The 144,179-nt window shown below is 39.4% G+C and overlaps 6 protein-coding genes across 10 annotated transcripts; all 6 read right to left on the minus strand.

The window, feature by feature from the left end:
* Positions 1-26,809: 26,809 nt before the first annotated feature.
* LOC310830469 (vomeronasal type-2 receptor 26-like) lies at positions 26,810-32,994 on the minus strand (the record flags this gene model as incomplete). Its single annotated transcript, XM_083710247.1, has 4 exons — positions 26,810-27,711; positions 29,013-29,139; positions 30,691-30,918; positions 32,275-32,994. 4 exons carry the CDS (start codon positions 32,992-32,994, stop codon positions 26,810-26,812), a joined length of 1,977 nt encoding a protein of 658 aa, XP_083566373.1.
* Positions 32,995-33,003: 9 nt separating this feature from the next.
* LOC310829588 (vomeronasal type-2 receptor 26-like) lies at positions 33,004-48,545 on the minus strand. 2 transcript variants are annotated; one of them, XM_083708269.1, is made up of 4 exons: positions 47,807-48,545; positions 44,770-46,850; positions 41,331-41,457; positions 39,353-40,685 (listed from the first exon to the last, which is right to left on the minus strand). In XM_083708269.1, exons 2-4 carry the CDS (start codon positions 44,842-44,844, stop codon positions 39,784-39,786), a joined length of 1,104 nt encoding a protein of 367 aa, XP_083564395.1. In that variant the 5' UTR covers positions 44,845-46,850; positions 47,807-48,545; the 3' UTR covers positions 39,353-39,783. The 2 variants fall into 2 exon arrangements, 1 of the variants encoding a protein (XP_083564395.1); XR_014557321.1 differs by lacking the exons at positions 39,353-40,685; positions 44,770-46,850; positions 47,807-48,545 and adding an exon at positions 33,004-33,141 and having other exon boundaries at positions 41,331-41,405.
* Positions 48,546-55,114: 6,569 nt separating this feature from the next.
* LOC310829580 (vomeronasal type-2 receptor 26-like) lies at positions 55,115-67,238 on the minus strand. 4 transcript variants are annotated; one of them, XM_083708234.1, is made up of 4 exons: positions 67,141-67,238; positions 61,760-62,051; positions 59,046-59,915; positions 55,115-55,710 (listed from the first exon to the last, which is right to left on the minus strand). In XM_083708234.1, exons 1-4 carry the CDS (start codon positions 67,173-67,175, stop codon positions 55,543-55,545), a joined length of 1,365 nt encoding a protein of 454 aa, XP_083564360.1. In that variant the 5' UTR covers positions 67,176-67,238; the 3' UTR covers positions 55,115-55,542. The 4 variants fall into 4 exon arrangements, 3 of the variants coding, with proteins under 3 accessions (XP_083564360.1, XP_083564361.1, XP_083564359.1); XM_083708235.1 differs by lacking the exon at positions 67,141-67,238 and adding an exon at positions 64,972-65,007; XM_083708233.1 differs by lacking the exon at positions 67,141-67,238 and having other exon boundaries at positions 61,760-62,098.
* Positions 67,239-71,128: 3,890 nt separating this feature from the next.
* LOC310830470 (vomeronasal type-2 receptor 26-like) lies at positions 71,129-89,096 on the minus strand (the record flags this gene model as incomplete). The annotated part of the gene is made up of 4 exons (XM_083710248.1): positions 89,034-89,096; positions 77,603-77,894; positions 74,595-75,464; positions 71,129-71,329 (listed from the first exon to the last, which is right to left on the minus strand). Exons 1-4 carry the CDS (start codon positions 89,066-89,068, stop codon positions 71,129-71,131), a joined length of 1,398 nt encoding a protein of 465 aa, XP_083566374.1. The 5' UTR covers positions 89,069-89,096.
* On the minus strand, positions 82,253-88,198 carry LOC310830790 (vomeronasal type-2 receptor 26-like; the record flags this gene model as incomplete). Its single annotated transcript, XM_083710629.1, has 4 exons — positions 82,253-82,510; positions 85,255-86,130; positions 87,725-88,016; positions 88,173-88,198. The coding sequence occupies 4 exons, from the start codon at positions 88,196-88,198 to the stop codon at positions 82,310-82,312; spliced, it is 1,395 nt and encodes a 464-aa protein (XP_083566755.1). The 3' UTR covers positions 82,253-82,309.
* Positions 89,097-93,024: 3,928 nt separating the features above from the next.
* LOC310830471 (vomeronasal type-2 receptor 26-like) lies at positions 93,025-103,581 on the minus strand (the record flags this gene model as incomplete). The annotated part of the gene is made up of 3 exons (XM_083710249.1): positions 93,025-93,926; positions 94,946-95,072; positions 102,745-103,581. The coding sequence occupies 3 exons, from the start codon at positions 103,579-103,581 to the stop codon at positions 93,025-93,027; spliced, it is 1,866 nt and encodes a 621-aa protein (XP_083566375.1).
* Positions 103,582-144,179: the final 40,598 nt, after the last annotated feature.

The following is a 144,179-nucleotide window of genomic DNA, read 5'->3' on the forward strand; positions in this document are numbered from 1 at the left end:
TAAACAGTACTACCATTCTTAAGAAGACTCTAATGACCAATGGATCATATGATTTCAAAAACATCAATAAAAATGCCATACTCTTGGATTTAGTTTTATTTTACTAATATCTCTTTATTATCTGCTCCTTCTTGTTCAGTTCTGGCCTCAGGATAATTATGTAGCATTTGGGAGCAAAGATACAACCTAGTAACCCAGCACTGGAGGACAAGATGGAGAAGATCTCCACAGCCACCATGTATTTTCCTTTCGTGCTTAAATAGGAAGGAACAAAAGACATCCAAACACTGCAGAAAACCAACATACTGAAAGTGATGAACTTGGCTTCATTGAAGCTGTCTGGCAACTTCCTGGCCTGAAAAGCCACAGTGAAGCTAACAATGGCCAAGAATCCCAGGTAGCCCAGAACAGAATAAAACATAGTGACAGAACCTTCATTGCATTCCACTACAATTTCTTGAGTAAGGGAGTGCATGTCAAAATGTGCAAATGGGGGAGTAGTGCATAGCCACACAGCACAAATAGTAGCTTGAATAAAGGAGCAGCCAAGAATGACAGAGTTTGTGAATCCTTTCCCCACCCATTTTCTCATGCTGCTGCCTGGCTTGGTGGCAACAAAAGCGAGAATCACAGTTATCGTTTTTGCCAATATGCAGGAAACAGCTACAGAGAAGATGACACCAAAAGCAGTTTGTCTTAAACAGCAGTTCACTGTTTGGGGCAGGCCAATGAATAACAACGAGCAGAGGAAGCAGAGTAATAGTGAGATAAGCAGAGAGTAGGTGAGGTTTCGATTGTTGGCTTTGACAATGGGAGTGTTCTGATGCTTAGCGAAGACTCCAAACACCAAAGCTGTGATCAGAGAAAAAGACAAAGCTAAGAAAGTTAAAAGGATCCCCAAAGTTTCTGTGAATGAGAGGAAGTTGACTCTCTTTGAAAGGCACTGATCTTTGTTCCTGTTTGGATACTGACCTTCTGGGCATTTTGAACACTCATCCATGTCTGGAAATAAAGAAGAAAAAGAAGTTTATGTGTCTATCCCTGCAGCCTGTCATCACTTTTCTTTTTTTAAATATTTTCACTCTCTGTCCAATTAAGTTAATAGATCTGTCTCTAATGCTTTTCTGTGCATATATTGCTTTAATTTGAAACCACAGCTCTGTTCAGAGGTTTATGCCAATGATTACTGTAACTTTGTGTGGCAGAGGAAGTACGAGGGTGGATATCCCTATAGCCCTCCATGTGTTGAGGGCAACTCCTTGTAGTGGGCACATGCGTAGCCTCCCCATGCATTTAAAACCTTGATTATCCAGAGAGTGGGGGGAGGGATAGCTCAGTCAGTAGAGCCTGAGACTTAATCTCAGTGTTGTGGGTTAAAGCCCCATGTTAGGAAAAATCTTCCTGCATTGCTGGGGTTTGTACTAGATGATCCTTGTGTTCCCTTCCAACTCTGCGATTCTATGATTTGGCATGAACCAAGTCACTTAAAACTCTATTATTCTATTTATCATAAATTGCTTTTTTTAATTTCAAAGCTCTCCCTTTGATTATTGATATAATTTAAACTTGACTTTGGTGGAATATGTGGATTTCAGTCACTGCTAGCCATCTAGTTTTCCCCTCAGATGCCAAGTAAAGCTCAAGTTGATGCTTAATCTCACCATAATAAAACAACTCTCTAATAACTCTCTAATCTTTAATAATTCTGGACTGTAATATTTGGTCTAGACTTTTTCAACATGTTCAGGGAGTGGCGTGTGTGGCAAAATTAAAGCTGAATATCAACAGTATTTTTTGGGTGAGTACAAATTTTACCTATTTTCAGGGACTGGTAGTTTCCTCATACATTAAAGATAGCCCCAATAAAATAGATGGTATTTGCCCTCCCAGTGCAAAAATGACTTTTGCAGGATAACCGATGACCCCGTGAAAGTGGGGTTCTGAAATGGTGAGCTGATTTGATACTATATCTCTCTAAATACCGGATTTGTCTAGATACCTTGTTTAGATATCAGAGAGAAGGTTGATTAGCTTGCTGACCTCTGCAGCCTTCCAGCAGGGAATTTTACATTGCAGTGATATTCAAGGCATTACAGGGCAAGGCAAAACATACATTATTTGTACAAGATGGATCAGCCTCAGCCAGAAGTTACAAAACAGGGCCATGAAAAGGACCGGGGGCTATGAACAACTACATCAATTACCAAAAGCAGTTAGATGGTGTTATGATTTACCAGTATGTATCAAGATTATACCAGTATATTTACCAGTATGTATCAGCAATGTTTATGTCATGTGGAATTTTAGGGACATTTACTGTCATACCTTAATAAATATTTTCTTTGCCAGAATGAAGATAACGTTTTGTTATTAATTAAATATAAGTATTCAGGGCTATATGTCTGCAGCATGTTAGGGGCATACATCATGGCTGGCTTCTCACTATCCCAGATCTAATTTAGAGAACTCAATTGATAATAAACCAAAACCAATGAAAAGTATTTTAAATTGCTTATATCTTAATGCTGCACATTATATGTCCTACCCTTCTGGTCTGAAATCTTCCCCTCTGGGCATGGGGCACAATCGTAGCAACAAAATTGCTTTCCTTCCTTCTTCTTTTTGCTGTAACCTGGATGACAATTGTCATTACACACAGCAAGAGGCAGCACCTATCCATAAAAAAATGGGGGTGGGTGGATCTGTTTTAAATGGATTTGTACACATAGGGTTGCATCCAGTGCTAGTCAGACTCTAAGTAGACTCATTGAAATTAAGGAACCTAAGTTAGCAATGTACATTAACTTCAGTGGACCTATTCTAAGTAGGGCTAGCACTGAATACAAGCATAATTCGGCAGTTTCCACCTGATCACATTTGTTTGCATTAGACTGTCAAATTAGACTGAGCATGCTCTTAAGTTTGCCACGCCCATGCATTGTTTGTTTTTGAAATCCAGACTAATACTGTGTACAGTTATGAGCAAAAATATGGTGCGTGGGTGTGGGTGGGAGTTATGTGTGTGTGTGTGTGTGTGTGTGTGAGAGAGAGAGAGAGAGAGAGAGAGAGAGAGTGTTTCATATTGATTTCCTTTTAGCTTTGAATATGAGAACTAATTGAATGTATGTGTATGTACGTATTGCTAATTGAGTGTATGTGTGCTACCTATCAGGCAGCAGAGGAACCAACCCCCACGGCAGATTAGTAGGAATGAATAAGGCAAGGGAAAGTCCTTCCCACCTGCTTTTTATACAATATTTACAGAGAGAGGCTTGAGAATGCAGCCTCTTGGCTGCATTCTCAAGAGGCAAGCCAATGCAGCCTCTTGAAGGAGGACTGGAAAAAATTTAAAGACTATTTGGAAAAATATTATAAGTTGTATGAATGTTAAAAAACGCACCTTTTAGGAAATTCTAGCTTCAGTAATGTTAAATTAAAGAAATGGAAATTAAGGTATAAGAAGTCAGAGATAGAATAATGAAACAACTTTATTGTGTTAAAATGAAAACGTACATGATTTGGGTCATAATATATTTGAAATTGGGTAACATGATAAAATGGAAGATACAATAAGTATTGAAACAAGTTAACAATATTGCAGACGTTATGCATTACAGAGAACGCAGGGTTGGGAGGACGTGGGGAAGTCCAACAGATTTGGAAAAAAGAGTAAGAAAAATTTGTAACTTTCCTTTTCTACTTCTATAATATGCTTTTTATTCTTTTTTCTGTATTTCATAAAACTAATAAAAAATATTAAAAAAAAAAAAGAGAATGCAGCCTCTTGGAATAATGGTGCTGTCCCAAGTGAGTCTCCACCCTAACCCTCCGTCTCTCCTACTTCCTCATGCGTCATAACCATGGGTGCTGAAAAGTGCCCTCTGCCTTTGAGCTCTTTGCTCTCCTACTTTCAAGGCTCACAGAGTTTTGGGAGAGGGGGGATTTGGAATGCTTTCTAAAGACACTGTGTCTGTCAGCTGCCACCACCCGCCCCCGGTGCTTCCTCCTCTTCTTCTTCTTCCTCCTCCTCTCCCATTATTTCCCAGCTTCCCCCCTCATCTGCCTCTGAGCTGTGATCTCCCTCAAACCCCTGTTGTAATTCTGAACTGTCTTCTTCTTCTCTGGAAGGTTCAGGGTGGGGAGGTGGTCTCCACCATTCCTCCTCTGCCCTATCCCTGACAATACATATATACAGTACTATACTATACAGTCAGATCCCACCTGATTGAACGTGCTGTCCCATCTGATTGCCTTTTCATCCAGAATGAACTCTTGCTCTTGTGACAATTGTGGATCCATCCTTCCCACTTTTACTTTTAAGAAGGATTGGTTTGGGGAAATAACCCAGTTTATAATGTCAAAGCCAGCAGTTAATTCACCATTTTCGTTAAATGTGATGGTATCCCCAGCACTGTTGTTAAATGTGATTTTGCTTAGGAAAGAGTGAAGCTACATTGAAAAAGTCAGACACAAATGAGAGATATTACCATTAATTAAGCACAGAGTTATGTTTCTTCCTGCAGCAGATCCTCTGTTGTACTTGGTTTTTGTGAGTAGCTGCATCCTTCTGTAAGGATATTTGATTTTTTTCAAGTTCTTCACATGCTTCTAATCAAAGGCTTACTACTGTAAATAGGTGTTGAAAATTGGCTAATTTGGGCTGGGAATTGTGTTTCTTTTAACATTGCATTTCACCCAGAAAGGGTAAATCTGGAGCATATATGGATACACTCTCTTATTCTGATGACCGTAATGTCATGTAGATTCTGTAATGGAATTATAGCTCCTACAGTGGTGACATTTGTTTGGAAAGTAGCTGAAGTCATGAGTCTATCAACAATGGACTTTGAATATTGGTGGAAAGGAACTGGAATTCTACAAATTAAGCAGATCCACTGTCTACTTCCAACTGGACCATACAAAGAAAAAGTATGGTATGTATATATGATTTATGGATTTACATGATCTCACTGCTCCTCAATTAGTGAAGAAGAGAAAGCATCAGAACATGAGAAAAAACAAGTTTTTAAAGAAAGAGATGTGGCATATTTTGTTAAGAGTTCCTTCTCTTACTATACTCAGTTAACCAAAGGGCATCACATATCAACCTGGCCATGACAGAAGAATGACTTCATGTGAAACATTACCTGCCAGGATTCACAATTTGGAAGACTCATTTTACATTTGTCCACCATTGTTCTGTGTTTGGATCTCAGTGAGAACATCTTACGTATAGCATATGCTATGGCATAGACTGCATTGTAGATGCAGTAGCTTTTACCGGTCATGTCCATTTCAAAAAAAGGCCCAGGGAGGTTTTCCAGCTTCTCTGCACCAGTACAATGATCAGTATTTTCCTTGTTCTCCTTAGATAATAAGCAGCTGAATGCCCTTTCCCAGAAAATTCTGATGAACCCATCTCCTTTTGCTGTGCTAGGTTGTAATGTTTGAATGAATTCTCTAAATCCCAGCACTTCATTTGTGTGAATTGCAAAAGATAATGTGCCATCAAATGTCCTTATATCAAAGTACCTCTGCAATGACTCCAATGAGAAATCCCATTGGGCTGTCATAATCCATACTTTGCCTATTGATGCCTCTGTTATATCTTCCAGTACTGAATAGAAATATGCGAACCACATCAGCCATGTAGTGGTCTGAGGCTCTGCATTTACAACAAATACTTTGATTTTTGAGTTGGTTAGTGAAGTGGCCTTGGACTGGATTGCATATGGTGATTGCATTGCTTCTATATTTTGAGAAACAGTTACTGCCTTTTCTATGTGGGCTGTACAGATTCCATGCCGAGTGAGCATTGGCATCATGGTCTGCAGAAATTTTTCTCCATCATCATCGTCTGATACAATGATCCCAATCCATGTCCATTGGAAACTCAAGAGCAGCTGGACAATCCCTTTGTACTGATATTCTTCATTGGGCACCATTCGATAGAAAGAAGGGAACTGGGTTTTCATGCAAATCATTGGAGCTATTACACAATAGGCAATCTAAGAAAATAAATTTGTTAGAAAATAAAACTTTTCTTAAAATACAATTACTTATTCCAAATGTGTAATAAGAAAAAACCAAGTAGAAAATCCTGATTTAAAAGTATCCTAGTGTTATTACTTGGGAAAAATGTGAAAGGTTTCATTGAATAATGTTTTTGAATTGGGTTTATTATCTTTCATAACCTAAAGCTTTCCAAACTTTTATGCCAGCCTCTTTGCTATCTTTCAAGGTTAAACTGCAACTCTTAGGCAGTTACTCTTATCTGGAATTAAATCCCACTGAGCAAAACAGAACTTACTTCTGATACAAAGGAAGATAGAAACCTATGGACACTTTTTACCTCTTCATAGTGAGAGATTATTTCTGCTGCTTCTGCTTTTATTATCATTATTGAATTTCGTGAACTAATTCTTTAGTTTTATTTTGGGTATTTGGTTGTGAGATAAATTAATATATATTACTTTAATTTGGGGAGAAATGCTGAATTTATTATTCAACCAAGCAAGATTTCTCTCTGTGTGTCATCTGAAGTAACAATTTTCAATGACTTAACATTTAATTTTTTTGATATCTATATTGCCAGTAATAATGGGAATCAGCACCAGCAGCTACATGATGAGTAAAGTAATTTGATGGACACACTCGGTTATCATGGGAGATGAAGAAACCATGTCACACAGTAAAAAGTCAGTGATTTCTCATAGGATATTGTAATCCTCTCCAATCTGGTGTCCTCTCGATGTCATTGGACTTAAATTCCCAGCAGCATTACCAACAGTTAGTAAAATGTGACATTGCTCCAATCTCTCCAGGACTGCTGGTCTGGAGGAAGCACCCAGCCAGGTGCAATAGCTCATGCTGGCTGGGGATGATGAGAGTTGTAGTCCAACTTCTTGGACAGGAATAAATGAGAATCATTGCTTTGTTGTACCTAAGCAGGGGATCTTCAAAATATGTGTTCTCAGTTACACATCTCTTTCAAAGAGGAGCAAAGAAAAATAAAGGTTTGCATATACATTTAAAGGTTATTTCAGTAGCCAAACTTGTGCCCTCAGCCACACCCACCATGATGCATACCCACCATGATAAGCGGTGATAGAAGTAACAGTCCAACAATATTTGGAAGGCACCACATTGGCTACACCTTTGTAAAATATTACCCCATTAAAAACAATAATCAAGAACCATGCACACATTGTACCTGTGGAATCTTATAAATTCCCAGGATAATAGCCATTTGTAGGGAGACTTCAGAATCTATTCCTCCAATTACAGCTATCATATTCTTTTTGTTGTCACATTTGAAGTTGGGGACAGTCCTTTCTGAGGTGGATAGAAGTTTCAGGATGTTTTGATGAGTCATCCTTGCATTTGTGTAGCTGTCATAGATTTGAAACCCCAGGCTGACATTTGGTATGATTTTTGCATCCTCATTGATCTCCTTCACTGCAAATACTAAGGAAAGGACATGCTGGTAGTTTTTCACTGCTAAACTAAAATAAAAGTTACATTGTGAATCAAACAGATATTCAATATCACATGAAGCACATATTTGAAAGAATGCCACAGTGTACATTAATGCAGTGTGTGTGTGTGTGTGAGAGAGAGAGAGAGAGAGAGAGAGCACGCACACATGCACACATATGCATATTGTGGGGAGGGTATGAAAATATAAAATAGACACATTCTTTGAAGAGTGTTGATTGAGATTAGAAAGTTTTTTCAGGTGGTGATCAACCATCTTATATATCATATAATCCAATGAATATTTTTAAAAATGTTAATTTACCATAAGGACAAAAATCTTTTATATTCCTCAATGTGCATGCTTTTTTTCATGAATTCAATTAAAAGAAGATGTTTCCATTAATGTTTTCTCTTTTTAATTTACCATCTCTCAAGCTGACCAACTGTGTAAGCTTATGCAACACTGTATGTGTTTTATGTATTTTATATTCATTTATATTTCTATTAAACAAGTCACACAGAATATTTTCTGAACGTGCATATTTTTCTACAAAATATTTTTAATTATGGTGACATGATCTATTGCATATTTTTAAATTTAAACAATAAGAACCACCCCCTTACGTAATTTCATCTACAAATTTTGTTGTTGGGTGTTCACTGAAGGTTATTTCCTCAAACATAAAGCCAAACAGAGTAGCCATCTCTCCAATGATAAAGTCCCCTGTCTGATAATACTTATATTGGAAGTGAAAGAGATCCATCATGGAACACATAAGACTGTGTGCCTTGCATTCAGTTGGAGGCATCAGCATCCACAGAAAGATCAGAAGCAAAAAAAGTAGCATTGCCATCTGTGGGTAAACTTTGACTCAGAATATTCAGTCTGTATCTATCATCCTCCATCAGCTTGGATGCAAGTTTCAGTGGCTCTAGCTTCTCTTGATAAAACAAAACTGCCCACTATCAGGCTGGTATATGTCTGCTTGATCACAATCCATCGTAGTGATATTTTAAATACACATTCTAAATATATTATTCATATATATTAAAAAAAATACAGGGCATTTAATATTTATGGGGGAAATTACATGGAAGAATGAATTCAAGCAATTTTTAAAGATAATTCTAGTGTTTATTGTCATGCCCCTGGGGTATTGTGCTGTGCAGCAGAAGGCCAAAACATGCCTAGAATTCACTGTAAGTTAGTAATACATTCATGACATTCTGTTTCATTATGACTGCTGCATTGTGGCTACAGATTCAAGTAGTTTGAGATATTATCAATAAATGCAGTTTTTATCGGTTCTCAGAAGCTGCAACTTGCAGCTTGTATAGAAGAGTTATTGTACCTTGATTAGTATAGGGATAACAGAAATATGTGCAGAGCTGATATATTGGAATGGTGCTTCCGGAGGCGGCGCGAAGGGTAATGGCTGCCCTTTCCTAACGGGGAAGGGAGCTCCGCGCGAAAACGGGTCGTCCGCTACGGCGAAGCGGAGACCCACATCGGAAAACCGCAGGCGGCAGAAGCCTGCGGTCTTGGGACCCGGCGGGCGCCAGAAGCAGCCCCCAAGACGCAGAAGGAACCCCGTAAGGGGCTCTGGATCGTGGAGGAGGCTGCGGCGCTGAGGGTCGTTCCGCAATCGGCGGAGTGAAGCCGCAAAGCCGTTGCCGGTGAGCGCTGACCTTTCTTCCTGGAATTGGCACCTTGGAAAGCAGCAACCCGTGAGTAATAAGGACTTTTAATTAAGCTTAAAGATCAAAGCTTCTGAATTTGGCTGAAAGCGGAGGACGTAAAAAAAGGAAGTCCGTCTTCCGCTCACACTAAACTTCAAAGCAAAGAGCAGGAGGAGTGGAGGCAGTGAATGAACTCTTTTACAATTTGGATTTGAGCATTCAGTGCATCACTTTAATGCAGAAAAGGATTTTAAGCATTGGATTTATGCTAAGATTTGGACTGTAGGATCTTTCTCTGAGGAATCTACATTTTAAAAAAGGAAACCCAGGTGCTGGAACTGCCTGGCAACAGTAGCAGTCAGCCTGCAGACATAAATACTTTGAAACAAAATTTGGAAAAAATCTGAGGGGCTTGGACTTTGCTACTTTGACATCTTATGAGGTACCAGCAAGCACGGCTAGAAACATTGTGTTTTTGTAAAACCAACTCTGCTGAAGATTTAGCATTTGAAGGCTTTTGGACATGGGTTTTGTTTTCTCTGTGAACTGTATTTATTGATTCCCTTCTGAAAGACATTTTAAGCTCCCCCTAGAGGTTTTGGACTTTACAGCAGTGACATCCTCATACTTTCTGTTTCCCGGTCTCCTGGTTGAATGTTACCATCTGGGCTGTCTTTTTCTCATGGGAACAACTCAGCTTGACCTTGAGCCTTAGATAAATTTGGAATGAGTGGCGCAAAGAAAAAGGAGCCAAAAGAAAAGGAAAAAGAACAAAGACCGCGAACTAGACAAACAACTTTAGCCTCAGCCTTGCAGCAACGCAGATCTTCGGTACCCACTGTGCTCTCTGAGGAAGCAGCAGCTTCTCTGCCACGTGCAGGGGAAGGAGAAACAGAGGAACTACAATTGGAAGATATGGCCTCAGGAACAGCTGCCTCCATTTTAGAAAAAATATATGAAAAATTGGAATCTTTGGATAAGAAAGTGGAATCTTTGGATAAAAAAGCTGATGAGCAAACTTTTAAAATAGACCAAAACACCGAATGTTTAAATAAATTAGCTGGACAAGTGGCACAGAACGTGGAAACAATTGCAGAATTGAAGGGAGCTACAGGGGAGAACAGAAAATTGGTTGAAGACACCAGCCAAAGGCTGGGAAAGTTAGAAAAAGAGGTGAGGCCACTCAATAAACAAGTTGGTGAACATCAGACCTATCTCTCGATGATTGAACTGAGAAGTAGGGAGACCAACTTAAGGATTAGATCGATACCCGAAGTGGAAGAGGACAATCTGGCTGAGTTTTTGACCAAAATATTTTCCAAGCACTGGAACCTAGAAGAGACGGACTTTAAGATTACATCAGCTTTCAGACTTGGAAGACTGACAAAAAAAGACAAGCCCAGAGACTGTTTGATATCACTGAGATCAAAGGAGGAGAGGGACAAGATTTTGGGCCTACACTACGGAAAGTCACTGGACATTTTAGATAAGAGGATTGAGTTATACAAGGACGTTCCCAAACAGCTTTTGGATTTGAGATCGGAATATTTGGAATTAGCAAGACTTTTGAGGAGCAACGCCATCATCTTTAGGTGGGATTTTCCACAAGGACTATCTTTTACTTTCAGAGGGAGGAAGATCAAAATTAGAACATTGGAAGACAGAGACAAATTTCTGAACCAATACGGAGAGGACCTTCATAAAAAACTTGGATTACCATCAGAGCTCGAAACACCAGAGGTACCTGCACCCTTGGATTCTGAAGATTCAGCGAAAAAGGTACCACCCCCAGAAAAATAACCAGATCTATCCAGGATGTCTCTGCAACTTCTGAGTTGGAATATAAATGGCTGCAACATTCCGGAGAAAAGGAGGAAAATTTTTCACATATTAAAAAAGGAACAATTGGACATTATTTGCCTGCAAGAAACCCACGTGACTAGGCTCCACAGAAAAGTGCTGATAAATAAGAGACTTGGCCAAGAATTTATATCTTCAGACATAGTGAAGAAGAGAGGAGTGGTGATATATGCAAAAGAGAGCCTCTCACCTAAATTTTTATTTAAAGATGAACATGGCAGAATTTTGGCAATTGAAATACAATATCAAGGAGAAAAAATTTTGATATTAGGAATCTATGCACCAAATGATGGGAAATCGGAATTTTATAAGAAGTTGCATGAAAGCATGCTGGAATATCTGGACTATGACAACATCATAATGATGGGAGATATGAATGGGATTGTATCAACTAACATGGATAAGTCGCAAAGTCAAAAAGTTACCAAAGATGGCAGACTACCAAAGACCTTTTTTGAAATGACAGAAAATATGGGCTGGATTGACATATGGAGAATCAAGAACCCCCTAGGAAAAGAAGGAACATTTTTCTCTGAGGCTCAACTGACTTGGACAAGAATCGACCAAATTTGGATTACTAGAGGTCTGGCACCTAAGGTCAGGAAAGTGGAAATCTGCCCAAAAACCTGCTCCGACCATAATGCCTTGAAAATGGACATGACATTATTACCAACCGGCTCCTTTAGATGGAAGATGAATGACAATTTGTTTAGAAATCAGGAGATCATTAAGAAGGCCCAAAAAGTTATAAAGGACTATTTTGAAATAAACCTGAACACCGTGGTGGAAAAAAGAACAATTTGGGACGCAAGCAAAGCTGTGATGAGAGGGTTCTTGATACAACAGAATGCCATAAGGAAAAGGACACAAAATGAAAAGAAAGACAAGATTCTGGAGAAAATTAAAGAACTAGAGAAGAAGCTAAGAGCCAATCCGAAGTCACAGCCGATTTTGAGAGAAATTAAACTTCATCAAGCACAATATTCAAAACTGATAAACCAGGAAATAGAATGGAAGATTAAATCAATGAAACAAAAAACGTTTGAATCGGCAAATAAATGTGGGAAACTGCTGGCCTGGCAGTTGAAGAAAAGACAAAAATTGAACATAGTAACAAATTTGGAAATTGAAGGAAGAAGTATACAGAACCCCGTGGAGATTAGAAAGTGTTTTCAAAAATATTTTAAAAAATTATATACTCAAGGGCCGCAGAATGAAGTTGAGATTGAACAATTTTTGAGGAAAAACGGATTGGAAAAATTGTCACAAGAAAATAGATTACTCCTGAACAGCAAAATAACACGACAAGAGATTGAATTTGCCATTCAGAACTTGAAATTGGGCAAATCTCCAGGGCCAGACGGCTTGACCTCCAAGTACTATAAGACATTAAGTGATTATTTGATCCAACCACTGCTGGAGGTCAGCAATGAAATTATGGAGGGAAAGAAGGCGCCAGAATCGTGGAAAGAAGCGTTCATCACATTGATACCAAAATCAGAAACTGAAAAGACACAGCTCAAGAACTACCGCCCCATCTCCCTTTTAAATGTGGATTACAAAATATTTGCTGATGTTTTGGCAAACAGACTTAAAAGAGTTTTAAGTCAAGTAATTCATAAAGACCAAGCAGGCTTTCTCCCAGGCAGACATATGTTTGCTAACACAAGGAACATTATTGATGTCTTGGAACTTTTGCAAACTGACATAAACACTAAAGCAGTGCTAATTTTTATAGACGCGGAGAAGGCCTTTGACAACATCTCTTGGAAATTTATGAAGGGAAATTTAAAAGAAATGGGAGTGGGGAGGGGTTTTGAAAATGGGATTGACGCAATATATTCAGAACAAAAAGCAAAATTGATTGTTAATAATGTGGTAACAGAAGAGTTCAAAATTGAAAAAGGAACACGACAAGGCTGCCCGATTTCCCCTTTGTTATTTATCTCAGTCCTGGAGGTGCTCTTAAACTTGATCAGAAGGGACCGGTTGGTGCAAGGGATCCAGGTCGGAGCGAAACAATATAAACTTAAAGCTTTTGCAGATGACCTAGTTTTGACACTGCAGGAGCCGGAATCTAGTACGAAAAGAGTTTTACAATTGATTGACAATTTTGGTCGGGTGGCGGGATTTAAGTTAAACAAACAGAAAACTAAGGTGTTGGGGAAAAATTTGACAGATATTGAATCAGAACAGTTTCAGAGAGAAACAGAATTATCATTGGTGAAAAAGGTAAAGTACCTAGGGGTGAACATAACAGCAAAAAATCTGAGTCTATTTAAGGAAAATTATGAAAAATGCTGGTCTGAAATTAAGAGAGACTTGGACAGTTGGACAAAATTGAAGCTTTCTTTGTTAGGCCGAATTGCTGCTATTAAGATGAATGTATTGCCAAAAATGTTGTTTTTGTTTCAAACACTACAGATTATAGACAAGACGGAATGCTTCCGGAAGTGGCAGAGAGATATTTCTAAATTTGTCTGGCAGGGCAAAAAGCCCAGAATTAAGTTTAAGATACTGACTGACGCAAAGGAAAGAGGGGGCTTTGCCCTGCCAGACTTAAGGTTGTATTACGAAGCCGCAGCTTTCTGCTGGCTAAAAGACTGGCTACTTCTCGAAGACACTGATGTGTTGGATCTGGAAGGGTTTAATAATAATTTTGGTTGGCATGCATACTTATGGTATGACAAAGTTAAGATCAATAAGGCCTTTAAGAACCATATTGTCAGAAAAGCAGTGTTTAATGTCTGGACAAAATATAAAGACTTATTGGAAAATAAAACCCCAAGGTGGCTTTCACCTCTGGAAGCTAAGGCCCGAAAAAGACCCAATATGGAAGCCAATTGGCCAAAATATTGGGAAATATTAGAAAAAGATGGAAATAACTGGAAATTGCAGAGTATGGAAAAAATGAAGGATAAAGTGCGAGACTGGTTACATTACGCTCAGATTAAAGAAGTTTTTAAAAATGACAAAAAGCTAGGGTTCCAGGTGGAGAAATCGAAGCTGGAAACTGAACTGTTAGAACCTAAGACTAAGGTACTTTCAAGAATGTATAACTTGCTGTTGAAATGGAACACACAAGACGAAATGGTTAAATCGGCTATGATAAAGTGGGCACAGGACATTGGGCATAACATTATGTTTGAGGAATGGGAAAGGTTGTGGACCACTGGGCTAAATTTTACTGCATGTAATGCTTTGAAAGAAAATATAATGAAAATGATATACAGATGGTACATGACCCCAGTTAAGCTTGCCAAAATATACCACTCGTCTGACTATAAATGTTGGAAATGTAAAGAGAATGAAGGAACGTTCTTTCACCTCTGGTGGACTTGCCCTAAAGTGAAGGCCTTCTGGGAAATGATATATAATGAACTGAAAAAGGTATTTAAGTATACTTTCACTAAGAAACCAGAGGCCTTCCTTCTGGGTATTGTCGGCCAGAAGGTGTCAAAGAAGGACAGAACTTTCTTTATGTATGCAACAACGGCAGCAAGGATACTCATCGCAAAGAACTGGAAAACTCAAGATCTACCCACGCTGGAAGAATGGCAGATGCAGCTGATGGACTATAAGCAGCTGGCGGAAATGACTGGCAGAATTCGAGACCTGGGAGAAGAAAGGATGGAAGAAGACTGGAAGAAATTTAAGATTTATTTACAAAATTATTGTAATTTGATGGAATGCTAAGAAGGATGCTTGATTATAAACAATTGGCCATCACTAAATTAGATGAGCATTATTAGACTATATTGTAATGATTGGTTATAAGATTACAAATAAGATGGTAATTTGCTTGAAAAATTTTATGAACAATGTAAGTGCGAGCGGATGACGTGAGGAAGTCCAAAGATGTTATGAAATTTTGTAAAGACACAAACAATGCTGTTTTTTAATTTTGTATCTCTTTTATTAAAAAAACCTAATAAAAATTTTGGAAAAAAAGATATATTGGAATGGTGCTGAGAGTTATTGTACCTTGATTAGTATAGGGATAACAGAAATATGTGCAGAGCTGATATATTGGAATGGTGCTGAGAGTACGCTGTGTTACAGGAAATATTTCATTCAAATCAATGTGTGATAGTGTGCAGTTCTTTCCCATTGTGGGTGAGTGGAAGGCTGGTCTTCTGCATGTCCAGAATGAGAAGTGGTGAAGGGCACATATCTCATGCAAGCTGGCCAGTGGGAAATGGCCACTGACTTGACTTTAAAGCTTGACTTTAAAGGCTGGGTATTCGTCTTCCTACAGGAGTTGCAAGGCCGGTTGGCACCTATCCAGTTGCTGCAGCATGGGATTATTTATTTGCCTCCAAAAGGGGGGAGGAGTAAGACTTTTGTCCCTATGTCCCAAATCAGCTACACACATTCTTATTTTTTGCCCATTCAGCAAAGCAATGCTGGATGAATAGCTACCCCCTATACCAGATGGACCACATGGGTTAGCTACATGAATCTGTGGTTAAATCAGTAGGTCACAATTGGCAGGAACAGTGTGTATTAAAGAGGGAAACAGAAAGATGATGTTGATGAACATCTTTCAGTCACTGTTTGGAGAGGAAAGGGGTGGCTCTGTTAACCCCTAAAGGGTTACGGGTGCTGAGGCACATTTGGGAGGGGTAGGTTCAAATGAAGGTGGTGGCTGGGCAGCTTCAGGAAGAAATAGACTATCCTGATCCATTTCAATCTGGCTTCAGGCCTGGGTTTGGGATTGAAAGAGTCTTGGTTGCACTGAGAAAACTTTACTGGCAGAACAATGAGCAGGGGCTGCTTTTCGGTAATTCTCCTGGATTTCTCATGCCGTTGATTTTTGATGCCGTTGACTTTGGGATCCTACTAGATTAAATGTGTGGGCTGAGAAGCGAGTTTCTGGTAATCCCTACAGGATCATTTCCTCTAGAAAGTGGCATTGTGGGAATACTGTTTGACCCCATGGCAGTGAAAACATGCCTTTAATTTTTTTTCTGCCTGGAGTGCACAGGACTCCAATTACGTAGCAGCAATATAATGACAATTTAGAGCAGGGATGTCCAACAGGTCAATCGCGATGTACTGGTAGATCCCCAGGAGGTTTTGGTAGATCGCAGTCAATCACTGGGTCCCTTTCCTTAGCGTTGGTAAAAGAGAATCTGGCCCTGCCCCCTCGCCCCACCCTCCATTGTTGCACGATCTGCAGAACGGAAGACTGAGTTTACTCAGTGAGGCAGCTTGTTTCTCCAGTGATCTGTTGTTGAGTGGCTGTTCCCCTTTCTCCCTTGAGCTTAGGCTTGAATTCTCAAAAACCGGGGCTTTCCTCCTCCTTAAAAATAGCTCAACGACTTTGACCTTAACCCTCCAAAAATAGGGCTTTCTTTCCTAAAAAAAAGCTCAACTTTGACCTAAGCCCAAAAAGGGGGGTAGACCACTACCAGTTTTTAATTCTGCGAGTAGATCGCAGTCTCTTGGGAGTTGGCCACCCCTGATTTAGAGGATGCTACAATAAAGGGACCATTAGACAGCCCAGTTAATTTGGTCCATAACAGGTTTTTTATAACTTATATTCACAAATGATTTTATATGTAAATTAATTTTCTATTTATTTCTTAGAAACAGCAAAATAAATTAATTTTTGTAAAAATAGCAAAATTGCACTGTGTGCTCTTGTACAGAATTACAGCAGGGAGAACCTTACATGAAATTTAACTTTTAGTAATAAACCTTTGACTTTTGTACAGTATCTCACAGCCTATTTCAGGCTGAACTACATATAGCTGAGTAACACAAACTCACACAGACATTTCACCAAAGTTACAACTATTGCACAATATTTTTTTTTTTGTGGGGGGAATCAACCATTATCACAAACAATACCTAAAGAGCCATTTCCAATGTGATTTTTCCCTGCTGCCATGATTAAGAGGAATGAGCAGCATCGATTTCCCAAGACCTTACAGAAACAGGTAGATTGTTGCTAATTTCTTTTTATTAGTTGGTCCTTGCTGTTCAGCTCAGGTCTTATAATAATTATGTAGCATTTAGGGGCAAAGATACAACCTAGCAATCCAGCACTGGAGGCTAAGATAGAGAAGATCTCCACAGCCACCATGGATTTTCCTTTGGTGCTCAGGTATGCTGGAACAAAGGACACCCAAACACTGCAAAACACCAACATGCTAAAAGTAATGAACTTGGCTTCATTGAAACTATCTGGCAACTTCCTGGCTAGAAAAGCTACCGTGAAGCTAACAATAGCCAAGAATCCCAGGTAACCCAGGACACAATAAAACATTATGGCCGACCCTTCATTACATTCTACAATGATTTCTCCAGCCAGAGAGTACATGTCAAAATCTGGGAATGGAGGAGCAATACAGAGCCATACAGCACAAATACAGGCTTGAATAATGAAACACCCCAAAATAATACAGTTTCCCAATGTTTTCCCCAACCATTTCCTCTTTTTGGATCCTGGCCTAGTGGCCATGAAAGCCAGAACCACCGTGATTGTTTTTGCCAAAATACAAGAAACAGACACTGAGAAGATCATACCAAAAGTGGTTTGTCTTAAATAGCAGGTCACTGTGTTAGGATGGCCAATGAATAGCAAGGAGCACAGGAAACAGAGTGATAGAGAAATGAGCTGACAAAAGGTGAGATCCCGATTGTTGGCTTTGATGATGGGAGTATTACTATGTTTAATGAAAATTCCTAACACAAAAGCTGTTGCTAGAGAAGAAGACAAACTGAAAAAAGATAAAGTGATGCCCAAAGGTTCTGTGAAAGAGAGGAAGTTCAGTTTCTTAGGGAGACATTTATCTCTGTTTTTATTTGGAAATTGACCCACTGGACACTGGAAACAATAGTCCATATCTGAAAAATAGAACAAAAGCTGTGTTAGTCCCTTAGTAATTAATGGTGGGCAAGTTGTGGTATTCTCAGTACAAAAATGTACTGTCATTTATCATTATAAGACAAGATTTGAAAACAATATTATTTCCCCACCCGCAACAGTCCTATGTTGATGTTTCAGCATTTTAAAAAAAATATCTTGACTAATTAAATGCATAGTTTGTTAAACACTCAGACTACAGATGAGCAAATCTGTATTTCCAGACCGTGTCACTTTTGCATGTTTTGATCCCAGAAGACTATTCTTCCAAAGACCTCAGAGATTGGGAAAGGGATATAAGGTATCAAACAGTTCCAGAAGTATCTTTGACCCAAGTTGTTAAGGGTCTTTTAAATTAATACAAGAATCTTGAACATTGACCAGTAGTGTATAGACAACCATTGCAAGCTTTTGAACACCCACATTTTGTGATAGCCGGTGCCCTTCAACAGTTTTTATAAACCAGAGGAACCAGGGTGCATTTTTAGGTACACTTCCAATGCCTACACCAAACTTGCTTTCATCTGTAATCAATAAAGTTGTGGCCTAAAAGGATCCCAATACAAGTTTCTTCTGTTGGTTGTATTACATTGCATACACCCTGCACAGCCTTCACTGCTTCTGGGTCCAAAATCACCACATACGTATCAAATAGGCATGAATAGGATTGTGCTAGCACTGGTGGCATGTCATTCATGACCCTAAACATTTTCCACCTACACTTCTGGTCTGAAATCTTTCCATCTGGACAAGGAGAACAATCAAAACAACAAAATGGTTTCCCTTCTTTCTTTTTTCTGCTGTAACCTGGATGGCAGTTTTCATTACATCTGGCAAGGGGCAGCACCTATCAAAAAAGAAAGAAAGAACTGTACTTGCAAAGAGAATCAAATGGATTAGATTTCAATTTCTAAACAGGTGGAAATAACTCAGGAAAATATGAGCAAGGTTTCAAGTTTAATAGAGAACAGATTGGTTTTCAAAGGATGCCTTGGTATAACAACCTTCTGATCATTGCTGGTCCCATATAAGCATAGTGACACAGAAGCTCAGCAGTACTTGGTCTGAATGAGCAAAACATACTACATACAAAGCTACATTTTGGGGTGATTTTATGAATCAAAATAAGTACTTATTTTCTACTACTATATATATATAGAGAGAGAGTAGTAATGTGTGTCTGTGTGTGTGTGTATGCTAATTTCTCTGTCCATTTTCTATGTGGCAGTTGTAAAAAAAATCAAATTCCATTGTAGGGATCATTAGGAAAGGAATTGAAAATAAAACTGTCAATAACATAATGTTATTATGCAAATCTACAGTGTGAGCACATTTGGAATACTATGCACAGTTCTTGTTGCCTCACCTCAAAAATGAAATTGTAGAATTGGAAAAGGACAGTGAAAATGATCAATGGAATAGAGCTACTTCCCTATGAAGAAAGGTTGCAGCATTTTGAACTTTTTAGTTTAGAGAAAAAGTGATAAAAGGTGAAATAATTGAAATCTATAAATTTATGCATGACATGGAGAAAGTGGATAGAGAAATGTGCCTCTCCCCCGCCCCCCACCATAACACTAGAAGTCATGGACATTCAATGAAGCTGAATGTTGGAAGACTCAAGATGGAAAAAAGTTCTTTATGCAGTGCATGAATTAAGTTCTTTTTCAGAACCAACTTGGTTGGCTTTAAAAATGGATTGGACAAAGCCTTTCCTCCTCCCAGGAGGGGAGGGGTTGTGATTGGGAGATGATTCCTGCGTCATGCAGGGGGCGCTCCACCCCCTGCTTCAACTCCAGGGCTGACGCCACACCCCTCCCCAGTTGGGCACCCAATAGGGAAGCTCGATAGGGGTGTGGCTTGCTGCTCAAACGCAGCCGCGCCAGCGATCCCCACCATTGCACACACATTTTCTTCGAGTCACCCACCCTCCACTCCCTTTAGATTAGCTGTTCCTGAGACTTTGCTATGGACCTCTGGTTGGTCACCCTGTTTAACCAATTGGCTAAATTGAGTTTTTTCCAATTGGCTAAATTGACCCGGCCTCTTGGGGTTTTTGCCTACCTCGTAGCAACCGTCACAACTTTCGTGGTATTTGGCGGTTAGGCATTGGAATGTGTTGTTGGTGTTTCGGGTAGCAAGGTGTGGCCATCGCCTTCCCCGACAATTTTGCGTATTCCGCTAAAGGAATCCGGCAGTCGTGGATCCTGTCCGATGCCCGTGTGGCGGGGGGCCATGGCACGACCCTCAGTGACATCAGGAAGAGAGCCTATAGCTGGATTAGCAACAACAGGCTTCCCCTACTGGTGGTTAACCCCTCCTCAGACTCACCCCTCTACGAGTGGGTGGAGTCTAATGTTCCGTGGCCCAATGCCTAAGCCAATACCTTCTCACATGCTGTAATCAATAAAGTTGTGGCCTTTACCTTACCCATTCACCTTACATTCTGTGTCCACGTGTCTTTATTCCCCAAGCGGGGATCGAGTCCTCGAATCACAAATTAATAGAGGATAGGACTATCAGTGGCTGTGCTATGGCAGATATGCTCTGCCGCCACCATCCAAGCCAAAAATGCTTTTGAATTCCAGTTTCTGGAAGCCGGGGCAGGTGGTGGTGGTAGTGCTCTTTTGCTCAGGTTGTGCTTACAGGTTCCATCTGACTGGTCACTGTGAGAACCAGATTACATTATCCTTTTATATATCTCAGTATTTTTTTCTTCTTGTTGTTTGTTCCATATAAATCCTGAGAAATGCTGGGTACTTTCTCCTAGTTTTCTCTGTTTTGAACCCACCTGATTAAATGCCATGTGCCATGTGATGGCCTCCTTATTAATTGTGAACACTTGATCCAGCACAGAATGTGGATTCATTCTTCCCACGTTTACTTTTGAGAAAGATTGATTTGGGAAAGTAACCCAGTTTATTATATCAAATCCAGCCGTTAATTCACCATTCTCATTAAAATACACTGTATCACCAACGGTATTGTTAAATGAAATTCTCCTTAGGAAATGATGAAGCTAGAGTGAACAGAGACAAAATGAGATTTTATAAGGTGCAAGTCTGATTTTACAAAATGATTAAAGTGCAACCCCTCCCCCCCCCCCAGTCTTTCATTCTAAAACTATAGGCTTCAGAAAAGGGATGTGTTGTGTTCAGGTATGGAAATGTAATGTATATATAGGATATTATGTGAATCGGTCAGAACACTTCAAATCCCTTTGTGATTGATTCATGCTTCATATAAGCCTGAGGTTCCTTCTACCCCCATGAACCTCCACAGCATACTGGCTGAAAGGTGGTCACCAATCAGGTTTTTGGATGCTTGGATACTTGCCAATGCCAAGCCAAAGTGTGTAAACCATTGCCAATAAAAGTCAGCCCATTAGTGACTAATATTTGCATAGCTCTTTCCTCCACCCTCTGCTCAGCTGCACATTGTAAGCCACGATTTATGTGAAAAATTACCTTCCAAGGTTGCACATTCAGATGATCCAACCAACTTCTGTCTGGCATTGCTCTGTGATTTAGCTTGGATGAGTACATCCTATGTAAAGTGTGTGCTATGGCATGGACTGCATTGTAAATGCTATAGCTTTGACCAGTAAAACTCATTTCAAAAAGAGTCCCAGGGAGGCTCTCCAGCTTCTCTTCACCAGTGCAATGATTTTTACTGCATTTGTCACTGCATTTGCTGATCTGATTTGAATCAGAGAAAAAGCAGTTAAATGCCTGTTGCCAGAAAATTATAAGAAAACCATCCCCTTTGGGTGACTTAGGATGTAAGAACTGCAGGAATTTTCTGAAGCCCACTACTTCTTTTGAGTGCATGACAAAAGACAAGGCCCCATCAAAGACTTGGATATTAGATGTCCTGTGCAATGTTTCTGAAGAAAAATCCCACTGAGCTGTCATGATCCAGACTTTTCCTATAGATGTCTCTTCAATGCCTTTCACCATTGCAAAGAAGAATATTGTCCAAGTCATACATGTAATGGTGGCATAGTCTGCATTTACCACCAAAACATTGACTTTGGAGTTGGATAGATAGCTGGCCTTGTGCAAAATAGATTTAAATGAACTCAGTTTATCTATAGCATGAGATATGGCTGGTGTCTTTTCACTGAGGGCAATGCATATTCCACATTGCAAAAGCATTGGGATCAAGGTCAGCATAAACTTGTCTCCATTATCATCATCCTTTGCAATAATCCCAATCCATGTCCATTGAAAATATAAAAGAAGCTGGACAATCCCTTCATACTGATATTGTTCACTGGGAACTGCCCTGTACAGTGAAGGGAGTTGATTTCTAACATGCATCACTGGAGCAAATGCACAATAGGCAATCTAAGGGGAATAAAAATCAGAAAATCACTAATTCTAATATTTAATATATTGATAAGATAATATCATCATTAAAATAATGTGAATATATTATTTGCTTAACTGAAAAATAGCTTATTCTTAGGGCAAAGCACTTCCCATGATATTGTCTTCTTTCCTTCACACACAACTTTATTGCCAGTGAACTGCTTTTTCAGCTTGGAATATAGATGAATTCTGGTGATTTTGTGGTTAATGTCAAAAACTCTTAAACTCTAGTCCTGTTTTGTTTGTGAGGGTGAAATTTGTAGTCCTTTCCATCTTTTTTCTATGCTGAATTTCATGTTCAGCTATGCCATGGCTTTAGAATTAAGCAGCACTCTCCCATTGTTAACTTTGTGGCAGAAGAAGTAGCCATACCACTAAGGTAGCAATATATTATAGTGAGGTTTCTGTTGAAGACTTCCTAAAAACTGAAGTTACTGCAGATTAAAACCAAATCAATGTAGACCATGTATCTAGAGCACATCCAACCTGCTCCAGAAAAAAATCCAAATTGTTTATTATTCACCTTTTCAAAGTATAATTCAATGTGCTAGTGCTCATCCTTTGAAGGCAGGCACAGCTTGGAATATGGCTATTTGAGACAACACCTTTCACCCCATTAACCTGTCTATGCTCACGATTTTCCTCAGAGGTCCTCCTGCTGTTGCCCCCACTAGCCATAAGGTGGTGGTTGGTAATGGGTCATTTTGGTTGTAGTGCTGCCTTCTGGAGCTCTCTCCCACTGGACATTCACCTGTTGCCTATGAATAAAATGTTCTTTAGGCAATGGAACACTGGTAGAGAAACTCTGGCTCTTCTAATGTTGCTGGACTACAAATCTTGCCATTTTTGAACACAGGGCTTGCTGCCTGGAGCTGATAAGTGTTGTATTCCAGAAACCTCAGAAAGGCTAAACGTTGCCCACTGGTGCAGTAAGCAAAGAAGTTGCCAAAACCAAGGTTCCTCAACCCACCATATTGTATATTTTTTAAAAAAAGTCTCTCTTTTTCACTATCCAAATATTAATATGCAGGTTGTTTCCATTTTTAGATGTGTTGTTGAACTCTGTTTCGCAAGCACAAAATGGTGAGAAATTGGAGACAGGGGACTTTTTCTAAAGTTTCTGGATTTTCTGGAAGGAAAAGAAGTTATAACTGTTATTTTCTCTTGTAATGGCTTATACTACCTGTGGAATCTTGTAGATGCCTAATAGAGTAGCCATGTGAAGGGAGATTTCAGAGTCAAGTCCCCCAATAACAGATATCAGCTTCCGTTGCTTATCACATTTGAAGTTTGGAACAATTGCTTTCTGGCTGGAAAGAAGTTTCAAGGTGTTTTGATGAGTCATCCTTGCATTGAAATAACTCTCATAAATGTGGAAGCCAAGACTTATATTTGGTAAGATATTGGGATTCTTATTCATCTCCTTCACTGCAAACACCAAGGACAGAACATGCTGGTAGCTTTTTGTTATTGCCCTAAATGAAGATTAGTGCTAAGTGTGAGACAGATATTGAGTCCTATCCTAACCATCTATTTGATAATTACTTTTGATAGGACACAACTGGAGACATCATCATGACTGCAGATGTGATTAGGTTTGAACTGCATACCTTTTCTAATTTGTAGAGAACAAGGAAAAAACCCCGTTAATTAATTCATAGAGTAGCACAAAGCAGGAATACCAACTTGAATAAAATATTGAGGGGCTCAGGTAAGCCCTGCCCTGCATAACTCATCACATCACACACACACACACACTCTAACTATATGAATGGCAATGCCCATAACTTTGCGGGGGGACTGGCTCCCTAAAATATTTTATTGGGGAGAGCAAAGGGGCCTAAATGCCTAGGAGTTGGCTGCTATGGCACAAAGTTTCCAGTTTGGGAATTCATGAACATGTTTAAAATGTTCATATCATTACTAGCAGCAAATTTTGCCTTCTCTTCAGTCAAAGGTCCCAGAATGGGTAAAGGGGTGGATCTTCAGCATTCACTAAATGCTGTATAATGAAGGTACAGGATGGGTGCCAATGGGGAAAGAGTTCCACAACTTAGGAGCTGATACAGAGAATGCCCACTCTTGGGCTGCCACCCTTCTCTGTGCAGAGGAACTACCCAAAGGACCCTCTGTCGATCTTAGCACCCCCCGAGAAGCTCTGTATGGAAGGAGGAATTCTTTGAGGCATTTCTGTTTCTGTGGCATATTTATAATCAATGCATATATATTTTATGCAACTCTGCAAATTGTGTATATACCTGATTAGGTGCTGGTTATTTCAGGAACTCTGGAGTGTATATGCATATAATATACTAGAATTGTTTGTATTTTTAGAAGACAGGGATCAATAGGACTTTACCTCTTATTGAAACTAAGAAGTGAGGTAGAAATAAGAATGAAAATTATAAGGACATCTATTGATATCAGGCAGGTTCCTTCACTAGACTTTTTTTGGTACCTTGTAAAAAAATCTTTTGTTAAGACAAACCTACCCATATAAGTAAAATGCTGGTGTGTGTTTGAATCTTTTTTTAGTTTAATACTGGTTTATGGTTTTAAATATTTATTTATAACTGTTTTACAGATGTTTTATCGCTCTTTTTCATGAAACAGTTATTGTAAACTGAGTTTCTTTCTTTTCACAATCAAGCTGTATATAAATTTTATGAAATAAAAAATAAAATAGGATTGAGGAATTATGTCTGACAACATGAGGGTTGTAGCCAACATGTAGAACAAAAACCCTGTAGATTTGAAAAGCCTGCTAATAAGACTAAATGCTTGTACAGCCTGCTTTGGGTCATTGCAGTGCTTGTATCACCTACATAAGGCAATTCTAAGCTGGGCTGTCACAGTAGAGCTGGGGTAAGGGGTATACCTTACATAAGTCCATCCAAAAACTTTGTTGCTGGGTGTTCGCTGAATGAAATTTCATCAAACATGCAGACATATTGAGTAGCAATTGCTCCAATGGTGATGTCTCCTGTCTGATTATACTGGTATGGGAGCTGGAAGGGATCTGTCAAGGTACACATAACAGTGGGTGTCTCACATTCACTTTGAGGAAGTTGCAGCCACAAAATGAGAAGCAGGAGAAGGAATTCCTCCAACATCTTGGACAATGCCCAGTTCCATTTATTATCTACCATCAGCCTTGTTACAACTTGCTTACATCCATGGCTCCAAATGCTTTTGCAATGGGAATTGCCACATATCTGACTTAATGCTTCAGTCTACCCAACATCCCATTACTAAATGGCACAGAGCTATTTTATAATAGATTTCAGACTATGCTATTAATTCTGTTTGTGAACTCTACAGTCCACATGGGGTTTGGCAAGTTGGATGGTGACATGGTCCACCCAACATCCCATTACTAAATGGCACAGAGCTATTTTATAATAGATTTCAGACTATGCTATTAATTGTGTTTGTGAACTCTACAGTCCACATGGGGTTTGGCAAGTTGGATGGTGACATGTGGTAATTTGTGATAATTGAAGTGTTCAGAGCCATCTTCCAAGAGTATTGCATTCTGGAAAATTTTACTTGCATCAGAAAACCCCTCTGAAAAAAGATGTTTGCTGCCTCTCAGCATGGTTTACAAAAAAATCATGTGTTCCAATTAATGCCCTGATTTTCTCTAAATCAACTTGTTAATAAATTATTTTCCATTTTCCTACTGCAGCCTCCATATGATCTCTTTCTCATAGTTAGTTCTGAACAACTTGCCTTTAGCTATCAAAACAGGCTTAGCATGACTTTGACATTTTGTCATATTGATTTAATAGCAGGAAGGGAATTCACCAGAAAACATTCTCTTCTTGGCATTAGAATGTGTCAACAAGTTGAAAAATATTCCAGGCAGAGTATGTAACTTTTTTAAAGACATTTTTAATTGTTGTTAGAATATCTTTTAGGAAAAAAAACAAAAAAACAGAACCCCTATTTTTTATGTTTTAATTTTATTCTATTATTGACACCAGGAAACACTGTCCACCACAAGCTTCACAGAAAGTTGTGGGTGAGCTAGGGTGTCAAAGTTGAAGAGAACACAACGAACTGGGGAGGGCTACGCAGAAACAGATATGTATAATAGAAAGCCTTTGAAAAGTGTCTGGTGGAGGTTTCTTAATTGGCCTGTAATCTTTACGCAGCTGGGACATTAAGGTATGTATGTGAATCTATTAAAAAAAGTGAAACCTGTCATCGGGGTCTCTTGTTTCTTGTATGCAACATGAGATGAATGAGACACCACTGATTTTGCTGCCCATTCAGTTATTTCACAAAACATCCTGTGATGTACAATCTGAACAGGGCATTGAAACCTTACCATCTTAAGAGATACAAAATCTAATTATATATGTGTAATACATGTGTAATGTATTTTGGGTGTCCAACATAAACTACATTGAAAGTGCAGAACTGTGTGAAAATAAAAGGAGACTTTAAAATGCAAGAGGCAGGAAATATGTTTTAAGGGTTTGTTTAATGTTCACAACTGAATAACAGTGCAAGAATAACTATCCTAACACTTGAGTTCCTATATATTCCTCTTTATTAGCTGTTCTCTGCTGTTCAAGGAAGGCCTCAGGATAATTATGTAGCATTTGGGGGCAAAGATACAACCAAGTAATCCAGCACTAGAGGCCAGGATGGAGAAGATCTCCACAGCCACTGTGTATTTCCCCTTAGTGCTCAGGTATGCTGGAACAAAGGACAACCAAACACTGCAAAACACCAGCATGCTGAAAGTGATGAACTTGGCTTCATTGAAACTGTCTGGCAACTTCCTGGCTAGGAAAGCCACAGTGAAGCTGATACTGGCAAGAAATCCCAGGTATCCCAGAACACAATAAAACATTGTGATGGATCCCTCATTGCATTCCACTATGATTTCTTCGGCCATAGAGTCCATGTCAAAATCTGGAAATGGAGGAGTGGTACTGAGCCATACAGCACAAATAATGGTTTGGATAAAGGAGCAGCTGAGAAGAACAGTATTGGCCAAACCTTTCCCCACCCATTTCCTCATTCTAGATCCCGGTTTGGTGGCCATGAAAGCCACAACCACAGTTATCGTTTTTGCCAATATGGTAGAAACAGCCACTGAGAAAATGATGGCAAAAGAAATTTGTCTTAAGCAGCATGTTACTGTATTGGGCCGACCAATGAACAGCAAGGCACAAAGGAAGCAGAGCAATAGGGAGACTAGCTGACAATAAGTAAGTTCCCGATTGTTGGCTTTGACGATGGGAGTATTCTTGTGCTTGATGAAAATTCCTAGCACCAAAGCTGTGATGAAAGAAGAAGACAAGCTGAAAAAAACTGAACAGATTCCTAAAGCTTCTGTGAAAGAGAGGAAGTTTGGTCGCTTGCGGACGCATTGATCTCTGTTTCTGTTTGGAAATTGATCTTTTGGGCACTGGAAACAGTTATCCATGTCTGAAAAACAGGGGGGGGGGAATCCCTCAATAATTAGTCATCAGAAAGATTGCATTCCCACCCCAAAAGTTATTTACATACACATTGCTCCCTTTATTGTATCTAGCATCCCTTTGGGGGACAGAACCTGAGCCTTATGGTGAAGGGAGTTGTACAGACCCTAAGCATATGTAGGCAATTCACATCTTACACTTAGTATACTAATGTGATTGCAGCTTTGCATGGATGGGGAATAATAAATAAATGGAGAGTGGACACAAGTCACTCTCCCTTTATGTATTTTCTCCACCCCACCCACCTACAGCTGCAATCATAGGCTTACTTGACTTTGAGAAGGCAATGTGGGGGCTTTGGCAACATACCAGAGCCCTTGCACTGTGTTCCCAAAACTTGGTAAGTGAGGCACTGGACTTTGAGAAGGAGGCATAAAGGCTCTAGAAGTGTGATAGAGTCCTTGTGCCTCCTCTTCAAAGCCTGGTACCTCACTTACCAGTCTAGAGGAAGTCAGGGGTGAGGTCTCTGTGACGCTGCTGGAGCCCTCATGCCACCTTCCCATAGACAGGTAAACAGCACTCCACCTTGCAGGGCATTCTTGGCTTTACTTTTTTTTTGTTTATGTGTGGACCACCACAACCGAACCCTCATGTAAGAGGCAATACATGTGTATAACAAAAACTCTACATCTTTTTCTCAAACACAAGCAGACAACATGATCCACTAGTTGTCTGCTTAGTCTATTCTTAGGACCATTTCAACTTATTAAAAAAAAAAATAAATAAAAGACCCTCCTAAGGTTCATGGTGTTCACTGCTAACATTGTAAATACCATTGTTCTTGAGCTGCAGCTGATACATCAGAAATGCATGTGTCAAAAAAGCTTGTTTGGGATATTTATTATCATTCCTCAGACTTATAAAATAATATTTATAAACTTGATGTAATGAAAAAGAAGCAAAATTGATCGATTACCGCTACGATGGTTCTAATATTAATCAAATTCAAATCCTTTATTGCTTAGCTGGTGGAGGCATAATCAAATTGTACAACAGTACGGTAAAAATGGAAATAAATCACTATATATTTGATGTATGAGGCTTATTTTGAATATACAAGGGTTTTTTTTGCTAACATACAGGGGAAAGAAGTTTGGTTGTTTATTCGATACATTTGGACTGTGTATAGCAAATTATCAGTTTGTGTTCTAACTGGAGCATCACCATTCTTTGGGGAGAGCTTAACCGAAGGCAGAAGAAAAATGAAGAAAAATTTATGCTCACGAAATGGAACATATTGTTTCCTACCCTTTTGGTCCGAAATCTTCCCATCTGGACATAGTACACAATCATAGCAACAGAATGGCTTCCCCTCTTTCTTTTTTCTGCTGTATCCAGGAAGGCAATTATCATTACACTTGGCAGTTGGCAGGATCTATCCACAAAAAGAGGAGAATAATTGCTCTGGTATCTAATCAATAAATTAATACTATGGCGTTTTAAATTAATACTATGGTGTTGCTTATCATGGGCAATAAGGTTTCTAAGGCTGCAGTTCTATTTACAAATTCCTGAGACACCTTGAACTAAATGGGACTTATATCTGAGTAGACATAGCTAAGTTTGCATTGCAAAAAAATCAGCTACTTTAAAGGAGACAAACATTTTAAAGGAATGCTTCTGTACAGAACATAACGGCTTTGAAAATAGTTATGATCTTATGATCGTTGTAAGTGCTCTTGACTGAGTTGCTCAGAAGCTGGGTGATTCTGAGCCTAGATTAACTAAGCAAACCACACTTGACTGTCACATTTGGAATAGATGTCATAGTCAGTAAGTAAATTCTAATAAGTTTTAACCAGAGATGTTATCCTATAATGAAGGAACGTGAACCTAGTTCACTGAATTGTGAGCACTCCTTTTGGCATAACATTTTGAGACCTTTAAAATAAATTCCCTACAAGGAGGTTATTGACTTCCTACTCAGTAACAATGGGACTCACATTTTGAAGAACCTTATCACATGCTGTATCACTATTAATAATCTTCAGCATCCAAACAGTCCAATGAAAATACTCTACTGGTACAATTCTAAGGATCATTGAGTAGTGGCTCCTTTTGGAGCAAGTCATCCAAGAAATGACAGTAGATATGCACAATCCCTCTCATTCAATTATTCCTTAATGAAGCACTGTTAACTTGAAAAATACTGGAAATGATACTACGGTTGTACCTCGGGTTAAGTACTTAATTCGTTCCGGAGGTCCGTTCTTAACCTGAAACTGTTCTTAACCTGAAACACCACTTTAGCTAATGGGGCCTCATGCTGCTGCTGCGCCGCTGACACACAATTTCTGTTCTCATCCTGAAGCAAAGTTCTTAACCCGAGGTACTATTTCTGGGTTAGTGGATTCTGTAACCTGAAGTGTATGTAACCTGAAGTGTATGTAACCGGACATACCACTGTACTTTTATCAATATAATTGCCTCCTTTACGTCTTGGCCCAAACTGTTTCCCTCTGAAATTGCTGCTAATACAGAGAGGAAAAGTAGTTGTTAGCAAGTTTCAGTGCAAACAGCGTTGTGCACTTGACCAAGGCATGATCCCACTGCCCATCAGCCAACAGACAGTGTGGCTTGCTCAAGAAAAGGAACAGCTGGTAGCTGACTTTACAATCTTAACTGTTCCTTTGTAGCCACATCAGTCCCTGACCTGACATCACATCTGACATAATGTAGAATAGGTGTGGCATCATTAGTGAGGAATGGATTCATGGGCAAAATTAGGTCTGCAAGCTAGAAGTTTTCTGATCCTTTAAATAGTCATAAAATAACAATAATATTAATTTAAATTAATAGGATTTCCTTTATAAATCGTTCTCCAGGTTCTCTCATAGGCATAACCAAGTATCTTTTTGTGATAGAATTGGATACCAAAGACTATGTCCAACTAATATTTTCTCTTTTACCTTTATTTTTATCCTACCTGATTAAATGTGTTGTGCCAGATGACAACCCCTTCATTAATGGTGAATGTTTGACCTTGTGTTGTGTATGGATCCATTTCTCCCACTTTCACTCGTGAAAAAGATTGGTTTGGGAAGGTAACCCAATTTATAATATCAAATCCCGCTGCCAATTCGCCATTCTCATTTAAAGAAACAGTGTCTCCAGCACCATTGTTGAATGAGGTACTCCTTAGGAGAGAATGAAGCTAGAATGAAAAGTGGCAAAGGCAAAAACAAAACATCAAATTTGCAGATGACACCAAAGTGGGAGGGATAGCTAATGCTGCAGAAGGCAGGATCATGATTCAGAATGATTTTAACAGATTGGAGAACTGGGCCCAAACTAAAAAAAATAATTTCTACAGAAGGGGATGCTCTGCCTACCATACCCACTTTCAGGGGGCAGAAACACATTCCACATCACCTAGGTCCAAAGGAGGTATGAACAGATGGAGAAGATCCTGTCTTCTCTGCAAAGTGATAGATTGCTTAATAAGGAACAAAAAAAATCCTACTTTGCCCTAAAGTGACCACTCTAGTCACACTGCAGGGAAGGTCAGTATGTGGAATGGCAAAAAGAAGAATGACAGCAGGAGCATTCTGGGCCTAAATGCACTCAGTTGCCCCACCCCCCATGTTGTCATGCACAGGACACTGCATGTGGATGGCAATTTGTTCTTAAGGCAGATGGTTGTTGGGGCTTCAACCCCAGGCTGCAAAGCATGCCATGCAGAGCGAGATCAGAAGTGGAGTGGGAATTGGCTTAATAAAAGACCACCACTTTATTAACTGGTTTTAAAAAATAGAGTTTTACTCTGGGAACAGCTCCAAGGGTGCATTGTGGGAGCCAAACTATGTCAACCAGAATGAAATGCAAGAAAGAAAGGGAAAGTTGTCATAATGTGTGCCTTTAAAAAAAACAAAAACACCTGTTACAAAACAAGTGTTTTTGTATTAAGAAAATGGAAACTCAACCCAAAATTCTTAGGAATGTTCAGTGCCCTACCCAATGGCCCACTGATTTCAGCTCTTCTTTCTCCACTCCCACCTCCTCCAATGTCCATGAAAAAGCTATTAAACATTATTCTCCCACTTCATTTCAGAAATGTTTACTTTGAGAATAGCTCATTCACTTATAAAATCCATCCCATCCAGCATATATCAGATGCCAAACATTACCCTCCTTATTCATACACTTAAAATGTAACTTTACAGAGATGTGTCCTTAGAAGACGCTTTCAGCATCGACATGGCAATATGATATGAGCTCTTTTTCTTATTCTCTCTCAACACATCTTTCTTCATTCATCAACCTATAGTAACATCCAATTCCTGAATCTTCATTGATTAGCATCAATAACTTTTGAGGGGGGAAATGAGTTAACCTTCAACAGATTGATAACTTCTGCTGTGCTTTCAGGTGGCAGGTAAGGAAAGAGATCTGGGAACAGGAGTGACCAGTGTATTCAAGGAATAAGGAACATAGTGCATGGATCTGGATTTCCTGAATTGTGTGTCATCACACAACAAACTAGGAGAGCTAGTTTTCATATGAAAATTACCTGCCAAGGTTGCACTTCTGAAAGATCCAATCTACTTCTGTCCAACATTGCTCTGTGTTTTTGCCTGGATGAGTACATTTTCTGTAAACTATGTGCTATGGCATGAACTGCATTGTAGATGCTGTAGCTTTGGCCAGTCATACTTATTTCAAAGAGAGTCCCTGGGAGACTGTTCAGCTTCTCTTCACCAGTGCAAGTAACTGATCTCATCTCTTCCTCCTTAGAATCAGGAAATGAGCAGTTGAATGCTTGCTGCCAGAAGATCCTCAAAAAATCATTGTCTTTGGACGTCTTAGCATGTAAGACCTGAAGGAATTTTCTGAAACCCAAGTCTTCATTTGAGTGTATTGCAAGAGATAATGAACCATGAAACACCTGTATGTCAAAAGCCCTGTGCATCACGTCAGCTGAGAAATCCCACTGGGCCGTTGTTATCCACACTTTACTGATGGATGTCACTTTTATATCTTTCAGCATTGCATATATAAGCATTACCCATGTCAAATATGTCATGACACCAGTTTCTGCATTTACTATCAATACATTGACTTCAGAATTGGATAGATAACTGGCCTTGTCCAGGATAGAGTCAAATGAACTCAACGTCTCTACAGCATGAGTTGTGGCTGGTATTTTTTCATTGAGGGCTGTGCAGATTCCATGCTTCAAAAGCATTGGCATTAAAGTCTGCAGAAATTTCTCTCCATTATCATTCTCCATTGTGATGATCCCAACCCACGTCCATTGGAAATGAAGAAGAAGCTTGACAATCCCTGCATACTGATACTCTTCATTGGGCACCATCCGGTAGAATGGAGGGAGCTGGCTTTTATCATCCATCTCTGGAGCATTCACACAGTAGGCAATCTAAGGCAAATAAAAATTATACATTCATCAAAAAATAATCATACAATGACATTATGCAAATAGATTAATAATGTAATAGCACCACATTTTCCCCTTCCTTGTTGCCACACTTCCTGCTCTCATTTTTGTATACACATAATTCATGAATTCATTCTGTAGTTTAATTGTAGAGCACTAGATTATTTCAGTTCATTTTATGCTAAATGTCATACTTTCAGAAATTCATACTCTATCTTTTTGTTTGTGGCATGCATGTGAAATGTTGATTAGTTTGTGTCAGGCTGCTGCCAGCAACTCCCAAGACTGGTTGCCAGGAACGTACAAAGACAAGGAAATGTTTCTTACCGTCCACTTTTGATTCAGTATTTACAGAGAGAGGCTATAGCACCCAGCCAATAATAATAATAATAATAATAATAATAATAATAATAATAATAATAATTTATACCCTGCCCATCTGGCTGGGTTTCCCCAGTCACTCTGGGCGGCTTCCCCCTCATCTGCCTCTGAGCTGTGACCTCCCTCAAACCCCTGTTGTAATTCTAAACTGTCGTCCTCCTCCCTGGAAGGATCAAACTGCCAAGTCCCTGACAGTTTGCAGGTTTTCTATGTATCAAAAATTGTGACTCTCTGCCATAGGAAGTAAGCATTTCATACACCTTCCCACATTGTCTTAGTTCCCAACTCTACTTAGCAGTAAAAGCAGCAGTTATGCTACTAATCTTGGCAAAAATTGAATATATGAACACATATGCTGCATATATGGAATTGCATGATAATAAATTTTCGCAAGGACAGTTCAAAGTGCTGGTGCTTACCATTAGAGCCCTACATGGTTTGGATTAAGGATACTAGAGGGAGCATCTTCTAGCCCAGAGATAGGGAGTCTATGATCCTCCAGAATTGTTGCAATATAACTACCATATCCCTATCTATTGGCAAAGCTCATTGGAGCTGATGGGAATTGAAGACCATCAACAAGCTTGCCCAATCAACCACTCAATACAATAAGATCTTCTTCAGTGACCCTGCAACAAGTCCACAAACCATCTGAAATGAAGCTATTTGTGAAGGATAAATAGTTCACTATCATATTTTATTGGATAAACATAATACAATCTATGGAAAACTTATATGGTCAGGTGATTTGTTCTACCTGTGGAATCTTGTAGATGCCTAAAAGAGTAGTCATGTAAAAGGAAATTTCAAAGCTAAGTCCTCCGATGACAGCTATCATATTCTTTTGCTTAAAACATTTGAAGTTGGGAATAATTGTTTTCTGGCTGGAAAGAAGTTTCAAAGTATTCTGATGGATCATTCTTGCATTTAAATAACTGTCATAAATGTGAAAGCCAAGGCTGATGTTTAGTAAGGTCTTCGGGTTTTTATTTATCTCATTCACTGCAAAAACCAGAGACAGGATATGCTGGTAGTTCTTAGACTTTGTCCTAAAGAAAAGAATTGTATCATATGTGTTATTATTAATAATAAAGGATCAACCATGCTTTTCAGAACAGGAATGAGTCATTTATTTATTCAGTGTGCCCATTGTGTTTTGGGCAAAAATGCATTTGACAAGGCCTTATCTAAAATAAATAAATAAAAAACAATATTTAAACAATGGTTTAGCCCTATATATGGAAATCTAAAAGCTGAAAATCTAAAAACTGCGGAACTCCCTCCCCACACCACGCCAGAGGTGTGTCTGGCACCTTCATTACACAGTTTCTGGTCAATGCCAAAATGCACCTCTTTACCCTGGCTTTTGACACCTGAGAGGTATATTTTTAGGACCCAACTTATTTTTGCTCCTGTATATTGTTTTATACTCTTTTTAATGTTGTGTTTTATTATTGTAACTCACCCTGGGAGCTTTGGATGAAGGGTGGGTAAATGATGATGATGATGTTAGCTGGCGTCAGTGCCAGATTTACGTATAAGCCAAACAAGCTATAGCTTAGCGCCCCACTTTCTTGGGTCCCCCCCATATACTTCTTCTTTATTGCATTTCACTATTAATATACTTCTTAATTGTATTTCAGTTCAACAATTACTTTGATAAAATACATTTTTTGTTATGTGCAAATGGCTTTAAATACATATCAGGTCCATAAATTACCATATAGCATATATTCAACACAAAAAACAGTGGCAATTTGTTGTTGACAAAGGACAGCTGGACATATAAAGGGCCCCATTACCTTCAGTAGCTTAGGGCCTCATCAAACCAAAATCCAGCCCTGGCTGGTATAAGTAAATTAAGCAAAGTTACACCAGTTTCGAACCCTGTGTAGCAGTGGGGCTGTTCCTGGTAGAAGGAAAACAAGCTTTTAAAATATTGTTTCATGCAGGATTTGCTGGTCACATAACTTAGCTGAAAGGGTTTAGAATCCAGGCTAAGTCCACCCCCTCCCTGGTCTTGCCATGGTATACTCCCAGGATGCCCCTTTTCTAGGACTTACACTGCCAGCTGTGCCTGTGTTTAATGCCATGTAAAATCAGAAATCTCCCATTTTCATGATTTTGTACTCATGAGCTGATTCCTAGCTCACGAATATTAAGTCCCCAACAACCCCAGCTCAGCCAAAGATATGTCAGTGTAACTGGCTTATTCCATGTCAGGCAGGGCTTAGCTGACTGAACCAAGGTCATTGCAAGTATCCAAAAGAAGTATTTTGCAAATATGGAATAGGTAGGATTGTGGGGAGTGTAGAGGCTAGATCCTAGGTCCTTTCTGATTGGTCGCATAACCTGGAAACCAAGCATAGAAACCTCTTTTAAAGGCTTGTTTTTGCACCACCAGTTTTAAGCACAGAACTTTATTCTGGCTTAATTTACATTGGTGTGCTTTATGCCAGCTTCTTGTGCAGAGGATTGGTTCCATAATGGAACAACTGCAGATAAAGCATGGAATACCCTATCCCTAAATCCCATTTGAGAATCTTTTGTCACATATTGATAGAAAAGATGTTAGTACAAAATATGTATCTCCCAGATAAAAAGAGCAGAAACACAACCATCAAATAAGAAGAAATAAAAATGGTGTATAATGCAATTCAGTTTAACAATGTCACAGGCAGAAGGTTGCTTGGTATTTAAAAATATTCCAGCTATGCTAGAGTGCATTAATTTAAAGGGGAAAAATAAGGAAATATTTCAATGATATCTTTCTCAACATAAACTGAGCAAAAGATGCAGTCAAAATATGTATTGTTGGAGATGTAAAAGAACTACTACAGACTTTATACATATTTTGGAACTGTGTTAAAACAATACATTTGGAGGCTACAATTCTGCATGATTATGTATTACCATAATCCCCCAAAACAGTCCTCCTTTGCATGCATTCTGAAGTTATAAATGCTGATCTACAACTAGGAATAAACATTTTGACAATGGTAAAACTATGTATAGTCCAGCAATGGAGAATTTCCCCATAACTGTAGAATGGCTGAAGAAAACTTGAGATAATATTATGGTGATAAAGCTGACATACAATATAAATACTATAAAATATAATCTTCAAAACAGGTTTATGGAGAGATGTGCCTTTCCCATTCAATTTTGGAATAAAAATGTCAGATGAAATAACCCCTTATAACTGATTTAAATTACCGGTAATCCATCTATATGTAATGATACCTTCTTTTCTTTTGTCTCACCCTTCTAAAAACTTCTATTATACCCTGCTTTTTAATTTCATATCAATGTATTGTAATACTTATTAGAAGAAATAAGAAGTGATTGTGAAGGCCATTAAATAATATGAGGTGAATGAGGAAAATGTGGAATATAGAGTGGTCATGAAGAATAAGAAAGCAACGTAAGCAAAAAAAATCACAGACATGTCAAGCACATCATGTAAAGGAAAAACCATACACAATTTTAATAAACCTGCTATTAAACCCAAATACCAAAAAAACCTCCTGTTCTCTGATCATGTTGCTGCTTGTATAACATATGTGATTCTATTCAGCCTTACATTATTCCTTACATAAGTTCATCTGTCATCTTTGTTGTTGGCTGGTTGTTAAATGGTATTTCATCAAAGATGAAGGTGTTCAGTGAGGCAATCATGTCAATGTTTATATCTCCTTTCTTATAATACTGGTGTGGGACCAGGAATGGATCGATCATTGTGCACATAGGAGCTGGCGCCTTGCAGTCAAGTTGAGGGAGACCCAAAATGAGAAGCAGAAAAGCAAATACTCCTATCATCTTGGGTGAATTCATCAAAAAGAATGCCTGGAAATGATCTATTATCAGCTACCAGACTGGATACATCACTGAAGATCAGGCGGGCAGCTGCAGCTCTGCCGGTTCACCAACCAGCACACCAGCACTTAATAGGACTGGGTATTTTTTTATCAACTTTCGGACTGTGTTATTGATTCTGCTTGTGAGCTCCAGAAATCCATAGGAGGCTTGAGCAGATGGATGATGTCCCTGAATAATTTGTGATAATTAAAGGTTCCAGAATAATCTCCCAAGAGTATTGCATTGTACAATACATGACTTGCATCAGAAGAAGAGAAGAAAATATGTTTGATATACAGTGGTACCTCAGGTTACAGACGCTTCAGGTTACAGACTCTGCTAACCCAGAAATTGTACCTCGGGTTAAGAACTTTGCTTCAGGATGAGAACAGAAATTGCACAGCAGTGGTGTGGCAGCAATGGGAGGCCCCATTAGCTAAAGTGGTGCTTCAGGTTAAGAACAGTTTCAGGTTAAGAATGGACCCCCAGAATGAATTAAGTTCTTAGCCCAAGGTACCACTGTATCTCAGCAATACTTACAAAGCAATCCTGCCAGGCTACTACTACTACTACTACTACTACTACTACTATTACAGTCATACCTTGGAAGCTGAATGGAATCCATTCCCGAAGTCCGTTCAACTTCCAAAACATTTGACTTCGAAGGCACGGCTTCTGATTGCCTGCAGGAGCTTCCTGCAGTCAACTGGAAGTCACGGAAGCCCCATCAAACATTTGGCTTCCAAAAGAACATTCACAAACTGAAACACTTGTTGATGGATCTCAACCAAAACTCTCTGCTACTGGCTGCTTAGTCTGTGTAGTCCAGGATGACAACTCAGGAACATAACGTGCTGAACAGTAACTTGATTTGTATTTGCATTCATTATATACAGAGTATAGCACAGTTTTGTACAAGTTACTATATACAGAGACTCGATTCAAACTCTACACACCAACCTCTGAACTCTAACACCAAACTACTGTGTCATGCTGCTTATAATGGAAAGCTTTTAGCCAATCATCACCTGTTGCTAGGCTTCCCTATCTCCAAGCAGACTTTCTCATGTACTCTTGCTTAATTTGGCTTCTTGCCAACTCACTAATTGTCCACTTCAAAGCTGCAGTTTCTCACAAACCTCAACAACACTCACTTCCAGATTTGCGGCATTCGGCAACCAAAACGTTCAACTGCTAAGGTGTTTGTCAACCAAGGTACGACTGTATTATTATTTCATTAAATTTTTATACCACTATTCATTCGAGGATCACAGGGAGGCTTCCAATATAGCATATTACAATAAAGTGTATTACAGTGTGATTGTGGATGAAATATATGTTTTAAATACCTGAAGGAGGAGGAGGAGAAACTCATATCCACATCAAGTTCACCAGTAGCTGTGTTTATCTGATGCCTCTTAGTTAAACATTGACTAGAGGAAGCGGACATAGAAGAACAAGACTATTCTTCCCACTGAGTCCACCCAAACAGTACAACTGCTAAGGTTAGATTCAGTGCCTAAATTGCCAGCCTGATAACAGGACAGAGAGTCAGTAACTCTGTTAACACACAACTTTACTATTACTTGGTTCCTTCTGGCGGAAGACAGATGGATGGGAAATCTTGACTATAACAATGTTTTGTATTATCTGTTTATTGAAAAATACATATAAGTAACAGAGAAAAAGTAATGCAGAGTTCCAAAATTAAATAATAACAGCAAACCAATGTGCCAAATTACTATTTTGCTTGAATATTGAAATATCTTAACCATGACAAAGAATGAGAAGGTGGAGGGCTATGGGAAGACCCCTTTCCTGTTAATATGTTCAAATAAGGGGAAACAATCTACATCAAGATTATCAGATTTAGCCTCTCCCTAGACCACCCATGTTTGTCTGTTCAAGTATTCTGACAAAGTGATGTTTCAGACATTGGTGAACCATGCCTCACACATGCATCAGGAGACTTCCAATGATGGGCAAGAAATGGCAGGCACTAGCAACATTAAGACTAGGTTTTTATGTGTGATAGATAGGATGGCATTGTTCTCTAAGGAGAGAAGAGGCAAAGATGGATCAGCAAGCAAGTTTTTGTACCGAGTTTGGCCGTGTGGTGCAGATTGCTGACTCACCAGTATGCGGGATGAGGGGGACTAACAGCTCAAATGAATTATGGAGAGACATGTGGAATAAGAAAGAGTGTGTCTTTGAGATTTTATGATAATGTTTACACATTTTGCTTGACATTTCAATTGGGAGGCCTCATTCTTGTTTGCCATAATGGGTCAACCTCCATTAAAAGTACCATGGAAAGACCTATAAGGCATTCATTACACAAATATAAGATACACTTACTTACTACTTGCAATTGAAGGAATACACTTACATATTCCTCCTTGTTAGCTGCTCTTTGGTGTTTAGGGAAGGCCTCAGAATAATTATGTAGCATTTAGGAACAAAAATACAGCCTACTAACCCAGCACTGGAGACCCAGATGGAGAAGATCTCCACAGCCACCATGTATTTCCCCTTGGTGCTCAGATAAGAGGGAACAAAGGACAACCAAACACTGCAAAACACCAGCATGCTGAAAGTGATGAACTTGGCTTCGTTGAAACTGTCTGGCAACTTTCTGGCTAGGAAAGCCACAGTGAGGCTGACAAAAGCCAGAAATCCCAAGTATCCCAGAACAAAATAAAACATTGCGATTGACCCTTCATTACATTCTATTATGATTTCTTCAACCAAAGAGTTCATGTTGAAATTTGGGAATGGGGGTGCAGTAGATAGCCATATACTACAAATAGTGACTTGTATGAGAGAACAGCCAAGAATAATAGAAACAGCCAATTTTCTCCCCACCCATTTCCTCATTGTGGATCCTGGCTTAGTTGCCATGAAAGCCAGAACCACAGTGATTGTTTTTGCCAGCAAACAAGAAACAGCTACTGAAAATATGATGCCAAAAGCAGTTTGACGTAAATAGCAGGTCACCCACTGAGGCTGGCCAATGAATAGTAAAGCACAAAGATTGCAGAGGCACAGGGAGATGAGGAGAAAGAATGATAGAGCTCGATTGTTGGCTTTGACAATGGGAGTGTTCTTGTACTTGATGAAAATTCCTAGTACCAAAACTATGGTGAAAGAAGCAGCCAATATAAAAAAAACTAAAGTGGTGCCCAAAGGTTCTGAGAAAGAGAGGAAGTTCATGGACTTGGGGAGGCATTGGTCCCTGTTCTTGTTTGGAAATTCATCTTCTGGGCATTGGAAACAGTCATCTATATCTGAAAAACAGAACAAATTGTGTGTCTGTTCCTGTCTGTGCAATTATATTTTTCCAGATCTGCAGCTTCTGTATGAAAATGTATACAGAAATATCTTATTCTCCTGAAGGCATCTATAGGGATGATTAATAATCCCCCCTAAGTGTTTAAAACCAATTTACTTCTAAGTATATATCAGTAAGTGCTCCAATAGGATTTGCAGATGTCAAATCCTACTACAAGGGATTAAGCAGGGAAGTGAATATCTCTTACTTCCCAAACAAAACCATTCAGTAACTGTTACTCTGCAATTTGGCCAGCTTAATCTACTCCTGCAGGTTGATGCCCCTGCAAATTCTAATCACTTTGTCCAGAAGGGGAGGGAGTCATTTGTAAATTTCACATTATAATGCAAGGGGGGGGACAGAAGTTGGCTAGCAGTTAAGTTGGTTACCAAAGCTAAGTGTGCACAGAAAATATCTTGTTTTGTACAGAGCAAAACATTCATGTATCTGAAAAATGATTTGGAATATTTACCAATAATAGAATACATCTTTCCCCCCTATCATTTATTGGATGGAAATGGGGAAGGAATTTGAGAGACTATCAACAAAACAAGGTTGGCCTTAATATTGCATAGTATGTTCACCATTTTGTTTCTCTTACCCATTTGGTCTGAAATCTTTCCATCTGGACATGGAGCACAATCATAGCAACAAAATGGCTTCCCCTCTTTCTTTTTTCTGCTATAGCCTGGGGGGCAATTTTCATTACACTTGGCAAGAGGTAGCACCTAGCCATAAAAAGAAAAGGGAAAATTAATTTATGATATATTTGGTTAATAGCAAGAAAAAACCAGTCCCGTGGAAAGAGCACATTTTGAAGCAATTAAAGCTTCTCACTTCTCTTCAAGGACAGCCACATGAATAATGTGTTATATCAATATAACCTGGCAGCAGCCTTCAGAAAACCTTATATAATGCAACCTAATTTCCTTGTCATTGTTACGGCCACAGAGAACAAAACTTATAACTCTGATGGTTGATGCTTATATGAAACTTTCAGACAAGCCAGAACACTGCTGACATGAATCACACTTCAGGGTGGAAAAGCTACGTATGTAATTTTGATTTATTTATTTCATAAAATCTATACACCACTGGATTGTAAAACAAAACAAAACAAAACAAAACAAAACAAAACAAAACAAAACAAAACAAAACAAAACAAAACAAAACAAAACAAAACACCACACACCTCAAAGCGGTTTACAGAAAGATTAGACAATAAAATTGAGGAAAAAATTACAACCATAATTAAAGGTAAAGGTACCCCTGACCGTTAGGTCCAGTCGCAGATGACTCTGGGGTTGCGGTGCTCATCTCACTCTATAGGCCGAGGGAGCCAGCGTTTGTCCGCAAACAGCTTCCGGGTCATGTGGTCAGCATGACTAAGCTGCTTCTGGCAAACCAGAGCAGCACATGGAAACGCCATTTACCTTCCCGACGGAGTGGTACCTATTTATCTACTTGCACTTTTTGGCATGCTTTCACACTGCTGGGTTGGCAGGAGCTGGGACTGAACAACGGGAGCTCACCCCATCATGGGGATTTGAACTGCTGACCTTCCGATCAGCAAGCCCTAGGCTCTGTGGCTTAGACCACAGCACCACCCGCGTCCTTACAACCATAATTAAAGACATACAAAAGTTTAAATACTAAAACAGATTAAAATTACCTCCAGTTTATCAGCATCTAGGTAGGCTTGCTTAACAGGAAGGTTTTTAGCAGTCACCAAAAGGAGTAAAGTGAATATACCTGCTTGATCTCAATAGGCAGAAATTTCCAAAGTGTACTGCTGCCACACTAAATGATCAAGGAATGGGTATTATGTGGCACATGTAGCAGTGCCAATTCTGCCACTCAAATAAGCTGAGTGGACACATATGGGGTAAGGTGATCTCATAGATAAGCTGGTTCCAAGTTGTTAAGGGCTTTATATACTAACAGGGGGCTAATCCACACTGGTCAGTATAAAATGTTACAAATGCATGTAAAATCATCAATGTAAAATTGCACTGAGAGCTAGGGTTGGTGCCTCTGATCAGGAGGAACTTGCTCCGTGTAAGGCAGGGTCTAACCGCCATGGTGAAGGCGGAGACTCATAGAAATCACAGGCGGGAGAAGCCTGTGAACTTGGGATTCGGCTGGCACCTCTTGCACCTCCCCTACTCACGGGAAAACCCTATTTTGGGGATCCGGAGCGACGTGGGGTGAGTGGCGCGGTGCTTTGAATCGACTGCTTCTTTCACAGAGTGAAGCCGCATTGCTGCTGCCGGAGAGCGCTGACTTTTTCCTGTGGACAATTGGACCTTAAACAACTACCCGTGAGTAGATCGAAAAATTTGGATCTTCAAATATTTTAATTTGGCAACGAAGCGGGAAGGCTCTAAACAGGAAGTCCGCCTTCCGCTTTTGTAAATAGACTGAAGCAAAGACGTTACAAACTAAAGTCTCTGAAAGTTTTTGACAAAGGATTAAAATTCCATCGGTTAAAAATATAAAAACCCCCTTGGAAGCAGGAGAAGAGGGGGGAAGTCGTGGACCTAGTGAGAACCTGCAGGAGAGAGTGAAAAGCAAACTACCACTGCTCTGAACCTGGGAACGGTCTGCCAGATGACGTTTGGGGAAGGTTCATTGACAGAACGGATTTGACAGTTACTTAAAATTAGAAAGATACTGTTTCCATTGATCTGTTCTGAGTTTATTAAAGGGAGGGGAAAAAATAACTGAAAATCGAAACTGTTTCTGTTCTTGAAAGAACTGATACAAGTTGAGACTTGTATCATATTTCATATTTCATAGTTCATATTTAGAAATTTTGTAAAATTAATGACTGTTAGAAAAATCGTGGAATTATATTATATGGATTTAGTAGAAATGTTAGAAGACGCTAAGTATAGATAAGTAATTTAGTCTTAAAGGGAAATAAGGTTAAAAAATATGTTATTTACAAGATGATAAAAAACAGAGAAAGATGGAAAGGATTTGCTGAAACAATTAGAAGAACTGGAATACAAAAAGGGAGGTCTGAGGAAGTCTAGGAAACAAGGAAATGAAGGATAGATTATGGAAAAGGAGAGATGTATTTTAAACTGTTTTTGTTTTGATTTATTTATGTGTTTAGTCTAAAGGGTTTGGGTTGGGGCTTATATTATTTGTATACTGTATTGTATTGTGGTGTTTTTTCACTTTTTTGTTTTCTTTCTTTCTTTCTTGTCTCTATTTTTCTCTTTTCTTCTTTTTCTGTAACCCTTAAAAGTAATAAATATTTATTTATTTTTTTAAAAAGTAAAATCATCAATGTAAAATTGCACTGAGAGCTAGATAACATTTCTTTTATAGCAGTTTTACAGTCTGTATAGATCCAGCCAGTAACACCCTAAACTTGGGCTGGCACAAAATAGGCAACCAGTGCAGATCTCTGAGCGCATGTGTAACATGCTGTCAATGCTTCCCTCCTGTCAGCAATCATGCTGGAGTATTCTCCACTAACTGCAACTTCCAGATCAAGTGCGAGGGAAGCCCCTCATAGAGTTCATTTCAGTAACCCGGTTTTGAAGTAACCAGTGCATGAGCTATGGTGGCAAGGCTTTTCCGATCCAGGATTGGCTGTAGCTCTTGAACCAGCTGTAGCTGGTAAAAGGGATTTCTAGCCACTGAGGCTCCTGAGCCTCCTGTGACAGAACTCGATCCAGAGGCACCACTAAAGGGTTAACTTTCTCCTTCAGGGGCAGTGTAACCCCTTTGAGGGTAGGCAGCTGACCAATTTCTCAGATACGGGAGGTCTTCACCCACAGCACCTCCGTCTTGCCAACATTCATGCTCAGCTTGTTTGTCACCATCCATTTCACCACTGCATCCAGGCAATGGTTCAGGGACTGCACAGCCTCTCCTGATTTAGATGTTATGGGGAAACAGAGCTGAGTGTCATCACTATACTGATGGCATCTCACCCTGAAACTCCACTAACGGCCCCCAATGGCTTCATGTAGATATTAAATGGCACTGTAATATTTCCTCCTGCACCGATACATGGGCCTCACCTGATTAAACATGTAATGCCATGTGATAACCTCATTAATAGTGAACTCTTGATCCAGAGCAGCCCATGGATCCATCCTTCCCACCTTCAGTTTTGAAAAAGATTGGTTTGGGAAAGTAACCCAATTTATTATATCAAATCCAGATGCTAATTGACCATTTTCATTAAAAGACACCGTCTCTCCACCAGTATTGTTAAATGAGATACTCCTTAGGAAATGGTGAAGCTAGAATGAAAAGAGACATTTTATATGATTATTTGAATTTTCATCCCATCCTTCCTCAGATCATGATCCCAGACCAGCTTACAATAAAAATTAAAACAGATAATGATAATCACTAAATAATAATAAAGCTTCCACTTAGCCTTAAACAGTAGAATTCATAGTGTACCAAAGGTCAGGGTGAAAATCCATGTTTTTAAATGGTACCTAAAATGAAACCAGGTTGGCATCAGTCGTATTTGAGGGCATGGAAAGATGCTCAAGAACTGTGGTGACATTTAAAGAGGATAAATAAATCAGTAAGTTAAGTTAAATTGGATATGCAGAAGATATTAAAAATAAATTTAAGGAACCGCAGAAAGAGGGGGAAGGAAGTCAAGTTTTAAAATGTCAGAATGATTGTACATCTGAAATATGAGTTGGACCCAAACCAAGGCTGCAACACTGTAAGCTCCTACCTGAATGTAAATCCCATTTTTTAGATTCCCTATTATACCGCTTGGGCAACACAAAACATTTTGGGCCTGCTATATATCCCTTCTCCATCAAACAATAAATGCTAGGTGAGTGAAGCATTCCTTCACTGTTATAGAAATCAGTGCCTCTTCCTCCCTGCGGGCCAGGGCAAAATCACACACACTGGAAGGTGGGCAGGTACAAGAGATACTACCCTTGACCTGGAAAGCATATGAATGAGTGACTCATTTGATATGTAGTCACATGTACAATGTTCATAGAAAGAGAGTGGAAGAAACCAGAGTGTGGGGAAACAAGTCCAGAGATAGCACATGGAATATCTTGACTTCACACACACACACACCCCATGCCTTCACATGAGAAAAGACATACAGGAATGGTGGGAGTGGAGAATCAACTTATTCAAGGAAAAGAAATGAAGTGTGTGGTGTGTAGGCTTACTCTGTAAACTGAGTGCAGTCACACACTGGAAAAGCTATTGCAAAAGAACTGTTTTTCATGTGAAACATTACCTGCCAATATTGCAGGTTTGTAAGATCCAATTTAGCTCCATCTAGCATTGCTTTGCAGTGTTTTGACCTGGATGAAACCATTTTCTGTAAACTATGTGCTATTGCATGGACAGCATTGTAAATGCTGTAACTCTGGCCTATCATGCTCATTTCAAAGAGAGTCCCTGGGAGATTATCCAACTTCTCTTCACCAGAGCAAACACTAGCACTTTCCTTGGCTGTTTTAGAATCAGGAAAGAAGCAGTTGAATGCCTGTTCCCAGAATATATGGAGAAAAATATCTTCTTTAGCTGAATTAGGATGTATGGTCTGAAGGAATTCTCTAAACTCTGGCACTTCATTTGTGTGTATTGCAAAGGACAAGGCACCATCAAAGACTTGTATTTTAGAAGTCCTGCGCATTGTCTCTAATGTGAATTCCCACTGAGCTGTAAAGATCCACACTTTAAATATTGATGTCTCTGTAATACCTTTCAACATTGCATATAAATAAATTGTCCAGTTCAAAGATGGTACAGTGGGATTTTCTGCATTCACAACCAATACCTGAACTTCAGAGTTGGATAGATAACTTGCCATGTTCAGGATGATGTCAAATGAGCTCAACGTATCTATAGCATTAGATATAGCTGGTATTTTTCCATTGAGGGCTATACAGATTCCATGCTTCAAAAGCAATGGCATCAAAGTCTGCACAAATTTGTCACCATTATCATTCTCCATTGTAAGGATCCCAACCCATGTCCACTGGAAATGCCCAAGAAGCTTGACAATCCCTGTGTACTGATATTCTTCATTGGGAACTATCCGGTACAATGAAGGCAGTTCACTTTTAGCATCTACCACTGGAGCAATTACACAATAGGCAATCTAAGGGGAAGAAAATGAAATTCAGTTAAAGAAGTAGTTAATTCAATTGAAATATGTTTGCACTAATAATATAGATATGCAACGATTTATTGTAATTATCTGCTAAGATAAAAAAAGGAATGCTAACTAAATCTAAAAATGCTGATGCATTTTTAAAATGGCAGATATTCAAAATAGTTTAATAACTACAAGCTTTGTTTCTCATTGTATTAACATCTGTAGTTCTTTTCTTTGCCCAAATTGGGCATGTGGCCATCAATTGGCAGCAGTGTGAACAGCTCAGAATTCCAATGTGCCCTGGCTTGCTCAACATCTCACCCTCCTCACATCATGCTGTTTTGTGGCTTTCCATGAACTACCAGCAATGGCATTTCTGCAGACCTGCTCTTTCAGCAGGTTGTTATAGTTGTTGTGTTGTTATAGTTGATAAAAATTGTGCACGTCATAAGTGTTGTTAATATGTTCTTAGGTGTGTTGCTAATCTTGGAAATAAAATCACAATAAACTGCCTGCCTTACAAGCACATAGTGATAAGAACGGGACAATCTGAATTTTCCTAACCCTGGACTTCTTTCTTTCTTTGGTAACATGAATAAGAGTTTGGATTTGATATCCCACTTTATCACTACCCTAAGAAGTCTCAAAGCGGGTAACATTCCCCTTTCCCTTCCTCCCCCACAACAAACACTCTGTGAGGTGAGTGGGGCTGAGAGACTGGCCCCAGAAGAAGTGTGACTGGCCCAAGGTCCCCCAGCAGCTGCATGTGAAGGAGAGGGAAGGGAAACCTGGTACACCAGATTACGAGTCCACTGCTCTTAACCACTACACCACACTGGCTCTCATTGCCCACAAGGCACACAATGTAGCAAGCAACAAAGCAATAAAACAATACAATTGAACGTAACTCAAAACATAAAAGAACAATTGAAAACCTAGAAAAACATTTAAAAACTTACCGGTACATCTCTTACTAGCTCACAAAAACCTTTCAAAAATAAATAAAAGAGAAATAATTCTAAATGATATAAATGATTAAAAGTTTCATTGCCTGCTGGCTCACTCTACCTGTGGTATTTTGTAGATGCTTAAGAGAGTGGCCATGTAAAGGGAGATTTCAGAGTCAGGGCCTCCAATGACAGCTATCAGATTATTTTGTTTATCACATTTGAAGTTGGGAACAGTCTTTTCAGAGGCAGACAGAAGTTTCAGGGTGTTCTGATGAGTCATTCTTGCATTTAGCAAGCTGTCATAAATTTTGACTCCAAGGCTGACATTCGGAAAGAGTCTGGGGTTCTCATTCATCTCATTCACTGCAAATATCAAGGACAGAACATGCTGGTAGTACTTTGGACTTGCCCTAAGGAAAGAATTACTTTAAAAATAAGACAGATATCCAGCTCTTCATCAACCACCTGTTTCATAAGAATTATTTGACAGGATGCCACTTTATACATGCCCATCACTGCAGTTGTTATTAGGATTATATGAATTGGACTGTGCCTCAGAAAGAATGATGAATTTGCATACATAAATCCCACCGAAATCTACAGGAAAAGCAATTCATGATTTAGTCATATCCCGTTGTTTTCAAAGAGAACTTGGGACAGCTAGCTTAATCTGGATACAAGCATATCCCTATCAAATGCATCTATTTAATTTCATCTGACTGAATAGCATAATCATTCCATTGTGACCAAAAGGCCAAATAAAGAGACAGAAATACAAGCTGGTGTTGAACTGGGAACACATTTTTAAGTGTTAAGACATATAAAAACACCTTCAGAGGGAAATACTATCAGTGCAGTATTTCCACCCATGAAGCCTCTTCCCTCTGATCACTTGGGTGAGAAAGAACAACATAGCCTGCTTTCAAAACTGACCTTCAGTGAAATGCAAGCACCAGTTATTTAGCTGAGCCCAGCAGAGGAAACAGTGGGAACTTCAATGCTCATACTCTGTCTAGTTTGACACATGGAGAAATTTAGAACAGCATTTATCCAGTTGCGGATCTTTGTTTATTTGTTAAATAAAGTTGCAGTTTATTAAACTGTTATTTGGCATCCCCATCCTGGAGTATGGGGAACAATATCTGGCCTACTTTTCTTCTTGGGCTTTCTTTTTAGTTGTTGCCGCAATATACCGTATTTTTCGCCCTATAGGACGCACCGGCCCATAGGACGCATCTAGTTTTTTGGGGGTGGAAAACAAGGGGGGGAATTATTCCCCCCCAGGTTTGCGCAGCCATCCCCAAGCTAGAAGAGGGAGACGGAGCGCTCCGTCTCCCTCTTCTGCCTTCAGGGACAGCCTCTCTAGCCTCCGTGGGGCAGTGGCTTGCCCCGTTGTCCCCCGAGCTTGTGGGGCTGGCAGGCGGGGGGAGAAGCAAGCTTGCTTTCCCCCCCCCACCAGCCTCCAGATTGAGTCAGGGAATAGCGGGGTGGCGTTGCTCCGCCTCCTCGCCATCCCCCAAGCTTGTGGGGCTGGCGGGGGGGGGGGAGAAGCAGGCTTGCTTCTCCCCCCCCGCCAGCCTCCAGATCGGGTCGGGGAATAGCGGGGTGGCGGCGCTGCACCTCCCCGCTGTCCCACGATCTTTTGGGCTTCAGGCTGCTGCCCACAAGCCTTGCGAGCCCGCGGGACCTCCCGCCGGGCTTGCAAGACTTGCGGATAGCTTCCTGAAGCCTGCATTCACCCCATAGGATGCACACACATTTCCCCTTCATTTTTGGAGCGGGAAAAGTGCGTCCTATAGGGCGAAAAATACGGTAAATAATGCAGAACAGTGGTTTTTAAACAAAGTTTTTAAACGAAGTACATAGCCACAATGCAAATAAAGGCAACCTCATCTCAATCATATTATTGCATATTATTTATAACTGCATATTATTCATATTAAATTTATATTTACATATTATTTCATATTGAATCATATTGCTTAAGGAAACTCTCAACCTCCACAGTTGAAATGAAAAAGTGTTTTATCTTGGCCAAATTGACTCATCCTGAACCATAGACTCATATCAGCAGATATAAAAATCTAGTGGCCCAGTCACTGTTCTTGTTATATGCATTTATGAATGTTTCAAAAAAGGAAATGTGGAATAAAAAATGAACATGAGGAATAAAAATGGGGAAAGCAAAACACAATGGATATATAAAGCACATCAGGTAGAAGAAAAACCAGAATTATTTTTTTAAGCCTACAAATAAGTCTAAACACACGTTCGGAAAAGGTAATCTGATAACTATAGTATTTTCTGAACATGCCAATGTTCATAGGACTTATGTGCACCAATTATGACCAGGACTCAAGCATGCATAGGATAAAAATTATTTCTTACAAAAGTCCATCTACCGCCTTCGTTGTCGGGTGCTCACTGAATGATATTTTATCAAAAAATGCAGCCATACAGAGCTGTAATAGCTCCAATAGTGAGGTCCCCTATCTGACCATACTGGTATGGCAGCTGGAAAGGATCATTCATGGTGCACATAAAAGGGTCTGCCCTGCACTCCGTGTGAGGCAGTTGCAGCCACAAAATGAGCAAGAGCAAAACAAATGCCCCAGTCATCCCACACCACTTATTGATGCAAAATGTCCACTTGGATCTATTATCCACCATCAACCTGGTTTCAACAATGGATCTGAATTCTTTTGATAAAAAGGATCCCCCAAATATCAGATTGAATGCCACAACCCAGTTTTTCCACCATCCCACATCCCAGTACTAACTGTGACCAGGATATTTGAATAGCAATCAGCCTCTATTATTCATTGTTCTTCTGGTCTCAGAACATCCAGCTGGGAGTAAGCAAGATAGATTATGACATTTAGTAATTTGTGATAATTGAAGGTTTGAAAGCCACCTCCCAACTGTATTGCACTGTGCACGTTAACACTTGCAGCAGAAAAAAATAATGTTTGCTGTATAGCTTCCCAAGCAACTCTGTATTCCAGTTACAACAGCTGGAGAGCCTCAGGATACTGACCAAGTCCTATTCTCCAGTGTAGCCTTAGCATATGGCAGCATCTAGGAATACCTGCCAATGTATTTCCAGGGACACAATGTTGTAATTTAATGGCAACATTATGTGACTGCTGCAGAATGTGGTGGCGTGGAGGCAAAAATTGATGCCTATGAGGTTATGTTGAAAGCCTAGAAGCAGAAGACTGTGGATAACAATTAAATTTCAACTAAAATTTACTAAGAATAAACTCCCTGAAGTTCACAAACAGGACCAAGTGATGGCCATTTACTTTAATGGTTCTACCCTAAATCTTAGTTCAATATCACCCAGTGAAGTTTATGAACACAATTTTTATATTACACATGTGACATGTTGGCTAAAATGTGCTGAAGAGATTCCTATGACTTTATTCACTTTCTCAGTAATGGAGTCTGAGGAACTGACGCGAAACATGTTGAAAAGATATTAAGTTCCAGGGCATGTGACAAATTTACATAGTGGTGAAGTATTTTCCATTTTTTACATCCTTTTCAACCTTTTAAAAAATAAAATAAAATTATTTTGTTCAAGCAGCTCAATACGTGTTCCTCAGATTTCCACAGTCCACACATCATTATGACTCGGAGGAGCATCACATCATACTAAATCTCTGTCAAGGCATTCTTGGATGTGTCATTGGCCAGAAAGCGTTCCCAATTTCTTACCAGTTTCACTTCCTGACAAATGCTATGAAGGTTAATTGTCTCCTCTTCATGGAACACAGAGATTGCTTCCTTCATTGAATGTTCTCCAATGACTGACTGAAAATACTGGAGATGGCTTTATACCTGAACACCACATTTTCTACCCACACCCTAAACAGAGTATTAACAGAATATCAAAATACCTTAGAAATTATTTAAATTTCCAGATGAATTAAAAAAAATAGGAAGGTAATTTCAATCAGTTAGTTTAAAGATAAGGTAGAATCTAGGACTTGACAGCATTGTTCAGCCAGCATAACTTGGCTTGCATTTACCATAATTTTGCTGGCATAATGGAAGAATGCTTGGCCTACTGCTGAGGAAATTAGGCTTGCTGGAATTCACTATAACATATGTGATACACTTGATCTGTTAGGTCAATATTTTAGTTATTCCAAAGCATTTTTAAACTGCTTAGCATTTTCTAAAATCCCTAATTGTTGTACAATCTTTTTTACAAACACCACCACCACCAACAACAATAATTTACAGATCAAAAGTACAATATGATTGAAAGATACAGTTTAAAGACAATAAAACAGTATACAAAAGAGTTCAAAAAATGAGGGAATATGATCCCCGGAATAATTTTTAAAAAGCACTGTTCATTGCAAGAAACTTTCCTGCAACTTGGCACTGTAAAGTGTGGAAGCTGAATATATGGGTCTTGGATTTGAAAAGAACTGGGCCTGTAATAGGCCTGAGCTTGCTTCTATCTTAAGGGCATGTTTCTCATAGAAAGTTAGCATGAAGGTGTCAGAGAAGGTAAAAGAACAAAGGAAGTACAGAATGTTGGCGGTTTTGATTTCAGCAATGCTGTTTTTCTTGTGTTTTCCCTCTGAAGTTAGCTTATGGTGGTTTCTTATTAAGCTGGTTGTGAAAAAGCTATCATCCCTTTAAGTAGCTGTTAGCTCTGTATGTAGGCAGAACATCCCATTGATGAGCTTATAAGAGATTCTGGCTGATGGGGTGTGGGTCTTCTGCAATGCAATTGCCATGTCTAAATAAACATAGCCTTGGATAGACCTTTACTCTAACCAGAGGATGAAGGAGTATGTGCATCTGAAAATCTACGTCAAGAAGTGTATACTAAAGAGAACTTGACCCTCACTTAAAAATATAGCATACCTGTCAGGGAACTGCTATTGGAGCTAGAGGTGGAGGCAAGGCTCCAAAGCGATGCTGGAGAAGGGCCCAGCAGGGAGAGAGGCAGCTCATCGGCTGGGGAAGGAAATCAGCGCAACACCAGGGATAAAGGGGGGCAGATGGGGGAATCGGCGAGGGGGCTCCAGGACTCCTCGCCGGAGACCAGCGGGGAGAGCACGGGTCCTCCGCTGCCCACACCCACCCTGCACAGAAGACTTCCGCACAGGGAGAGTAGGCGGAGATTTGGCGTCAAAGAACTTATTTGCTGGAAGAGGTTCAAGAAACGCCCACTGACGGATTCTGCTAGTGACTGAAACAGCCACGAAGTGAAGGGCTGTCCAGACAGAAAAGGTTTAACCATGCAACCTAGCCAGGATTGGCGGCAACTTACGCATGAGCAACCCCTATAACCATTACAATACCCTTTCATTTAAGGGGGAAAGGACCGATATGGTGGCAATAAAATTAAACCACAGGGGGAAAGGTAGAATTATGTGTGGAAAATGATGGTGGTGGTGAGGATAACAATAGCTAAAATTTAATTCAGAATTTTTATTGCAATTTGAGATTATATAACAGAAAATTCATGGTAAATCTGGGGAATTTGTTATTTATGACAATAATTATGTGAAAATTAGAATTTCTCCTTGGAAATATTATCATACACGAAGGAACATAAAACGTAAGCATGCCTGTAAATCAACTTCCCCCCCATATTTTTTCTAAACACAAATACAACTTAGCATCACTGTTCATGCCCCCAACAACAGTTCTTACTTTATGTTTATAAAACTAGCACTTCAATATACCTAGCACTGGATTTTTTCAAATTGGAGGAAATGGCTCATTGCTGTATTATTTTAACATATTGGCCAGTAAATTTTTCATGACCATAAATAATTGATATTGCTCTTATTGGCTTTTTATTGCTTCATCACTTTTCCACTTCCTGCTATATAGCCTAGAATAGAACTTCCTCAAAAATGCTGACTCAGCATTTTGCACAAATTACAGACAATAGTTTGCAACAGACAATGGCTAATGAATTGAGTCAGATTCATAACCAATGGCAATTAACCACAATTTTAAAGTGTAATTTACAGTTTTTACACAACAAAATGTTTAAATCTGTTACATTTTTATCCTGATATATTTTACAAAAGCACTCAATGGAGAAGACTTGAAAAGTTGAAAAAATTAGTACATATATTTGGTTTGAAAAAAATGGCTCAATTTAATATCTTTGTATGCATAAATCTCCAAACAATTAATTGCCTAGATATTCCTCCTTATTAGCTGGTCCTTTGTGTTCAAGGAAGGCATCAAGATAATTATGTAGCATTTGGGGGCAAAGATGCAACCTAGTAACCCAGCACTAGAGGACAAAATGGAGAAGATCTCCACAGCCACCATGTATTTTCCTTTTGTGCTTAAATAAGAAGGAACAAAAGACAACCAAACACTGCAAAAGACCAACATGCTGAAAGTGATGAACTTGGCTTCATTGAAACTATCTGGCAACTTCCTGGCCTGAAAAGCCACAATGAAGCTGACAGTGGCCAGAAATCCTAAGTACCCCAGAACACAATAAAACAGAGTCACAGACCCTTCATTGCATTCCAGTATGATTTCTTCAGTCAGAGAATGCATATTAAAATGTGGAAATGGAGGAGCAGTACATAACCAAACAGCACATATAATGGCTTGAATAGTGGAGCAGCCAAGAAGAATAGAACTGGCCAATCTTTTCCCCACCCATTTTCTCATCCTGGATCCTGGCTTGGTGGCCATGAAAGCCAAAACCACAGTAATGGTTTTTGCTAAAATGCAGGAAACAGCCACTGAGAATATGATACCAAACGCTGTTTGTCTTAAATAGCAGGTCACTATGTTAGGTCGGCCAATGAATAGCAAGGAGCACAGGAAGCAAAGCAGTAGAGAGATGAGAAGAGAGTAGGTGAGTTCCCGATTGTTGGCTTTGACGATAGGGGTGTCCTTGTTCTTAATGAAAATCACCAGCACTGCAGCTGTGATTAGAGAAGAAAACAAAATAAAGAAGGCTAAAGTAGTCCCCAAGAGCTCCGTGAAAGAGAGAAAGTTAAGGGTCTTAGGAAGGCAGTTATCTTTGTTCTGGTTTGAGAATTGACCTTCTGGGCATTGGAAACAGTCGTCCATATCTGAAAATAGGACAAAGTTTGTATCAATCCCTCAATAGTCAAAGATGACAAACTCAGCATAGAACTGTCTGATTAAATAACAGTAAATGGGAATACTTTCTGAAATTTTCTTCCTTTACATTGGTACCATTGCTCTTTTGGTCTCAGAACATCCAACTGGGATTAAGCAAGCTAGATCATTTCAGCATTCAGTTCTCTCTCTCTCTCTCTCTCTGTCTCTCTCTCTCTCTCTCTCAGAGTAGACATTTCTATAAGAATTTTCACTTATATAAAAATATTTTGATATTTCTTAGGTAAAACAATAACAAGACTCTGCAACCATACATGTGGGAGGTGTATACATTGAGAAATCAATGTATAACTACACTTGTGGTGTGAATCACTATGGATGAAGCACAAATCTATGTCTTCCATAGACTTCAACTACACCCATGATATGAATGTTCTGTATCAAGATGTACATCAAAAACACACACATCTTTCGACTTGAAATAAGAGATGGAAATCCCTTTTAAAAAAGCATGGCAATGGTGATGAAATCTTGCAGTATACCAAACACATTATCTGGACTTGATATAAAATGTTATGGATCTATGTCAGAACTAGACAATTGTCATCCCTGTTCTGTTTTAGGGAACTAGATTGACAGCAGAAAAAGCGGATTCAATGGTGCAATCCATCATATAGGTAACTATGCCTTCTACCATTCTGCTCTGAAATCTTTCCATCCGGACATGGAGTGCAATCATAACAACAAAATGGCTCCCCCTCCTTCTTTTTTCTGCTGTAGCCTGGATGACAGTGATCATTACATCTGGCAAGCGGCAGCACCTATCCATTAAAAATGAAGAGAAATAACTTGATGTACCTTTACAAAAAGGAAAACACACACACATACTCAATGCTGCTGTTGAGAACATTGGGTCCCATGGCAAATAAGATTTATGTGATTAAAAAGCATCAAATCCCACAAGAAGTTTGTACATTAATGTTAGATAGATAGAAAACGAAAATGGGGGAAATTGATTTTGCATGTGTGTCTTTCAGACAGATTGATTCACGCTCATCATTGGCCAGCTCTTGAAGTTGCTGATTTCTTCACAAGCTGTTCCTTTTACCTTTCAGTAAGATTAGAAATGAGAATGCAGGACCAGTGAAAAGAACAGAGCAAGGATACAGGACACTAGAAACAATCACTCTGCTCTATGATTTAGTCCCCCATATATGTTACTGAGAATAATAATATAACAGAGTGGGAAGATTTATCAAGGCTCATTGTTGGAACTCTTCTCATTTAGCACTTTCTCTTACATTTGCCATGTACATATAAATAAGTAGACAGATAGATTGACTCTCCTACTGAATGGAATAACCCGGCATGGTTCTTTATTGTGCCTCTAACTAATTTAAGTTTTATCATATTTCTATATTTGGATCCCACCTGGTTAAATATTCTGTGCCATGTGATAGCCTCTTCATTCACTGTGAATTTCTGATCCTGTAAAGCCTGTGGATTCATCCTTCCTACTTTCACTCTTAAAAACGATTTGTTTGGAAAAAGTACCCAGTTTACAATATCAAATCCAGATACTAATTCACCATTCTCATCAAATGACACTCTGTCACCAGCACTGTTGTTAAAGGAGATACTTCGCAAGAAGGAGTGAAGCTGGAATGAAAAAAAGTGCAAGTCAAAAATTTTAAAAAGAGGGACTTTTGGCAAGGCAAGATAGTGAGTGCCATAGCTGCACTGAACTCCTAGGAACCACCAGAACCAACCAAGCTGCTTCTCTGGTCCCCACCATCACCATCACAGCAATCAAAAGGGAGCCCAGGGAGCTCAAAATGACAAGTGAAGAGACAGCACAAAGCCTCACACCCCCACACCCCACCAATCTCGATCCCCCCGGACTGAGAGCACCCCCATGAAGTTCCTGGACTGGAGGCCTCCAAAGCTAGATGAATAACATAGTGAAGTTGCCTCCCCCAGTCGCACACCAACATACCACTGCCTCCGCCTAGTGAGAATGGGAGGAGGGGACCAGGAAAGTCAGGGAGGCTGCGAGGGAATGTGTGGGCTAGACCAGGCATGATGCCAAGGCAATATCCCTGGCACCTGGCGCAAAAGAGCAGAATGGGACCCATTGAGGAACCACACTCTGGGGAGCACCCTGGGGAAAGACAAATGTGGCACAGCCCTCCCCCCCCGCCAGCGGAGAAGTGCAGACAAGCACACACAAAAACTTATGTTATTTTAATTTTTAATTTTCAGTTCATTTATTATCAATATTTTCAAAACCCTTTGAAGAACTGTAATGGCAGTGCCCCTGTAGGAGGCCTGAACCATTGGAGGCCATTTCCTGGAGCTGCCGTCTCAGCCCTGATTTAGGGACCCAACACCAAGCCCCGGGGGCTCCACAGCAGAATTAAACCTGCCACATTTTCTTGTTCCCTTCCCCCCTTCCTTGCTTTCTTTTTTCTTTTTTAGTTATATACACAAGCCCCGTTTTATTTAATTAATACCATTATCACTCTTACTCTTTTTTCATCCATATTTTAATGACTTCTTATTCATTTCTAACTCCAGTTGGGTTAGAATTATTATTATTATTATTATTATTATTATTATTACCCATTTATTCTTTTAAAAAGGGTTTTTTGGGGAAAATCTCATTAAAGAATTTATATGATTACAACACAATAAAAAAAAAATGGGAAGATGGCATAGGCTATGAAATTAACCCCACCCAATGGACTAGAATGTGGTCTAAACCTGCCTTTAAATCCATATCAGTGAAAATAAAAGAACTCACTATAAAACTCACTTACAAATGGTACATAGCACCACAGAAACTGGTGCTGATACTCCCAGGAACCTCACCAAAATGCTGAAGAGGCTGTACTTCCACAGGCATAAACCTCCACATGTGGTGGGAATGCTCCCAAACCCAACTCTTCTGGACAACAGTCATACAAGAAATAAGCAAAATGACTAAACACCCAGAACGGGCCCTACTGAACATCTTCCAAGATAACAATGCCTACCAGTGCACCAATAGGAACAATGGGAACCATGGGGAGGTCTTATTGGGGTGGTATTTTTATTTTTATTATATATACTGTGGTGTTTATGTTGATTATTTCTGTGAGCCACCCTGAGACCTCCAGGTATAGGGTGGTATAATAATAATAATAATAATAATAATAATAATAATAATAATAATAATAATATGGGGGGACTGTATTCTTAAATATCCAATACAATTTTGTGGAAGAATGAGAGTGCCAGAGTTTCTAAAACGAAAATGAATACAATGAAGTCAACTGCCTAACATCTCGTATGTATAGTTGTATGCATCGTACTTTCATTCGCTTTTGGTTTTCCTTTTCTCCCTGTATTTTCATTTCATTTTTGAATTTCTATATTCTTTTTTGCTGCACTCATCATTTTTACTGCATTTTTATGTGCTTATGTCAATACATTTTAATAAAATAATTAAAAGTCATAATTTCCTTTTCATAAATGTAATAAGACTTTTCAAGCCTCTCTCTAACCAGAGATTTTTCAGTCCATCTGTTGCCATTGTCCTGCCTTCTTTGCCTTCTGATGTGAATGGAGAGGAAATAGTGAGATAACTGCTTCTTTTTGCAAAATTATTCAATTTGTGCATATAATTGGCACTTGTAGAATTAATCACATCCAGCATATTTAATCAGTAAAATATTATACTTAACGACACCAAATCATTATATGTAAAGTCAAAAAAATAACAACAAAAAAGAAAGATACTTGTGTGGGACTATTATAAAAAGAAAAACCAATGCTCCAAATCCATAGTAGGCTAATACTTTATTAGGCAATCATGTTTTCCAACATTTTAGTTGGCCTAATGAATATGTTGCCCTAATATGGATTATATAATAGAATAATTATGTGTCTCTATAATAGGGTAGAAAAGTTTGTTTGTTCCAAATAAATAAACCAGCAGTTTTTTCCTGTTCTCTTTTAACTCTGGAATTCTATCCACCTTTTGTATTATTAATAAAAAATTACAAGGAGAAAAGAAGTCATGTGAGCGGGCAAAGTATTCAGGGAACACAGGACATTGTTAGCAGATATGTGCATACAGCTTTCAAAGAAATTAACTTTGGATGAGAAACACTACCTGCCAAGGTTGTACTTTTACTGGACTCACTCTACCTCTGTTTGGCATGGCTCTGTGTTTCCGCCTAGCTGAGTACATCTTATGTAAACTATGTCCTATGGCATGAACTGCATTGTAGATGGTGTAGCTTTGGCCAGTCATACTCATCTCAAAGAGTGTCCCAGGGAGGCTCTCCAAATTCTCTTCACCACTACAGGCATTATTATTATTTTCCATGCCATCCATAGAATCAGAATATAAGCAGTTGAATGCCTTTTCCCAGAAGAGCAAAATAAACCCATCTTCATTTTTTGATTTAGGACGAACAGTCTGCAGGAATTTCCTGAACCCTGGCACTTCATTTAAGTGTATTGCAAAAGTGAAGGCACCATCAAAAACTTGCATATCCATATCCGTCTGTGTTGTGTCTGCTGAGAAATCCCATTGGGCTGTCATGATCCATACTTTCCCTACAGCTAATGGTAGGATATCCTCCAGTGCTGCATATGCATATATTTTAATTAACAAAAAAGAGATGGTAATAGTTTCTGCATTTACAACCAACACTTGAACACTGGCATTCGATAGATAAATAGCTTCGTCCAAGATGGAATCAAAGGAAGTAAGTGTATCTGCCACTTGAGCGGTGGCTGGAATTTTCCCCTTGAGGGCTATACAGATTCCATTTTTCAAAAGCATTGGAATCAAGGTCTGGAAAAACTTGTCTCCATTATCATCATCCATTGTGAGGATCCCAACCCACGTCCATTGAAAATGCAGAAGAAGCTGAGCTATCCCTTCATACTGATATTCTTCATTGGGCACCATCCGGTAGAATGACGGGAGATGGATTTTAACATCGGTCACTGGAGCAATTACACAATAGGCAATCTAAGTAAAAAAAATTGTAAATTTCAGTAAAATGTCAGGAAAGTCTTTTTTTCAGGAGATCATTGGGTGAGTGGGGGGGGGGGGTGACATAAGATACTCCTGAAAAGTCATAAAGGAGAAAACAAATGTCTTCAGACTATACAGCAGCAACTTGCCACTGACCATCATTCGATACGATACAATAATCTTTATTGACATTGTCCCATACAGAACAACAAAATTGAAAAAATCTACATCAGACATTCAAAAACCAACAAACCTGCTATCCCAGCTATCCCAGCCTGGTTAGCCCCCTAAAAACTCTGATACCCCATAATTAAATACAATGTACCCCATAGAGACTACCTTACACTGCATTTAAAACCAAAATTGCATTTGAATAGAAACTGTTTCTCAGGCGGCTAATCCTAGTCTTTATAACCCTGTACCTTCTTCCAGAAGGCAAAAGCTGAAAGAGATCATTTCCAGGGTGCGCACTATCCTGCACTATCTCTGCAGCTTTCTTATGACACCTGGAAACAGTCTCCCCAGTCTTTACAACCCTTACAAAGTAGCCAAATTGTTAACACTTTCTACTTTTTGTTGTTGTTGTTAACTTTAAAAAAGTTCAAGCTTTGTTACTCAGCTTTCCCCTGCCCACATATCCTGGAATGACTTGACAGAAACATCACCTCATATTATGTTGCAAGGCATTCTTGGAAGTGTTGCTGTCCAGCAATGTTGTACAGCTTCCCACCAAATGCTATAAACCTAAAGGTCCCCTCTTCAGAGAACATGAAGGATGCTCTTTCCTTTCAGTGTTCTCCAATGGCTGAATGCTTTTGTGAGAATCTAGGGAATGAAAGTGGGCTAAGGGGTAGAGGGCGTAGATCAAACTTTTGAGTGAGGAGGGAACCAATTGTCTAGTGTGTTATGCCTGTTCCCATTTACATGTTCTAATTTCCACATTGCATAGGAATGTTGTATGCACTTTATAAACGATCCCTGCCTAATTTTGGTTGGCTACACTTTGGCACCTTTTTTTATTTATTTCACAAAATTTAAACGTTGCTTGGCTTTTTTAAAAAAAATCTCAAATGACCATTTACAAGCCTACTTTAAAATATGTAAAAGTTGTCACACTAAATAGTTAAGTTCTTACAAATGCAGCATGGGTATTATGTGGCACTTGTAGTAGTGTTAATTCTGTCATTCAAAGCAGTTGAGTAGGCACACATGGAGTAAGGCATTTATCGTTTTTTTTTCATTTACCGCTTGTACAATTTGTGTTTCGAGGCCCCAAGACTCACCTCGAAAATAAATACACATGGACACTTATATTAGTTTTGGGGCAAATTTTTTGCCACAACTTTATTGAAATACAATCACGTGAGCGGTATTGGCTCAGGCATTGACTACCCACTAAACTGACTCCACCTCTCAGGGTGATCATCCAATGGGGTAAACCAAACGAAGGAGCTATGTCGATGAGGACCAACCTAAGCTCACCCCGGGGTTCCGGTGGTCCTGGTATGGCCCTAGCCCCTCAAGCGGACTTTGGACGAGATACAGATACCACTTGTGCCTTCCCATAAAGATTGGGATTAATTGTTCACTTTTCCTCTTGCATGAATAGGGGGCCAATTACACAGTTGTGTTAAATACACATTCATTGTTTGCTGACTGACACTTTTTTTCCATAAAGAACAAAAGAGAAACTGAAAACGCCAATAGTAGAATGGTAAATATTACCTCATAATAATAATAATAATAATAATAATAATAATAATAATAATAATTTATATCCCACCCATCTGGCTGGGTTTCCATGTGGGAAAACTGCATAGCCAATCCAAATATTTTACCTGTGGAATCTTGTAGATGCCTAAAAGAGTAGCCATGTAAAGGGAGATTTCAGAGTCGAGTCCTCCAATGACGGCCATCAGATTCTTCTGCTTATTGCATTTGAAGTTGGGGACTACAGTTTTATGACTGGAAAGAAGTTTCAAGGTGTTCTGATGAGTCATCCTTGCATTTGTATAACTGTCATAAATGTGGAAGCCAAGGCTGACATTTGGTAGAAGTTCAGGGTTCTCGTTTATCTCCTTGACAGCAAATGCCAAGGACAAGATACGCTGGTAGCTCTTTGTCCTTGAACTGAAGAAAGAGTTAATTAAGGCATATATATAGCTCTTCATCAACCATCAGTTGTTAGATTACATCTAATTTGAAGGAATATTAGGAAAGAATCTTGCCTGCTTTGTAAGTTAGGATTTAATAACAAATTTACTAACAGCAGCTAACACGATAATAGCCAAATGTTGGAAAACTTTGCAATTAATAAAGATTGATCACTGGTATAATATCTATGGATCCATTTCCCCTTTTATTAATTGAAATATACTCGGAGTTGAGAGTGGATTTCATGCTCTTTATTCAGCTCATAGTGGTGAGGAGGAATGGAAGTCCCCCCACAATATCTGCTCTATATACATTGCTTACACAATGGGCTGCACGTGATAACCTTCTTGTCAGGTAACATATTATGCATGTTTGTTTCTTTAATGTATTATACTTCAGTTTTATTTGTTATGTTGCCCTGATTTTAAATGAGATCTTGTGCACAACATATATATATATATGTTGTGTATATATATATATATATGTTGTGTATATATATATATATATATGTTTGCTTTCGTAGATTTTCACGGGTACAGGAATGCAGGTTTTGGTGTCCTCGGGTGTCTTCCCGTGTAAAAGTTGGGGTGTCTAGGCGACGTTTCGACGAGGTCTCACTCGTCATCTTCAGGCTGGAGAAACACCCTCACAACATGAACAAGCGTGACGACACATCCCGCTTGCCAGACATCTGGAAATTAGCCCTCCCCACAAAAACTGACACCAGATCCAGAGGCACACAGAACGCCAACACCAATCAACCACACCAGACCCAAACCCAGACCCTCTCCACAGATGAATTACTGACACCATCCAGTAGCCAATCCATGGTGGCACCTCCGGATGCTGCACCCCCCTGCAATCCCTACACAGATCTGGCTGACACAAGCCACAAAACCACAGCTCGCCCCTGTACACGAAGCCAAGCCAAAGCACAACTAAGTGCAATACAGCCATCTTCTCAGGAAAACTCTTCACAAAGTTCAAGAGGTCAAGACACAAAGACTTTAGCAACTAATCCACACCTAATGACCCACCTAAGTGGTACTCAGGATATCACTCAAGAAATCACTCAAGGTATCTCTCAAGTAATTAAGGAACAAAAGAAGAAAAGGCACACTAGCCTGGGAACTTCCTCTCTGCCCAGAACATTGGAGGCTAGACACCACACCCCCTCTACAGTATTTATAGGAACTCAAACATTGAGATCCCGCTCTGTTCCAGTAACAAGAAGCCGAAAGCACCAGCCTGAAGATGACGAGTGAGACCTCGTCGAAACGTCGCCTAGACACCCCAACTTTTACACGGGAAGACACCCGAGGACACCAAAACCTGCATATATATATGTTGTGTATATATATATATGTCTCTGGACTGTAATAAAGATTGATTGATTTATACACACACACACACGCACGCACGCGCGCGCGCACACACACACACACACTTTATATGACTTTGCAGTATTGGGGAATAATAAATAAATATCATAACTTAAGATGCACAATAGTAGTGCTTAAACATTTATTGCTCTGAACCATAGATCTTAAGATTCCAAAGGGAAAGCATTAATAAATCCAAAATCATATTAGTTGTATATAAACTGAAGAATATGCCAATATGCAGGCGAGAAGGTACACAAGATTGTATTCTCAGTCAGTTTTGATTAGAAACTACAATACACACAGAGAGAGAGAGAGAGAGAGAGAGAGAGAGAGAGAGAGACCATTGTTCAGCCCCTATGGAAGATTTGTAATGCCACATAGGAATCCTGGCTTCACATGAAACCAGAGTGGGGTAGGGAAACAAAGCTGAAGGCAGGTTGCACAACAGCAGTGGCCCTGGCAAGGCAGCAAGAAGGGAGCAACACTGCAAGGGGGAAAGCGGTGGTTCAGACACTGGTAGAGGTTTCAATAAAGCAGGGTTGGGAGGAACTGCGAGGAAAATTGCCAAAGACATGGGTTTGAGTACTATGGAATATATGGGAGGTCCACCTTAGTTATCTCTCACACACAAAGCTGCTGAGGAATGAAAGACAGAGAAGTCTGAGTGCAATGAGAAGGGAACACAGAATAACTATCTGGTGATTTTAAAAGAAAGCAGAGGTTTCAGTAGACTGAACAGGGTTCAACATGTGAGGGGGGGGGAGTGGCAGTTTAAAACAAAATATGAGGGCAGTGAAAAAGCAGCTTGGGATAGTTCTGTTGCGTTAGCTTTTCAGTCTTAGCTTCCGTGTTCTACTCATATCTGCTATTTCTCCTGGCTAAGAGTGGTTGGTTTGATTTATTTATTTATTAAAAATCCCTTGGTGTCCGCCCTCCCCACATTTTGTTTTCAAACTACCACTTTTTTCTCAGCCTCACTTCACCTCCATTTACTCAAACTTCTTTAGCTGAGAAAAGCAGTTTCTCCTCCCCTCACACAGAAACCTGGTTTTGAAGACGAAGGTGAGAATCAGTGCAAAGGAGGGCTACATTACAGAAGATAGAAGTGGCTTCAGAAATGCAACTGGAAAGGGCAGATGAGAAGGGGAAACCCTGTGTGTTGACATGGAGGAGATAGCCGGGGTTTGTTGAGTAGATCAAGCAGGTGCAAAGCCTTACTTCTTGATATATGTGTATAACATACCCAGAATTCATTAAGGACACTTTTAAACCACTTTTTTCAAGGAGTAATAGTTATGACCTGGCCTGAAGTACGCAGAGAAAACATACTCCTTACATAAGTTTTAGTTCTTCCAGAAACGCGTTTGTGGGATGTACCCTGAATGATAGTTCATCAGATAAGTAGCCATACTGAGTAACAATAAATCCAATCGTTAGGTCCCCTGACTGATAATATTGATGTGGGAAGTGGGGGGAATCAACCATGGTATGCATAACAGCATGTGACTCACAGTCAGTCTGAGGGAGTCGCGGAAACAAGAGAAGCAGAGGCAAAAGAAACAACCCTGTCATCTTGAGCCACAAATTCATGCAGAATGCTCAGCATCAATCCAAAATAAACGTCCAGCCTGTTCAGTGGCTCTGGACCCTTTCTGATGAAGGCAATCTCACACAGATCAGTCTGACAGCGGTCACCCTGCCTCTACACCACCCAACATCCCAGGACTGAGTATTCAATATCTACTTTCAGAGTTTGTTAATTATTGTGATTGTGATCAGAGAAAATCCACATGGGATTTGGCAATATGCATGAGGACAACTAATAATTTGTGATAATCAAAGTTTTCAAAGATGTCTCCTCAGTGTATTGCATTGTGCAAAACATTAATTGTGGCTGAACAATAGAATAAAGTATTCTTATTTTTAATCTAACTTAATAGATAAGCCTATCTGATTCTTATGACAGCTGGATAGTTTTAGGATACTGACCATAACTTATCTTTTACTGGAGTTTCTGGATTACTCTGCATTCTAGGGCAATATTCCACTCTATTTCAAGGACTGTTATTGCAATTTCATGATAGCATAACCCAACTTTGAGGTCATTTGAGTGGATGAATTATCAGCTAAAGAGCAAAGAACATAAGAACAGCCGGCTGGATAGCAGGCACATGTAATCAACAGCACATGTAATCCAGCATCCTGTTCTGACAGTAGCCAACCACATGTCTGGAAGAAACAAGCAAGTAGGATTCAATTGGAAGTGCACTCTCCCTTTCTGTAGCTTCCACCAACTGATATTTAGAATCATTACTCACTCTGCCCATGAATGCAGAGCATAGCCATTTTGATTAGCAGCCATTGATAGTCTTATCCTCCAAAAATTGTCCAATTCTCTTTTAAAGGCATCCAAGTTTGTGTTCATTGCTGCCTCCTAAGGTTGTATGTTCCAAAGTTCTAGATCGTTAATCTAGAGTTAGATAATTTATGTTAAAAAGCAGAGATCCCAATACTCATCCTTGGGGGACACCATATTTTTACTTCTGTCTATTTGGTGAACTCTCAATTTATTCCTACTATTTGCTCGCTGTAACTTAAGCAATTTGTAATCCACAAGAGGTCCATTCTTCTTATTCCTTGAAGTGCCCTTGACTTCTTTACACAGCAGTTAATTCAGAGAACTGCCCATATTCATAAGATAATATAAGATTAGCCTGCTGGGTCAGGCCAATGGCCCTTCTAGTACAGCATCCTGTTCCCACAGTGGCCTACCAGATGCCTGAAGGAAACTCACAAGTGGGACTCAAGCACAAGAGCAGGCCCCAGCCCAGCCCACACCCTGCATGGTTTCAAGCAACAGAAGGCAGTGATAGCCAGTAACTTGAATGGCTCTAAAAGTGGATTAAACAACTTCATGGAGAATTAAGTGATCAAAATGGCCACTCGTCATGTCTATACACAGCCTCCAAGGTTGGAGGCAGTAAGGCTTCTCCAAACCAATTGCTGAAAAATGCAGGATGGATGAACGCTCTGGATAAGAGGAGACTGAGAGGAGATATGATAGCCATCCTTCAATATCTAAAGAGCTCTCACACAGAAGATGGAACAAGCTTGTTTTCTCCTACTCTGGAGGGTAGGACAAAAATCAATGGCTTCAAGTTAAAAGAAAGGAGATTGCAACTAAGCATTACGAAGAACTTTCTGATGGTAAGAGATGTTTGACAGTGGGACAGACTGTGGTAACTGTGAATGTGCTGCTCAAGAAAGCCACATTGAACCCAAATTTCTGTAAAATCTATCAGCCAGTCACCAATACACTATTCCTCATTGTGATACATTCAAATGCCCCCTAAGCTTGGTGCCCGGTGTGGTGGATCCAGTAGTACTAACCTAAATCCACCTCTGAAGTCACACTCCAATAACAATGGATCTCTTTGAACAGCAAAATCAGAGATACAGCTGAAATTACTATTAAAGAACATTTTTTAATCAATCAATATAAAGAAATAAATCTCATTTAAAATGTGGCCCATATAATTGAATGGATATGAGCATTATGCAGTATAGAAAGAAATAGAAAGAAATGAACTCGAAGAGAAGATACAAAAAATAATAATACAGCTTGATTGGAAACTATGGAAAGACTGAGAGGAGAGAGAAAAAAGTAAGGGATAAATTACCTGAAATAATAGTATAGCTCAGTCAGGTAGAGCATGAGAGTCTTTATCTCAGGGTCATGGGTTTGAGCCTCATGCTGGGCAAAAGATTCCTACATTGCCCTTCCAGCTGTAAAATACTATGATTCTATGATGTGACAAAGCGACATGTGGAATATAGAATCAGCATGATGAGGAGAAACAAAAAACAACAACATGCCAAACCAAGTCAAACCAAAATAATAAGCAAATATAAAGTGTAATACATAGAAGAAAGACTATATGCATCTAGGGAGTCCTAGGCTTATTGCCTGTAACTGATTACCACTTCTTCAATGATAGTTATGAGTAGAAAATCTTTGAATTCTTCTTTCACTTTGATTGATAAATAAATAAGACAAAAATATCAAAAGTAAATATTAGCCTAAGACAAGAAATAGTGCTTAAGCATGTTTTGTTACAAAGTTTAGATCTTAACAGTTGAGTAGCAAAGCATTCATAAGTCCAAAGTTTGATCAGTGACATTTAAGCTGAATAGCCAGCAAGTATAAGGCAAAGACTCTCCTCCCTGAAAGAGAGGGGAGTGGTTGTGGGCGGGAGCCCGAGCACCGCCCAGCAGGGGGGCATTTGCCCCCTGCCTCCAGCTCACCTGGCTGGTGCTCACGCCCCCTCCTGTGGCCATCCAACCAGGTGCCACAGAGGGGGCGTGTTCTGCAGCACTAGCCTCTCCCTGGCCTCATTCCTCATCGTCGTCCCATGACGAGTCATCTCATCAGGATCTCCTCTTCCACGTGCCCAGCTGAGCGACCACGTGGAGCCTGTACTTTGAAGAGGACTTTTTTAAAAGGGAGTTTTCGCCATGTGGTTGCTGTTGTCCAAGCTAACCCCCCTTGCCTGTGCCTTGCATTTCCCTAATGCTTCCCCCTCATTCTTCCTTATTTTCTCATTTAGATTTCCAAAGCCTATTCTCATTTTTTCCGTCTGCTGAGCTTATTTAGTTCCAGAAATTCTACGTTACGCACTAGCGCAGCACATGGAAACGCCGTTTACCTTCCCGCTATAAAGCGGTACCTATTTATCTACTTGCACTTAAGGGTGCTTTCAAACTACTAGGTGGGCAGGAGCTGGGACTGAAAGACTGGAGCTCACCCCGCCGCGGGGATTCGAACCGCCCACCATGCGATCAGCAAGCCCTAGGCAAGCCCTAGCACCACCCGCGTCCCTTGTACAAGTTACTCAAAGGTAATTATGAAATATATCTTAAGGGCATGTTTCTCTTAGATGTAAAAAGAAAGTTAGCATGAAGGTGTCAGAGAAGGTCAAAGAACACAGGAAGTACTGAATGTTGGCGGTTTTGATTTCATCAATGCTGTTTTTCTTGTGTTTTCACTCTGAAGTTAGCTTATTGTGGTTTCTTATTAAGCTGGTTGTGAAAAAGCTATCATCCCTTTAAGAAGCGGTTAGCTCCGTATGTAGGCAGAACATCCCATTGATAAGCTTAAAAGAGATTCTGGCTGATGGGGTGTGAGTCTTCTGCAATGCAATTGCCATGTCTAAGTAAACAAAGCCTTGGATAGACCTTTACTCTAACCAGAGGATGAAAACTTGTGCTTCTTCCACTAAAGCAGTATGTGCATCTGAAAATCTACATCAAGGAGTTTATACTAAAGGGAACCAGACCCTCAGATAAAAATATATCATACCCTTTCATTCAATGGGGAAAAGAACGATATGGTGGCAATAAAATTAAATCATAGGTGGAAAGATAGAATTTATGATAATAACTATGTGAAAATTTGAATTTGTCCTTGGAAATACAGTATTATCATACATGAAGAAACACAAAACGTAAGCATGCCTGTAAATCAAAGGATGGTGGCGGGGGGGGGTAATAGATCCCAGAATACCCCCTTTAAAAGGGGGGCCCTTTCCCTGGGGGCCTGGCTGTCCCGGGGTGTTGGGTGGTGTCACAGGGGCCCTCTGGCTGGCACCCTTTGCCAGCGGGGCCGTGTGGGCCATGGGGGGAAGCGACGCTGCACGTGGCCTAACCCCTTCCCCCACCAGGCCTGGCGGCCCCCAGGGTGCAGCAGGTGGTGTCGGGGGGGGGGATTTCCTGGGTCACTCCCCAGGGCCTCGTAGAAAAATGCTGACTTAGCATTTTGCACAAATTACAGACAATCGTTTGCAACAGACAATGGCTAATGAACTGAGTCAGATTCATAACCAATGGCAATTAACCACTATTTTAAAGTGTAATTCACAGTTTGTACACAACAAGATGTGTAAATCTGTTACATTTTTATCCTGATATTTTTTACAGAATCTCTAAAAGGAGAAGACTTGAAAAGTTGAAAAAGTTAGTACATATATTTGGTTTGAAAAAATGGCTCAATTTAATATCTTTTTATGCATAAATCTCCAAACAATTAATTTCCTAGATATTCCTCCTTATTAGCTGGTCCTTTGTGTTCAAGGAAGGCCTCAAGATAATTATGTAGCATTTGGGGGCAAAGATGAAACCTAGTAACCCAGCACTAGAGGACAAAATGGAGAAGATCTCCACAGCCACCATGTATTTTCCTTTTGTGCTTAAATAAGAAGGCACAAAAGACAACCAAACACTGCAAAAGACCAACATGCTGAAAGTGATGAACTTGGCTTCATTGAAACTATCTGGCAACTTCCTGGCCTGGAAAGCCACAATGAAGCTGACAGTGGCCAGAAATCCTAAGTACCCCAGAACGCAATAAAACAGAGTCACAGACCCTTCATTGCATTCCAGTATGATTTCTTCAGTCAGAGAATGCATATCAAAATGTGGAAATGGAGGAGCAGTACATAACCAAACAGCACATATAATGGCTTGAATAGTGGAGCAGCCAAGAAGAACAGAACTGGCCAATCTTTTCCCCACCCATTTTCTCATCCTGGATCCTGGCTTGGTGGCCATGAAAGCCAAAACCACAGTAATGGTTTTTGCTAAAATGCAGGAAACAGCCACTGAGAATATGATACCAAACGCTGTTTGTCTTAAATAGCAGGTCACTATGTTAGGTCGGCCAATGAATAGCAAGGAGCACAGGAAGCAAAGCAGTAGAGAGATAAGAAGAGAGTAGGTGAGTTCCCGATTGTTGGCTTTGACGATAGGGGTGTCCTTGTTCTTAATGAAAATCCCCAGCACTGCAGCTGTGATTAGACAAGAAAACAAAATAAAGAAGGCTAAATTAGTCCCCAAGACCTCCGTGAAAGAGAGAAAGTTAAGGGTCTTAGGAAGGCAGTTATCTTTGTTCTTGTTTGAGAATTGACCTTCTGGGCATTGGAAACAGTTGTCCATATCTGAAAATGGGACAAAGTTAATAATCACTTAATAATCAAACTCAGCATAGAACTGTCTGATTAAATAACAGTAAATGGGAATACTTTCTGAAAGTTTCTCTCTTTACATTGGTACCATTGCTCTTTTGGTCTCAGAACATCCAGCTGGGATTAAGCAAGCTAGATCATTCCAGCATTCATATCTCTCTCTCTCTCTCTCTCTCTCTCTCTCTCTCTCTCTCTCACACACACACACACACACACAGAGAGAGAGAGAGAGAGAGAGACAGAGAGATACACATATACACAAACACTCTATCAGAGTAGATATTTCTTCTTGTATTTTCATTTATATAAAAATATTTTGATATTTCTTAGGTAAAACAATAACAAGACTCTGTAAAAATACATGTGGGAGGTGTATACATTGAGAAATCAATGTACAACTACACTGGTGGTGTGAATAACTATGGATGAAACAGAAATCTCTATCTTCCAGAGATTTCAACTACACCCATGATATGAATGTTCTGTATCAAAATGTACATCAAAAACACATGCATCATTTGACTTGAAATAAGAGAAAAGCATGGCAATGGTGATGAAATTTGGCAGTATACCAAAAACATTATCTGGACTTGATAGAAAATGTTACGGATCTATGTCAGAACTAGACAACTGTCATCCCTGTTCTGTTTTAGGGAACTAGATTGACAGCAGAAAAAGGGGATTCAATGTGCAATCCATCATTTAGGTCACTATGTCTTGTACCATTCTTGTCTGAAATCTTTCCATCCGGACATGGAGTGCAATCATAACAACAAAATGGCTTCCCCTCCTTCTTTTTTCTGCTGTAGCCTGGATGACAGTGATCATTACATCTGGCAAGTGGCACCACCTATCCATTAAAAATGAAGAGAAATAAATTGATGTACCTTTACAAACACACAAACACACACAAAATGCTGTTGTTGAGAACATTGGGTCCCATGGTAATGCAGGACCAGTGAAAAGAACAGAGCAAGGATACAGGACACTAGAAACAACCAGCTTACATTTTTATTTCAAATTCTGTTCCTAATTATTTTTGGTTGTGTCTAAGAAAGCTCCTAACATAGAACTAAGAATGGCCATGATATCGCACCAGGACTTTATTATACAAAAAAAATCTGCTCACTAGGAAAATGACCCTTGGAAGTTGATGCCTTGTTCATTTTTTTCATTTTGTCAAGATAATACAGTAGGGCAGCAGTTTTACATTTACCTTCTCTTGCACTGACTTACATTTATTTATTACAATGTTTTAAAATTTGGATTGGCTTTTATACTTTTTAAATAATGAGGTGTTAATATATATGGGCAATATATAACTGAATTAATAAGAGAGAAAATAATCATTTAGTCAACCACTCTGCTATATGATTTAGTCCCCCATATATGTTACTGAGAATAATAATATATCAGTGTAAGAAGAATTATCAAGGCTCATTGTTGGAACTCTTCCCATTTAGCACTTGCTCTTACATTTTCTGTATACATATGAATAAGTAGACAGATAGATTGACTCTCCTAATTTAAGTTTTAAATTACTAATTTAAGTTTTAAATTACTAATTTAAGTTTTAAATTACTAATTTAAGTTTTATCTTATTTCTATAATTGGATCCCACCTGGTTAAATATTCTGTGCCATGTGATAGCCTCTTCATTCACTGTGAATTTCTGATCCGGTAAAGCCTGTGGATCCATCCCTCCTACTTTCACTCGTAAAAAAGATTTGTTTTGAAAAAGTACCCAGTTTACAATATCAAATCCAGATATTAATTCACCATTCTCATCAAATGACACTCTGTCACCAGCACTGTTGTTAAAGGAGATACTTCGCAAGAAAGAGTGAAGCTGGAATGAAAAAATGTGCAAGCCAAAATTTTTAAAAAGAGGGACTTTTGGCGAGGCAAGATAGTGAGTGCCATAGCCACACTGAACTCCTAGGGACCACCAGAACCAACCAAGCTGCTTGTCTGGTCCCCACACCACCTTCACCATCACAGCAATGAAAAGGGAGCCCAGGGAGCCCAAAATGACAAGTGAAGAGGCAGCACAGAGCCTCCCACACCCATACCCTGACAATCTTGATCCCACCGGGACCAAAAGTGCCCCAATGAAATTCCTGGACTGGAGGCCTCCAACTTACTGCTGCTTCCAACACCACCACCACCACTGCCAAGTGAGTATGGCAGGAGGGGACCGAGAAAGTCAGGGAGGCTGTGAGGGAATGTGCAGCCTAGCCCAGGCCTGACACCAAGCCAATATCCTTGGTAACTGGCGCTAAAGAGCAGACTGGGGCCCAGTGAGGAACCACATTCTGGGGACCACACTGGGGAAAGACAAATGCGGTATGGGCCCTCCCCTGCCAACGAAGATGTGCAGACAGGCACCCCCCCATATTTTATTTTATTTTATTAATTTTCAGTTCATTTATTATCAATATTTTAAAAACACTTTGAAAAAGTGTAATGGTGCCCACGTAGGAGACCTGAACCATTGGAGGCAATTCCTGGAACTGCCGTCTCAGCTCCGATCTAGGCACCCAACACCAAGCTCTGTGGGCTCCAAAACAGAATTAATACTGCCTCTATTTCCTGTTCTCTTTTCCCCCTTCCCTGCTTTCTTTTTTTCTTTTTTAGTTATATACACAAGCCCTCTTTTATTTAATTAATCTCATTAAATAATTTATATGATTACAACACAATAAAAAAGCAATGGGATGATGGCATAGGCTATGAAATTAATGCCACCCAGTGGTCTAGAATGTGGTCTAAACCTCCCTTGAAATCCATATCTGTGAAAAGAAAAGAACTCACTATGAAACTCACTTACAGATGGTACCGAACACCACAGAAACTAGCCCTGATACACCCATGAACCTCACAAAAACCTGGAGAGGCTACACTTCCACAGGCATACACTTCCACATGTGGTGGGAATGCCTCCAAACCCAACTCTTCTGGACAACAGTCATACAGGAAATACCATATTTTTCACTCCATAAGATGCACCTGAACATAACACGCACCTAGTTTTTAGAGGAGGAAAGGGGGAAAGCCCCAGTTTTTTGAGGATCAGCTACCAGTTGTGCAGCTTCTTTTGCAAAGGGGGAAAAGCCCCATTTTTTTAAGGATCAGCTGAAAGTTGTTGAGCTTATTTGGAAAGGGGAAAAATCCTGTTTTTATAGGGTTAAACTCACAGTTCTGCAGCTTCTTTAGGAAAGGAAAGGGAGTTGTTTCTACAGTTTCCAGACATATAATCTAATCAGCCAATCACCTGTCGCTGGGGAAACAAACAGCCTCTGTCTGCAGAACATTCAACAATGGAAGCCTGGGCAAGGGGGCGGGGCCAGAAAGGGAGCCAGGAATCGACCACACATTCGCTCCATAAGACACACAGATATTTCCCCTTACTTTTTAGGAGGAAAAAAGTGTGTCTTATGGAGCGAAAAATACAGTAAGCAAAAAGGACTAAACAGGTACTAGAAGTTACCCCGGAACTTTCTTCCAAAAAAACAATTCCCACCAGTGCACCAATGAGACCAATGGGGAGGTATTATTGGGGTGCTATTTTTAATTTGATTAAATATATTGTGGCTTTTATGTTGATCTTTTCTGTGAACCTCGGGGTATAGGGAGGTATATATGCCTTCCTTGTCTTCTGATGTGAATGGAGAGGAAATAGTGAGATAACTGTTTCTTTTTGCAACATTTTTCATTTTCTGCATATAAGTGGCACTTGTAGAATTAATCACATCCAGCATATTTAAGCAGTAAAATATTATACTTAACAACACCAAATCGTTATATGTAAAGTCATAAAAATAACAAAAAAAGAAAGAAAGATACTTGTGTGGGATTTATAAAAAGAAAAACCAATGCTCCAAATCCATAATAGGCTAATACTTTATAAGGCGATCATGTTTTGCAACATTTTAGTTGGCCTAATGAATATGTTGCCCTAATATGGGTTATATAATAGAATAATTATGTGTCTCTATAATAGGGTAGAAAAGTTTGTTTTTTGAGTGGGCAAAGTATTCAAGGAACACAGGACATTGTTAGCAAATATGTCCATACAGCTTTTAAAGAAATTAACTTTGGACGAGAAACACTACCTGCCAAGGTTGTACTTTTAGTGGACTCACTCTACCTCTGTTTGGCACGGCTCTGTGTTTCTGCCTGGCTGAGTACATCTTATGTAAACTATGTCCTATGGCATGAACTGCATTGTAGATGGTGTAGCTTTGGCCAGTCATACTCATCTCAAAGAGTGTCCCAGGGAGGCTCTCCAAATTCTCTTCACCACTACAGGCATTATTATTATTTTCCATGCCATCCATAGAATCAGAATACAAGCATCTGAATGCCTTCTCCCAGAAGAGCAAAATAAACCCATCTTCATTTTTTGATTTAGGACGAACAGTCTGCAGGAATTTTCTGAACCCCCTCACTTCATTTAACTGTATAGCAAAAGTGAAGGCACCATCAAAGACTTGCATATCCATATCCATCTGTATTGTGTCTGCTGAGAAATCCCATTGGGCTGTCATGATCCACACTTTCCCCATAGCTAATGGTAGGATATCCTCCAGTGCTGCATATGCATATATTTTAAATAACAAAAAAGAGATGGTAATAGTTTCTGCATTTACAACCAACACTTGAACACTGGCATTCGATAGATAAATAGCTTCGTCCAAGATGGAATCAAAGGAAGTAAGGGTACCAGCCGCTTGAGATGTGGCTGGAATTTTCCCCTTGAGGGCTATACAGATTCCATGTTTCAAAAGCATTGGAATCAAGGTCTGGAAAAATTTGTCTCCATTATCATCATCCATTGTCAGGATCCCAACCCACGTCCATTGAAAATGCAGAAGAAGCTGAGCTATCCCTTCATACTGATATTCTTCATTGGGCACCATCCGGTAGAATGACGGGAGATGGGTTTTAACATCAGTCACTGGAGCAATTACACAATAGGCAATCTAAGTAAAAAGACATGTAAATTTCAGTAAAATGTCATGAAAGTCTTTTTTTCAAGAGTTCATTGGGTGAGGGGGGGGGGTGTGACATAAAATACTCCTGAAAAGTCATAATGGAGAAAACAAATGTCTTCAAACTATATAGCAGGGACTTGCCACTGACCATCATTCAATACGATACGATAATCTTTATTGTCATTGTCCCACACAGAACAACGAAATTGAAAAAATCTACATCAGACATTCAAAAACCAACAAGCCTTCTATCCCAGCTATCCCAGCCTGGTTAGCCCCCTAAAAACTCTAATATCCCATAATTAAATACAATCTACTCCCATAGAGACTATCTTACACTGCGTTTAAAACCAAAATCGCATTTGAAGAGAAAGTGTTTCTCTGGTGGCTAATCCTAGTCTTTATAACCCTGTACCTTCTTCCAGAAGGCAAAAGCTGAAAGAGATGCTTTCCAGGGTGCGCACTATCCTGCACTATCTCTGCAGCTTTCTTATGGCACCTGGAAGCATAGATTTGATCCAAGGTAGGGAGGGTGCACCCAATTATTCTCTCCACAGTCTTTACAACCCTTACAAAGTGGCCAAATTGTTTCCACTTTCTACTTTTTGTTGTTGTTGTTAACTTTAAAAAAATTCAAACTTTGTTACTCAGCTTTCCACTGCCAACATATGCTGGAATGACTTGAGAGAAACATCACCTCATATTATGTTGCAAGGCATTCTTGGAAGTGTTGCTGTCCAGCAATGTTGTACAGCTTCCCACCAAATGCTATAAACCTAAAGGTCCCCTCTTCAGAGAACATGAAGGATGCTCTTTCCTTTCAGTGTTCTCCAATGACTGAATGCTTTTGTGAGAATCTAGGGAATGAAAGTGGGCTAAGGGGTAGAGGGCGTAGATCAAACTTTTGAGTGAGGAGGAAACCATTTGTCTAGTGTGTTATGCCTGTTCCCATTTACATGTTCTAATTGTGCATTTCCACATTGCATAGGAATGTTGTATGCACTTTATAAACAATCCCTGCCCAATTTTGGTTGGCTACACTTTGGCACCTTTTTTATTTATTTCACAAAATTTATACGTTGCTTGGCTTTTTTTAAAAAAAAAATCTCAAATGACCATTTACAAGCCTACTTTAAAATATGTAAAAGTTAAAATACTAGAACACATTAAAATTTCCTCAACTTTCTAAGCATCTAGGTAGGCTTGCCTAAACAAGAATGTTTTTGCCGTTGTTGTTTAGTCGTTCAGTCATGTCCGACTCTTTGAGACCCCATGGACCAGAGCACACCAGGCACTCCTGTTTTCCACTGCCTCCCACAGTTTTAAGAGGCGCCAAAAAGAATCTACAGGGTGTCCCTATGTGTAGGTGTTGTCACACTAAATAGTTAAGTTCTTACAAATGCAGCATGGGTATTATGTGGCACTTGTAGTAGTGTTAATTCTGTCATTCAAAGCAGTCGAGTAGGCACACATGGAGTAAGGCATTTATGGTTTTTTTCATGACCAAGTAGTATTTTACCACTTGTACCATTTGTGTTTCGAGGCCCCAAGACCCACCCCCAAAATAAATACACACGGACACTTATATTAGTTTTTGGGCAATTTTTTTGCCACAACTTTATTGAAATACAATCACGTGAGCGGTATTGGCTCAGGCATTGACTACCCACTAAACTGACTCCACCTCTCAGGGTGATCATCCAATGGGGTAAACCAAACGAAGGAGCTATGTCGATGAGGACCAACCTAAGCTCACCCCGGGGTTCCGGTGGTCCTGGCATGGCCCTAGCTCCTCAAGCGGACTTTGGACGAGATACAGATACCACTTGTGCCTTCCCATAAAGAATGGGATTAATTGTTCACTTTTCCTCTTGCATGAATAGGGGGCCAATTACACAGTTGTGTTAAATACACATTCATTGTTTGCTGACTGACACTTTCTTTCCATAAAGATCAAAAGAGAAACTGAAAAGGCCAATAGTAGAATGGTAAATATTATTATTATCAATAATAATAATAATAATAATAATAATAATAATAATAATAATAGTAGTTATTATTTATATCCCACCAATCTGGTTGGGTTTTCATGTGGGGAAGTTGCATAGCCAATCCAAATATTTTACCTGTGGAATCTTGTAGATGCCTAAAAGAGTAGCCATGTAAAGGGAGATTTCAGAGTCGAGTCCTCCAATGACGGCCATCAGATTCTTCTGCTTATTGCATTTGAAGTTGGGGACTACAGTTTTATGACTGGAAAGAAGTTTCAGGGTGTTCTGATGAGTCATCCTTGCATTTGTATAACTGTCATAAATGTGGAAGCCAAGGCTGACATTTGGTAGAAGTTCAGGGTTCTCGTTTATCTCCTTGACAGCAAATGCCAAGGACAAGATACGCTGGTAGCTCTTTGTCCTTGAACTGAAGAAAGAGTGAATTAAGGCATATATATAGCTCTTCATCAACCATCAGTTGTTAGATTACATCTAATTTGAAGGAATATTAGGAAAGAATCTTGCCTGCTTTGTAAGTTAGGATTTAATAACAAATTTACTAACAGCAGCTAGCACGATAATAGCCAAATGTTGGAAAACTTTGCAATTAATAAAGATTGATCACTGGTATAATATCTATGGATACATTTCCCCTTTTATTAATTGAAATATACTCAGAGTTGAGAGTGGATTTCATGCTCTTTATTCAGCTCATAGTGGTGAGTAGGAATGGAAGTTCCTCCACAATATCTGCTCTATATACATTGTTTACACAATGGGCTGCACGTGATAACCTTCTTGTCAGGTAACACATTATGCATGTTTGTTTCTTTAATGTATTATACTTCAGTTTTATTTGTTATGTTGCACTGATTTTAAATGAGATATTGTGCACAACATATATATATTTGTAATGATTTGTTGGGTTTCTGGACCATAATAAAGATTGATTGATTTATACACACACACACACACACACAAACAAACACACACACTTTATATGACTTTGCAGTATTGGGGAATAATAAATAAATATCATAACTTAAGATGCACAATAGTAGTGCTTAAACATTTATTGCTCTGAACCATAGATCTTAAGATTCCAAAGGGAAAGCATTAATAAATCCAAAATCATATTAGTTGTATATAAACTGAAGAATATGCCAATATGCAGACGAGAAGGTACACCAGATTGTATTCTCAGTCAGTTTTAATTAGAAACTACAATACACACACAGAGAGAGAGAGAGAGAGAGAGAGAGAGAGAGAGAGAGAGAAACCATTGTTCAGCCCCTATGGAAGATTTGTAATGCCACTTAGGAATCCTGGCTTCGCATGAAACCAGAGTGGGGTAGGGAAACAAAGCTGAAGGCAGGTTGAACAACAGCAGTGGCCCTGGCAAGGCAGCAAGAAGAGAGCAACACTGCAAGGGGGAAAGCGGTGGTTCAGACACTGGTAGAGGTTTCAATAAAGCAGGGTTGGGAGGAACTGCGAGGAAAATTGCCAAAGACATGGGTTTGAGTACTATGGAATATATGGGAGGTCCACCTTAGTTATCTCTCACACACAAAGCTGCTGAGGAATGAAAGACAGAGAAGTCTGAGTGCAATGAGAAGGGGACACAGAATAATTATCTGGTGATTTTAAAAGAAAGCAGAGGTTTCAGTAGACTGAACAGGGTTCAACATGCGAGGGGGGAAGTGGCAGTTTAAAACAAAATATGAAAGCAGTGAAAAGGCAGCTTGGGATAGTTCTGTTGCGTTAGCTTTTCAGTCTTAGCTTCCGTGTTCTACTCATATCTGCTATTTCTCCTGGCTAAGAGTGGTTGGTTTGATTTATTTATTTATTAAAAATCCATCGGTGTCCGCCCTCCCCACATTTTGTTTTAAAACTACCACTTTTTTCTCAGCCTCACTTCACCTCCATTTACTCAAACTTCTTTAGCTGAGAAAAGCAGCTTCTCCTCCCCTCACACACAAACCTGGTTTTGAAGACGAAGGTGAGAATCAGTGCAAAGGAGGGCTACATTACAGAAGATAGAAGTGGCTTCAGAAATGCAACTGGAAAGGGCAGATGAGAAGGGGAAACCCTGTGTGTTGACATGGAGGAGATAGCCGGGGTTTGTTGAGTAGATCAAGCAGGTGCAAAGCCTTACTTCTTGATATATGTGTATAACATACCCAGAATTCATTAAGGACTCTTTTAAACCACGTTTTTCAAGGAGTAATAGTTATGACCTGGCCTGAAGTACGCAGAGAAAACATACTCCTTACATAAGTTTTAGTTCTTCCAGAAATGCGTTTGTGGGATGTACCCTGAATGATAGTTCATCAGATAAGTAGCCATACTGAGAAACCATAAATCCAATTGTTAGATCCCCTGACTGATAATATTGATGTGGGAAGTGGGGGGAATCAACCATGGTATGCATAACAGCATGTGACTCACAGTCAGTCTGAGGGAGTCGCGGAAACAAGAGAAGCAGAGGCAAAAGAAACAACCCTGTCATCTTGAGCCACATATTCATGCAGAATGCCCAGCATCAATCCAAAATAAACGTCCAGCCTGTTCAGTGGCTCTGGACCCTTTCTGATGAAGGCAATCTCACACAGATCAGTCTGACAGTGGTCACCCTGTCTCTACACCACCCAGCATCCCAGCACTGAGTATTCAATATCTACTTTCAGAGTTTGTTAATTATTGTGATTGTGATCAGAGAAAATCCACATGGGATTTGGCAATATGCATGAGGACAACTAATAATTTGTGATAATCAAAGTTTTCAAAGATGTCTCCTCAGTGTATTGCATTGTGCAAAACATTAATTGTGGCTGAACAATAGAATAAAGTATTCTTATTTTTAATCTAACTTAATAGATAAGCCTATCTGATTCTTATGACAGCTGGATAGTTTTAGGATACTGACCATAACTTATGTTTTACTGGAGTTTCTGGATTACTCTGCATTCTAGGGCAATATTCCACTCTATTTCAAGGACTGTTATTGCAATTTTATGATAGCATAGCCCAACTTTGAGGTCATTTGAGTGGATGAATTATCAGCTAAAGAGCAAAGAACATAAGAACAGCCGGCTGGATAGCAGGCACATGTAATCAACGGCACATAAGAGGAGACTGAGAGGAGATATGATAGCCAGCCTTCAATATCTAAAGAGCTCTCACGCAGAAGATGGAACAAGCTTGTTTTCTCCTACTCTGGAGGGTAGGACAAAAATCAATGGCTTCAAGTTAAAAGAAAGGAGATTGCAACTAAGCATTACGAAGAACCTTCTGATGGTAAGAGATGTTTGACAGTGGGACAGTGAATGTGCTGCTCAAGAAAGCCACATTGAACCCAAATTTCTGTAAAATCTATAAGCCAGTCACCAATACACTATTCCTAGTGTATTTTTTCACAAAAGCACTCAAAGGAGAAGACTTGAAAAGTTGAAAAAGTTAGTACAAATATTTGGTTTGAAAAAATGGCTCAATTTAATATCTTTGTATGCATAAATCTCCAAACAATTAATTTCCTAGATATTCCTCCTTATTAGCTGCTCCTTTGTGTTCAAGGAAGGCCTCAAGATAATTATGTAGCATTTGGGGGCAAAGATGCAACCTAGTAACCCAGCACTAGAGGACAAAATGGAGAAGATCTCCACAGCCACCATGTATTTTCCTTTTGTGCTTAAATAAGAAGGAACAAAAGACAACCAAACACTGCAAAAGACCAACATGCTAAAAGTGATCAACTTGGCTTCATTGAAACTATCTGGCAACTTCCTGGCCTGAAAAGCCACAATGAAGCTGACGGTGGCCAGAAATCCTAAGTACCCCAGAACACAATAAAACAGAGTCACAGACCCTTCATTGCATTCCAGTATGATTTCTTCAGTCAGAGAATGCATATCAAAATGTGGAAATGGAGGAGCAGTACATAACCAAACAGCACATATAATGGCTTGAATAGTGGAGCAGCCAAGAAGAACAGAACTGGCCAATCTTTTCCCCACCCATTTTCTCATCCTGGACCCTGGCTTGGTGGCCATGAAAGCCAAAACCACAGTAATGGTTTTTGCTAAAATGCAGGAGACAGCCACTGAGAATATGATACCAAACGCTGTTTGTCTTAAATAGCAGGTCACTATGTTAGGTCGGCCAATGAATAGCAAGGAGCACAGGAAGCAAAGCAGTAGAGAGATGAGAAGAGAGTAGGTGAGTTCCCGATTGTTGGCTTTGACGATAGGGGTGTCCTTGTTCTTAATGAAAATCCCCAGCACTGCAGCTGTGATTAGAGAAGAAAACAAAATAAAGAAGGCTAAAGTAGTCCCCAAGAGCTCCGTGAAAGAGAGAAAGTTAAGGGTCTTGGGAAGGCAGTTATCTTTGTTCTGGTTTGAGAATTGACCTTCTGGGCATTGGAAGCAGTTGTCCATATCTGAAAATGGGACAAAGTTTGTATCAATCGCTCAATAGTCAAAGATGACAAACTCAGCATAGAACTGTCACACACACACACACACACACTCTATCAGAGTAGACATTTCTTGTTGTATTTTCATTTATATAAAAATATTTTGATATTTCTTAGGTAAAACAATAACAAGACTCTGCAAAAATACATGTGGGAGGTGTATACATTGGAAAATCAATGTACAACTACACTGGTGGTGTGAATCACTATGGATGAAGCAGAAATCTATCAAAAACACATGCATCATTCGACTTGAGAAAAACATGGCAATGGTGATGAAATTTGGCAGTATACCAAACACATTATCTGGACTTGATATAAAATGTTATGGATCTATATCAGAACTAGACAATTGTCATTCACATTCTGTTTTAGGGAACTCGATTGACAGCAGAAAAAGGGGATTCAATGTGCAATCCATCATTTAGGTCACTATGTCTTCTACCATTCTGCTCTGAAATCTTTCCATCCGGACATGGAGTGCAATCATAACAACAAAATGGCTCCCCTTCCTTCTTTTTTCTTCTGTAGCCTGGATGACAGTGATCATTACATCTGGCAAGTGGCACCACCTATCCATTAAAAATGAAGAGAAATAAATTGATGTACCTTTACAAATACACACACACACAAAATGCTGCTGTTGAGAACATTGGGTCCCATGGTAATGCAGGACCAGTGAAAAGAACAGAGCAAAGATACAGGACACTAGAAACAACCAGCTTACATTTTTGATATCAAATTCTGTTTCTAATTATGTTTGGTTGTGTCTAAGAAACTCCTAACATAGAACTAAGAATGGCCAGGATATCGCACCAGGACTTTATTATACAAAAAAATCTGCTCACTAGGAAAATGACCCTTGGAAGTTGATGCCTTGTTCATTTTTTTTCATTTTGTCAAGATAATACAGTAGGGCAGCAGTTTTACATTTACCTTCTCTTGCACTGACTTACATTTATTTATTACAATGTTTTAAAATTTGGATTGGCCTTTATACTTTTTAAATAATGAGGTGTTAATATACATGGGCAATATATAACTGAATTAATAAGAGAGAAAATAATCATTTAGTCAACCACACTGCTGTATGATTTAGTCCCCCATATATGTTACTGAGAATAATAATATATCAGTGTAAGAAGAATTATCAAGGCTCATTGTTGGAACTCTTCCCATTTAGCACTTGCTCTTACGTTTTCTGTATACATATGAATAAGTAGACAGATAGATTGACTCTCCTACTGAATGGAATCACCTGGCATGGTTCTTTATTGTGCCTCTTACTAATTTAAGTTTTATCTTATTTCTATATTTGGATCCCACCTGGTTAAATATTCTGTGCCATGTGATAGCCTCTTCATTCACTGTGAATTTCTGATCCGGTAAAGCCTGTGGATCCATCCCTCCTACTTTCACTCGTAAAAACGTTTTGTTTGGATAAAGTACCCAGTTTACAATATCAAATCCAGATACTAATTCACTATTCTCATCAAATGACACTCTGTCACCAGCACTGTTGTTAAAGGAGATACTTCGTAGGAAAGAGTGAAGCTGGAATGAAAAAAAATTTAAAGTGAAGCTGGAATGAATTTTTTTTAAAAAGAGGGACTTTTGGCAAGGCAAGTTAGTGAGTGCCATAGCTGCACTGAACTCCTAGGGACTACCAGAACGAACCAAGCTGCTTGTCTGGTCCCCACACCACCTTCACCATCACAACAATGAAAAGGGAGCCCAGGGAGCCCCAAACGACAAGTGAAGAGGCAGCGCAGACCCTGACACTCTTGATCCCACCAGGACCAAGAGAGCCACAATGAAATTGCAAAGGGAAAAAAATCCTGTTTTTATAGGGTTAAACTCACAGTTCTGCAGCTTCCTTAGGAAAGGAAAAGGAGTTGTTTCTACAGTTTCCAGACATATAATCTAATCAGCCAATCACATGTCGCTGGGGAAACAAACAGCCTCTGTCTGCGGAACATTCAACAATGGAGGCCTGGGCAAGGGGGCGGGGCCAGAAAGGGAGCCAGGGATAGACCACACATTCACTCTATAAGACGCACAGATATTTCCCCTTACTTTTTAGGAGGGAAGAAGTGCGTCTTATGGAGTGAAAAATACGGTAAGCAAAATGACTAAACAGGTACTAGAAGTTACCCCAGAACAAGCCCTACTGAACATCTTCCAAAATAACAATTCCCACCAGTGCACCAATGGGACCAATGGGGAGGCACTTGTAAAATTAATCACATCCAGCATATTTAAGCAGTAAAATATTATACTTAACAACACCAAATCATTATATGTAAAGTCAAAAAAATAACAAAAAAAAAGAAAGATACTTGTGTGGGACTATTATAAAAAGAAAAACCAAGGAGGAGATTAGGCAAGAGGATCAAACCATGTTCCAATACGCAACGGTAGCTGCCAGGATACTGCTAGCGCAAAACTGGAAAACCCCTAATATTCCAACCATCAGAGACTGGCAATCTAAGTTACTTGAGTATATAGAGCTAGCAAGGATGACACAGAAGATCAGGCATCAGAAAAATGTAAAATTTATTCATGACTGGAGCAAATTCCTTACATACATGGAAACAAATTTAGGAAACATTAAAATTACAGTAGGTGATAAGTTTGAGAGGCGTAAACAAAGGTGACAAAAATACCCGGCAGGAAGATAACGTGGGAGTACAACTCAAGCCGTTTTGAAGGGAAGTCAATCACTGCTTTGTGATGGGTGGGTGTGCTTTTTTTTTTTGTTTTTTTTTTTTTTGTTTTTGCTGTTGTATGAGTTGGTGGGTTTGTACTTTTGTTTTATGTTATCCTTTGGTTGCTTTTTCTTGTCTTTTATTGTGGTTTTCTGTTCTTACGAAAAAGAATTCAAAAAAAAAAAAAAAAAGAACAAAGTCAAAAAAATAACAAACAAAAAAAGAAAGATACTTGTGTGGGACTATTATAAAAAGAAAAACCAATGCTCCAAATCCATAGTAGGCTAAACCTTTATTAGGAGATCATGTTTTGCAACATTTTAGTTGGCCTAATGAATATGTTGCCCTAATCTGAATTATATAACATAATAATTATGTGTCTCTATAATAGGGTAGAAAAGTTTGTTTGTTCCAAATAAATAAACCAGCAGTTTTTTCCTGTTCTCTTTTAACTCTGGAATTCTATCCACCTTTTGTATTATTAATAAAAAATTACAAGGAGAAAAGAAGTCACGTGAGTGGGCAAAGTATTCAAGAAACACAGGACATTGTTAGCAGATATGTCCATACAGCTTTTAAAAAAATTAACTTTGGATGAGAAACACTACCTGCCAAGGTTGTACTTTTACTGGACTCACTCTACCTCTGTCTGGCATGGCTCTGTGTTTCCGCCTGGCTGAGTACATCTTATGTAAACTATGTCCTATGGCATGAACTGCATTGTAGATGGTGTAGCTTTGGCCAGTCATACTCATCTCAAAGAGTGTCCCAGGGAGGCTCTCCAAATTCTCTTCACCACTACAGGCATTATTATTATTTTCCATGCCATCCATAGAATCAGAATATAAGCAGTTGAATGCCTTTTCCCAGAAGAGCAAAACAAACCCATCTTCATTTTTTGATTTAGGACGAACAGTTTGCAGGAATTTTCTGAACCCCGGCACTTCATTTAAGTGTATTGCAAAAGTGAAGGCACCATCAAAGACTTGCATATCCATCTCCATCTCCATCTGTATTGTGTCTGCTGAGAAATCCCATTGGGCTGTCATGATCCACACTTTCCCTACAGCTAATGGTAGAATAGACTCCTGTGCTGCATATGCATATATTTTAATTAACAAAAAGGAGATAGTAATAGTTTCTGCATTTACAACCAACACTTGAACACTGGCATTTGATAGATAAATAGCTTCATCCAAGATGGAATCAAAGGAAGTATGTGTATCTGCCGCTTGAGAGGTGGCTGGAATTTTTCCCTTGAGGGCTATACAGATTCCATGTTTCAAAAGCATTGGAATCAAGGTCTGGAAAAACTTGTCTCCATTATCATCATCCATTGTGAGCATTCCAACCCACATCCATTGAAAATGCAAAAGAAGCTGAGCTATCCCTTCATACTGATATTCTTCATTGGGCACCATCCGGTAGAATGACGGGAGATGGGTTTTAACATCAGTCACTGGAGCAATTACACAATAGGCAATCTAAGTATAAAGACATGCAAATTTCAGTAAAATGTTGGGAAAGTCTTTTTTTCAAGAGTTCATTGGGTGAGTGGGGGGTGACATAAGATACTCCTGAAAAGTCATGATGGAGAAAACAAATGTCTTCAAACTATATAGCAGGGACTTGTCACTGACCATGATTTGATACAATATGATAAGCTTTATTGTCATTGTCCCATACAGAACAGTGAAATTGAAAAAATCTACATCAGACATTCAAAAACCAACAAGCCTCCTGTCCCAGCCACCCCAGCTATTACCAAGTTGTAATTTACTGCTTGTACCATTTGCGTCTCGAGGCCCCAAGACCCATACCCAAAATAAATACACACGGACACTTATATTAGTTTAAGTTTTTGGGCAAAGTTTTGGCCACAACTTTATTGAAATACAATCACGTGAGCGGTATTGGCTTAGGCATTGACTCCCCACTATAACTGATTCCACCTCTCAGGGTGATCATCCAATGGGGCAAACCAAACGAGGGAGCTAGGTCGATGAGGACCAACCTAAACTCACCCGAGGTTTCAGTGGTCCGGGCATGGCCCTAGCCCCTCAAGCGGACTTCGGACGAGATCCAGGATGCCCAGATTCCTTTAACAGAATACTCAGTTTCTGGAGAGGCAGGTGATGGCCGCACCTCCCCTCCCCACAATCCAACTGAGCCACCTTACAAGTTGTGACAATTTGCCAAGGGGTAGGCGAAAACCAAATGGCTAAAGCCAATCTGCCATATGGAAAAATTCCTACCCAGCCCCTGTTCCAAAACTGGTGACCCAAACCAAAGTAAGGCCAAGCAACTGTACCTAAACGAGGGAGGGTGGGCGGGTGTTCAACAGTGCAAAGCAAATGCCCCTCCTTGCGTCACACTGCCATTTTTAAAGCCCCTGGGATCACGCCACTCACTGGCTGTCAGCTAAAATCACCTGGTGTGATCCCAGGGGAATGGCCAGGACCTCTTACTCCCCCCCCCTATTTTAACCCTATCAGGTGGGTCCCACACACAACCAGAACCCTCTGCTATGAGGATCACATTTCTTTGGTTGCTAGTATTTTATTGTATATTTTATTTAAATGAACAAGGAACACTTCATTTATTTGATCATTTAGTCAGTTGCTAGGTTTCTTATTCTATCTTTGACTACCCATTCTATGCCAGAGACACTGGAATGAGGTGTCACAATTGCCAATGGGAGATGCTCTGGCCCAGCTGCAAAACATACCCTTGAGTGGTGGCAATTCCATTTGTAGTTGTTTTGGGGAGGGAGGGAGGGTTATGACTTGTGCCTTCCTATAAAGAATGGGATTAATTGTTCGCTTTTCCTCTTGCATGAATAGGGGGCCAATTACACAGTTGTGTTAACTACACATTCATAGTTTGCAGACTGACACTTTCTTTCCAAAAAGAACAAAAGATAAACTGAAAAGGCCAACAGTAGAAAGGTAAATATTATATAATAATAATAATAATAATAATAATAATAATAATAATAATAATAGGTATTATTTATATCCCGCCCATCTGGCTGGGTTTCCATGTGGGAAAGTTGCATAGTCGATCCAAATATTTTACCTGTGGAATCTTGTAGATGCCTAAAAGAGTAGCCATGTAAAGGGAGATTTCAGAGTCGAGTCCTCCAATGACGGCCATCAGATTCTTCTGCTTATTGCATTTGAAGTTGGGGACTACAGTTTTATGACTGGAAAGAAGTTTCAGGGTGTTCTGATGAGTCATCCTTGCATTTGTATAACTGTCATAAATGTGGAAGCCAAGGCTGACATTTGGTAGAAGTTCAGGGTTCTCATTTATCTCCTTGACAGCAAATGCCAAGGACAAGATATGCTGGTAGTTCTTTGTCCTTGAACTGAAGAAAGAGTTAATTAAGGAAGATATATAGCCTTACTTCTTGATATATGTGTATAGCATACCCAGAATTCACTAAGGACATTTTTAAACCACTTTTTTCAAGGAGTAATAGTTATGACCTGGCCTGAAGTATGCAGAGAAACATACTCCTTACATAAGTTTTAGTTCTTCCAGAAACATGTTTGTGGGATGTACCCTGAATGGTAGTTCATCAGATAAGTAGCCATACTGAGTAACAATAAATCCAATCGTTAGGTCCCCTGACTGATAATATTGATGTGGGAAGTGGGAGGGGGGAATCAACCATGGTATGCATAACAGCATGTGACTCACAGTCAGTCTGCAGGAGTCGCGGATAAGAGCGAAGCAGAGACAAAAGAAACAACTCCGTCATCTTGAGCCACATATTCATGCAGAATGCCCAGCATCAATCCAAAATAAACGTCCAGCCTGTTCAGTGGTTCTGGACCCTTTCTGAGGAAGGCAATCTCACACAGATCAGTCTGACAGCAATCACCCTGCCTCTACACCACCCAGCATCCCAGCACTGAGTATTCAATATCTACCACATTGAAATCTATCAGCCAGTCACCAATACACTATTTCTAGTTGTGATGCATTCCAATGCCCCTTAAGCTTGGTGCCCAGTGTGGTGGATCCAGTAGTACTAACCTAAATCCGCCTCTGAAGTCACACTCCAATAGCAATGGATCTCTTTGAACAGCAAAATCAGAGATACAGCTGAAATTACTATTAAAGAACATTTTTAAATCAATCAATATAAATAAATAAATCTCATTTAAAATGTGGCCCATATAATTGAATGGATATGACAATTATGCAGTATGTTTCTTTGATTGAGAAAAATAATGGGGAGAAATTTTGGGTGTTTTATGGAATAAAATAGAGATAGAAAGAAATGAACTAAAGGGAAGATACAAGAAGTAATAATACATCTGGATTGGAAAGTATGGAAAGACTGAGAGGAGGGAGAAAAAAGTAAGTGATAAATTACCTGAAATAATAGTATAGCTCAGTCAGGTAGAGCATGAGACTCTTTATCTCAGGGTCATGGGTTTGAGCCTCATGTTGGGCAAAAGATTCCTACATTGCCCTTCCAGCTCTAAAATACTATGATTCTATGATGTGACAAAGTGACATGTGGAATATAGAATCAGCATGATGAGGAGAAACAAAAAACAACAACATGCCAAACCAAGTCAAACCAAAATAATAAGCAAATATAAAGTGTAATACATAGAAGAAAGACTATATGCATCTAGGGAGTCCTAGGCTTATTGCCTGTAACTGATTACCACTTCTTCAATGTTAGTTATGAGTAGGGAAATCTATGAATTCTTGGTTCTCTTTGATTGATAAATAAATAAGACATAAATATCAAAAGTAAATATTAGCCTTGAACAAAAAATAGTGCTTAAGCATGTTTTGCTACAAAGTTTAGATCTTAACAGTTGAGTAGCAAAGCATTCATAAGTCCAAAGTTTGATCAGTGATATTTAAGCTGAATAGCCAGCAAGTATAAGACAAATTGTTTTTGATGGTAGGAAGCTGTTTTGATTAGAACATACTAGGCTTTTATACAGTTTCCTCAGATTATAGCATTATATCATACTGTTCTTCATGCCTTCCTAAGAATTAAATTTGTACAAGTTACTCAAAGGTAATTATGAATTTGCTTTGGACCTACATATTTGTTTACAACAGGGAGAAGGAACCTATGGTTCTCTAGATGTGGATGGGCTCAAACTCCCATCAGCTCCAGACAGTTTGTCAATCATCAGGGACTATGGAGGGCCACAAATTCGCTCCCCATCCCTAGTCTACAACCACTACAATACGATACGATATGATATGATATGATACGATACAATATCTTTATTGTCATTGTCCCATATAGAACAATGAAATTGAAAATCTATGTAAGACATTCAAAACCCCCTAAAAACTCTGAAACCCCATTTTAAAATACAATATACTATAGAGACTCCTTATGCTGCGTTTAGAACCAGAATTGCAATTGCGTAGAAACTGTTTCTCAGGTGGCTAGTCCTGGTCTTTATAACCCTATACCTTCTTCCAGAAGGCAGAAGCTGAAAGAGATCATTTCCAGGGTGCGTACTATCCTGCGCTATCTCTGTAGCTTTCTTATGGCACCTGACAGCATAGATTTGATCTAAGGTGGGAAAGGTGCACCCAATTATTCTCGCTGCATTCTTTACAACCCTGGACAGCATTGTTTTTTCCCTGGCCGTGCAGCTCCCAAACCACACACACAGACCATAAGTTAATACACTCTCCACAGTACAATGGTAAAATGCCATCAACAGGTCCTTTGGGAGATTGTATTTCCAGAAGATTCTCAGAAAATATAACCTCTTCATCAGGTCTTTGCTGTTTTCTCCCCAGGTTAGATCATCTCTCAACTCCATTCCCAGAAATCGAAACACCAAGACCTGTTCCACGCACTTCCCCTCAATAATAAATGGATGAATATTCAATTTACATTTCCTAAAGGCCACAATAATTTCTTTTGCTTTCTTTAAGTTAAGGAGTAAGTTGTTTTTCCTGCACCACTCCCCCAACTGCTCAATTTCCTTCCTATAGGCCGCCTCCCCCTCTCCAGCTGTGATTAAACCAACCACCATTGTATCATCTGCATTCCCTTCGATTACCTTTTCCTTAGTACTTATGATCTGACACAACACATGCAGAGGGAAAAAACATCCTTACGCAAATTCTTTCAGTTCATCTAGAAATTTTGTTGTGGGGTGTTCACTAAATGATATTTCTCCAAATATGCAGCCATACTGAGTAACAATTGCTCCAATGATTAGCTCACCTATCTCATAATATTGATATGGGAGCTGGAAACTATCTACCACAGCGCACATAACAGCATGTACTTCACACTCAGTTTGAGGTACATGCAGTAACAATATGAGAAGAGGCAAAAGAAATACCACAATCATTGTGAGATACTTTGTTATACAGAATGCCTAGGTTCAATCTGTTATACACCACAAACCTTTTCAAAGGCTATAAAAAAAATTGATAAAGGGAAACTCACAGACACTTAATATTAGCTTTCAGAGTGCTAATTATTGTGCTTGTGATTTCACAAAAAAACATGTGGGAATTGGCAAGATGAAGGATGACATTTAGCAATTTGTGATAATGAAAGTGTTCAAAGTTATCACCCACAAGTATTACACTTTGTAAGACATCACTCATTGGCGGAAAATGGAAGGATTTTTTTTTAAAAAAGTAAATTTAAGGGAAATATTGTAATCTGGTTTTGGATGGTTTTATGATGTTTTATGTCTGTTGTTGTTATTTATTGTTTGTAAACAACTTATGGATTCATTTTGTCTCCAGCATCCCTGTCCAAAAATTTTGTAGTATCCTGGTGTGATGCTTTGTTGTTTGCTTTTTGACCTTGCCAAGGAATCACTGTATTTGGGACCAGGAAGGAATTTTATCTCCCGACAAATTGACCGGTCTTGTGGTTTTTGACTCCTTCACAGCTTTCATCACAACTTCAATGGTTAGGCATTGGGTAGAATTCATGATATTTAATTGGAAGAATTGTATGGTTGTGCCTTCCCCTTCCAGGAATTGGGGTTTTTCATTAAAAGGATCCATGGAAAAGTGTTTTGTCCATAAGCCCCAAAACAGTGGTTTCGGTGGGCTGCTACTATTTGATATAATTCCTAGGGCAATTCTGTCCCTGAGAAGCAGTCAGCAGACGTGCTATGTAGATAATCAACCAATGCCTGAGTCAAAATCACTTACACAAGTAACCAATAAAGATTTGGCCTGTTTTGATTCAATAATGTAGTCCTATGTATTCAGTAAAAATAGTGGGAGGCAATGATAGGAAGCTTTACTGTATCTGAACATGCAATATATGCCACAAAACTGTACATTCATACCTATGGACAAGAGAGAACATGACTGTTAGGGGCTCAGGAGCAGAAGCACAGGGAAGAGAGGAAATGGAGAACAAAGGGGAAGAATCCGAGGGCAGCGTAGGAGAAGATGACAGTGGCCCGAGAGATTCCATGAGCCTCTCCAGCGAATCGGAAGATTCACAGAAGGGGGCGCTGGTGGCCAGGGCAAGGGGGGTCCCATGGGGGACACTCCAGAAGCAAGGGGCCAGCGGGGACTCCCAGAGCAGCAGTTGGAGATCAGGACCAGCTTCCCCACCAGAGCATAGTGGGGGGGGAAGAGTCCCAGGTATCGGGGCCAGCGTATCCCCCAGCAGGAAGAGAAGATGAGTCAGGGCTGACCACGCCTCCATCGGAGAGTCAGGCAACGGAGGGGAGGTCAGGTCCAGCCAGCATCCCGGAAGAGGGAAGCAGTGATAGAAGCAGTGTAACGGTCAGGAGGAAGGTCACTGGGTTGGCGCGAGAGCCGAGTTCAAATGTACAGGCGCGCGGGACAGCAGAGAACGAGGATTGGGAACCAGGTCCTAAAGCCCGCCGGAGGCAGGGGGAGGAGTCCGGGGACTCAGCGTCAGAAGAGTCCAGAAAGGGGAATGCCTCAGCGGACAGGAGCACCCAGAGGAGGAGAGAGCAGAGGAAGAGGTGGAGCAGGGCTAGAATCTTAAACTGGTGTCAGGGGGGAGGAGATTCAGACGGAACTTCGGCGGTCTAGGGTTTAAGACGTAGAGCTGCACGCTACGGCTTTGAAATGGAAACTGAACTTCAATAAAGACTTTTGTATATAACGACGATCTGGCGTTGGTCCTCTGTGAGCTGGGACCTTGGGGCAGCTCTGACAATGACCCTCAGAGAAAAATGTATTCCCCACTCTTCCATTTAAGGGGAGTAGGCAGATTTGGAATATCAGACTAAATAAGAAAAGAAATATAGAATATTGAAGCATGTTTCTTGAAAAGGCCAAGTTATTTAACATGTTTTCAGGGGTACTTTTGAATAGTCATTTCAATGGAATAATACATAAAAAGCAAAACAATTTAATTCCTAGGTATTTCTACGTATAAGCTGCTCTCTGCTGTTCAACGAAGGCCTCAGGATAATTATGTAGCATTTGGGGGCAAAGATACAACCTAGTAACCCAGCACTGGAGGCCAAGATGGAGAAGATCTCCACAGCCACCATGTATTTCCCCTTTGTGCTCAGGTAAGAAGGAACAAAGGACAACCAAACACTGCAAAATACCAGCATGCTGAAAGTGATGAACTTTGCTTCATTGAAGCTATCTGGCAACTTTCTGGCCTGAAAAGCAACTGCGAAGCTAACACTAGCCAGAAATCCCAAGTATCCCAGGACACAAGAAAACACAATGACTGATCCTTCACTACATTCCACTATGATTTCTTCCGTGAGAGAATGCATGTCCAAATGTGGGAATGGAGGAGCAGTGCATAGCCACACAACACAAATGATAGCTTCAATAATGGAGCAGCTAAATACAACAGAATTGGCCAGACTTTTCCCCACCCATTTCCTCATCCTCGATCCTGGCTTGGTGGCCATGAAAGCCAGGACCACAGTGACAGTTTTTGCCAAAACACAAGAAACAGCCACTGAGAAGATGATGCCAAAGGTAGTTTGTCGTAAACAGCAAGTCACTGTTTGAGGGCAGCCAATGAATAGCAAAGAGCAGAGGAAAGAGAGCAAGAGGGAGATGAGTAGAATGTAGGTGAGATTCCGATTGTTGGCTTTGACAATGGGAGTGTCCTTGTGCTTGATGAAAATTTCTAGCACCAAAGCTGTGATTACAGAAGAAGACAAAATCAAAAAGGTTAAAGTGATTCCCAAAGGTTCTGTGAAAGACAGGAAGTTTAGGACTTTAGGAAGACATTGATCTCTGTTGCTGTTTGGAAATTGGCCTTTGGGGCATTGGAAACAGTAATCCATATCTGAAAAATGAAGCAAATTTTCTGTTAGTTCCTCACTATTCAGTGGAAGACAGCCTTTGCTGTGTTCAATGGAATACAGGGATGGGTACTTAACTATTATTCTTTCAAAGAACACTTTGCAAGCAAACTAATTTTGACACACCCACTCTTAACACTGATTTCATATTAAAGAGAGTGCCATGAAAACTCATATGGGAACATAAAGACTTTGGACACTGGAAGACTAGGAATGGTTAAGTCAGTCTATTTCCAGTCCTCATCACTTTATCATGTGTGTTTCCCAAAAGATTATTTTGTGTGTCTTCAGAAATCATCATATATTTATAAAGCAAGAGCTGTATAACAATGTGCATTTCAATTATCCTTGAAAAATCCTACTCTTTAAAAATACTTCCCCTGCCCTCAAATACATATTTTCATGTATATTTTGCTATATTTTTGAGCCAAGGTCTGCTGCCGAAGATAGTGGAAGTGTAAAAACTGATGAATAACAGCCCAATGAACAGCCCAATGATGATGAAATATAACCCAATCTTTGGAGTCCTCCCAAAGTGAGACAACTCTGTTTTAAAGCAGTCCAAACAAAAGTGGGCCCTTCTAATGGTGTGAAGTTTTGCTTTATTTTAGTCCAAGTTTATTTTTCATTTTTGAAACATCTACTGTCAAATGCTACATAAAAGTACAATACAAGGAAGTGGGGAGCAGAGGGGGTGTAGTTATATGACTCAGAGATCTACATTTCAGCCATGGAATGACTTTTCCAGAATTCAGAATTTCCTTAGACAATACCATGTCATAACCTTGCTAAGTGTTCTCTTTCCTTAAGAGATAGCAAAGATTATCATAGCTTGTGCTTTATAAAAACAGGTTTATGGAGTTATGTCTATCTGGTGTAACATGTATGGAATCTGCCTCGTAACTTGATGATCATAATCTGTTTTCTGTTTTGTAGAGCTGAAAGTAAATCTATTGAAAGATGCAGTGCATTACTTATACCATTAGACATTGTGTGCCCTTACCCATTTGGTTTGAAATCTTCCCATATGGGCACAGAGTACAATCATAGCAACAAAATGGCTGCCCTTCCTTCTTTTTTCTGCTGTATCCTGGATAGCAGTAGTCATTACACACAGCAAGCGGCTGCGCCTTTTGATAAGAAGAGGAGAAAAACAAATTGCTGTTGTATTCAAGTACTCTATGGTGGTGTAAAGAAATTTGTTTATAATAGAAGTGAGGTTTCTAAGGCTGCCATTCTATACACATTTAATTCTTTTACAGCACTTCACTGTAAATCAATGGAAAGTTTCTAACCTTGCTAATTATTGAAAAAAAGAACTCACGAAAAGGCTTCAGGTTGCAAAGGCATCTTGTCATAAATAACTTTCATATTTAGTGAGATTTCAATCATGGCTAGAATGGCTGTCTAGCATGAGAAAAGTTGTTTTAACCCATTTTAACTCATATTTCAAGAAAATATAGAAAAATATAATTTAATTTTTAGACAAAGGAAAGCAGAAAGGTAGGGAACAGCTAGAATCAATGTTAGACAGTCTATCAAACCCATATCCCTGCTGGACTCCTGTCAGATAGTCAGAAGGTACGGGAACAACATTTAGTTTTGTTTTTATTTGGTATTCCATAAGCTTTTTCTTGTCTGCTGTTTTGATTTCTCCTCTCATTGATCACCACCATAGGGGAAAGTTTAAATATTGAATTCTTTCCCTGTTGACATTTTCTGAAATAACTATGTTTGAATCCCACCTGATTAAATGTGTTGTGCCATGTGATAGCCTTATCATTGATTGTGAAGTCTTGATCTGTTACAGCCTCTGGATCCATCATTCCTACTTTCACACTTGCAAACGATTGGTTTGGGAAAGCAACCCAGTTTATTATGTCAAATCCAGCTGCTAATTCACCCTTCTCATTCAAAGACACTTTATCACCAGCGCTATTGTTAAATATGATGCTTCTGAGGAAAGGATGAATCTTGAATGAAAACAATCAAAGGCAGATTTTACAAAATAATAAAAAAGGAACAAGATCATTCTAATATATCATTCTAATTTTAATAAGCTCCAGTCCCTGACTATACAGCTAGTGACAAGTTTAGGCCTGTCTGAGATGTGCATGGCCACATGTGTGTGCATCACACCAATCCCAGAAATAACCTGAAAATGTCATTAAAATGTCACAAAAAGGGGCAGAATGGAGTGGGATGGGGTGTCCTTATGTTCATTGCCTATAAACATGGTCATTCCTGAAATCATTAGGTGTCAATGACAATAACAATAACAGAGTATTATATTTGATCATAATAATTCACAGAGTAAAATCTATGAACAATAGATTAGGTCCAGAGCAAGACCTTTTGTAGGGTAGATCAGCATTACAGAAACCAAGGTAGATGCAAAAAAGGGGAAGAGTGATTCTATGAGATCACTTGCTGAATGGATGCAGAATCTGTGACCCTTCTGATTTTTTTATTTGATTTTTTTTGGAACTATGACTCTCATCATTTGTGACCATTCATCTTACTTTCTTGGGCTGAGGAGAGTTAGAGTCAGGTAACCTTTGGACAGCTCTAAATTAGCCATTTAGAGCCGTGTTCGGACTTCCGGAGGCGGCGCGAACGGTAATGGCTGCCCTTTCCTAACCGGGAGAGGGAAGCTACGCTGGAAAAGGGTCGTCCGCTACGGCGAAGCGGAGACCCATTCTGGAAAACCGCAGGCAGCGGAAGCCTGCGGTCTCGGGACCCGGCGGGCGCCAGGAGCTACCCCCGAAACGTTGAGGGAACCCCGTAAGGGGCTCCGGATCGCAGAGGGGGTAGCGGCGCTGTGGGTCTATGCGCATTCAGCGGAGCGAAGCCGCGTTGCCGTTGCCGGTGAGCGCCGACCTTTCTTCCTTCAACACAAGATTCCAAAACGTAACAACCCGTGAGTAATTGAGGACTTTACTAAATTTCGGGACTAAAATATTGAAAATAAGCTGAAAGCGGAGAGACGAGGAAAAGGAAGTCCGTCCTCCGCAGCCATTGATTTTTAAAGCAAAGAGCAGGAGGAGTGGAGGCATAGAGAGAACTTTTGACAGCTCAGATTGAGCACCCGCAGAAATTACTTTTCCTTTTAAAGACTGTAAGCAATTGATTTTTGGACTTTTATTAGGACTTATATATTCCTTTCTTTGTGGATTACAATTCTGTTTAAGAAGCCCAGGTGTCAGAACTGCCTGAGCAGTAGAACTGTCAGACTGCAAATTTGGATACATTCTATTTAAACTTGGAGACAGTCTGAGGGAGTTCAGAATGGTTACGTTCTTGCATTTTGGAACTCCAGTAAGCACAACTTGAAATATTGTGGCAAACCTAAAACCAACTCTGCTAAAACTACTTTTGTGAAGCTCCCTAAGAATTGGTTTAGATTTTGTATGTGGAATGGACTCTTCTTCCTAGGACATTTTATGCTCCCCCTAGAGGATTGAGGACTTACAACAAAAACATTGTTTTACTTTCTATTTCCCGGCCCTCTGTTTGATTGCTACCATCTGGGCCGTAGCTTTCCCATGGGAATAACTCAGCTTGACCTTGACTGCTAGATATTTTTGGAATGAGTGGCGCAAAAAGAAAGGGATTAAGAACCAGACAAACAACTCTGACAACCGTAACTGCAGCCTCACAAGCACGCAGATCATCTGTGCCCACTTTGCCCTCGGAGGAAAAAGTTACCTCCCTGTCACAGGCAGGGGAGGAAGAAACTGAGGATTTACAACTAGAAGAGATGGCCTCAGGAGGATCTGGTTCTGTATTAGAGAGAATTCTTGAGAAATTGGAGTCTTTGGAGAGGAAAGTTGACCAACAAACTGCGAAAATTGACCTTAATACAGAAACTTTAAACAAATTATCTGGGCAAGTTGCACAGAATGCACAAGCAATCGGACAACTGAAGGAGGCTGCAGGTGAAAATCAGAAACTGGCCGAAGAGACCAGCCAAAGAGTGGGAGAGTTGGAAAAAGAAGTAAGGCCGCTCAGTAAGCAGGTCGGAGAACATCAGACCTATCTCTCTATGTTGGAACTTCGGAACAGGGAGATTAATTTAAGGATAAGATCGATACCAGAAGTGGAAGAAGGTAATCTAGCTGAGTTTCTGACCAAAGAATTCTCCAAGTTCTGGGGTTTAGAGGAGGAAGATTTTAAAATTGTGTCAGCCTTCAGACTTGGAAGACTTACAAAGAGAGAAAGGCCCAGAGACTGTTTGATTACGTTGAGATCAAAGGAGGAAAGGGACAAGATTTTGGGTCTGCACTACGGAAGCTCTTTGAACATTTCGGACAAAAGAATTGAGATTTTTAAGGACATTCCTAAACAGCTGTTGGATCTTAGATCTGAATATTTGGACTTAGTAAAACTGCTGAGAAGCAACTCAATCATCTTTAGGTGGGACTTTCCCCAAGGACTATCTTTTACCTTTAGAGGGAAGAAGATCAAAATTAGAACTTTGGAAGATAGGGATAAGTTTTTGACTGCCTACGGTGAGGACCTTCATAAAGGACTTGAACTACCCTCAGGGTCTGAACCACCACAGGTGCCTGTACCTCAGAACCCTGAAGACTCACAGAACAAAATACCATCCCAAGGAAACTAAACAGATCTATCCAGGATGTCTCTGCAACTTTTAAGTTGGAATATAAATGGCTGCAACAGCCCGGAAAAAAGGAAGAAAATCTTTCACTTATTAAAAAAGGAGCAACTAGACATTACTTGTTTACAAGAAACACATGTGACTAGGCTCCACAGAAAAATATTGGTAAATAAAAGGATAGGCCAAGAATTTATATCTTCGGATTTAGTTAAGAAGAGAGGAGTGGTGATATATGCAAAGGAGAGCCTCTCACCAAAATTTCTATTTAAAGATGAACATGGAAGAATTTTGGCAATTGAAATACAGCACCAAGGAGAGAAAATTTTGATATTAGGAATCTACGCTCCAAATGAAGGGAAATCAGAATTCTACAAGAAGTTGCATGAGATTATGCTGGATTATCTGGACTATGATAACATCATTATGATGGGAGATATGAATGGGATCGTTTCTACAAACATGGATAGGTCACAAAGCCAAAAGGTTACTAAAGAAGGCAGACTACCAAAGACCTTTTTTGAAATGACAGACAACATGGACTGGATTGATATATGGAGGACAAAGAACCCCTTAGGGAAAGAAGGAACATTTTTCTCTGAAGCCCAACTGACTTGGACAAGAATTGACCAAATATGGATTTCTAGAGGTCTGGCTCCTAAGGTGAAGAAAGTGGAAATCTGCCCAAAGACCTGCTCCGATCATAACGCGTTGAAAATGGACATGACATTATTACCAACCGGCTCCTTTAGATGGAAGATGAATGACAACTTGTTTAGAGATCAGGAGATTATCAAGAAGGCCCAAAAAACAATAAAGGACTATTTTGAGATAAATTTGAACACTGCTGTGGAAAAAAGAACAATCTGGGACGCAAGCAAAGCTGTGATGAGAGGGTTCTTGATACAACAGAACGCCATAAAGAAAAGACTACAAAATGAGAAAAAGGACAAGATTTTGGGGAAAATTAAAGAGTTAGAGAAGAAACTAAGAGTAAACCCGAAGTCACAGCCGATTTTGAGAGAAATTAAACTTCATCAGGCACAATATTCCAAACTGATAAATCAGGAAATAGAATGGAAGATTAAATCAATGAAACAAAAAACATTTGAATCGGCTAATAAATGTGGGAAACTGCTGGCTTGGCAGTTGAAGAAGAGACAAAAGCTGAACATAGTAACAAATTTGGAAATAGAAGGAAGGAATATTCAGAACCCGGTGGAAATTAGAAAATGTTTCCAGAAATATTTCAAGAAATTATACACTCAAGGGCCACAAAAGGAGGAAGAGATTGCAAAATTTTTGGAGAAAAATGGACTTAAAAAACTATCACAAGAAAATAGATCACTCCTGAATAGTAAAATAACACGACTAGAGATAGAACAGGCCATTCAGAATATGAAGTTGGGCAAGTCTCCAGGGCCAGATGGCTTGACCTCCAAGTACTATAAGACATTAAGTGACTATTTGATTCAACCACTGCTGGAGGTCAGCAATGAAATTATGGAGGGAAAGAAGGCGCCTGAATCGTGGAAGGAAGCTTTCATCACATTGATACCAAAATCAGAAACTGAAAAGACACAACTTAAGAACTACCGCCCCATTTCCCTTTTAAATGTGGATTACAAAATATTTGCTGACGTTTTGGCAGGAAGATTCAAAAGAGTTTTAAATGAGATAATTCATAAAGACCAGGCAGGCTTTCTCCCAGGAAGACATTTATTTGCTAATACAAGGAACATTATTGACATTTTGGAACTCTTGCAAACAAATATTAACACTAAAGCAGTTCTAATTTTTATAGACGCGGAGAAGGCCTTTGATAATATTTCTTGGAAATTTATGAAGGGGAATTTAAAAGAAATGGGAGTGGGGCGGGGTTTTGAAAATGGGATTGACGCGATTTACTCAGAACAAAAGGCAAAACTGATAGTTAACAATGTGGTTACAGAAGAGTTTAAGATTGAAAAAGGGACACGACAAGGCTGCCCGATTTCCCCCTTGCTGTTTATTTCTGTCCTGGAGGTGCTCTTGAACTTGATTAGAGGGGACCGGTTGGTGCAAGGGATTCAGATCGGAGTGAAACAATATAAACTTAAAGCTTTTGCAGATGACCTTGTTTTGACATTGCAAGAGCCAGAATCTAGTACAAAAAGAGTGTTACAATTGATTCAGGACTTTGGTCGGGTAGCGGGCTTTAAACTAAACAAACAGAAAACTAAGGTGTTGGGAAAAAACTTGACAGATGCAGAGTCAGAACGGTTTCAGAGAGAAACAGAACTAACTGTGGTTAAAAAAGTAAAGTACCTAGGGGTAAACATAACAGCAAAAAATCTGAGTCTATTTAAGGATAATTATGAAAAATGTTGGTCTGAAATTAAGAGAGACTTGGACAGTTGGTCAAAATTGAAGCTTTCTTTGTTAGGCCGAATTGCTGCTATTAAGATGAATGTATTGCCTAAGATGTTGTTTTTATTTCAAACATTGCAAATTGTGGATAAGACGGAGTGCTTCAGGAAGTGGCAGAGAGATATTTCTAAATTTGTCTGGCAGGGCAAAAAGCCCAGAATTAAGTTTAAGATATTAACTGATGCGAAAGAAAGAGGGGGCTTTGCCCTGCCAGACTTAAGGTTGTACTACGAAGCCGCAGCTTTCTGCTGGCTAAAAGACTGGCTACTTCTAGAGGACACTGATGTGTTAGATTTAGAAGGTTTTAACAATGCATTTGGCTGGCATGCATACTTATGGTATGACAAAGTTAAGATCAATAAGGCCTTTAAGAACCATATTGTCAGGAAAGCAGTGTTTAATGTCTGGACAAAATACAAAGACCTATTGGAAAATAAAACTCCAAGATGGCTATCACCTCTGGAGGCTAAGGCCCGAAAAAGACCCAATATGGAGGCCAAATGGCCGAAATATTGGGAAATAATAGAGAAAGAGGGTAACAATTGGAAATTGCAGAGTTTGGAAAAAATGAAAGATAAAGTGCGAGACTGGTTACATTACGCTCAGATTCAAGAAATTTTTAAAAAGGATAAAAAGTTAGGATTCCAGGTGGAGAAATCGAAGTTGGAAACAGAATTGTTAGAACCTAAGACTAAAGTACTTTCAAGAATGTATAACTTGCTGTTGAAATGGAATACACAAGATGAAATGGTTAAGTCGGCCATGATAAAGTGGGCACAGGATATTGGGCATAATATTATGTTTGAGGATTGGGAAAGGTTGTGGACCACGGGGATGAACTTCACGGCATGTAATGCTCTGAAGGAAAATGTAATGAAAATGATTTATAGGTGGTACATGACCCCAGTTAAACTAGCCAAAATATGCCATGTGCCAGACAACAAATGCTGGAAATGTAAGGAAAATGAAGGAACATTCTTTCACCTCTGGTGGACTTGTCCCAGGGTGAAGGTCTTCTGGGAAATGATATATAATGAGCTGAAAAAGGTATTTAAGTATACCTTCCTTAAGAAACCAGAGGCCTTCCTCCTGGGCATTGTCGGCCAGATGGTGCCAAAGAAGGACCGAACATTCTTTTTGTACGCAACAGCAGCAGCAAGGATACTTATCGCCAAGAAGTGGAAAACTCAAGATCTACCCACTCTGGAAGAATGGCAGATGCAGCTGATGGACTATATGCAACTGGCCGAGATGACTGGCAGAATTCGAGACCTGGGAGAAGAGAGGGTTGAAGAAGATTGGAGGAAATTTAAGATTTATTTACAAAAATATTGTGATTTGGCGGAAAGTTAAGTAGGATGTTTGATCATAAATAATTGGCCACCACAAAATCGGATCGAAATGGGATGTAAAGTGAGATTAAGAGAAACTAATTTACAGAGGATTATATTTAAATGAGTGGTTATAAAATTTGCAAATTAGATGATAAATTGCTGGGAAAAATTTATGATGATGAAAATGGCAGCGGGAGATGTGAGGAAGTCCAAAGAAGTTATGAAACTTTGTTGAGATAAAAGAAAGGTTGTTTATTTCTGTACTTTATTTTGTAAAAACCCCTAATAAAAATTTATTAAAAAAAAAATAGAGCCGTGTTCAAGAAAATCCGTGAATCCGTGTTCAATAAAAAATAAACATTTTCTTAGGTATGCTCTGAATTGTGTGCCATCATACAGTAAACTGGCTATTAGAAGAGTACTCTTTATTTGAAACACTACCTGCCAAGACTGCAGATTTGAAACATCAAATCTAGCTCTGTCCTGCATTGCTCTGTGTTTTGACCTGGATGAGTACATCTTATGTAAACTATGTGCTATGGCATGGACTGCATTGTAGATGCTGTAGCTTTGGCCAGTCATACTCATCTCAAAGAGTGTCCCAGGGAGGCTATCCAGCTTCTCTTCACCAGTGCAACTATCAGACGTTTGCTTGACCTCCCTAGAACCAGAAAACGAGCAACTGAAAGCCTGTTCCCAGAAGATCCTAATAAAATCATCTCCTTTTTCTGCGTTTGGTTGTAGGTGATAAAGGAATTTTCTGAACCCTGGCACTGCATTTGAATGTATTGCAAAACTCAAGGTACCATCAAAAACTTGTATATCAATAGCCCTGAGCATTATATCCAATGAGAAATCCCACTGAGCTGTAATAAGCCATACTTTGCCTACTGATGTCTCTGTAATGCTTTTCAATGTAACATATAAATATATTGTCCATGTCAAACATGTTATGGTGGGATTTTCTGCATTTACGATCAGCACTTTGATCTTAGGGTTGGATAGATAACAAGCCCTTTTCAGAATGGAATCAAATGAAAGCTTCTCTATAGCCTGAGATACAGGTGGAGTTTTTTCATTGAGGGCTATGCAGATTCCATGCTGCAAAAGCATTGGCATCAATGTCTTTAGAAACTGGTCTCCATTATTGTCATCCATTGTAAGTATCCCAACCCATGTCCATTGGAAATGCAGAAGAAGCTGGACAATCCCTGTATACTGATATTCTTCACTCGGCACCATTCGATAGAATGAAGGCAGCTGGTTTTTAACATCCATCACTGGAGCAATTATACAATAGGCAAGCTAAGCGAAAGGAGGAAAATCTTTAAAAATCAACACAATAGTAAAATTACATAAATAAGGTCATGTGCAATGGCAACCCAGCATAAAACCCTATGTTAAAGTCTTGATTTCCCTCTGCCAGCAGCTGGAAAGCTCAATGGGGTTTGGATCTACTGCAACCTTACACCAGCTTAATCTACACAGGCATCCTTTAAACCAGCTTTTTTGCAATGTATAATATGGTTCTGTGGTGTACTTGAGCGCTGTAGAAAGTACTTCATATACCTTTAACATTGTGTCTCAGTTCCCACACTACTGAATGGAATAAGTATTAATCATGCCACTTACAGAAATATTTTAAACTAGGAAAATATCCAGGTCTTCGAGTCTCTAAATGACTCCATTATTTTTGGATGAAGATATCACATTTCCCTGTTAAGAAAGTATTGTAAACATAGAGAACCTGTAGCCTTCAAGGTGTTGTAGGATTCTAGCCCTAGACGTCTAAGGCAAGTCTTGGGACTTCATTTCTCACCCCTTAACCGTTTTTCTGATTGTAATCTGACTTGGTGAATTCCCACACCTGCCCACCCAAATCTGACCATTTTATTTGGCAGGTGATTTCAAAATATCTCACTATTTCCATCTAAATGTACAATAGATTAAAAAACACAATTATCTATTTCTCTCACGGGCTTATAGTGCCTTACAAAAAAGAAAACAAATGGAGACAACGGACATTGAGTTTTAAGCTAAATAGTAAAAAAATAAATATTACATTACACAAGGTTAAGGTGTATGACACATGCATGTTACCTGTGGAATCTTGTAGATGCCTAACAGAGTAGCCATGTAAAGGGATATTTCAGAGTCAAGTCCCCCAATGACAGCTATCAAATTCTTTTGCTTATCACATTTGAAGTTCGGAATAATCTTTTCCTGGCTGGAAAGAAGCTTCAGGGTGTTCTGATGAGTCATCCTTGCATTGATATAACTGTCGTATATGTGGAAGCCAAAGGTTGCATTCGGTAAGATTTGGGAGTTTTCATTGATCTCCTTGATGGCGAACACTGAGGACAGAACATGCTGGTAATACTTAGGCCTTGCTCTAAAGGAAGAGTTATGTTTAAGACATATATTGAGCCATCAACTATCAGTTCATTTCAGTACATTCAAAAATATACGAAATGCATACTACATAACATCTTACTTTTTTATTTCAGAGGGAACATAAAGGACATGACACTTATTTCTGCATTAAATTAATCATTCCAAGAAGCCTTTAAATTTGGTTGGTTTGATTCATCTTGATTTATAACTGCATGTACAAAAATCCAGGGAACCTATCAAATCAGGTAGTAAACCCATATATGAAGCCTTTCTGATTAAAAAAAAAAATGGAAGATTATAAAGACTGCTAAAATACAATGCAAATTAACAAAACACAGCATAATCCAGCAGAATGACAAAAATAGACCGTGGATTAATTTTAGGAGTGTGCAGCCACACAAATATGGGGTGCCTGTATCCCTACACAGTTTGAGCTGCAATGCCAACAAAGTAACCCAAGTTGGATAAGGACCACCACAATGCTTTGTACTGCTGTGTCACTGTGGTTTTCTGTGCAATATATCAGTATGCTTGTCTCCCTTTACTATATGTCCTTGGACCCTTGGACCCTTCCTATTATTTTAAAAATAAGAGGGGGGCAGCAGAGTTTTTCTTTTTTTCTTCGTAAAAAGTAAAAGGACTTTGCAGGCAGCAGTAAGTAGAGCATCACTGAGAAATGCCTAATGAAGGATCTTTCCTCCCCAAATAAGTGATTCGGAAGCTAAGCTGGCTAATATTTCCTCTTCTTCTACTACTTCCATCACTACTTTTTAATGTATAAACAAGAATACACACCACTCAGAGTGAGCTGTGAGGGTGGGAGTATACTGAAGTAATGATAAACAAATAATGTAGAAGAGAGTATGCTGGGTTGTAAGAAACCTGCTAATTATCATCTGCACTTAGCTTTTTGATCATGACAGTGGTTATAGTATAATCAGTGCTTTCCCCCCTATAAACATTGGTGCTGCTACTCACCACGAAGTTGTTACAGTAAGTGCCATACCTTTTAGCAACAAAAAAAGAGGTGCTGGTACTGTATACCATTGAGTACCCCCTGGGAGGGGGAAACACTGCATATAATCTGCATGTTGCTGCTCTGATCTGTTCTAACACATGCAGAAGGAAAGAAAATTCCCTTACATAAGTCGATCAATATCCTTTATTGTGGGGATTTTTTTGAAACCTATTTCTTCAAATATGAAGGCATACTGAGTTGCAATTGTTCCAATGGTAAAGTCACCAGTCTGATAATACTGATGTGAGAGCTGGAAGGGTTCACTCAAGCTACACATAGCAGCATATGCCTTGCACACCTTTTGAGGGAACCACAAACTGAGCCCTAGCAAAAGAAATGTCCTAGTCATCTTTGACCACTTCTTGGCGAGGAATATCCAGCTTTTATCAATAATCCAGAAGCAGCTTGGTACAAACACCTTTTGTCTATAGTTCTAAATACTTATGATACATGGAATTTCCCTGCAGCCTTTCATATTTTCTGGGATATTTTACAATAGCCTTCAGTCTGGGCTGTTAATTCACATGGGGTTTGGCAAAATGGCTGATACCAAGTGAATAGTTATAATTAAAGGGTCTGTCTCCTAAGAGAATTGCATTGTTCAAGATACCTTTTGCAGAAAAAGAACCAAAGAAAACATGTTTCTTGAATTTCAGCATAGTTTACAGAGAATCTTATATTGCAATTATGACAACTAAGTTTTAATTCAAGCCGGAATTTTGCATTATGTGCCAATGTATTTCCAGTAATATTTTAAACTAATTCAACTAGAAAACTCAAGAAGGGGAAGGGGGAAATGTGGATAACTGAAAGGCAATGTTGTGGGATAATTATCTTAAGGACAGAGAAGAATCTGTGTAAAGCCCTGTTCATGCATTCAGAAGAAATTACATTTACAATGTTACATGTTGTAATAAAACAAAACCAAGAGTTACTGAGAAAAGATATTCTTGTTTTATATAAATTTGGATGGATGACAGCTCTTCTGTATTAGCTGGGAGATTACAGGTCTGTGGATGTGGGCCTGCACAGAAATTTTTGATGAAGAATTATATATGTTTTACTAAATAAATTAAGTGCATAATGCATTAGTTAGCTAATGTAACTTCAAACTGATACAATTAATTTCATTAATCCAGGAATGGTGGATGAGAGGCATCGGTTACAACAGACACATTTTCATTGACATGACAAAAGCATCTCTGTCCATGCCACTTCAATGTACCAAAAATCTTAATAAAAGGAAAGTGTATCTGAAGAAGTGTGCATGCACACGAAAGCTCATACCAAGAACTAACTTAGTTGGTCTTTAAGGTGCTACTGGAAGGATTTTTTTTTTTTGACTATGACAGACCAACACAGCTACCTATCTGTAACTTAATAAAAGGTTCCTCCCAAGTTTCCCAGTACTTCCCCTTCATTGATCAGTTCCTCCTTATTGGTGAGGACCAGCACCAAGATAAATGATTGCCTTGTTGCTGCTTCTACTATTTGCGAAATGAAATTGTCAGTGAGCCAATGGAGGAATTGGTTAGACCTTATATTCTTGGCAGAGTTTGAGTTCCAACAGATATCAGGGTAGTTAACATCTTCCGTGACCACTATCTCTCTCCTTTTCAAATGTTTTGTAATCTGCTTTAAGAAGACATCATCCAAGTCTTCAGTCTAACTTGGCACTCTATAACAGACACCCACAGTAAGTTACAGGTAGGTAGCCGTGTTGGTCTGCCATTGTCGAAACAAACAAACAAACAAAAAAATTCCTTCCAGTATCACCTTAGAGACCAACTAAGTTTGTTATTGGTATGAGCTCTCATGTGCATGCACACTTCTTCAGATACACTGAAGTACACTGTGTGTCTGAAGAAGTGTGCATGCACACAAAAGCTCATACAAATAACAAATTTAGTTGGTCTCTAAGGTGCTACTGGAAGGATTTTGTTTTGTTTTGTTTTGTTTCGACCCACAGTTGTTTCTTATTCCTACAATTTTTGCCCATATACTCTCAATCTGCCTTGCATGATCCAGGTCATGCATCTCTTCATAACTGTACATCTCATTTGCATATAATGCTACTTTTCCTTCCTGTTTGGTCTGTTTCTTTTGAAGAGGTTACGCCTCTCAGTTCCAACATCCCAGTCATAAATCTCATCCCACCAGGTTTCAGTAATGTCTACCAGGTCATACTTGCCATATTTGTTTATTTTCCATACTCTGTGCAAGAAGACAACAGAAACCATGAGTCATTCCCTCCAGCTGCTTCTTTCATGTAGTTTCTTGCTCTTTAGCGGTTTCTGGAGCACCACATCAGTTTCCTTCTTTTCTCTGTAATTTGTCTCCTTCCCTCCTCCCTCTAGTTTAAAACTCTCCAAAACAGGTTTGTGAGACTTTTAGCAAGCACATTGTTGCCAAATGCTGGGAGGTGCAGGCCATCTCTTGCCAAAAGTCCTTCCTCAAGGAAGCTGAGACCATGGTCCAAGAACCTCTTCGTGCAGCCAGTGGTTATTTCCAGTATTTTTGACTCTCTTCCTGTAAAAACCACCTGTACCCTAAGTCCCTTCAGCTTCCAGCCCAGAGTGTCATAGTCCTGAGTTACATGTTGATGGCCTTGTCTGGAAGTATCATTTGTAGAGTCAACATAGTAAACTGTGATCGTACCTGTTTTGGGATAGAAGTATTGTACCACTTCACCCTGCCCCAATATCTGACTAAGAATTCCACCCAATGCCTTATCCACCATTCAAGACAGCTCCTTTGCCATCTTGCCGCCAAACCAGCCTACAGCTGCAACCAATTTTGATGCCTCTACATAGGTCATTCAGACAACTCTCATTTTCTGCAAGAGAAAAGATTGACTGATTTTCAGACCAATGGGTGGCAGGATATCCCAGCCACCTCTGCAGCTGGCTGGGGATTTCCCCCGGTTTTTGGCCTTGTGATGAGGAGGCCTTTGTACTGTGAGCCGCAACTAGTGCCCACCCGGATGCTGGGTAAGCAGCCAATATGAGAGAGCCAGAAGCAGATTATAGGTAAGGAAAATAAATCTAAAATGAGGAAAATGCAACCAATACACAATACACAATACACAATGTATTCAGTATGTAATTCTAATCAGTCTAAATGCAACTTTAAAAATGACAGAAGCTGACATTACTTTTATCAAAAATATATAGTTCTAATGACCTAATTTAGTGCATGTTATGCAGAGAACAAAATATCTCCTTACATAAGTTCAGCTGCAAACATTCTTCCGGGATGTGAGTTGAAAGGTATTTCATCAAATACACAGCCAAACTGTGAAGCAATCACTCCAATAATGAAGTCCCCTGTTTGATAATACCTGTGTGGGATATGGAGCAAATCAGTCATGGTACACATAACAGAATGTACAGTATACACAGCCTGAGACAACTTTAGCCACAGTGAAAGCAGCAGTAGCAGCAGAAATATCCATGCCATCTTGGGGTAATGTTTGTCATATAAGCACCAGTTTCTACCTGAAATTCACAATCAGCCAGGTTAAAAGGCCCTCCAATTCAATGGCTCTGGGTTTTGCTTTTGTTTTGGTAAAGAGATCCTGCTGAAATTCAAATTGGGGCAGCCCTGCCTGTTTGGAGCTTCTCACCCCCTTCTGACTAGCACAGACTTATGTAAGTTTACAAACTTACAAACTTATGTAAGTTTTCTGACTGCACTATTGATATCTGTTGCCTCAGATAATCCACATAGGATTTGAAAAGAGGAGGGATGAATCCTAGCAATCTGAGATGATTACAGGGTTCAAAATCTTAGCCTTGATCATTGTTATGTGCAAAATAACAGAGCAAAATGATTATATGTGTTTGTCAGATTTCACTGGAACTGAGTGGGCTGTGTTTGTTGTGTAGAGATTATTCAGGCCCATAGTAAAAATGGTAGACAAATATTAAAACTTTGGGTTTAACTTTTACTTTAATATAATCACACAAATAAAAGTTAGTTACATTGATGTCTTATATTGTGTCTTTTTGTTTGCAATTTTAACCAGATCTGTTAATGAATTTCAGTAATGCTGTATATTCATATTCAGTTGGATCTCATATATTCAACATCTTTAGTTGTTCTGTTAATATTTATTACTTCATTCCGATTATCAGGCAGCAGTCTACTTCTTTCAGTACACTTACTGTATTTTTCACTCTATAGGACGCACTGGACCATAGGACGCACCGGACCATAGGAGGGGGAGAACAGGGAAATTTTTTTTTCTTGTTTTCCCCCTCTAAAACAAGGTGCGTTCAAGGTGCATTCACCTGAGCTTGTGGGGCTGGTGGTGGGGGGAAGCGCTGCTTTCCCCCACTGCCATCCTCAAAGATCCCTGAAGCCTTTGGAGCGCAGCGCCCCACTGCCCTGCAGAGGCTTTGCGCACAGCCATCTCTAAGCTAGAAGAGCGAGACGGAGCCTTCCGTCTCACTGTTCTGGTTTGGGAACAGCCTTGCTAGCCTCTGCAGGACAGCGGGGTAAAGGCACCCCGCTGCCCTGCAGAGGCTTTGCGCACAGCCATCCCCAAGCTAAAACAGGGAGACTGAGCACTCTGCAGCGCTCTGTCTCCCTGTTCTGCCTTTGGGCTTAGCGGCACAGCCTGCATTCGCTCTATAGGATGCACACACATTTCCCCTCAAATTTTGGTGGGGAAAAAGTGTGTCCTATAGAGCAAAAAATACAGTATTTCTTGATAGAAGTAGGAACATATCAATATCTCTTACCCCCATATTTATCCAGGAAACAGCAGTAACATTGGGTTGAAACACTATTGCTGGTTGTTCGAGAGAGAGAGAGAATTTCAAGCCAAATCTTCCCCCAGTAGTCAAAATAGATTTGTGCTCATGTTATCTGTTTTGCATTGAGCTTATGGCAGTTCCACTGATGGCAGGACCTCACTCCACTCTCCTACATATGTTTTATAAGACTGACATAGGTGCTGTACTTTGAATGGAATTCAGATTTTTTTAAAATAAAAAATTGTTGATGCGGTATAGAGCTTAAGTAATTTTGGAAAGCCACTCAATGTTGCTCGTGCGGAAGTCATATTAGCATATGCATATTTTTGTTATGTTTTTCAAAAACAAATACAAAGTCAATTATAAGGATCTCAATTATTAGTAAATGTATTCTAATTTCTCTTAATTATATTATTTTTGCTGTTCAAATCAGACCTCAGGTTAATTATGTAGCATTTAGGGATAAAAATGCAACCCAGTAACCAAGCACTGAAGGCCAAGATAGAGAAGATCTCTACAGCCACCATGTGCTTCCCTTTGATGCTTGTGCCTTAGGTATATAATGAAGGCACCAGGAGAGCCCTCCGGGGGAGAGCATTCCACAAACATGGAGCCACCACGCCTCCCTCCAGCTCATGACTTGCTAATCATGTTGCATAACTCCCAACTACCATTCTAAATGTTCCCTTCCCTAAACACAGATACTGTCTTTTAAACTATAATCCCATCTGGAGAAGGAGGAAACCCACATATGATTTTATGATTCTATAATTCGCAAATGAGATTTGCTATTTTTTAAAAGTCTGAAGTACATTATTCCACAAGACAAAATTAATTAGAAAGAGATGTAAAGAGGATCTTACACATTACTTCCTATATTGCCCCATTTACTCAGGCTTTAGAGACACAGTGTTGCAAATTATACCCAATTCTATAACCAGTCCTGAAGATAGAGTAAAATTTTTGTTAGTTGATGCAAACCCACGCATTACCCATGTGGTAGCGCTCTTTGTGATGAAGGCCATGAAAGCCAGGGAAAGATTTATATTTTTTTTATAATATTTTTTATTAGTTTTATGAAATACAGAAAAAAGAATAAAGAGCATATTATAAAAGTAGAAAAGGAAAGTTACAAATTTTTCTTACTCTTTTTTCCAAATCTGTTGGACTTCCCCACGTCCTCCCAACCCTGCATTCTCTGTGATGCATAACGTCTGCAATTTGTTAACTTGTTTCAATACTTATTGTATCTTCCTTTTTATCATGTTACCCAATTTCAAATATATTATGGCCCAAATCATGTACGTTTTCATTTTAACACAATAAAGTTGTTTCATTATTCTATCTCTGACTCCTTGTACCTTAATTTCCATTTCTTTAATTTAACATTACTGAAGCTAGAATTTCCTAAAAGGTGCGTTTTTTAACATTCATACAACTTATAATGTTTTTCCAAATAGTCTTTAAATTTTCTCCAATCCTCCTCGAATGTTTCTTCTCCCAAGTCTCGGATTCTGCCAGTCATTTCGGCCAGTTCCATGTAGTCCATCAACTGCGTGTGCCATTCCTCCAGTGTGGGTAAATCTTGTGTCTTCCAATGTTTTGCAATCAGGATCCTTGCTGCTGTAGTAGCATACATAAAAAAGGTTCTGTCCTTCTTAAGCACTCTCTGGTCCACCATGCCCAGGAGGAAGGCCTCTGGTTTCTTAGGTAAGGTAAATCTAAGTACCTTTTTTAGTTCATTATGAATCATTTCCCAAAAGGCCTTCACTTTCGGGCAGGTCCACCAGAGGTGAAAAAATGTCCCTTCCGCCTCTTTACATTTCCAACATTTATTATCAGACAGGTGATATATCTTAGCAAGCTTGACTGGGGTCATGTACCACCGGTATATCATTTTCATAATGTTTTCCTTCAAGGCACTACATGCCGTAAATTTCATTCCGGTGTTCCATAACCTTTCCCAGTCTTCAAACATAATGTTATGCCCCAAATCCTGCGCCCACTTTATCATGGCGGATTTGACTGTCTCATCCTGAGTATTCCATTTAAGCAGCAGGTTATACATTCTCGAAAGTAGTTTACTTTTTGGTTCTAACAATTCTGTCTCTAGTTTCGATTTTTCCACCTGGAATCCAACCTTCTTGTCTACTTTAAAGACCTCTTGAATTTGTGCATAATGCAACCAATCTCGCACCTTGTTTTTTAGTTTTTCCAAGCTCTGCAACCTCCAATTGTCTCCAATCTTTTCAATAATTTCCTCATATTTAGGCCAATTGGCTTCCATATTAGGTCTCTTACGTGCCTTGGCCTCCACCGGTGAGAGCCACCTCGGAGTCTTACTCTCCAATAAGTCTTTATATTTTGTCCAGACCATTAAAATTGCTCTCCTGACAATGTGGTTTTTAAACATTTTGTGCGCTTTGACCTTGTCATACCACAAATATGCATGCCACAAGCCAGGGAAAGATTTATAGACGACAATGTAAAGACCCCTTCATCGTCTGTTTAACTCGCTGCTTGTTCTCCCTCCTTTTCTATCTTGTGGGAAGAAGGTTTTGTTGGCATAGTATGTAATGAATTTTAATATTTTTAACTACTGTAGTGTTGATTTTTGTGCACAGGCATGGTCCTCACAATAAACGGATTTGTTGTTGTTGTTGTAGAAAGAGATGTAATATAATTTCATTGAACAGGAAAAAGAAGTGCTTATTTATGTATTTCTTCCAGGAAGCATCATAATTTAGATTCGTAAAAAAAATGTAATAAAAAATAATTGGCAAAAAAATAATAATCTGAAATTAGTAGATCATTACCAATTCCTCCTAAATAAGTGGTCTTTTATGTTCAAGTTAGGTTTCAGGATAATTATGTAACATTTAGGGGCAAAGATGCAACCCAGTAATCCAGCACTGGAGGCTAAGATGGAGAAGATCTCTACAGCCACCATGTGCTTCCCTTTGGTGCTCAAGTAAGAGGGCACAAAGGATAGCCAAACACTGCAAAACACCAACATGCTGAAAGTGATGAACCTGGCTTCATTGAAACTATCTGGCAACTTCCTGGCATGGAAAGCCATGGTGAAGCTCACAAAGGCCAGGAGACCCAGGTAACCAAGGACACAATAAAACATTGTGGCAGACCCCTCGTTGCATTCAACTACAATTTCTTCAGTCATAGAGTGAAAGTCAAAATCTGGGAATGGTGGAGTTGTGCATATCCATACAGCACAAATACTCATTTGAATAAAGGAGGAACCAAGAAGAATGAAATATGTAAATCTTTTCCCCACCCATCTTCTCATTGTGGAACCTGGCTTGGTGGCCACAAAAGCCAGAACCACAGTGATTGTTTTGGCCAATATGCATGAAATAGCCACTGAAAATATGATACCAAAAGCAGCTTGTCGTAAGTAGCATGTCACTGTGTACGGCCACCCAATGAATAGGAAGGAGCAGAGGAAGCAGAGCAATAAGGAAATGAGGAGAGAATAGGTGAGTTCCCAATTGTTTGCTTTGACGATGGGAGTGTCTTGATGCTTAGTAAAGATTCCAAGTATGAAAGCTGTGATCAGAGAAAAACACAGAGCCAAGAAAGCTAATGTGAGCCCTAAAGGTTCTGAGAAAGAAAGGAAATTAAAGGCCTTTTGAATGCATTGATCTTGGTCTTTGTTTGGAAATTTATTTTCTAGGCATTTGAAACAATTGTCCATATCTGAAAAAATGAAATAAAAGAGGCATTAATAGTCACAAGCATTTGACATTTCTTCTTTTTCTTTTCACGTTTATTGCCCAAGTGCAAAATGAAGTGAATGCATCCATTTCCAATTTCTGCTCTGTTGTTCAGATCTGTGTTTGTTTGTTTGTACATACATACATGAACTATAGGAAAGCAGAAAATATATATATTATGTAAGTGAAAATCAGTTAAATACCCTAGACATTTTATAAAATAAACTAAAAAACGTAGTGGGTATCTGTAATGTAGAATGCAATTTTGAGACAAAGACCATGGCCACAGCCCTATACTCACTTACTTTGGAGTAGGTTCCTTTGAGTAAACATGTCTAGGATTACATCCCAAAAAGCTTGAGATTGGAGTTTGGGCTTTGTAAGCTAAGACCACTTTGGGTTACTGACTGCTACTCTCTGCAGACCTGCTATGGGGCAATTGATATCGCTGTGCATAAATTGCTTTCACTAATGCACAACTTGTATATTTTCTGTGTTCTGCAATAGCAACACTGAGACTAATTGAACATGGACAACCAGTGCTACCACCCCCTGGACTAGAGGTAAGTTAGAAGGCAAGCAGGTGGGGGCTGACTAAGGGCAAACTGAGGTTGGTAGGGTAGTCCCTATTTATTGTAATTTAGCAGACTCCACTGTTTGCAAAGTTGAAAAGAGGCGTTTGAAAGTGGTTGCAGAGTGCGGAACAAATGTTCAGTAAAAATAAAAACACATCCATTATCCAAACCTAGCTCACAGTGAAAAAGTAAATTAAATGCTGGAACCACCAACATTCTGAATGATAGTCAAGGGAAATGGAAAGTACTCTGACAATGTGAAAGAAAAACTTGAACCTCTTTTACATGGGAATATATGAAATATAAGATGGAGTATCTTATACCACTGCACATGATGTCTCCTACCCTTTTGATTTGAAATCATCCCATCTGGACATGGAGCACAGTCATAGCAACAAAATGGCTTCCCCTCCTCCTTTTCTCTCACATAGCCCATATGGCAGCGGTCATTACACAAAGCAAAGGGTGGCACCTATTCATAAAAAGATGATAATGGGGTTTTTTAGCTTTTAAATAAAGCATTCAACAACAATGTTTCTGGCCTTGAGAAGCGGTGTTGGGACTGATGGGAAGAAATCATGAATTAGACAGTAGGCAAATGGGCAGAATCCTGGAAAATTGTTGATTGGAAAAGTAACTAATACTAAAAATGGTGGTGTCATTTCGGGTAAAAGTGTGTGGAATTTCCCCCCTAGATTCCCCAGAAAAGGGATGCAAAAGACTTCAAGTTTCCTTTAGTCTACATATTTACATTATTTACAACAAGGCCAAAATTATAAATACTTCATTGTATTCATAGTATAAATAGAAACTGGTGTTCCAATTATCATAACATTTGTTAAGATATAACCAAGTGATAGCAAAGAGTCCTGATTAGGGATGATGAATAAATTTAATTTGCATTGAAAAGTAAATTCATTTCTCACACAGCAGTCCTTAAGCATTTGCACTTTTCTGAATTTTGCAATGCAGTTTCACAGGCCATGACTTACGTACAAAAAGACATATACCAATGTAAATTCTGCATATAAATGCTACATTAGTGAAAATAACATTAAAGTGCATTGCATTTGGCATTTGTTTCCAAAATATTTATATTGGCAAGAATGCACATATGCATATTAATACAAATTTGCTTATAAACTCTTTTCATGAGAATTCTTTTTAAAGCAAACTGAATGAAAATGAGAATTGAACTCAAGATTGGAGATATGAGATATTGAGAAAAAACAAAATTGCCATATTTGTTCATCCCTATTCCTGATTCAGGATGTATTCCAAAGGTGTGATGGGGAGCACCAAAGTTCAAGATGCACAAACAGGAAGATTCAATCCCCACTGAGATGACTCTCAGGCAGAAAAAAACTGGGTAAGATATATTCCTGTGACTTTCAAAGGCTACTTCCAGTTAAACCAGATAGCCTGACTCAATATTCAACAGAGTTGTGCTACTATGTAGCAATAGTAACTATTCTGGAAGAATTTGGCACTTTATTGCACCACTCCTACAGTTTGTATTGTGTTATATAAGTTTAGAGGGTCAAGGAGGTGTATAAGCTTTGAAACTTTAAATATATTTATAATTTTAAAAGGATAAAAGGCTGTAAAATATTTTTGAAGCATAGAGATATAGTCATCAGAAGACCAAGACGGCAGCTGTGAGGCTGATTAGCTTGTTAGGGTAATTTGCAATCCTGACCTCATAACATTTTACAATGTTGCTTGCTAGGGGTTATCAGAGCATATAAATAACCTTGCCCTCTGCAGAAAAGAGAAAAATAGCTAGCAGTCAGCCCCTGTGTTGGTTTCTGGTCACATCACGAGTCAATGGTTTAAGCCATGACTGCTTAAAGTGGTATGATACTGTTCTAAATGTATAGTGCAGATGAGATCTCAATTCAAGGAAACTAACTCCTGAATTGCAGCTTTATTTCACAGAGTGCTTACTTTTTTAGTTTTTAGTAAACGTACAAATATTTGGAACTCTTATATTTGTGTAGAACCAAGCAATTTTCAAATTCTACTTCATAAACATTTGGTGGCATAATCATCTGCTAGCTTCGAGTCCTATGGAATGTAGTTTGTTTTTTCAGTGTAGCAAAATTTTAGAATGCTTTACTATACAATAATGTATCTTAGAATCCACATTTTTAAAATACAGGTCCTTCTTTTTAAAAAAATTGGTAGTCCAGTCTCACCTGATTAAGAGCACTGTTCCACATGATGTCCTCCTTATTCAATTTAAATTGTTGGTTTTGTGATGCCTGTGGATTCATTCTTCCTACTTTCAGTCGCAAGAAGGATTGGTTTGGGAAAGTAACCCAGTTCATAATATCAAATCCAGCTGCTAGTTCACGATTCTCATCAAATGAAACTGTATCACCAACACTGTTGTTAAATGAGATGCTCCTCAGGAAATAGTGAAGCTATGCAGAATGAATAAAAAGCAGACTTTACTGAACGACAAAAAGGGACAGCACAAGAATATATTTTTCTTGCTATGGTGGGGAAGAGGACTACAAAAATCACTCAATGGAATTTTCAAAGTAAATAAATAAATACATAATGGTGCATCTGTGGCCACTGCTAGCAAGGCAAGAAAAGAAAAGAAAAGAAAAAAATGGCCACAGATGCACCATTACGGGGATAATGAAATTTCTTCTTTAAACTAGGTTTCAGAAAAGGGGTGTGTTTACACTACAATTTTCAGAAACATATAGGTAATATATATTTCTATATTTATTATTAAAGTATTTTTATGCTACCTTTCAAGGAAAACATAATTGATAAATACACAAACACAGTAGTTGAAATAAAATATGCTCAAGAAAACAAAAAAACAAGCAAGCTGGAAGAGGTAGCAGTTTTAAACAGAGGTGAATATTGTGTGCTGGTTTTATTCTGTTGATGTATTCCAGCCGACCAAGTGGTTGTTCTGGGTGTGAAATCTCACCCGCCAAGACTTAAGATTTTTATGATCTAGTTTACTTCTCTTTGCCATGGCTCTGTGTTTTGACATGAATGAATACAACTTATGCAAAGAATGTGCTATGGCATGAACTGCATTGTAGATGCTGTAGCTTTGGCCAGTCATGCTAATTTCAAACAGGGTCCCAGGGAGGCTCTCCAGCTTCTCCAGGCCAGTGCAGCTGTCCATCCTTTCCTCGTGCTCATTAGAAGCAGAAAAGAAGCAGTTGAAAGCCTGCTCCCAGAAGATCCTGATAAAACCATCTGCATTCGCAGTGTTAGGATTCAATGTCTTCAGGAAGCTTGTGAAAGTCTGCATTTCATTTGAGTGGATTGCAAAAGACAATGTGCCATCAAAGACCTGTATATCAAAATCTTTGTGCAGTATTTCTGGCGAAAAATTCCATTGTGCTGTCATAATCCACACCTTTCCTATAGAAGTCTCTCTAATACCTTCTAATAAGGAAAATAAATATATAATCCATATCAAAGCTGCAATGGTCTTAGGTTCTGCACATACAATCAGTACTTTGACTTCTGAAGTGATGAAGCGAACAGATGTGGTCCGAATGATGTCTAATGAACTGAAATTCTCTATAGCTTGAGATAAGGATGGCATTTTTTGATGGAAGGCTGTACAGATTCCATGCTGAGAGAGCAATGGGATCAAGATCTCCATAAATGTTTCTCCACTCTCATCATCTGTTGCAATAATCCCCACCCATATCCACTGGAAATGTAGAAGTAGTTGTGCAATTCCTTTGTACTGATAGATTTCTTTGGGAACCATTCGGTAGAGGGAAGGAAGCTGGGCTTTAAAGCTCCTCACTGGTGCTAGTACGCAGTAGGCCACCTAAGGGGAAATAGGATTAGTTTCAACATGATGATCAGAAGTCAAACTAAACTGCCAAGATTTATTCAAAATTTCTGAAGGCAGGATAATTTTCCAAAATAGAAATATTCTTCGGTATTTATATTTGTATTCATAATATAAGAAGTGAAAATATAAAAAGCTTTGTTCCAATTTTTGCATACTGATATACTTTTGCCATTACTAAAATCCATCTTCTTTTTATTTTATCAAAATATCAGATAGGAAATATTTATTTTGAATTATGTTGATCCCTTTGCAACCTGTGCAAAATGTATGTTGCCTTATTTTGTGTGTGTTGTGATAATTTTTTGTTGTTATTTTATTAGTACCCCGCCCTTCTGACTGGGTTGCCCCTGCCACTCAGACATTTCCCCAAGCGACAAAATAAATTTCGGATTATCCCTTCATTAATATTTATATATTTTTTTCTTATTGGCCTGCAGAACTACAACACCAAAAGTTATATGAAACCCTCCATTAGATATTTTGTTTTTGGAGGAAGGTTGCAGATACATAATTAAATGTTGATCATTTCTCTCTGCATAATTCTTTCCTACCTTGGACAAAATATGTATGGGTTGAGGCATCCATATTAGAAACATGCATACAGCAAATCAATTGGTTATATAAAAAAAGAATCACTCCTTCATAATCTTTGCAGATCATAAGATCAAAACATCTTAGAAATTATTTCCACTTCTGGATATGCTGCTGCAATCAAAATGAAAGAAATGTATAGCTCCTTGCTCAACATATACGAACACGATGAAAAGAAGTATAAATGATTTTTTATTTTCTACTTCATAGATGCTGTAATAAAATATAAGCAAAGACTTGGGCTTTGGAATCATTTATACGTTTTGCCCATGCAATATTTTTCTCACTCATAAAAGAAGAGTGTAATAGAAATAAAGTTTAGAAAATGCCAGGGAAGGCCTATTATATTAGATTCAAAAAAGCTTCATTGCACACACACTCATCCTACCTGTGCAATCTTGTAGATGTCTAAGATAGTAGCCATGTGAAGGGTGATGTCAGAGTCTTGTCCCCCAATAACAGCCATCATATTCTTTTTCCTGTCACATATGAAGTTAGGGACAATTCTTTCTGTGCTGGACAGAAGCTTCAAGGTGTTCTGATGAGTCATCCTTTCATTTGTGTAGCTATCATAGATGTGGAACCCCAGGCTGACATTTGGTAGGATCTTTGGATTCTCATTGATCTCTTTCACAGCAAATGCCAAGGATAGGACATGCTGATAGTTCTTCAGTGTAGCACTAAATTAAAAATTGCATCTTGCGTAAGACAGATATCTAACCCTCAACCCTTCATGTTATCACCTGTCTGTGAGAATTACCTTGCTTATATCATTTTTGCAGCAAACATAATTAGGTCTTAAATTGCCATATTTTCAAATCTACAAGAAAAATAAGTATTTATTGATAATGTAGATAAACCTTCTGGAAGTTGTCATTATGATATGGCATAAGTTCTACTTACATCTGATACAAAATGTGCAGTTGAACAATTTATCTAATACTGGGACATGCTGCCAAGGCATCTGCTATGGCAAGAAAACATGCATCAGTGGAGCAAACAAAATGAGGCAATCATGGGTGGGTCAGAGAGGAACAACAACTTGAAGCCAAACCTGCAGTCCATAGAAGTAATGTCCTTCACACTGAGTTCAGAGAGGATGTGTGTGTGTGTGTGTGTGTTTTATTTAAAAAAAGCTATTCTAGCAATGATGATTGAGTATATAATATGTTCAGTACCCATGCACTACTAGTATATAAATACAGAACATAGAGTGTGTGCTGCAGTTGACAAGATGATTAGGAAAAACAATGTTGGGGTATGTCGTACTGGCCACAGGTTGCTCACATTAAGTAGCCAAGCTCAGCCTGTCTTTTCTTTGTTTTGTGTGCACAACTCCTAATTCCCAGGCTTTATTGGTGCAAAAATGTGAGTCCTGGCTGCCAGTTGAAACCTTTGTTTCAAAAAAAGGGGGAGAATGGTTAAAGAACCCAGATCCCCCACTGTGTGCTGCTCTGAGGCAATGTGCAGCAAAAGTGCTTTCCACTCATATGTGGAAAAGCAAACTGGTGCAAATGAATACCAGTAATATAGTGTAGATGGGATATCATATACACCTTTGAATAATCCATTCATATTAACTGCAGGTACTTGTATGGCTTCTTTAGATTGTATATGACTTAATCTTGTGTCTATTTGGGCAGGTGGGTGGGGGAGAGTCCTTACAGAAGCTGATCTGCAAACTTTGTTTTAGGGTGTTCACTAAAAGATATTTCATCCATCACACAGCCAAGCTGAGAAGTCATCTCTCCAATAAGTACATCCCCTTTCTGATAATATTTGTAGGGGAGCTGGAAGAGATCAGTCATAATACACATAACAGTGTCTTCCTTTCCATCAGCTGAGGGCAGCTGCAGCCACAGAAAGAGGAATAGTAACCACATAGACATTTTCTCTTAGGGTAAATATCGACCAAGAATTGTGTTTTCTGTCTGCTATGAACCTTCCACTATGTTGTCACAGTCTTTCTTCTGTGGCTCCAGATTCTTTTGATAAGGTGAACTTGTCAATTAGACTGGCATAGTTCTTTCTGTCATTGAGCTTTGTACAAAGGTATACTCTATATGGGTTTCAGATTGTTTTTGATTATCACTGTAGCATGACAAATCCATGGGGAGTTTGCTAAAGTACAGGAGGAGTCATAGTAATTTAGTATAAATGACAGGGTCCAATGTAATTTTTCCAGAGTACTTTCCTATACAAACATAATTTTCAGGAACAGAAGACAAGTTATCACATCTCAGTGTACCATATGTGGGACAAATGTTGCATGTGCACTCAGTAGGGATATGAGACAAAAGTGACAAGAGATGACTAGGGCCCATGGGATAGAAGTAGGGCAGGGTACTGTCTATTTAGGATATGAATTTCCCCAAAGGAGTGCAGGCATTCTCCTGGGATTTGTGCTCCTTTGTACAATTGAAGATGTGGCAGAGACTGTCGTAACTTTAAGAAATATAATTTAGTCAGATATTTACACCTTCAATCTGCATGGAGTCCTAATTTTACAGCATGGTAGTTTCAAGAGGAACTTGTTCCCCACAGCAGTGCATCATTGGAGTGCAAGGTATCTCTCCCAGCCAACCTTCAGGCACCCTGCCCAAGATAGATCTCCCCCTTTGGTCTTCCCTTCTTCTTCCCAGTACACTATGAGGTTGAGATAAAACTGCTGTTGGTTTCAAGCCAAATGAAAAACTTAAACTAGTATGAGAACATCCATGATACTTGAGATCAAGTTATTAATTTTCCTGTAAAGGCTTATTCAGTATTCAGTCTTCCAGTGAGCATATGATCAATGTGACCAATTGGTGTTCAGGGTGTGTCACAAAGTGAAAAGGTCAAATCTGAAATTAGGGGGTTCAAATATGTGAATGACAGTTATGGATTTAATTGTCACAAATATAATTCTTCAACATTCTTACCACAATCAAGTAGGTCATTCTGCATGAGCACCTATGGAGCTTTAGCATCTGAGATGTACAATATGGGGCCAGGGATGGGGAAAAGATTATTGTTAATTGAGAAATGCCTAGAAAAAGAAAGTTTTTCCAGAAGTTTCAAGTAGTTAGTGGGGGGCAGGGATGACATTCTGTGCTATCTGAGGATCGAATAAAGCAAAGCAGAGTATGTAGAGTAAGAGAGATGTAAAATGTTTTCCATGCCTGGAAAATAATATCAGATCTCACTTTAAGTTAGTGAGACAAGTAACATGAGATCTCAAAAGAGCTCAGAGAGAGAAGTGCAAAAGCATAGAGGAACTCCAGGACAGAGGCAAACAGCCTGCTTATTTGAAATAGAAGTTTCTTGTATATTGATGCATTGTATTAATCAGGCACAAATAAATATTTTTGTATTCATTACATTTACAAACTAACATAACTTTTAAAAATTACAAAAACTCTCTTGCATTGCATATCCTTAAATCAATATTTTATTATAAAAGATAGAAACTGTGTCACAGTACATTCACTTTCCAACAGGTTCACTATCATTCACTATACTCACGGCAGAAGTAGGTCCTGCCAAAATGATTTTTGGCCATGTGGCAGTCCAGTATTCTGACCCTCATGGTTTGCAAATACAATACAAGGCCATCACATTTCTACAAAATTCAGCTATCATAGGTAGTTGAGGGGACACATGAGGTTTTGCCTTAGTGGAAGTCACGTAAATGACTAATCAATGGGGGAACGTCTACACCCATCATAGATAAACTTTTCATGACAGATACAGTTTCAGAAGCCCAAATAAATAAAGAATGAAGAAAGCACTGAATCATAGAAGTTAATAGTTTTGCACCACATTCTAAACACTTAGCCCTAGCTAAGTGTGAGGAAAATACAGTGGTGCCTCGCTAGACGAAAAGAATTCGTTCCGCGATTCTCTTCGTCTAGCGGTTTTTTCGTCTTGCGAAGCAAGCCCATTGACAGCTTAGCGGATTAGCGCTACAGCTGTCAAGCGGCTTCCAGCAATCAGCTGTTAAGCGGCTTATCAGCGGAACAGCTGATAAGCGGCTTAGCGGATTAAGAAAAGGGCGAAAAAAACGAAAAAAACCCGCGGGGGGATGTAAGATTTTTCTCGTCTTGCGAAGCAACCCCATAGGGTAACTCGTTTTGCAAAGCGCCTCCAAAACGGAAAACCCTTTCGTCTAGCGGGTTTTTCGTCTAGCGAGGCGTTCGTCTTGTGGGGCACCACTGTAGTATTTGGGGAAAACAAAGGAGTAAATTACATATTTTAGTAATATTATTATTTAATAAATACCACCATTTTAAGATCATATGGAATTTAAAAAGGATTAGATTCTTAATATTTTCTCCATGTTAACTGGTCCTTAGTGTTCAAATGGGGCCTCAGAATTATTATATAGCATTTAGGGGCAAATATGCAACCCAGCAACCCAGCACTGGAGGTCAAGATAGAGAAGATCTCCACAGCCACCATGTATTTCCCCTTTGTGCTCAGGTAAGAGGGCACAAAGGACAACCAAACGCTACAAAACACCAACATGCTGAAAGTGATGTACTTGGCCTCATTGAAGCTGTCTGGCAACTTCCTGGCCAGAAATGCCACAGTGAAGCTGACCGTGGCCAGAAATCCCAAGTACCCCAAGACACAATAGAACATAAAAACTGAACCTTCATTGCATTCTGCTATTATTTCTTCTGCCAGGCAGTGCATATCAAAATTTGGGAAGGGAGGAGCAGTACTTAGCCATACAGTACAAATACAGACTTGAACAAAGGAGCAACCAAAGAGAATGAAGTGGGAGATTTGTTTCCCAACCCATTTCAACATCCTGGATCCTGGTTTGGTGACTGCAAATGCTAAAACCACCGTGATAGTTTTTGCCAATATGCTTGAAAGAGCCACAGTGAAGATGACTCCAAAAACTGTTTGTCTTAAATAGCAGGTCACTGTGTGAGGCCAGCCAAGGAATAGGAAGCAGCAGAGGAAGCAGAACAATAGGCAGATGAGCAGAGCATAGGTGAGGTCCCGATTGTTGGCCTTGACAATGGGAGTGTCTTGATACTTAGTGAAGACTCTGAGCACAAAAGCAGTGATCAAAGAAAAAGACAGAGCCAAGAGAGATAAAGTGATACCGAAAGGTTCTGAGAAAGAGAGGAAATTCAGGAGCCTAGGGATGCATTGATCTTGTTCCTTGTTTGGAAAGCGATCTTCTGGGCACTTGAAGCAAGTAATCATGTCTGAAATAAACAAGCAAATAAATTAAACTAATTTTTGGAGTTATACAAAATGTGTTGTGAACTGAGTTGCTGCTGTGGAAAATGGTGGCAATACATCTCTTACCATTTTTGTCTGAAATCATCCCTTCTGGACATGGAGCACAATCATAGCAACAAAATGGCTTCCCCTCTTTCTTTTTTCTGCTGTAGCCAGGATGGCAGTGGTCATTACACCTGGCAAGGGGCAGCGCCTATTCATAAAAAGAGAATTATTTTATCTCATTTGTCCTGTAAATTATTTTACTAATTTGTTTCGTAAAGAAAACAGCCAAGGATGTCCCATAGATCCCAATTTTGTGTGTGTTCTAAATTCATACCTAGCTACTCCAAGGTTCAAGGTGTACAGCCCTAATACTAGACTCCAATTTCTTCCAATATATCATCTCCATCTTGTAAGAGGTAACTATGTTTGTGTCAATGTATTCATTCCCAGTTTGAAAACATTTTCCCATGTTGTTAAATGAAGAAGGAGTTATCATTCCCTTGCTTGTAATCTAAATGCTTAAGATTTCTTTAGCAACAAGTTCAAAACTGGTCTTCTTCCACGGGGGAGATGGGGATGGACAGACTGTTGAATGGTGGGTTTATTTTGAAATTTAAGGGGCTGTTTCTTGTCCCATGCGTAATAACACAGATCTCTGCTCCACACCCTCCCTTCATACACTAGGACAAGTATCTGAGATTATGGGTCGTGGCTTCTATACATGAGCACCCAAGTTTCTCGGAACTAGTGGAGTGTAGACATTTATATGTAGGTATATATGCATGTAATCCCACCTGATTAAATGCACTGTGCCATGTGATGGCCTTCTCGTTCACTCTGAATTCTTGACCCTGTGATGCCCATGGGTCCATCATTCCTACTTTCACCTTGAAAAAGGAGTGATTTGGGAAAATCAACCAATTTACAATATCGTATCCAGATGCTAATTCACCATTCTCATCAAAAGAAACGGTATCACCCCCACTGTTGTTGAATGAGATGCTTTTCAGGAAAAGGTTAAGCTAAATTGGAAGAATTAAACATAGGTTTTGCAAAAAGATGAAAGTGGAAAACATATTTTCCTATTTTGAAAGAGGAAAACAATCATTTCATAATGATCACAGTAAAGAAGAGTCAAAAACAATACATACGGCAGAATATTTTGTTTACAATAATAGTGGCCACCGCTAGGAAGAAAATGATGTTGCAGTTACAGAAGAAAATATGTTTCTTCTATGGTGCAGAAACTAATGTACCAAAGTTGGGCAGTAGACCATAAAGATGTGGTGGGACAAGCACACAAAGTGCAGAGCATTGACTGTAACTACTAACTTCTGGCTATCCAATCCTTGTCTTAGCAGAAAATCCTCTGAGTACTACTCAGTAGGAATAGTCAAAGAAACATGAAAAGAAAGAAACATAGCTTTACGTGATTATTAGATAAATCTATGGGCTGTCATTGGCTTTTATTCACAATGGCTGAATATTACAAGAATGCTGCTGTTGAGTGTCAACACCTTGGATAGCAAATGGAAGAGTGTTATGTCCTGCTTAAGTCCTGTTTGTTGGCTTCTCATAGGTCTCTGCCCAATATTTCAACAGAACACTAGGCTAAATGGCTCTTGGTTCCAACCCACGGGAATCTATGGCCTTTTAAACTGTGGAAGGGATATTTCGTTTCTTTGTTACCATGCTATGTATTTTTGTGTGACAAGAAGGTGGCTTTGAAAGTCCAATCTCACCTGCCAAGGTTGCAAATTTTGAGGATCTAGTCTTCCATTGACCATTGCTCCATGTTTTATCCTGAATAGATTTAACCTGTGTAAGGTATATGCTATGGCCTGGGCTGCATTATAGATGCTGTAACTTTGGCCTGTCATGCTCATTTCAAACAAAGTTCCAGGGAGGCTCTTGAGACTCTCTTGTCCAGTACAAGAATCAGCCTCTTCCCTGTGCTCATTAGAATCAGGAAATAAGCAGTTGAATGCCTGTTGCCAGAAGATTCTGATAAAACCATCTCCAGTGGCGGAATCAGGATGTAGGTTCTGCAGGAATTGTGTAAACCCCAGAACTTCCTTGGAGTATATTACAAAAGACAAGGCACCATCAAAGACTTGGATATCAGAAGCCCTGTGCATAGTTTCTAATGAGAAATCCCAGTGGGCAGTCATAATCCACACTTTACCCATAGAAGTTTCAGTGGCACCTTCTAATAATGAAAAGAAATATATCATCCATATTAAAGCTGTCGTGGTCTGTGGTTCTGCACATACAACCAATACTTTGATTTTTGAGATGGTCATAGAAAAGGACTTGGCCCGGAATAGTCCCAATGAACCCAAGTTCTCTGCGGTTTGAGATATGGAGGGTGTTTTTTCAGTGAAGGCTGTACAGATACCATGTTGGGAAAGCATTGGCATCAAGGTTTGCACAAAAAGTTCCCCATTGTCATCACCTGATACAATAATCCCTACCCAGATCCAGTGGAAATGCAGAAGTAGGTAGACAATCCCTTTGTATTGATATGCTTCATTGGGGACCATCCGATAGAAAGAAGGGAATTGGGGTCCAAGTCTCATCACTGGAGCTAATACACAACTGGCAATCTGAGAGTAGGGGAAAACAGCAGTTCAGAATTAATTCCAAATAGCATTTATTTATATTTTATTCTAAGTAGACCACCTAATATTCAGAAAAACATTTTATTTTATTTAAGAAAGGTTATACAAAACTTGACTGTAAAAACAAATATTCAAAGTGGTTTATAAGAAAGATAAAACAATTAAAGTATAGACAAAATGAATTAACACCAATAAATTAAACCAGCATAAACTAAAAATGGAATAAACCATACACCAACATTCTAATATCTGTGTAACCGTGTCTAAGGTGATCTTACCCCAGAGGGTGTTGTCTGCTGCCCTGTCCCCCTGGCTAACAGCCAGGGGGACAGATTTGTAGACTGTTCAGGCCTAAAGAGGAAGTATGCATGATACTCCTGTATCACATGCATGCTTGTGCGTTAGGTGGTCTGCCCTAGCTAATGGTTCTTCTTCAGTCAGGAGCACCTCCCCCCTTCCCCCATCTCTGTTGGGTTTGTTGGTTGCTTTGCAGGCAAGTAGGAATTTTGGGATGACCCACCTTGTTTGTAGGTTATTTTTTTCCCCACCTACACCTGAGCTGCTCTTGTAGCCTTGTTCCCTTTTCAGAACCAAGGATCCAGGTTCCCTCTCAACAGCAGAGTTACAGATTGGACTTTCTATGAAACTGCCTACGGGTGAGTAGACCAGGACAGCTTTTGTAGAAAAGGTTAGGATTAGTCCAGTTTTAGAGCCACAGTGCTGTGGTTTATTTCCCTGTGGGTTTAATTTGACTGCTGAGATGCCTGTGATTGCCAGTCTCAGGATTTAAGAACCTCTGTGTGCCCAGATGCTTGACAGTCAGTTTATTGGAATTGTTTCGGACTGGAGTGGTAAGTGACCAGCACACTCTTCTGATGTCTTGGAGAGACTCAGAGAGAGTGTGAGCTTCTTCAACACTCTGAGTAACTCATAAGGGAAGCTCAAAAAGGAATTCCTTTAGTGACTCCCAAGTCCCCTCCCATCTTGGCTGTAGGAGTAAGTGGAAGACTGGTGACAGTAATTACTGGAGGGTAAGACTCATTTGCAGCACTGCAATGTTGTGTTGCAGTTGGACTATGAAGGGAGTGTGAGAGGTTCTCTTAGGTAACCTTCCTGTACCACACAGGGTGTAAAGCTTGCTCATAGCATCGGTCTGTGTTTGTGATCTGTGATTGTAATTTGTTTTACAGTGTTTTTAAAATTGTGCTTTAATGTTACAATCCACCCTAGGACCTTAGGTTGAAGGGTGAGTAAATAACAACAAGAAGAATTGATAAGTGGGGTGCCTTGCTGCCTGGGTTCTGTCCTGCACCCTGATGGAAAACAAACCTGATGTGAATTGTGTTTTTTCAGTCATATCAGACACTTGGGCATGTGTGCTGAATTTGACATTATGCATAGATTATCATACTGAGGTGGGCACCTAAACAACATAACCCTATGCATTATCCACATGGAGGTTTATGCATACTCTTGCATCAACTTTGCAGATCATAAAGAGGAACAAAACACTTTAGAGAATATTGCCATTTTCAAACATCATACTGACCTCAAGATAAAACAATGCATAGTGCCTTGCTCCATGTGCATATCATGCAGAGAAGTGTTAACAGTGAATTATTATCACCAACATGGATAGCTTTTTGACAAATTAGTAAAACCTAACATTTCACTGTTGGTCACTTTCAGACAGAGAGAACAAAAAAAAAAGACAATATTCTGAGGGAATAGAATGATTTTCAGCATTGTAGTCATAAAAACTTCATGAACTACACTCTCAGTCTACCTGTGGGATCTTGTATATGCCTAAGAGAATAGCCATGTGAAGGGAAATGTCGGAGTCAAGTCCTCCAATAACCGCTATCAGATTCTTTTTCTTGTCGCATTTGAAGTTGGGAAAAATCCTTTCTGTGGTGGACAGAAGCTTCAAGGTGTTCTGGTGAGTCATCCTTGCATTTGTATAGCTGTCATAGATGTGAAAGCCCAGGGTGACATTTGGTAGGATCTTTGTGTTCTCGTTGATCTCCTTCACAGCAAATACCAAGGACAGTATATGCTGATATTTCTTCGAGATAGCCCTAAATAAAGGTTTACAGCATATGTAAGACTGATAAAACTCCTTTAGTAAGTTTATGTCTGTGAGGATTGTGAGGGAGAGCATGAAACAGGTAACAACAACAACAACAACAACAACAACAACAATTTATTTATACCCCACCCTCCCCAACCAAGGGGCAGCTAACAACCAATAATAAAAACAAGTTGAATGAATACAACTTAAAAACAAGATTGAAATACAACATTAAAACATTAAAATGCAGCCTAATCATAGGAGGGGAAAGGAAAAAAAGAGGAGGGGGAGGGAATCAAATTGACTCCAAGCCAAAGGCCAGGCAGAACAACTCTGAGATGAGGCAAATAGAGGAACAATGAATCCTGCTGAGGTGCAAGGCTGGTCTGTGAGCCCTAGGCTGGATCGACAATGATTTGTTTAATGCTATTAGAACAATAATACATATATTGTTCTAAAATGTCACAAGGCATACTTATAAATTAATTCATTTTGTGAATTATGAGTGTAGGTCTGCCCCTAAAAAAGAGTGTGGTCACATGAATTGCCAGGAGGTGGCATGAGCCCAAGGATGTGGTTGTTTCATTCATGAGCCAGGTTGTTACTCCTTGCAGCACTGTCTGCATCAATTTCTATCTATTTTCCCTTTGTTGATTGTGGATCAATCCCAGTGCTCAGTCATCATGGTGCCCAAAATATGGGTCATGGGTTGCTCAAGAGGGAAGCACATAACATTTCCTATTGTGTGCTACTGCATGAGGAACATAGCCACCTCCTGCATGAAGCCTGTGTGCATCAACATACACCCACTGGACAAAGGGTAAAATGATAACAATTAAGAATATCACATTGAAACAATTGCAAAAATATGTTTTTAAAGGTACATACTGATTTCTGAATGTGCCATTTTATGAGATATTATTTGACCTAGACCATATAATGGAGGGGAGGAAATACTTACAGAAGTTCATAAACCGACTTGGTTTTAGGGTGCTCACTGAAAGACAACTCATCAAATACAAAGCCAAGCTGAGATGTTATCTCTCCGATGATTTGGTCACCTTTCTGATTATACTGAAATGGAAACTGGAAAGGATCAGTCACAGCACAAACAGTTTCTTTCTTTCCCTCAGCCGAAGGTAGTTGTAACCACAGAAAGAGAAAGAGGAACCACAAAGACATTGCTGTCACCACTGGGCAACTCTTGACCTAGAATTCAGTTTTCTGCCTACCAGCATCTCCTTTAAATAATGCTTCCTTCATTGGATCCATATTCTTTTCATAAGTTGAAATTGCCAAAGCTTAGATTGGTATAGTTCTTCCTCTTGAAACCTCCCTATTCCAGTTCTCAGCAAACATGGTCTATTTTATACAAGGTTCCAAACTACGTTAGCTTTTGGCAAGGCTGAAGATAAATCATAATAATCTGAGATAATCACATGGTTTAAATCAATGTCTCCAGAGTGTTGTCCTAGGAATGTTACCACTTCCAGCAAAATAAAACCTATCAATTAGAGCTTACTGTAAGTTAGTGGGGGAAATGTATATGTACACTAGTAAGAAAAAAAGTCAAGGCATATGATGGAGTAAGAGATGACATATTCATATTCTCCACAACATTAACCCTGATATAGACACATTCTGTCCATATCTTGATATGTGTGTGTGTTATATTGTAAATTTGTTCTGAAATAACTACTGATACATGAGGGTAAACAAAGGGCAAAAAGCAGACATAATGTAATAGGTGTGTGCTCACACATTTGCCACTACCAGAGTGTGTATAGGGAGTAGACACACGCAATAATGAACCCAAACACCATCCTGCATGTTATACATGCTGCTTGTCTCTGGGCATCTGGCATTTCCAACTTGTGTGGAGAGGTCATTTAGTCCATACATACAAGTCATTTAGTCCATACATACAGGCTGTGACATTAGGAAGTTCCCTGTGTGGAGTGCATTTTGTTTGTGCAATGGGGTAAAGGGGCACCAGGGAGGCATCCAATGAAACACTGTGTGGTTTGGTTCCTTCTGGGTCTTGCCTTAGAATACTGAGGATTGTCTTGACTAAGTGTAGAATGTTACGAATATTATGTGGGACAATACTGATTTTCTATTAATTTCCATTATGCTCTAACTTGAAAATTAAAATTCTTAACTACTGAGGAAAGGTTCATATCTTCTTGGATACCAATGTTAGTTGCTGGACTCATGCTGGCTCTGCCAATAAGGAAAAACCTTTGCAGGCAGATGATGGGTACATTTGTATTTTGTCTTTGCACTCAGACAAGCAGGTGTTCTGCCATTGTACTGAATGGATTTCCTCTGTGCCTTGGAGTACCATTGCTGTGCCAGAAAAAATGTATGGCAGTTGCTTCCCTTGGCTATGATGGAAGACATTATCTTTCTGCACAATCTCTATTGAAAAGAAAATATATTGCTACACAAGGCCTCTCCTCCTCATGGAGGGGAAGTGTTGTGGGCGGGATGTGATTTCTGAGTCACACAGGGGGCGTTATGCCCCCTGCCCCACTCACCTGGCTGGCGCACCACGCCCACAGGTAAGCACCCAACCGGGCAGCTTGATGGGGGTGTGGTTTGGTGTTTAAGATACAGCCACGTCAGCCATTCCGCCCATTTCTTCACCTTTTTCTCAGCTATTCTTATTTGTCCTATGATTTATGAAGTGTAAAATAATTTATCCACAAATATCCCAAGCATGTGTATCACCATCACCCCAATACTGTTTCTTACTTAACCTTTTTCCTACTTCCAGTTTTAAGTGCAATACTCAATGACAGATAGTATTTCAACAAACTCGAATTACTATAGAATGTGGGATACATTTATTGTGAGAAAAAGAATACAGTACCAGGAAAATATAAATGGGTATTTCTATATGTTTTGCTTTCTTCTCATAAACTTCATTACTTAAAATTACACATTCAACAAATCCGTAGATGCTTAGTAGTTTCTCCTAATAAGCTGTTCTTTCCTGTTTAATTCAGGTTTCAGGATAATTATGTAGCATTTGGGGAAGAAGATACAAGCCAGTAACCCAGCACTAGAGGACAAGATGGAGAAGATCTCCACGGCCACCATGTGCTTCCCCTTTGTGCTCAAGTAGGAGGGCACAAAGGATAACCAAACACTGCAAAACACCAACATGCTGAAAGTGATGAACTTGGCCTCATTGAAACTGTCTGGCAGCTTTCTGGCCTGGAAAGCCACACTGAAGCTGACAATGGCCAAGAATCCCAGGTAACCCAGGACACAATAAAACATACTAACAGAGCCTTCAAGAAGAATGGAACTGGACAATCTTTTCCCCACCCATTTCTTCATCCGGGATCCTGGCTTGGTGGCTTTGAAAGCCAGAACCACAGTGATGGTTTTGGCCAATATGCATGAAACAGCCACAGAAAAGATGAAACCAAAAGCAGTTTGTCGTAAATAGCAGGTCACTGTGTGAGGCTTGCCAATGAACACCAAGGAGCAGAGGAAGCAGAGGAATAGAGAGATGATCAGAGAGAAGGTGACGTCCCGATTGTTGGCTTTGACAATCGGTGTGTTCCAGTGCTTAGTGAATATTGCAAACACCAAAGCTGTGATCAGAGAATAAAACAGAGACAAGAAAGCTAAAGTGAACCCCAAGGGCTCTGAGAAAGAGAGGAAATTCAGGGTCTTGGGAATGCATTGATCTCGGTCCTTACTTGGATATTGGTTTAGGGGGCATTTGAAGCACTTGTCCATGTCTGGAATATTAAATACATATAATATAAATTCATGGAGTCCTGAGAAATATCCTGTAGAAAAAGGAAGTGATCGTTTCTCTCTAATTGCTGGTGTTCTGTCAGCATTACATTGGAAACAGTGATAGCCTGTGAAATTTTGATAAAAGTGGAATCAACTATACAGCATTTTGGGGTTATGACTACCCTGAGAAAATTAGGAAATGCCATAAGCTTCCAATGATCTTATTGGAGCAAAAGACACATGTGCTGCAGCCCAGAGCTTCTCCTCTCTCAGATAATTTGGCACACATATCAATATATGCTAAATGTTTCATACCTAGGGAACTGTTTCAAATGCTGCCATACTTAAATTGGAAATCAGTTACAGTACTGATATACTATTATTTTTTTTACACAGAAGTTATGACAATAATGATAAAGAACTGGGTTGTGTATTGAATATATTCAGTTTGTCAAATCTTATGATCAATCGCATCAGTTAAACTGATCTCAACATTCCCTTTAAATGGTTTAATAGATAAATGATTTTTTAGTTATGGGTTGGGTTGTTGCTTTATTAAGCTGTGCTCTTATATGCTTTAATTTGCCATGAGGAGATGGTGGTGATGGTGATTATTATTTGCCTTTTTTAGACAAATAAACTGCTGCTAAGTCGAGTATGGGGAGCTATACTAAATTATGTGCTATACCTATTTTGCTTGAAGCCATCCCATCTGGACATGGAACACAATCATAGCAACAAAATGGCTCCCCCTCCTTCTTTTTTCTGCTGTAGCCTGGATGGCAGTGGTTGTTACACCTGGCAAGGGGCAGCACCTGTACATACAAGGAGAAGGACATGTAGCTTTCTTTTGCCATGCAATTAATGGAGGGAATGTGACTAAAAATTCTAGGTGGGGCAAATTAAGAGCTTTTCTGAACATCTTTATTATGTATAAGTTGCACTAAAATTGGGAGAGTGGGTGGGTGTAGCGAATGAGGCAAAGTGTGTGAGGCTGTAGTACAGTATAAATATAGATGTATAGCAAAACTCAAAATGTTACTGTTAGCCTTTGTACCTCTTTGTTTTGTTTTTTCCTTTGGTTGGGCAATTAAAATAAAAATGGCCTCACAAAAGAAGAATCTGACACAGACACCTGGCCAAGCAAGGAAGGGCGCTCTCCATGAGGGAGAACCAAAAATTTGCCTTGTATATGTAATGATTGAAGTGCGGAAAGATCTTCAAAGCCACACTAAAGTTGTAAGTGAATTATCAACAGACATAAAAGCCCTTGCAAGCAAAGCATGCAGTTTGGAGAAAACTGTGCAAATGATGGCGATTGAAGTGAGTCTATATGGGGAAGCAATTTCCATAGTGGGAATCTATGCCCCCAATGAACAGAAACCTGATTTTTTTTGGGGGGGGATTAAGAGAATTTGTTTGATTTGTGTGATAATAAAATAATAATTATGGGAAAATTCAATTTTGTTGTTTCCCTGAATGTAGATAGAACTATATGGAAAACAGACTCAAAAGAAGAGAAATTACCAACTGCATTTTCGATATGGTGTCCAATCTTGACCTAATTGACTTCTAGCGACTTAAACATCCACTAGAACTTCCATTTACATTTCAAATGCAAACAATTCCTCAAGCAGAACAGACTATATATGGGCTTGAAAAGATTTAATGACTATGGTAAAAAGGGTGCAAATTCAATCTAAAACATTATCTGACCATAATGCCATTTTGATGAACATAAGAGGTGAAAAATGTTCTTCATTTAGGTGTCGATTAAATGATGCTGTACTGCAAAGTGAACAAACTGTGAATAGGGGGCAACACTCCCTTCAATAATATTTTGACCTCAATCTAAATAAAGAAACAAATTTAAGTGTAGTGTGGGATTCCAGCAAGACAGTAACGAGAGGTTTTTAATTCAGCAAAGTGCCTTTCAAAAAAAGGAAAAGGGAGAAAAAGAAAAAGAAAATAGATATTAGATGTTTTATTGGAAAAGGAGGAGTTAATTGTAAATCCAAAGGACACAGATATTTCTCAAGCGATTAAACTCCTGCAAGCACAATTTTTGATGTTAGTTAATCAAGAGATCAAGCAGAAAATTAAATTAATGAAACAGAACATTTTTGAATTTGCTAATAAACCTACTGAAGAGGCTCCTCATGAGGCCAGAGGAACATTGCCCAGCTATGAGGTGTGAAGGCTGCTCCCTGCAAGACCCTTTTCACCTGGCCTAGGGGGTAAAGTTCAGACACACCAGCTCCACTGAAGAGGTTCCTCATGAGGCTGGAGGAACATCCCCCAGCTATTGTTTTACTGATTTATTGATTTAATATGCTGTAAATTGCTTTGAGATTTTTATTATGTATAGAAATCAAAAAATAAATAAATATAAACAACCTGGTAAACTGCTAGCATAGCAATTTAAAGAAGAAAGAATAAGTGGATAAATAATATTGTAGACAAAGATAAGCATTTGACTAGCCCAAAAGAAATAAGGAAAGCGTTTGAATTTTTTTATACTTCACTATACCACTGTGAAAAAGGGGACTTTGAGAAAATGGAATCTTATTTGAGCGACTGTTACATTATGTACCTTGAGTATCTAAGGAAAATTGACTGGCAAATGCACAGCTGATGATCAGCTGATGGATGACCATTACTTGCAAAGGCCCATGCTCAGAGCAGTGGCGGAACTTCATGCTCCGGCACCTGGGGGGCACAGAGCAGGTGGGGGAAGAGCTGGCGCACATCCCGGGGGCATGGCACACTGCCCACAAGGGTGTGGTGTGTGTCCTGGGAGCGGGGCATGCCTGCAGGGGCATGGTGCCCAGTGTGATGGCACCCCACCAGGATCACGCTGCTGGGGGTGGTCACTCCCCCTGCACTCCTCTTCCTCCACCAGTGGCTCAGTGCTTCCCTAGCACTGGTGATTGACAATGCCAGCGTATCCCCCTTTTGCCCAGCTGCTGCTTTGCATGTCCCACATGAGGTAAATGGTTAGGCTTCTCATAAGTAATCATGTCTACAAAGTATATCATCAAATCCCACCTGATTAAACATGCTGTGCCACCTGATTGACTCCTTGTTAAAGGTGATTTCTTCATGTGGCAAAGTCTGTGAATCCATCCTTCCAACTTTCACTCGCAAGAATGATTGATTTGGAAAACTAATCCAGTTTATAATATCAAATCTGGCTTCTAATTCACCATTCTTGTCAAAAGACACTGTGTCACCAGCACTGTTGTTAAATGAGATGCTCCTCAGGAAAGAGTGAAGCTATGTTGAAAATATCAAACACATGCATTACAAATTGGTGAAAGGCAAAACACAGCAACACATGATCCTGCTTTTAAGAGAGGAAAGCAATAATTCCACAACAGATATTTAATCTTTGTCTTTTCTGAAATTCCTCTAAGCACTATCCAATGTAGCAGTGGAAGGAGGGAGGCAGAAACAAAGGAAAGTAGGCAAGCTTTACATGATTTGATAATTTCATAGAGCATTAGGCTATCTTTAGCTTGTCTGAATATCAGTACCTTCGTGCATGAGCGGTACAGTGCATTTTCCCTCAGGTCCTGATTGTAGGCATCTGTTTTGGCCACTGTTTCTACAAAACACTGGACATCAGCAGCAGCACTATGTGTTGGGTCTGATTCAAGAGACTAATATTTTTGTTCTAAATTCATACCTAGCTACTCCAAGGTTCAAGGTGTACAGCCCTAATCCTAGACTCCAATTTCTTCCAATATATCATCTCCATCTTGTAAGAGGTAACTATGTTTGTGTCAGTGTATTCATTGCTAACTTGCTTTCTCATTTCCCAGAGATCATTGTCATTTATAAGTTCACATTGCCTAAACCCATTTTATTTACATCTCAAGATTCCTGAATTTGTTTCATTTTCCAGTGCTACCTTCCAGACACCTTAAGCCTCTCTCCTTTTCTTACATGGTAAGATTATAATTCCTCACCTGTAGCTCACTTTATTTTTTGCAGAAAACTGATCAAATTAAGCATTTTGTTCAGCAGAGTGGTGCCTGTGAAATAGATTTTACAAGGCAGTGTCATAACTCCAATAACAAGTTTATCAAAATCACATTTCCAGTAGTGTGATACTTGTATACTTCGGGTGCACAAGTAATAAAGGATAAGTTAATGAGAGGGGGCAGTATTTAAGGGAAAGTCAATAGTGTTTATATATTTTGTTCTGTTGATGTACTCCATGAATTGACATTCCTCACATATCGGATTATCTATGTTTTGTTTGTTTGTTCAGGATATGGAATCTTACTTGCCACGGTTGCAGAATTTGAAGACCCAGTCTACATCTTTCCACTACTGTTCTCCATTTCAGATTCATTGAGTATATGTTATGTATAGCATGTGCTATAGTCTGAACAGCATTGTAGATACTGTAACTTTGGCCAGTCATGCTCATTTCAAAAATAGTGTGAGGAAGGCTCTGCAGATTCTCTTGGCCAGTACATGAATCAGTCGATTCTCTGTGCTCATTGGGTTCATAAAATATGCAGGTGAATGCATGCTGCCAAAAAAGCCTGATAAAACCATCTTCTTTGACAGCGTTTGGATGTCGAATCTTCAGGAATTCTTTAAATCCTACCACTTCATTTGAGTAAATTGCAAAAGACAAGGCACCATCAAAAACCTGGATATCAGAAGTCTTTTGCATTGTATTTAATGAGAAATCCCATTGGGCTGTCATAATCCACACTTTACCCATAGCTATCTCTGTGATACCCTCTACTATTGAAAAGAAATATATCAACCATATCAGTGCTGTCATAGTTTGAGGTTCTGCACATGCAACCAATACTTTGACTTTGGAGATGGTCATTGAAAAGGACTTGGCCCGAAAGAGTCCTAGTGAACCTAAATGCTTTGCAGTTTGTGACATGGAAGGTGTTTTTTCAGTGAAGGCTGCACAGATTCCATGCTGAGTGAACAGTGACAGCATAGTCTGTATGAACTTTTCTCCATTCTCATGATCTGATGCAAGTATCCCCACCCATGTCCACTGGAAATACAGAAGGAGGTGAACAATTCCTTTGTACTGATATACTTCATTTGGTACCATCCGGTAAAAAGATAATATCTCAGGTTCAAGTTTCATCACTGGAGCTAATACACAGTTGGCAATCTGAAAAGTGGAGAGGAAATGTTAGTTTCACCAGAATGTACACAAGTTACCATATTTTTCGCCCCATAGGACACACTTTTCCCCCTCCAAAAATGCAGTGGAAGTGTGTGTGCATCCTATGGGGCAAATGCAGGCTTTCGCTGAAGCCTGGAGAGCGAGAGGTGTCCAGGCTTCCCGCAGATCTCCGCAAGCCGCGGGAGCCCGCACATAGAATATTTATAAGTTATCAAGATAATTGTTCTTCGGCCACAAGTATGAAAAGAACTATTCAATTGTTCATAGACACCAGCATCTTTATTGTGTTATTGAAAACAATGAGATGCTTAGTAAGATCAACATTTTTGTGGGATATCTGAAAATTTCAAATTATTCAAATTTAAAGTTATTCAAATTGTTACCCCAGCCCAGCCTTTCCTTCTGAAACCTTCCAGTAAGTGGTTCTGCACAATACTAGTTTGAGGTATCCTCATTAGAAACACCCAAACAGCAAATTAGTCAGTCAAAATAATCTAAGAATCTCTCGTGCATCATATTTGCAGGACATATAACGTATAGCACCGGCTTAGGATGTATGCTGACCTCAAGATAAAATTGTGCATAAGTCTATATTCCCCATCTATATAATGAACGGCATGTATATTTCTTCCAAAGTTAGATGTTTTCATGAAATAAAAGAATAATAAAGCCAGATACTTTTGTGTCCATTATTCATTTTCCACTAATGAAAAAGGACAAGAGACAAGTTCCAGAGGATACACTCTACCTGGGGAATTTTGTAGATGCCTAAGACAGTTGCCATGTGAAGGGAAATATCAGAGTAAAGTCCTCCAATGACAGCTATGATTTTCTTTTTCTTGTCACATTTGAAGTTGGGAACAATCCTTTCCGAGGTGGACAGAAGTTTCATGGTGTTTTGATGAGTCATCCCTGCGTTTGTGTAGCCATCATAAATGTGGAATCCCAGGCTTACATTTGGTAGGATCTTTTGGTTCTCATTTATCTCTTTCACAGCGAATACCAAAGAGACAATGTGCTGATAATTCTTTGGCCTTGCACTAATAAAAGTGTGATATTTTATATAAGAGATTGGATTGGATTGGATTGATCTTTATTACGGCCATTGGCCCGTTACACGACAGTTTCCCATACCAACATATTATACTTAAACCTCCAAATTTAAAATCGCCAAAACTTACAAAATACAAACAGTAACCGAAGAAAAACAAAAACCACCATCATACATTACAATAAATTTGTAACCTATACATTGCCCTCTGCTCATAAATTAATCAAGGATATCAATGGTGATATCGCCTAAAACATAGATCATGGTTTAAAACAATGGTGATATCACCTAAAACATAGGTCATGGTTTAAAGGGGTTATCCGAATCACAGAGGAGACCGTTTCTCTTCTTTAGGGATAGGACGCTGATCAGGAATCTGGCAACCATGAGTGATTTTAGGGGGTCATCATCAATTAGTAGATATCTCAGTTTGGCTTCAATCGTATCATCAGCAAGTCCCTTAAGATATTGAGCAAGAAACTTGCTCCTGGCCGGTAAGTGAAAAGCACAGTCAAAAATTATGTGATGCAACGATTCCAGCGCCCCACAATTACAATCACATAAGAGCGATATCTGTCCATTGGAGAATCTATTTCTCAGCACGTTCGATGGAAAGGTGTTGAATCTTGCCTTTACAAAGGCATATCTATGAGCTGAGGAAGTTAAGGAATTCAAATAGTTTGGGAGCCTTAGGAGGGGTAATAAACCAAGATTTATATAAGAGAGATATCTATTCCTTCATGAAGCATTTTTCTTTGAGAATGTCGTGATACTATTAGGATGGAAGTTTGCATATTTAAAAATTCAGTCATGCCAGGCATTGTACTTACTCAGACTGCTGCAAGGAACCCATCAAGAGGAAAACATAAATTTAAAATATACAACTAAAGTGACAATTTCTACCCAGCACAAGCTGCCACAAGCTGCAATCATTTATAATATGGTGAAAGTAACAGCCAAGCACTGCACATAATTACAAGCATGTATACATTCCACATCAATAATCTGCAGCTAAGAAAACACACACAGCATCACTTGTGCTCACTTAAAATTCACAAACAGGGACTCATGATGGGAGCTATGGTAAAAATACGCATTACAAAAAATGGAACATACAGCATAGACAACTTGTCATGATAATATGGTTTGGGAATTTAGGCATATTGCTAACAGATTTCTTCATAGTGTGAGGATGACCCAGCAGCCTAGTTGGGGTGACTGTTTGGGAACTTCAGATATTTGTATTTTGCTTTTACGTTCTCTCCTCCCCCTATAATCCTACCCAATAAAGGGTTCAACTTTACTGCATGAGCTATTTTCTTATCAGCAGGGACTGGTGCAAAAGGTCACATTCCCTCACAGTGTGTACAGAAACAAACCTGACCAATTGCAAGTTATGAAGGGCAAAACACACTTACAGTAGTTCATATAGGATGCTGGTTTTAGGGTGTTCATGGAAATAAAATTCATCAGATACAAAGCCATACTGAGAAGTCATCTGTCCTATGATTAGGTCCCCTTTTTGATCATACTCATAGGGGAATTGAAATGGTTCAGTCATAGTGCATGTATCACTATTTTCCTTTGTCCCTGTTGGAGGAAGCTGAAGCCAAAGAAAGAGGAATAACCACCACAAACACATCCCTGAAATCTCAGGGCAAAATGTGATCTACACTTCTCTTTTCTATCTATCCACCTCCTTCAACTACTTTCATTAAAGATTAGATTGGGATAGCTCCCCCCCCCAAGCCCCTTATACCTGTTCTTAGCAAGCTTAGATATATTTCATATGAACATCCAGACTCTGTTTGCTAATGTATTTGTGGTCCTAACAAATCCACATGGAGAAATTTGAGGATAAATCATAGGTATCTGATATAATTACAGGGGGTTTCCAAATTATCCAGAATACTCTCCTGTGCAAAATGCTACTTTAAACATGTGCAATCTAGTTGGAGAAATGTGACATGTAAAGTAAATAGGGCCTATGGAGAGAACTGTCAGGTGATGACATAGTCCCTGGAACTGAGGTAGAGATGAAGGAGACATACATAGGATAGAAGTGCCATTAATATTACCGTCCTATCCCTTCTCCCTTCTTATGGCAAAAAGCTCAATGCACTTACTCTGTTTTTTATGAAGCTGGTCTTGATTTCAGTCCCAGGTACAGTGAAGCTTTCGGTGGGGGAGGCGGGATTATGTGGCAAATAAAGACAAGAAGTCTAATGCTGAATTAAATTAGTTAACAGCTTATTGATTGCAGAAAAATAGGCTTGGCATAGGCATTGGGCATGTATTCAACGATCACCCAGTCCACTCTCTTTCATTCTTAAGACCTATCCTTTGGGGACCCAGCATGAATATTGATAAGTTCCTGCTCTTGGCCCAGAATCCCTTGTGGTGGCAAAGTGCTTCTCCACCATGTGGATGGTGTGAAAAGCTGCTTCTCACACCAACACTGCCAGGCTGGACTGCAAAGACTGTTCCTCAATAAATATTTAGATGAATGAGTGTGAAAAGAAAACATGGGAAGGACAGGGGGTCCTTTTATTTTTTTGTAATAAGCAATAAATATCACAATTTTTGAAAAGAAAAGAAAAACCACAAGAAAACCCAAAATTGATAGATTCTTATTGATTTCTGCAAATTATCTGGTTTTTGCTGTTCAAGTCAGGCCTCATGATGATTATGTAGCATTTTGGGAAAAAGATGCATCCCAATAACCCAGCACTGGAGGCCAAGATTGAGAAGATCTCCACAGCCACCATGTATTTCCCCTTGGTGCTCAGGTAAGAGGGAACAAAGGACAACCAAACACTGCAAAACACCAACATGCTGAAAGTGATGAACTTCGCTTCATTGAAACTGTCTGGCAACTTTCTGGCCTGGAAAGCCACAGCAAAGCTAACACTAGCCAGAAATCCCAAGTAACCAAAGACACCATAAAACATGGAGATTGAACCTTCATTGCATTTTACAACAATTTCTTCAGTCATTGAGTACATGTCAAACTCAAGAAATGGTGGAGCAGTACTGAGCCATACAGTACAAATGCAAGTTTGTGTAAAGGAGCAGGCAAGCAGAATAGAGTTTGTGAATGTTTTCCCCACCCATTTCCTCATCCTGGATCCTGGTTTCGTGGCCATGAAAGCCAGAACCACTGTGATGGTTTTTGCCAACACACAAGACACAGCAAATGAGAAGAGAATGCCAAAAGTAGTTTGTCGTAAGCAGCAGGTCACAGTGTGAGGCTTGGCGATGAATAGCAAGGAGCAGAGAAAGCAGAGAAAAAGGCAGATGAGCAGAGAGCACGTTAGGTCCCGATTGTTGGCTTTGACAATGGGAGTGTCCCAATGTTTTGTGAAGACTCCAAGAACCAGAGCTGTGATCAAAGAAAAAGAGAGAGCCAAGACAGCTAAACAGATCCCCAGGGGTTCTGAGAAAGAAAGGAAATGGAGAATCTTGGGAATGCATTGGTCTCTGTTCTTATTTGGGAATTGAGTTTCTTGACATTTGAAGCAATAATTCATGTCTGAAAATCAAATCAATGATATATCAGTTCCAACAAACAAGCCAACATTTTTCATGAGACATCAGTTCCTATAAACCTGTTCTCCTGACCTGTATCATATTTTGTAATACGAAATGAATGTAGACAACTGAAAAGATAGTGCCAGGAAGCAATATATCTCCCACAGCTCTAGAAAATCTTAGTTTTATTATATTTATTAGCAATTACCAGTGAGGGAACAATGTTATACACAAGAAGCTAGTGTAAAGGAAGCTGGAGTAAGCTACACCAAATCCAAACTATGTTCAGGAGTGTGTCTGCATCTGTCTAAGCCATCTAAACCAGGCAGAGGGGAAGCCATCCTATAAAATAGAACTTGAGTTATACCACCATTTTTCCTGTTGTAGGTTACACTAGGTTCCCTGGTGATGTGACAAAGCTGAATGTGTTTAGGATGCAGCCTAAGTCCTCCCCTCTGGTCCTGTTGTTGGACTGCCCCCTTTCAGGGCCTATGGTGGCAGAAGATCCAGTGGGTCCCATATCTCTGGCTCAGATGAAGTTTGGGAGTTGCAGTGGCATGTCCTAGTGCTACTAGGAACCTGGGGAGACACAGAAATTTCTTGGACCAGATAGAGACCATAGCAAGTGGATTTGTATGTGTGTCATAGCTAGGTTGCCATACTTGCTCCTGTGTTTAGGAGAATTAAATTGCTCAAAAGAAGAAACAGTTTAAATGAGGGTTTTTTTTAATATAATAGCGTACATGTCTACACCTGTCTAAGCCAGCTAAACCAGGCAGAAGGAAAAACCATCATACAAAATAGTACTCGAGTTATACCACATTTTTTTCTCAACTGAAAAAGCTGTTTGGCTCAACTGAAGTTTGGGAGTTACACTGGCATGTCCTAGTGCTACAAGGAACCTGAGGGGCTACATAAATTTCTTGGGCCAGATAGAGACCAAAGCAGGTGGATTTGGATGTGTGTGTGTCATAGCTAGTTTGCCACACTCGCTCCTGTGTTTAGGAGAATTGTATTGCTCGAAAGAAACAGTTTAAATGAATTATTTTTTTTTTTATAATAGTGTGTATGATATCTCCTACCATTTTGATTCGAAATCATCTCATCTGGACATAAAGCACAATCATAGCAACAAAACGGCAATCCCTCCTTCTTTTTTCTGTTGTAGCCTGGATGGCAGTGCTCATTGCACACTGCAAGTGGCAACACCTATCCATAAAAAAGAGAAAGTGTACTTGACTTTTTTACAGTGTAAACAAGGCAGCTGGCGCCAACGTTGCTTCTCATGAGAGAAGTTGACATGTGCGCATTCTAACTGAAGGAAATAAATCAGAAATTAGGTATTTTTTGAGTAAGTGATTAGCACTGAAAATGAAAGGTGTGTGGGAAAGCTTTGAAACTTCATATCTAGAACCTGTGGGCCAAGTCTGGCTTCCCACACCAGCCCCGTGGCATCTTCTGATATTATCTGTAACACAGCTGAAACTTCTGGAGAAACAGTAGAAAACATGAGAAGAAAACTACAAAA

This window comes from Podarcis gaigeae (assembly GCF_964106915.1).
Source record: "Podarcis gaigeae genome assembly, chromosome: 13".
Lineage (NCBI taxonomy): Eukaryota > Metazoa > Chordata > Lepidosauria > Squamata > Lacertidae > Podarcis > Podarcis gaigeae.

Excerpts from the sequence above, each read along its gene's own strand:
- LOC310829588 (XM_083708269.1), bottom strand. The coding sequence starts at position 44,844 with ATGGATCCATGGGCTGCTCTGGATCAAGAGTTCACTATTAATGAGGTT. Across the intron at positions 41,458-44,769 it reads GGCATTACATGTTTAATCAG|GTGCTACCTCTTGCCAAGTG; the intron begins GTGAGGCCCATG and ends TTTTATGGCTAG. Across the intron at positions 40,686-41,330 it reads AAAGATTTCAGACCAAATGG|ATATAGATGACTGTTTCCAA; the intron begins GTAAGAGAAACA and ends TCTGTTTTTCAG.
- LOC310829580 (XM_083708233.1), bottom strand. The coding sequence starts at position 62,092 with ATGAAGAGCTATATATATGCCTTAATTAACTCTTTCTTCAGTTCAAGG. Across the intron at positions 59,916-61,759 it reads GCATCTACAAGATTCCACAG|ATTGCCTATTGTGTAATTGC; the intron begins GTAAAATATTTG and ends TTTTTTACTTAG. Across the intron at positions 55,711-59,045 it reads TAAAAGTACAACCTTGGCAG|GTGCTGCCGCTTGCCAGATG; the intron begins GTAGTGTTTCTC and ends TTTAATGGATAG.